A 144,179-nucleotide genomic window follows, 5' to 3' on the forward strand; every position below is an offset into this window, starting at 1 on the left:
TTTTAACTGATTGAAATTTAAGAAAACTTAATGTTTGTTAGAATTCAGAATTCCTTTGTGTGTTTTGTAAAATAAAGATTGTTCCTCTCTCTGTCAGTTTTGCCCCACTTCCAAAATGAAACTAAATCTAACCATGCTAAGAGATTTGAAGAATTTTAATACATCTGTCTATTAGCTTCCTTCATTTGACACCTTCAGACTCCTTGCATTGCAGTCATTAAAGAAGTACCAGGAAGGTAGCTTAGCCGAAAACTAAAAAGTTTTCATATCTGGCACCACAATGCAAACTAAAGTTGTAGAACATTACAATATATTTGGGGTAAGTAATCAAGCTACTCAAACTAAAATGTTTCAAATGTTTATTGCAGACATCTTGACAGCAAACTGGTCTCTTATATGAATTTTAAATCCTAAAAACAAGAGGCTAAAGCAAGCTGTTTTATTATACAGAAAAAGAGAAGGAAGGAAGATATCAGTGGAGCCAAAGATCTATATTCTCTTTTCACTGTGCACAAAGATCCAATCCAAAAAGTTTGTGAGCGAGAGCAGCCAAAATCAAAGAGCAGTCATCCAGATACACACGCTACAAACCAGCAGCTTGCACATAGGCTTATTACTTAATGGCTCCATACTTCTACCAAGGACACTGTACAGCCAATGGTGTTTTGAATGCAACCAGCTTATGTCCTTTTCTTCAGTCACTTGAGTGTTCTTCTGCTGAAGCCCTATTCATCAAGAAAGACAAAGAAATTGTCCATTACGACCAGGGGCAACATGCACTCTTACTCCTTAAGTGTTGACCCTTGTGTGGGAATAGTGGGAAGAAGGAAGTTTTGGTAAACTCCTCTCTCACACTGCTCTGCTGTTGGTAAGTAGCTGCAGCTGCAGTAGGCTCTGATCGAATGTGGTCCAGCCACTGAAACTGGGTACATGAAAAAATTAATGAGGGGGGGTTTTTTTCCTAGAAAGAGAAGGGGCAGTTTCAATAGGCAATAAGTTGAAGTAAAACTCAGAGAATTGTCATATGCAATTACGAAGATAGTACATGACGGGAAATAGAGATCTGATATTTACTTGCTGAGCTTCCCATCTTAGCTAACAGCATTTGTAGACCATACAAGCCTGCTTTGGCTCCATTTTCTGAAGGAAGTTGTGGGATAGTCTCTGTGGTAACTAGGGTGTTAGCCTGCTGTGACACAAAAAGACATGAGTTCCAGACTTGACAGCTAGATACATCACATCCTCGGCAAAAATGTGAAGATTTCATAATCTTCTGAATTGCACAACTTCTGGTGGTTTTCTCATAGCTTTCTTTCATTGAAAGAAAATGTTTTTATTTTTCCTTTCCTAAAAATATAATATGCAGTGTAAACCACTGTAGTGCCAATCCCTTCACCCAGATTTATTTAAAAATGTCTTCTGCCAATTACAGATACAGGGAAAATAACTGTGGTGTCTCAGTGAATATATCAGTTCTAGCAAGGTTGCGAGAGAATTTGGAAATTGGGGAAAATTCCAATTTTATTAAGCAGGTAGGAAAAACTGTAACTGAAGGTAAGGTACTTTTGAAAACTCTTATTTACTCCTCTCCTCTTTTTGAAAAAAAAGCTCTTTCTCTGCCCTTCAAAATAAAATTTTCTGCTACAGTCACCGCAGCAAATATTTTTCCCACTCATCCCAGCTATTTTTTGTTGTTACAGGTTCTGTTCCTTTGTAGCAACTGCCATTAAGGATGGATAGATGGTGCCTTGGAAGATGGCAGTAAGCAATCTCGAAGGTTTTACAAATGCCCATCGTCACAAGGATCTAGCTAACAGTGAAGTCAAAGTCTATGTATGTCAGATATAGCTTCAGAAACTTCTGCTTTTGCTGTTTACTCCTCTGGCCTTACCACCAGTTCCCATTCTTTTCTAACTCCATGATGATCTGAAAGCCAGCCCAGCAGAAAATTAACTCCTTTAAAAAAAAAAAAAAAAAGAAAAATGTCCTTTTGTCAATGTAGCTTTTTGAATTGACTTTTTTTGCAGAGTCAAATGACTGCAAGTGCTGACATGAGGTGTGTGGAGTATGGAGCTGGAGAGGAGGAATAGTAGGACCCTGGCAATGCCAGTACGGATTAACTTAAAATGCAGCCTTACGCTCCAGCTTGAAGTCCTCTGAATGAAATGTCTAAAACAGTTTAACTTAGACTAAACACTATCTTTTGTCCCTTTCTGGGGCTATACAGTGTTACCTAAGCAAGGGCTCCAGCTGGGCTGAAGAAGACATGTTAAAAATAGTCATGTTTTGACTAGCTGAAGAAGCAGCTTTTTAGAGCAAGAGGACTAGGAGAGTTTTAACATACCTACATGGATTTATTTTGCTGTGTTATGCACTTGGAACGTATTTGGGAAAAAGATGAAGCTGTGCAGTTTACCTTTTAAAGAAAAATAACAGAGGTTATTAATTCTGTAAGAAACATCAAGCAAAACAAGCTGATGTACTCTGTATTGTATGTTCAGTCACCAGTGAACCACATCCCATATTAATAAAAATAGTCAGAGGTGGCCAGCAGTACTAACACAACTGTTCTCTGGTTAATTAGAGACAATGGTGAAAATTGCTATTTTGGTGGATATCACGGTGCTTCCTAGAGTAAGCAGGTCAATTATGGAAGATAAGAGAAGATTTATAAATAAAAGGTAAAGCCCTTAAAAATATAAAATATAAAATAAAAAATAAAATATAATCAATCCATTTGAAAAATGTACACTATTTTATATATTTTGAACGTATGTTACTAATTATATTAAAATAAAATTAGTCAGATTGAATGCAGTGAGACAAAACAGCTATAATTGTGTTTTAAAGAGCCTCATGAAGATTCTTCAAGGTTAGGTGAATCCCTAGGGTCCAAGCAGCCTGTTTTATTCTGCTCTCCTGACATTTATTAGCATATGACTGTGCCAAGACATAGGCAGGATGCTTCTGCAACAGAGCCTAACCAGATATACTAAAGCATTTTTAAAATAATTGCCTGTATGCTTCACTCACACTCTTAAACAGATAGAAACTGATACAGTAGATTGTACTACATGGAATCATTTAGCCTGTCTCCAGCCTGGAGCTTAGAGGGAAGCTCGATTCCAAAATGAAGAATTCTAGGAAAGCTTTTAGGGGAAATAATGGTACTTAAGAAACTGGACAAAAATTTTGTGTCTTTTTACCCTCTGGAGATATGTTCTATTTCAATTCAACTCAGCTGTCTTCATCATGATTTACTGACAAAGAACAACTCTGTGAAAGTGACCACGCTTTAAAACATTGGCAGCAGCAACAAAAAAATATAAAAAAGTAATTATGATTGTGGTCAACCCCGAAAAGAAGAATTACCTAAGAATAATGAAGTCTGTTAAAAATATGCTACAAGGGGTAGCTAAAAGGTGGTAAAAAGCTGACTAAAAGAGTTAAATCTCTGCCAGCAGCATGAGCACAATTTAGAGACTATACTGAAGGTAAAAAGGATATGCATACTTCCTGTCATGAAAGATTTGAGAAAAGCAAAAGGAAGCCAACATGGCTAAACAACAGTGCAAGAAAGATTAGTAAATGCAAGAAGGCAAGTTTGAAAATGTTGAAGTGGTGTCCAAATATGGAAACTAGAGAGGATGAAACTTTGGCAGGTTAAATATTAAAACACAGTAAGGCAAACCAGAAGACCACTTGAAGAAAGTCTGCAGAAAACAATAATAAATATTTTTTCAAACATATCAGGCACAGGAAGTCTGTCAGGGAGTCCAAAGAGCAAGCAGATATCCAGAGGATAAAAGGACCACTCAGGGAAGGCAGGGCCATAAAAAAGAAACAAAATTAATCCTCTGTTTTAGTGTTCACTGTGGATGCACATGAAAAGGCTCTCAGGCCAGAAACCTTCTTTACCAAGAACTCATGACAGGAGCTGACTTAAATTTAAGTGTTGGTAGAAGAGGCTATGGAAGAAACAGATAAAATGAATGATAACAGCCAGGGCCAGATGTTACTCACCAAGAAACTCAAGGATAAAATATCTCAGCTAGTAAGTGCAATGTGCAACTTTTGAATTAGAAGTGCCTGGATGCCTGTGGACTGGAAGGGGGCAGATGTGATGCAAGTTTTTTAAAATGGGTTCCAGGACATACCCAATGAGCTAGGGACTAGTAAGCTTATCTTCTGCACTTGACAAATTGGTAGTAATTACAGCAAAGAACAGAATCAGCAGACACATGAACAAATATAATACACTGCAGAAAAGCTTAAGGCATTATTGGGAAGGGAGGCTTTGCCTTAGAAGCCTCCTGGCGTTCTTTGAAGGAGGCCACAAGCTTCTTCACAGGGGACATACAGCTGCTGCAGTCTACCTGGATTTCCAAAAAGCATCCAACGAGGTGCTTCATCAAAAGCTCTTGTGGGAACTTAGAATAAAGGAGAACATTTGCTTATGAATTAAAGACAGGATAAAGTTAGGAAACACCGGGTAGGATTAATTTGATCCCTGGAAGAAGGTCTACACATATGCATGCTGGGACTGTGCTAAAATTTTCAACATTTTAGAAAATAGCAAGGTGACAGTGCGTCTCACGACTATTACATTATTCAGGGATAGTAAAGACAAGCATCAGCTATGAAGTGTAGAAGGAAAGCATGAGACATAGTGACTGAATGTTAAAATGGTAGATAAGATTCAGTGAAGATAAATGTAAAGTGCTGCACAAGAGAAAACAAAAATGCTAATGGACCAGTACCCCACAGGAATGAGTTCAAGGATTATAGTAGATGTTTCTATGCTCAGTACTCAGTAACTATCAGAAAAACAAACAATGTTTAAAAGTATTAAGAAGAAAACAGAGAGCATCATTATGCCACTGAATAGACTGTACCCTTTTTCTTCCAATAGAAGAAGTAGGAGTCATCAAATAAAACTAGTGATTGGCTGGGCCAAAACACACAAGGTAACGTAGCTTAGCTATGAAGCTTTTTGCCACAAAATTTTCAAAAAGTTAATGAAAGACAAAATGATCAAGGGCTATTAAAAAAAATTATCATCCCTGACAGAAATTTAGGCACTGAGCCACAAATTCTTGGAAGTCAGGAGAATATTCTGGGGAAGTAATACTGTAGGCTCTCTCTACTTCTGTATTTGTTGTCCTGGAGAAGAGAAGACTTAAGATGGACCTAATAGCAGTCTTCCAATACCTAAGAAGAGGCTACTGAGAAGATGGAGGTTGGACTAGAGATCTTCTGATGTCCCCTCCAACCTGAATGATTTTGTAATTCTATGATTCAATAGTTTCAGCACTGCTGGAGATAGGCTACTAGGTTAGCTGGGCTTTGGTCCAATCCAGTATACCAATTCCCATCTTATACACATGTATTCATTAGAACACACTGTTAGAAACTCAAGGTCAAACTCAAGCTCAGTAGCAACTCACCATCTCTGCAAGCTGAATGACGCCAAGTATCACTTATATTTGCAGCTTCAAGAAAAAAATGGCTTTCTGAGTTTTACCTTCATGCTTTCAAAAAGAAAAAATATTGAATTCCTCACAAATAATATAGATTCAAATATCATATTTGAGTCCTTTAAGAGAAAATCAGTATCAGAGAGAAACTCATTCATAAACTGAATGTTTATCAATTTTTGGTAAATAATGAAGACAGCAGTTTAACTGGCAATTTAAAAGCCAGTCACAGGACTGACATATTGCTGCCAAAAATGTGACATGTTCAGGAAGAACAAGCAAGGAAAAATGGGAGAAGGTATTCTACTGTAAATTAAGACTTCTATATGTTGTACAGATGTACAAAATGTTAGATATGGATACAACAGAAAATCAAAACAAACAAGAAAAAAAAGAAAGTTAAAAAGTTAAGAGTAAGTTTATTCTTTCTGCATCTGGATTTCTTTTTTGGGGGGTCTTATATGGGCTATGCAATCAGAATTTTATAAAATAATTACGTTGTAACAGAAATAATGTAAGTGAAAAATTCCATTTGTTCTGCATATGTTTAATACATTTGCATAACATTAAATATAATTACTTTCTAGATAAGGATGGAAAAATGGCATTATTTGTATAACTATTCAGGAGTGAAGCATCAGAGCTATTCAGGAACCAAGCAGCAGAGCTTAATTATCCAGTCAATAAAAATATTGTCTTAGAACTTATTGTCTTTTATATTCGGTGACATGGATTTCTTCACTTTCATCACTTTGAGCTCAACCAATAAATAAGATTCAAAAAGTACATAAAGTCTATGCCTCTGTGTTTTTTATGCCCACTGGCAAGTTCAAGAACTGATCAAAGTTAGAGCTCCAATTTTGCAATGAAGGAAGAGTGTCTAAAAATGCATCTGTGTTGTGGAGTGCTTTTTGCTTCCCAAGAAATGATGGCATGAAGCATGCATTCCCACCAAACAACTCTATAAAATATAACCCTCTAGGTGTTCCCATAGACGTCATCTACCAAAGATTATTTAGCCTTTCCTCCTTCTAGCTCTGGGCTAGTTCCATGGAAAGTCTTAAGAGCCCATAAATCTCTATTCAGGCAGCTAAGACTACATCTGCGTTAATACGTAATTTAGCAAACAAAAGCAGATTGGCAGACTGAAGCTGCTGATGCCCTACATCCACATCATGTATGTTTCAGGGCTTGTCCTTCAGACTAGATCTGGTCTGATGCCTTGAACTGAACATCCCCATCATGCACGTGATTCATAGCTGCTCCAAGAACTGGTCAGTGGTTTGGACCCCCACTAAGGGTTAGAGAACATCTGTAAGTTCCTGGAGAAAAGCTTCTCCAGGTTTAATTTCACACAGATAGAAACTAGTACACGTGCACAAAACTTGCTTGAGAAACCAAGCCAATGTGCCTTAAGTGGGCATGACTGAGAGTTAGTTTCAAAACTACATTACTGCACTGAATCAACACTTTCATGCACACAAAACCTACATCCAATACAGGAGTGTCAATGGTCTTTTCATCTGACTGCATATATTAAAATTTCTGTTGGTAAAAACCTAGCTCAAAACTTTAGCTGTGCAAGCAAAACCAAATTCTACCTTCATCTTTAAAGCAGCAAAATTTGCCTTCATATGAGAAATGGACACATTCCATTGACACTGCCCTTCTGGAGGGTAAAGATAAAGCCCTGCTGAAAGGGCTGGTGTGGCCGCAATGCCGCCATCTGCAGGGGAGAAGAAAAAGAGAGGGCTTATGACCAGGAATGACCTGGCCTTGCATGCCTCACATTCCTCCTCCCATTGCTGGAGCTCCCCATTATTTGCATGGCCTCCCCTCCAGCACAGAGGGGACAGGGTAGAAGTGAGTGATCAGACAAGTGCAGGATCATTCCTGCAAGCAGCAAGGCTATGGCTGTCTGTTACTGCAACAAGAAAAGTCAATCAGTCCTGTCTAAGGATAATGTCTGGAGAATCACCCCACTGTAGCAAGCCATGATACTTTTGCTCCTGTTAGCTCCAGGCACCTATCCCTAAAACAACTGGAAGGGTGTAGTCTGTTCTCCTTAATTTACTGTGTGATATAATTCTGCGCTTCCTGGACTGCAGGAGTCACCCTGCAGAGGCCTATCTGTGCTGTGGAAACAAGGCACAGGCAGAATTAATGTGAGGTACATCTGATCCTGGCCAAGCAGGATTGACTTGGAAACGGGGAGGACCATTTAAATGCTGTGCAAGGTAATGAAGTGAAAGCCCCAAATCTCCAAGTCACGCAACTCAGTTTGTGTTAATGGGCAATAAAAATTTTCAGACACATATGACTGCCACTGTCAAGGAAGACAGGAGGGTGCTAAAGGCCAGCTGTGTGATAAAATGCTTGTAACTGGAAGACTTGATGGAATGAAAGCTCGAGGAGGGAAAGACAGCATGGTTGAAGAACAGTTTTGTTTCTCTTGTTGAGTACAATGATTAGGTAAACCTACAATTTATCTGTGAATCTTCTTCCAGGTTAACTGCCCTAATGTTTTTTTAACTCACAGCCTTATTTAGACAGTAATAAGACAAACACCAAAATGTCATTCTCAGTATTTACTTCCTCTATTCCCCAGTGCAAAGCTAGCTTAGCACTTACAGGTCTAACCTTGGATAAAATGAAATTGGAGAATGTCTCAGAAGAAAAGAAAAAAAGTGAGAATGTTGTTAGTCCCATCAAAGCCCTTAACGTTGGCCTAAACTATTTTTAAAGCACTTGTTTAAATTTTAAAGCAGTAAGGGATTAAGAACAAACACAGGCATTTCTCGTCTCCCTTGTAAGTAATTTTAAAGGTCAAGCATGGCTTTTTTGGTCCCTGAAAAAGCCTTCTGCATTTTTGAAAGTTAAAAAACATAGGCCAGATAATCAGCTAATGTAAATTAGCAGAGCTCTATCATGGTCGATACAGGAGGCCAATTTACACTGGCTGAGGTTCTGGCTGCTGTTTTGTAAAATCCCGGGAGAAAAAGATTACAGCATTTTTAAAGAAATATATCCTGAAAGAGGAGATGCAGAGTTCCCTGTTTGAGTCTCTGCCAGAGGGAATAAACTTATAAGTACCATAAATCAAGACAATGAAAACAGGCAGTTAAAGTCCAGTTCTTGTGATGACAGGTATACTGTTTCTTTAGGTTTGCAATAGAAAGCCAGGCTGTGCATGCATCTGGGTAGGAGCTCTCTACTGAGGCAAAAAAGCACCATAGCTTGAGGATGGCATTCCGTTAATTCCAATAACCATCCTGACTTAATAGTCATTAGAAAAGAAACACACATGCCTCTGACACAGTAGTTCTCTCAAAGGACTCAAGACCAAAGCCCTCTTGGTGTCCTTTGGACAGAAGCAGCAAGTCAGCAGCTTGGAGTTCTCAAGAACTAAATCAGGAAGTTCCCAAAGCTGACTTTAGAATATGACACTAATTCCACTGTTTGCATCATAACATGTACAAAGTGTTTCTTCTGGGATATCAGAGAGGAAGTTTGTCAGCTTTTAAAAAAGAGTTATAATTCACCTCTGAAATGTCTTTTTGCTGATTCTTGCCATGATGACGAAAAGCAGCAGAGTGGTATTCCAGAGCTCTCCTTCCACATCTGCAGCTAGTGCAGATCTGAAAGCTGCTTAAGACCTGATCCAAAGGTCAATTAAATCAATGATATACCTGATCACTAGAGGAAACAAAATCATCATTATCAGCCTAATCCTGCTTCCAGGGAAGTCAAGGAAGTAAATTTTCAAAGGGAACAGCATCATATACTTAGGCTTCTTTTTAGTCCTTACCTGAATATCTTTTTAAGTAATTTCAGTAGGTACTATTTAACTTAAAATTCCTCATGAATAAAGCATCTTGAAAGACTTAGTATGAACAAAATGAGTAGCTCCTTATTATAAAATTTTGCTATTAAAATCAGGCTCTTAATCATTTTCCCAGTGCTTCACAAGAAGACGTCTGCAGATGTAGGAGAAGGATTTCTGAATCTGCCTTTTCTTCTCCACTCCCATGCTGTAATCACTGCAGAGTTTAAAGAGCATATTCATGTAAGAACACTTTATTTTCTAAATATGGACAACTGGTATGTTCAGGTGATTATTTTTCCGAGTGAATTTCTGAAAAGACATGATGCTTCTCAGAAGGTCTGGTATTATAGGCTTAAGTCACAAGAAACATATTTTCCTTCACTTTTACTTTCCCACTTCAGTGCATGTAAATAATAGCTAGGTTGTAGTAAGTTTTTAGCCTCCTTCTACACCAGAATTGACTTGTAATCACAATTCAAGGATCTAACACAATAAACGCTTATGTGATTACTGCTAACAGAAGCTGAATAGTAACAGAATGGTTACATAAGGATTACTCCCAATGAATAGAAGTTGAAAAGTATAGGGACAAATACCCATACTCCATTCCTGGCTGGCTGAGAGGTTTCTAACTCCAAATTTAACAGCAAGCAGAGCCAAACATTAAGCTGGTCTACACCCCACATATAATGAGCCTTTCCTGGTAGATAAGCACTCTGAGATAAGCGTGAGGCTGAGTACTGGAATTTAGGCCACCTGAATATAAGCCCTCAATAGAATTCTTTAAAATGTCAGTTTTTATTATTTTGCATTTTAAAAATTCAAATAATTTCTACACCAGGATCAAAGTATAGGATTCAAAAAAAAGATACGAATATCAATATACAAGCAAGACTTAAAATGCATCAGTTTAATATTCTTTTGCAAAAGAGCACTCTTTCCGTGCTCAGGAGGCATTTCAAACTGCATTTGATGCACAAGGCAATTAATTCCTTTTGGTGCATTTATGTTATCATATTCTGCTCTTTGACACCCAGTGTGGTGAAAATGCTGCTTGTTTCAAAATTTGTAAAATGATGGGGTTTAGCTTTGCTTCCTGGGGATTCCTATTCTAAGGTGACTATTTTCCTCTTCTCTGTTTTTACTCTGTTCAAAAACACTAATAAATCTGTGTGATAATTAACATACTTTAACTTTTTTGTTCGTAGCGAGTGATACACACTTAGAGACTGGATTAAATATTATAAATACACACACAGGGAGGGAAAATATGTTCTGGGCCAAGCATCTTTATTATCTCTGCTCCCTCAAGACACACTAATAATATAAAGTGTCACTATACAAGGAACCTCCAGAATACAAAGCTTGAGTTATCTTTTTAAACCATATGCAGAGATTACAGCTGTTCTGGCATACATCTTCCAGTCTATGAAATACTAAAACCAATGCTATCCTGCTTTTATTAAAATATTTTTAGGATGCCAAAGCAAGGACTAAGAATCTGAGGAAATGTCAAATTAATGTTTAGTTGTGCATTGGTTAGGCAGGACATTTTATCTCTTTATGCATCTGCCCACACATTAAATGAAAGGAGAAACAGTAGATGGACATATAATTAGACGTTCAGTACAATTAATTCATCAAAGACACATAAGTGTGGTTTCAACAGACACAGTATATGTACCAATTACTAAATATCAGAACATTCATACAATAGGGTCTTTCTGTAGAGAACCTTTTTTTAAAAAGGAGAAGGGGGTGGAGAATTTTCTGATTTGTAAATTAAGTGACATGTCCAGGGAAAACCCCTAAACTCAATTCTTCAGCATACAAGCAGACCTGAGCTTGAGCTGCCAGTCTCATTTGAATAGGTAGCAGCTAAGGCCGGTTCTATTCCACAGCAGAAGATGAGCCACCACCGCCACCACCCTTCCAGAATGCCAAGTCCATCCTGTTTCTTTTCCTTTCCCATCATTAGAAGCTTGCGCTTTGCTGAGTCTGGAAAGCAGAGACAATATACCCATCTTTCTCCTCCACCTTCCACTTTCACTGTCATGGCTCTGAAAGTTTTAGGTCATTTGCAGTTCTGCATGTACCTCTACAGAGCAGAACAGACTCACTTTCAGGTTGTTCATGTTCAGCTAGTATTTTAGCAGATTGCTAAAGTTTTCCTGCAGAATACAAGTCCCAGAAAAGAAACTGCATTTTTTGCAGTTTCTAATATAGACAAACTCAAAGAGAGTTTCATGATACGAAGGAAAACGTGTTTTTCTAGGCTAAATTGTTGATTTGTAGCAGCCTTAGAGGAGGTATTAGAACATTTAACACAGATACAAGAAAAATGTGAAATGAAAATGGAACATATTAGGCAACCAGGCTGTTTCTAGCTCCCTGTATAATTATTATAAATCTGTTTCCACTCATCCTGTAGATGTTCTGTATGTCTGGAGACAGAGCGGAGCCTCCTTCTAGTATGCAAGTTCCCCTTGTATATAATTCCTTTTCTGCCAAGTAAGAAACCTAAAGACCTAAAGCGGTTACTGGACGCTTATGTGGGCGCAGAATTCCAGAAGTGAATGCTGCCATTTGTCTCTTCCTAATTACCATGAATTCTTCATTTGTGCATTCAATGGAGATTGGATTAACGCAGCTATTCTGTTTAAAAATCAAACCTCAGCATCGTCACTTGCAGTGTTCTAGTAGCTAAATTTATAGTATCTTATCTTGCTGAGGAATCTTTGCTGTGTTCCAGGACCATTTGTTAATGTCAGCGCAGCCATTGAAATGGCACAAGTTCATTATATTGTTATTGTACATACAGTGTAACAAAAAACTAAACAGAAGGTTAAATTCTGATCATGTGACTATGTATATAAATCAAGAATATTTCCACTGAGTAAAATGAGATTGTTGGAATAGCTGGCCAAAGACCTAATTTATTATTGTGGCACCCACAGAAATAGCAACTAGAAATAAATACACAGACACATATACAGTGAATAGAATATATAATGTATATGTATAATGAATGTACACCTCTGTATGTTTAGATTTCTCTTAAAAAGAAAATGGGAAAAGATCAAGAATATGAAGGGATTTTCCATTAGTTTACCATACAAGAAAATCCAATATGGAGCCTAAAGTGCTTGAAATAAAAACTTCAGTTGGCTAAAGGAATTTTTCAATAGGATTAATATATTTTGCTTTAACCCATTTAGTTTTGCAGCCTTTTTTCACTACTCCACTTACCCCAGGAAAACTGGCAATTGTGAAAACAGATTTCTTAAAATTGAGTGCAGTCCTTTTTAATCCCATGCTTTGGCCTACAGTTAGTGCAGGTTTTGGAAAATGAACAGAGGTGAGACCCATTACTAAATCTGTCCCATAACATTTCTCCCCTGGCTCAGAGATAGGATCAGTTTCCAAGACCATTCTTAGTTCTTCTGTTTCTAGTACTTGTCCACCCTCTCAGGGCATTGAAATAGGCAGGCCTGCTTGAAGATATCTGAACATGTCTGAAACATCCAAAGCCTGTCATGTCTCCCCTAGACAAAAGGAAAGCACAGAGATAAGGGTTTCAGACTGCTGAAGATCTAGCTTACATGACAGCTCCAGCAAAGGATCAGTCTCTCTTACTATAAATGTATGGACACATTCATACGTGTTTTGAAAGACCACTTCTTGTTGGCATTATTGTCTTGTAAAAAGACAAGTTTAAGATATTCCCAACTCCTTCCAACATAATATATTCCATTTGTAGCTTACCTTTACTATGTAATGAGGTCTTTTTCCTGATTCACAGCATGGTAACATGACTTATGAAGAACTTACAACACCTACTGATCCTTACAGTAATGAAGGGACATGCCACTACTTTGTGCAGGTTAGGGAAAACTCTCTTTGTCCTTAACTCCTTTGTATCACCCACTACATCCCACATAAAAATCATGTCAGGTGGTTCTATTGCTAAGAAAAAACAGGAGATTATAAAGGACATCGGTGACAATGCTTGAGAGGGAAATGTTTCTCACTGTTGTAGAGAGGCATCACATACCTGTCTATAGGGGCATAGCTGGATATTCATTTGTTGGGAAAACCAGAGATTAAAGAATTTCATGCACCTACATTCACCAGACAGTTAGGATTACTATCCCCCTTCTGACAGGACAGGAAGACACGGCCTTGGTCTCCAGCTCTTGTCACCTGCTATTCTCTCCTACAAGCACAATGTATCATCCCCTTCATACACTGACTAAATTCCATGTAGGTATGATTTCTTCCCCCTGCTCCTTTTGGAAGGCCGATCCAGAATATCAGTCCTGTGTGGTTTGCTTGTTTCCAGGTTAAGCTGGCTATTGGCCAGTTTGTATCTACACATCCTTGTGTGAGTATTACTACCTTATTGTTCCTGCTTTACTTCTTTATTTCCTTGACCTCCACAGAGAAGCATGTCTTAGCCTTTGGCCTACCAGACCAAGCAAACCAAGATCCTTTTCCACAAAACAGACTCTCCATACTCCAAAATAAGCCTTCTTTACTGGTGTTCAAAATGATTAACTTTTCTTTAAGCCAGGGTTAACAGAACTCTTCATCCATTATTAAAGGTGAGAACTTAGGAGGGCCTCGTGCCTCAACACTTCTGTATTGCTGCAGGATCTACGGTGGACCAACTACCACATCTACCTTTTCCACAGCTACAAGTGTCTCTGAAATATTAAAAAGCACAGCTGATCTTGCTTTATTTCATTCACAAAGCTTCTTTTCACTGAAAAAGTGTTATTTCAAACACTAAAGAAAACTTCTGTTTTCCACATTTGTGATTTCTGCCTTTTAGAACTGGATTTAATATTTAATTTCACGAAGAAAATGAATGTGTTGAGAAAGTAAATGTGTTACAGAAGATGAAGCAGGCAGCTTAAGGCTGTCTATTTGTCACTAGCTGCAGTGTACAGCTGTAGAGCTCCAAGATCACACGCTGCCAAGGGAACAACAACCAATTTCAGGGCCAGGGCCAGGAGGCAAGAAGTTGGCAAGGATACACTCCTCTTTTTCTGATACAGACAAATGCACGTACAGGGAAGGGGGGACAGCTAGGGCTCAGTCTAAGACAGGAGGAGGAAGAGTCATTCAAGCGCAGAGAGCCAAAGCTCCTGGGGAAAGGCTGCCATTCAGGGCAGCAGAATTTGTTGATGGCAATTTTTAGCAGCTGGCTGCTATCAGATTTAACCACATCATTTCCAGTAGCACCTGAAGTGTGCTGTCTGCATCACTACATAAGCACGCCTCCTTTCAGCCTCTTTTTAACAGGGTAAGCTATGATAAAAGATAGAGGATGGAATTTGTCTAAGTCATGGTATGACTTTCCTATAAAAAGGTACTGAAAAGGTTAAATTATTAGTCTAGATAAAAAATAAGCAGATATGTGTTAGACATGTAACAAATAATGAAGCACCAAAAATATACTGTGGTTTTTTGTAAATTCTACAATAATTAAAGAACACAAGGTAACTAAATGATATTGAAAGGCAGTTTGTTTAAAATAAAAAAGTCCTTATATTTTACAAGATGCATAGTTAGCTTGTGAAATTGATAGCAATACAATAATTGAGGAATAACTTCAGAAAATTTACGTAAGACTACAATTAAGTGGATAACAAAAAATATCTGCATTATATTTTCTCTCTCTTTCTCTCTCTTACTCGCTTTCCTAATGCTTTCTGAAATAACCATTCACTAAATCTAGGACTAAGGGAGAAAATATGGCAAATCATCCTTCTGAAACAGCTGAGCATGATGACTGTTAGACAGTATTGCATGATGCAGAGAAAAAGAAAGAAAATGAAAGACATGAAGTAGAGTCCTCCAGAGCTGGAAATTCTGGGAGAAGAGTTGGCACATGAATCTGTCTTTCTAAAAACAATACTTTGAATTCATATTATTTCATAAATGAAAGCAGACTGAACTACATTTCCTTTTTATAACTACTCTTTAAAATTAGTGAATGATTTAATAGATAGAATTTATTAAATGAAAATTGCCACTGTTTAGAAAACCTTAAGAAAAAAGAACAGGAAAATACATCATCCTTTCACAATACAGGTGGCACTTTTTTCACGTCCAGTAGAAGAGCAATGTAGTGGTTAACCCCACATGAAACTGGTCTGAGGAACGACTCAGGCTTATGTATGTGTCACAGTTCTCCATTTTGGATTATTTCCAAAACTGGGAGGCAGTGGGAAATCTCATCTTCCCGTTTCTTGATTGTCTATCCTGTCAGAGCTCAGGGTTTGTGTGTGGATTAGTACTGCCATCTTAATGAAACTGAAAATCAAAGCAAAATAGTTTAATTCTGTATTTTCTTATGCAAGTAAACACATATTAAAGCAAACTGAATTGTCAGTTTAGGGGATTTAAACTATCACACAAAACTATTTTCAAGCATTTCTCATCATTCTAACTGGGACTTGAGTTCTGAACAGGGCCTCTCTCTACAGCTGCACCAAGAACACCCTAGTCACACCGAGTCCTTTTAAATGGGGAAAAATCATTAACTTTCTACCTTTCCTCTCTCTTTCTCTTTAAAGTGAAATCTAAAGCAAATCCATGGTCTCCTGCAAAAGGTCTGGACTCACCGCCTGGTCTCCCCATTCTCCCTTCTTCAGCAGTTTAAAAGCTTTAGATGAGTGTTTCCCTGCAGTGATACACAGGGATAACAAGAGGAGACAGTTTCTCAGTGCACCATAACCTCTTGCTGGCACAGTGAGATCTCACTCCCTCAGTGAGCTCCAACAGCAGAGGACCTTCTAGTCAAGGACAGAATACTTCAGCATGAGGTCATTTCTGCATTCTCCCTTTTTTTCATGTTAATAGAATGCTTTGATTGCATTTCCAAACCTCAAAAGGGAGGAAATTCCAGAATTAAGGTTGACTTTTACTGCACAGGTGCTGCGGTTGGGCATTTCCTGAACACCTGTTTTGCCAAACTTTTTTTTTTTCCCCCGATATAATTTGCAAATACTACTTTTAGTGTGTGCATTAAAAGAGGCAATGCAAACCACAGCTTTAGGCCGGGACCCACTCTCTGGCCCCAGGGTAAGTGGCAGAGGATGGTTTGCATCCACGCAGCAAAACTCTCTTCCTTCCCCAAAACAGGGGGGAACTGTCTGCTGGAAACGGGTCCTGGCTTGTACTCTTCCTCTGACTGAGCTCAGGCCTGGAGAACACCAGCTGGCTGTACCAACACCATGCCAAATTGAGCGCTAAAAATTAAACTCCAGAGACCATTGCATGCCAGTACTTGAGCCCATGCTTCGTCTCTGTTTTGTTTATTAGTGTACATATTGCCAGTAGGTTGGGCAGGAGGATCAAAAAGCAGTAGGGAAAGGAAAGAGCTATTTATGGTAAGGGATTACTTTGGCCCAAGAACAAACATGTATAAATTAACAACTAATATATTAGGCTTCAAATTAAAAGAAGGTTTCCAACCATGAGGTGAGTCAAATTCTGAAACAACATTCCCATAGAAGAGCAGGGGCAAGAAACTTAACTCATTTTATGCTGGAAATGGACAAACCTTCAAAAGGACTGAATGATAGTTTCTCTTGATGGCAGGTGGTTCAGCCTAGGAAGTCCTTTTACTCTTACCTACATTTTAGTCCTTCCTACACTCCTAATGCAATCAGACTTCATCAAACAAAGAGAAAAGTAATGACATAATATGGCTCTGAAGTCACTGTACCTGATACTATACCTCTCCCTTTCTTCAGACTAAATGCACTATACAAAAAAAAAAAAAAATCACAATTTTTCATTGAACAGGAATAGTCTCAGTTTTCCCTGTAAATCACGAATATTTATATCCAATTCCACTTACACAGTTTTGTTTTCAAATGAACCCATTTTATCATGAAACTCCCTAAGGTTGTAATTACTGTGAATAGGATGACATAGAATAATGCAAATCAACAGATGCAGGCAACAAATCTGGGAACAGAGATATTTATTTCTCGTATTTTTATCACCTCTAAACTATTGGAATCAAAATATGAATATAACAAGGAGCTACTTAAGTATGGTAAAAAGTATAAACTATGAGTTTTTTTCTTTGGAAATAGAATTGTACAAGCAAAATAACATGGGTTTTTTCGAGCTTGTATAACTATAATTAATGCATTAGGCTACACAAACTGATCTCATGACAGGCAAACAGCTGAATTTTAGGCATAATAAGCAGTGGTTGTCTTGTCCTGTAATAAACATCTAGTTGCACTGTAGATGTCCAAGATGATGTATCAGCTTGAGTCTGCCTACCTCCAATATTGCCTGGCTTGGTGACTGTAGTGTATAATTGTCTTCTTTTTCTCCCAAAGTGGAAAACAGGGCAAAATGTGAGGAAAGTTAAAAATCATATGAATGCTGGGGAAATAATGATTATTTAATACAGTGTGTTTTACACTGTCCGTGAATATGCTCCTTGGAAGCATGAGCTCCAGTACTTTTGAGTAGTCATGCCAGTGCCTCTGGTATTCCTGTTTAAGAAGTAATGACAAATCTCCCTGTTCCTTCATGACTGGAAGCCTGTGGATACTGAAATATCCCCTACTATAAATGTGGGGATAGACTTTCATCCCTAGAAGTCATATCAGCTACAGCATCTTGAAGAAATCAGTATCTGTAGGATAAACGACTGCTCTTTTTTCATCCAACACATCGGGGGCACTCCACAGTAGATGGTTGGTGGACTTCAGGAAGAGAGTATTCTTCAGAGTTAGGACTACTAACTGCATCTGCTGAACAGAGTTGAGCACTGCTCTCCAATCCTCCAACCAAATCCAGCACAGAAACCTCTGCAAATAAGAGTAAATTGTCCTTGTGGGTTGGATATTCCATCATTTCAGAAACAGGACAAAGATAAATTGAGCCGTGCTGAACACTGCTGAACATAACCACTAGCAACTACCACAGCACGGTGTACTATGACTACACGCAAACTCGAGGCTTGGAAAACAGCCCATTTGTCCGTCCCAATGTATACTCTGGTCTCTTTCTGACCAAATGCCAAGACCAGAGTTGGATGGGCACCATTCATCCCTGCAACCTCCCTCACCATAGAAGGAAACAGAGGCATACCATCAGAGTAATCACAGTGCACTCCAGCAGGTCTCCCTGATCTGGACAATTGAATAACTTTCAAGATCTCACATGTAATTCATTCCTCAAAAGCAGATGTAGTGGTTTTGAGTGCAATCCCAGATGAATCAGACCCCTCTTAGCACACATGTGAAAAAAAAAACGTGAGTTAAGACCAAAAAAAATCTTTGAATTGCTGCTGTCCTCTGATCTTTTTGAAACCTTAGTGGCTGCAAAACTTTACAAGAGTTTCAAGGAGCCTCACATTTGTATTAACGTCTATTAACATCCGGAGGGTCATCAGAAGCCAAAGAGGATTGCCATGGATCACAGAACTCCAGCAGCATCAGTTTTTCCCAAGTTATGTTCCCCGTGCACCAGTTTTTTCTAGCTGAGAATTCCCTCATGCAGTGAGATCTTCAGATGCTCATTTTAGACTGCTTTAAAACTGTAGTATATTGAAAGAATAGTAGAAAGAAGCTTTCATAGAAGTCAAGAAATGGACATTTACTTTTTAGCAGCTACAACTATATTTTTACAGGCTCTGATCGAGTTTGAACAGCATCAGTGCAACTTCCTGTTTTGGGCTTGTCTTCCTTGCCAAAAACTTTTCTTAGTAAAACAGAGTTTCTTTTGCATGCTAATTATCATGCTGTAAAATCCTAATGGAAATAAAACTGTTATTTTACTGCAAAGTAAACCAGCAAAGACACTAATAGACAGAAGCAGTTTTAGGCTTTCAGTAAAAATCTGTCATTCCTTCTCTCCATCAGTATTTCAGACCAGTGTGGTAGTCAGATGAACAAAGCCCCTTTCCTTCCAGTGAAAACAAAGACTACACTCTAGCTTTGTCTACCTGCTTGTCTCCATAGCTCCCTCTGGGTGAATGAATCTCACACACAACCATATAACTCTAGCCTACTTCACTGGCACTTGAACAAATTTCCAATAGTCTGAAGCCACCTGGCTCCACTCCTATGCTGCACTGCTTGCTTCTTCTTTTTCCTGTATCTAGATGGCTTTCAGAGTGTACAGGTTTTTTTAAAGAAGCATCATAATGAGCTACTGAGCTACTCATGCTGTCATTTCAATAAATAATTGAATTTCAATTCAATTTTTTTTATTTTTTTTTTAATTTGGAGATATCTCTATTCATCCAGAATATTGCATTTACCCCCAGCTGGTCTGCCAAACAGTCTGCCAAATGAACTGGCCAGTTAGTGATTTTACCATATAATAACATCATTATCCCTAAAATCCCAGTCTGTACTAATACATTATGGAGAATCAAACAGTTACACGGAAACTGCTTTTCGCAAAATAATCTTTAGAGCCAGATCATGTGAATGAAAAAAATGCACTTGAATCCTGTGCTCTTATGGTGCTCAATGAAATAAAAGTGGCTCCACAGTGGTGTAGGTGTTCCCGTGGACCTAAGTCTTGATTAAGTTGTTCACTTACTTGCTGATTAGTAATATTGAATAACCACAAAAGTTCTCCCTGTCATTTGTATAAAGCACAAAGGATGTATGGTGCTTAAAAGAAACCAAGAGTCACTTTAGTAACTGTTAAGCATAAGAAGGCTCAATTAGAAATTCAAAATATGTACTTTGATCCAATATTAAAGTATTAATACTCAGTTGTGGTTGTGCTCCGAGATTAGAATATATGAGTTTTCAATCACAGAATAACACCTAGTACATTTTGTGGTATCGAAGACAGGGAAGGTCTCTTAAGGACATCATTATCTCAATGTACTTCCTCAAAATCAAAGTAATGCATATAATTTTCTGTAGATCTTGCAAGTTTGCAAGGTTTTTCTTTTCTGTAGAGAAGTGATTCCTCTATGATCAAGTACTTCTGTAAATAAAACCTAAAGAAGCTTGAGGGCACCTTTTGAGTTTCTTGGCTCTGTATAACCTCAAGTTTAACTCTTATTTTTTATTTCTATGTGCCTGAAGTAGGTTAAGAAATCTTGTGCCTATTACACTATGTCCTTAAAAAAGACCAGGAGGAGAGGAGTTAACTGAGCTAACGCTACAGACTGGGCCTCTGTGCCAGCAAAGGCCTCCACACGCTCAGAGTCTGTAACGGATTAGATGGGATTAGTGTGTTATCTTTCTAACACGTACACACTGGTGTTTGTCTTCACAGCTTAGATGGTTTCATAGGAGAAATTTTTTCAATTTTCCAAGCTGGTGCAGAGCACTTTTTAACCCAGCAACCTCAGTGGCTGAGGCTGGATGTGATTCTGCATATTCCTGAATTCCAGCTGTTCCAGCCAGCAGCCAAGCTATCAACACGCTGAGTGGGGTCATTCTTCTCACAGCTGAAGCTATAGAAAGCACAGCAGATATTCCATAAAATTCCAGAATAAACAGCACTTAACAGCCATTTCTCACCTGTAGAAGATGGTGAGACTCTTCCATTCACAGTAGACTGGAAAGGCATCATTTATGCTTCAACTGTTGCTATTTCCATATATGCAGAACAGTATTCCTGGTGAAGGACAATCCTGCTGAGTGGGTGGAACCAAATCCTGTGAAGAGGTGGGATGACCAACACTATTTTCCATAGCTTCCCTGTGAAGAAACAGGTTTTCACAGAACTATGACAGGAGCCTGTGTTCACCCTCAAGCATTTAGAAATGCAAATGAGGGAGGCCATAAAAGACTGAATGCGGTTTGCAGCTGTGTTTTGGAAACCTACCATTGAACGCACTAACGGTCCATGGCTAACCAGTTTTCACCTGGTAAATCAAAAGTTGGTACAACGTTGGAAATGGGCAAGACTAATAAAAACATGCTGTCTTATGGGTTACGGACATAAGTTATTAATGAGTTTAAACTATTAAACTCTGAATTTCATAAAAAAGACTTCCCAAACCATACTGAGGTCAATGTCAGCAGCAATACACTTGCAAATTGCCAGTGTAAAGGAAGAGATGAAAAGGCATTATTCCACTATAGCTGGGCTTGGTTAAACACAAGGGTAGGTTCAAGAACTCAGATCAGGGATGGAGAGAAAAGGTGCATGATGCCAGGGTGGTAAAGAAAATTGGGCCCAAGAGTCTTATCCTCTCTGCGTGACTATCAGTAAGGTAACTGGATGCATAGCATCCACTAAAGCTTTCCTGTCATGACTAATGGTGGACTGTGATGGAGCTCAGGGTAGAGAAAGACCAGAAGTGTTTTCCATAAGGTAGGTAACTGCTATGACAGACTGCTCTTTCACACTTTCCAGGGCTTCTCCCCAGGAGACTAAACCTGTCATCTGTTCTAAGGAGGAAATATGCCATAACATTTTAATTTCCTGGCCCTATTTGCTAAATGTGTATACTGTGGAAGCAGTATTGGTTGATCACCGCTAGGTGATATACAAAATATCCTTTCAGCGAGTGTGGTCCTTGATTTTTTTATTGTTACAGCTACCTCCCTTTCACTACTTGTCTATTGCTTGAGTCATAACGTTTTAGAGGAAGAGACTATTACAATATGCATATAAAACGGTCTGACAAAGCTCAGAGGGTAACACAAGAACTCCAAGGTAATTCAGCATGGTAATAACCAAGAAATGCAAAAAACTGTAATGAATTCATCAGCAGTGTTATGCTGTAAAAGAAAATTATTAGCCCGTTTTTCTGGATTGGACAGAGAGGCACAAAGATATTAGATATTTATCTGCCCTGTACTGAAACCCAAATATATAGTGGAGTTGGGGATGGGTTCAAAATCTTTCTGTACCTGAACAGCGCATATTTACTTCAGCAGAAGCCTAGTCTTTTGAAAACTTACCATTAATTCTAGGTGAAAACTAGACAAACTTTTCTAATGAAATATCTTACTGTATACCCTGAGCATATCTAACCTCCTTTAGGAAATGACCATTGACTTGGGCAGACCATTCTTTCTCCATTCCATGTCAACGTGCTTTTTAATCATCACCAAAGATTGCTGTCTCAGGAAATGCTAGTTCCATAAACCGCTCTTCTTTCCATTGAATGCACGCTCAAGATTTAGTCTGTGTTAACCTGACAGCTGTCTTCTCTGAAGAGAACTCAAATTCTGTCGCTACTGCTGGGATGGATTTGCCAGAAGGACTCCATGCAGTAAAAATCAAGTGTCGTTTTTCCACACCCAACACTAATACATTATTTACACAGTATGCAAATTGTAATAGCATGTTAAAAGACCTGCAGGATCACCTTTACACAAGCATTAGGAGGCACTGCTCAACAACTTTTCTGTGGCTGGAGCGGGTAAAAGGAGTTTTCAAGCTCTAGCTGAAATGCTTATTCCAGTGCCTAACTAATATTCGCCGATTATGGAAAGGCAGCACTGAAATGGAAATCGCAAATCCGGAGCTGCCTCCCGGGTGTGCACGCCGCTGTCGCAGCTAGGTGCTGCGCTGAAAATACCGGGCACTTGCTGGGAGCTCTGCCAGCCCCCCGAGGCCGCTGCCTTCCCCGCCGCGCGCCGAGGCGGCGCCCTGGCGGCGGGCCCCGGCGGGAGGGACCCCCCCCCTTCTCACCGGCGTGGGTGGGGGGACCCAACCCAAGGGCTTGGCTCAGCGCCGGCAGCGTAGTTGACCTCGAGTGCCGCGGCGGCAGGAGGCTTCCCTGCGAGCTGCCAGAACCCACCGGGGAGAAGGCCGGAGACCCCCGCCCCGCTCCGCCCCGGTCGGCTGGGGTCGCCTCTCTCGGTCACCGCCGAGCCCCCGGGCATCGGGCGGAAGAAGCTCTCTGCCACCCTCCCAACCCCGGGGGCCGGTACCGAGTGCCCCCGACCCGCATCCCTCCGCATCCCCGCCTGCCGCTCTCCCGCGGCGGCCAGCCCGCGGCCCCGCCGGCCCCGCGGCGGGCGCGCTTCCCCCCTGCGCTGTGAAGGGGCAGGCTCGGCTTGTTCCTGCCTCCAACTTCCCCTAAGTTTACTCGGGTTTCCCCCTCCCCGCGGGGTCTGCCTGGGCTCCCGGTCGTCCAGGAGGGAGGGAAGGAGGGAGGGAGGGAGGGAGGGGAGAGGCGTGTCTTGCCTGGGCTGCCGCTGCCTCTGCTGCCGCCGCGGCTGCTGGAGGCAGATCGGAGATATAAAAGACCTGGCCGGGGGCCGGCTGTGGCTCCAGTCAGTGCGGGCGCTCACGCCGCGGGGAGAGGGGCGCAGCGGGGCGCGCAGAGCGGCGGCGGCGGGGGAAGCGGGGCAGGCGGAGGCAGCGCGGGGCTCGCCGTGGGCAACCCCAATGCGTGGACGATCCGCTGCTGCATTATGCTGGAGCTACAGTTCCGCTGAAGGGAGTTTGCACACGGCCGGCTGGGCTGGACTGCAGCGCTGCCGTTCCTTATGAAGAAGGCACAAGTGAGTGAGGCCGGGCGGCGGGGGCGAGGGGCGGCCGGGGGCGGCCGGACCTACCGACCGGCCAGGGCTGGACCGCGGCTCCCCGGCGGAGAAGGTCCGCTGCGGGCCGGGGGGGGGGGGGGCTGCTGCTGGAGCGGAGGGGGGGTGCGCGGGTCGGGGCAGCCGCCGGGCGGGGAGTGCGCACCCGCGTCCGTGGGGGTGTCCGCGGGGGGGCGGCGGCGGCTCCTAGGCTGCCCGAGAGGTGAGGGGCGCCGGGGATGGGAACTGCTGCCGCTGATGAGCGATTTGGGGGAGCGGGGTGGGGGGAGAAAAAAATTACCGCCCGGTCTTGCCCTCGGCGCCCGCAGCTCGTGGAAAAGTTGCATCAAGCGGCCGGATCGGCGGCTGAGCCGTGGGAAATCTCAGAAGGCACTTGGAAAAATTGCCTTAATAAATCGGTTGCTTGTGTTACACTGACGAGCTGAGTGCGAAAACGTGAAACAATCGGAGGCAGCAGTGCCGTGGCTGCTGTGCTCAGCGGCTCCATTCAAGCCGCTCCAGCGTGCGACACCGGGTCGGTGTTGCGGGTAGCCCCCGGCATTCCGCCCCTCGCCCTCCCTCACCCCTCTGTGAAGAGCCGCTCTGTACCGTTGTGGGGGTCCCTGCCATTATTTCTCCAAGTTCTGTAGAGATTGCAATCGCTGTGCTGTGCATTTTTTTAAAAGGAAGGATGGGGACACATACGAGGGGAAAAATCATCTTGTAACAAGAAGCAGCTCAGGGAAACTCTAAAGAGAAAAAGTTTAAGGCTTGACTTTGCAAGGTGCCGGTACCCTCCATCCTGACTGACCTCAGTGAGAGCCAGGGCTACTCAGTGCCGAGACTGAGCTCTGAGAGCGAGCAATGCATGGACATGCACACTGCTGGTCCTGCGCTGGGGGCTTTTGCCTTTCCCTCAACTTCTTGGTTAGAAGCAAGATACTTTTTGCCTTCGTCTATTTCTTGGTGATTGCTCGGTCGTCCACACTTCAGCATACCGTCACTGGAAAAGATATAAAATACGTTTTTTAAAGAAGGGAAAGACCTTACTGAAGACTTCCAGGCAGTTAAATAGTTTTTCAAGAGATGACAGGAATTAGAAATACTCACTTTTCGAAATATTTAAATCTCAGCTAGCCAAAGCACGGGAGAATGTACCAATGCTTAAGGAGTTACAACTTGGAGACTTAATTTTTGTGATGCTGAAGTACAGTGAGGTATTATCTTAAATGATCAGATTTGAATTCTAACAGTGTATATCCATTGCTGTTATTCCCTTCAGATGACTAAAGACGCCTTGCACCTCAAAGCTGTTGTTTCAGACCCTATATACAAACTTGGTCAAATATGCTGAATAGATTATTAGTTGGGAAGGGTCTCTTAAAGTGTGAGAGCCATACTTATGTTCGCTTAGTTATATGCATTCATTTAATATTGGAGTGGACAGCAATAAGTCACAAGATGTTATCCTAGCCTACGGAAGCATACATGTAGGGGTGTTTCTTCAGAGAAGAAAAAACTGTTCAGCAAACAAACGAGGATTTATGAGTGCAAGCGGTCAAGTGCTTTATTTCATACGAACTGTAAACTTCTAAACTCAACAGAGTACTTTTGGAAATTCAGAGCAAAGCAGGAACAATCCCTCTCTCCCAATAAACTGGGAAAGACAGGCAGTCCTGGCATTCAGGACCATATGGCTTGACTCAGGGGCTCACGAGCTGTAGCCTGTGGAACAGCTTCTTGTCATGGTAGTGAAGCATCTGTCAGGCTTCAAGCAGTTATGCTTCCTGCTTTTTGGAGGCAGTGACAGACTCCTAGCTCTCCAAAGGATTCTTTCCTTCATTTTAAGGCTTAGCAAACAAATGTGATGCCAAACCATTAATCATTCCGAGGGGATCAGAGCAGGAGATATTTTGAGAAAGACTTTCCACTAAAACCGTGAAGGCCCTTGTGCAAAGAGAGAGCAAGTGAAGCGGATACAAGAAGGAGGACTTAAGCACATTGGGGCACTCGGCACATTAAAGTAAATTTTAATCTTTATGCTGTCCTGTGGCTACTTTTGCCATTGTCTAGACTGGTAACTGTGAAGTAGTGAAAAGTTACACACTAACTGTGTGTAGTGAAAAGAATAGGATTGGGAAGCCAGGAAAGAAGTTAACATTTCTTATAATAAAATACTCTGCAATAAACATAGTACAGAAAGTGAGAACCACTACATGACTGAGCCTTGAAAACATTTAGTAAAACCTGGATAGTGCTTAAAATAAATCAGGGGGTTTGATGTTTGAGGTGATGTTACACAGGGATAATATATAACTAGTGCAGCTGAAGGAGTAGCTGAGTCATATGTCAGTGCAACGAAAGTGCTGAAAGAGAAGAGTCGTGCTGAACGCTAGACTCAAAGTGAGCAGGTTGGTCAGTTTATTTAAATCAGTCTTAACCTGAGAAACCACAGGAGCTGCAGAAGCATGTTCCCCAACAGTCCTAGAAGGATTGTTTCTGAAACTATACAGTTTGATAAATATATAATCCTCTGTTTTAAACGTACCAACACCTCCCGGATATCTTTTTTCTTTTAAGTAATAATGCCTTTAGAAATGTGATTAAGCATTTAGGGTCCAGTCATACAAATCCTTTTTCAATGGGACTATTTCCATGAATTAATCTTATTGAAGGATTACTTGTATTAGAGGATTTGCAGGTTTATATACTTAGTAATTAAAACTATTATCATAAGTGAGTTTATGTCATTTTGCATGCTAATATTACAACAAATAAAATATCACTGATGTCTGGACAGCCTTTTACATTTTGAATAAAACAGGATGAGTGGTGCTAGTGTGATACAATCTTGCAAAAACATGTAGCAGATTTCTGATTTGCTTGTTCTTTGTTTGATTTAAGGACAATGTAAACAGGATTAAGTTACTAAGAAATACGCTGCAAGGAGGGGTCGCCCATGGGGCTAGCTCAGAAGGCTGCTGGTGTTAAGGTATCATAGACACTTGGTTCAGGCACTTGATCTTCAGCAGTGGGTTAGATGGACAACCTTTTAGAAACCTCAGTATTAGTGAGTGTCTTAGATCTCAGCTCGGCTTTTTACCTCTGAACGTGCCCATTATTGCTGGTAGTTAAATGACCTTCTTAGGTTGTCCTATCTGTAATACGTTTGTGTCACTGAAGTGGAAGCCTCTGTAGAAATTATTATGGAACGGTACATGGAAAAAGAATGAGTACACAAATTGCCCGCTCCAGTCTCATATTGGCAGGCTAAATCAGAAACCCAAAGCAGATATCTGATACCTTGGTGCGAGCTTGCAGAACCATTATTTTAGGGGAAATAGTGAGCTCTGATCTCCAATCTTTCTTGCTTATTCTGCAAAAAAATGAACACTAGGCACTGGAAGACATTTGGAGCTCACGGTAGCTATAGATCTGCTGCTCATCAGACAGAAAAAGAGAACTTGCTGGAACCAGAAAGATGTGCTATTCACATGGAGCAATGGACTAAGGTCTCTTTCTCTTTTCCCCTGGTTTTGACTCTGCTTAGAGGAGGCCAGTTTGCAAGTGCTGCAGCTGGAAAGAACATCCTGGAATAAAGTGTCATATGGAGAATAAACAGCAGATGACCTGGAAGACTCTAGGGTGGGGGAGCATTTTGTAAGGTGTATTTAGTGATTTTTTTTTTTTTTTTTTTTTTTTATTCGCCTGCTTGTATTGTGGGCCTGTAAGTTTTTATCTCGGTGAACTACACGGCACTTGGCTTTGCAGTTTAGACTGAGACCACTAACCCAGTCTGCTTCTGACCCAGTTCTGCCATTGCACTGAAATCTAATTTCTCCTTTTGTGCACTGCATGTCAGTCATTCAGGTACAGTTCGGCAAGCTGACAGTGCCATTTTCCAAGTTTTGTTATGTGACTTAATGGTATGCTGGCTCATGTAATCGCCATATTGTACGAAAGTTAAGAGTTGGCAAGATGCAGCCCTTGGCTCGGGTGGGCAATGCTCAGTATGCAGTATGTAAACACAACGCCCATTTATTTGAAGCAAGGCAGGAAAAATCTCCCTATGCAATTCCATTTGAGTGGTGTGGGAGCTGACAGATGAAAACGAAAGTGTTTGTTCTTGCCCTGGTCTTTGCTATGCCAAACCTGAGGTTAGTCAGCCTCTTAAACACACTGCAGATTCGCTTGGGTTTTGTTTTGGTTTTTTTCCTGTGCACTTGTGGAAAAAGGAGATGGACCAATGTAAGGTGAGTGGAGAGGGGTAGCGCTCCTCTTTATTTTTGCTGATTGGCCCATGTTTGCATTGTGTACTGAGTCATACGTAAACCTGCAAAACCGATGTCCGTAAATATTACCAGTGCTGAAATAACTGCCTGCGGGGAGCACGTAAAATATAGATTTCTTTACTGGATGGTTTTATTGACAAATGTAAATAGTATCAGCCATTTATTAGTATGAGGATGAAAATTGAAAATACGTTACAGTTACAAACAGAGAAAACAAAAATAGTGCTAAGTATTTTATTTGATTAAAGCTGGTAGCATGTATAATATGAGGTCAATGAAACTAGATACACTAATGAAGGCATTATTTCTACTGTATGTCTAAATAAAAGCCAGTTTAGGAGTTCAGATTAATGAACACTTTGGATCACAATAACGTAGGGAATAAATTATCCTCTAATTTCCTATTGTTATCTAATAACCACTGGGTGATTGATTGGTTGTTGTTTCTGTTTAAATAATGTTTCAGTTATACAATGTAGATGGATGTGATAACCATTTTAAATCTGATTAGGAATTTTCTGCTTTATACACATTTTTGTTTTATTGTTGCTGCATGGAGCAGACTTAAGTTTAGGTGCAAGGCGAAAATAGCATCAGGTCTAAGATGCCACTGCAGGTATTGCCTGAAGGAGACCCTTGTGGTACTCACTGCTTTGCAGCCATGCTTTGGAGCACACAGTTTTGCGAAGTGGGTAAGTCCTGAGCCTCCAGCTATTCCATCACCACTTGAACCAATGCTAGAAGTGAGACTGGGTGGTGCAGGCTGGGGGGGCTGCATGAAGGCTCCCCCATGCAGGGCCAACAGTGCTGGTTGATAGTGGTCAGGGCTCCTGGAAGGCTCTCTCAAGTAGGTCTGCTAGAGACCCACCTTTCAGACAGCTGCTAGCCCCAAAACTTCCCTGCTGTTAAAGAGCACTTGTAAGCATGCAGAGACTGCAGCATTTGGTTATTTTTCTTTTTCTTCATTTTTGCTGCAAAACCTACTGGATGGAGAAGTCAGGAATGACCCTCAAGGTCATATTTAGCCCAAACCTCAAGAGCTACCTTCTCCCATCTGTGATTTGGTGCCTGTTTATAACAGCCATTTGCATGGCATTTCTTAAAGTTCCAGTGAAGAGTTTCTAGAAGTCAAGCTGGGGATCTTGGAGCCCCTCCACCTTCACTGGCTTGTCACTGATTTTGGGCAGCGGAGCTGGGAAGTCAGAGAGGGGTGTGTGCTGGCAGCCTTGGCGCTGGGCAGCAGAGGTGGGTTGCACACTTCAGCTCAGACTGATGTTCTGCAAATCCTGCAGGTTTAGGCTGGGCTGTCACAAGAGAATGAGTGTATGGTCTACAGAGATTACCTCTGGGTTTGTGAACAACCTTGATTCAATCCAGACAGAAAAAGGCTAATCTAAAAGAATTTACCTGAGCATACTCACTGGAGTGAGAGAGACACAGGTTCACATCTTTTCTTGGGTAGGAATTTAGGTCTCCAGGAAGGGTCTAACCATCCAGCCTGTCTTGTTGAAGCTGTTCTACCTTGTATAAGTAATTATGCATTGTGCCAGAGGGAAGAAAAGACAAAAAAAAATCAAGTTCAGACTCTGAATCTGAAGTGTAACTTCAGCGTTGCTCCAAATCTGAACTGGGTCCAGGCAGATTAAGATTTTAACTCCCATGAATTAAGTCATGCTTTAAGACCAGATTAACTGAGCTGCTAAATTTATTTGTTCAATCTTTAGGGTGGCTGACACATGAACTAAGAATGTAGGGAGGACTGTATTTCAGGTCACAAGTCCAAATTCACAGATTGTGAATCATGCCAACCTCTGAACCTCCATTCAGAAAGATTTAGGTGTCTGCAAATCAGTCTGAAAACATCAGTCTACCAGTCCTATCTGTGTGTGTACCTTGGTGTTTCCAAGCATGGCCATCCCATGTGACTGAACCTGGCTTCAACGCAATCACATTAACTGTCTCAGTGACAATAAACCCTCATCCAGTGTCTTATGCAGCTGATCTTCTGCCTTTCATTTGTTCTGCTGCCATCAGCTCCAGGGACATCAGTTCACTGACAGTTAAGGCCAAGGATAAGTGTAGTCCAGTTCGCTCTACCATCTCTTCTTTAGAAGTACCTTAAGAAGTTTTTAGAAGCACCCTAAATATAGCTTTAGGAATACGTTAAGTATATGCAGTCTATTTATTGTATGATAGGACCTACATTCTGTATTTGCTTTGGCTGGAATCTCTCTACTTGACGTAGGCAGGATCACTTGTACTGATAGTTTTCCAGTGTCTTTTCTCCTAAATGAACAACACTTTTTTTTTTTTTCCTTGCAACTAATGAAAGTTAGAAGGGAGTCCAAGTATCTCACCCCATTAAACCAGTGTCCACATACATACAGAGGAACACACACCATGCAAAAAACAGCTGTTCATATCCAGTGTTATTTATCTGGATCCCAGCCTATGTTTGTGCAGAAACTTGCATGCGGTGAAGGTCCTAAGCATGGTGTGCAAGCCTTCTGCCCAAGAGATTTGAAAATCTGTACATAATGTGGGCACAGCTGAGCCCTGGGAATGTCCAGTTTCAGCCTAGAATAACACATGTGCAGCAATACATGCCTGTCGTGGTTTAACCCCAGCCGGCAACTAAGCACCACGCAGCCGCTTGCCTGCTCCTCCCGCCCAGTGGGATGGGGGAGAAAATCGGAAAAAAACCAAAACTTGTGGGTTGAGATAAAGACAGTTTAATAGGACAGAAAGGAAGAAAAATAGTTATAGTGATAATAATAATATGACAATAATAATACTAAAAGAATTAGAATATACAAAACAAGTGATGTGCAATGCAATCGCTCACCACTCGCCAACCGATGCCCAGTTAGTTCCTGAGCAGCAATCTGCCCCTCCCGGCCAACTCCCCCCAGTTTATATATGGGGCATGACATCATATGGTATGGAATATTCCTCTGGCCAGTTTGGGTCAGCTGTCCTGGCTGTGTCCCCTCCCAGCTTCTTGTGCCCCTCCAGCCTTCTTGCTGGCTGGGCATGAGAAGCTGAAAAATCCTTGACTTCGTATAAACACTACTTAGCAAGAACTAAAAACATCAGTGTGTTATCAACATTATTCTCATACTAAATCCAAAACACTGCACTACACCAGCTACTAGGAAGAAAATTAACTCTATCCCAGCTGAAACTAGGACAGTACCAACAGTGTGTATTTCCTTTACAGTAGAGACATAATCTGTGTGTGAATTCACACCATGCTTTATCATGAAAGAAGTAAGGCAGAGGATAGCACAACAGAACCTCCGTGGAATAAAGGCTTATCTGAGTCCTGTACAGGATGATCTTAAACTGCTCTTGTCGAATGGATCTATAGCTTTTTCTTTGTGTATTTTTGTTCTTTACTGTGAAACTCAGAATTAAGTGAAAGGTAAAGTTAGTTCCTCATTTTTTGAGGAAGAACTTAATAATGCTCAATTATTTTTTTGAAAGGAGTTTTATGATGATACATGATAAGTATATACATTTTATATGAATTTGGAAGTATCAGGAAAAAATACAAAATTTTCCTTGCTACCTTGTGCTTCCTTGGTAGCAGCAGACCAATATATGTCTTCCATTTATGTTTGCAGCATGATACATCATTGCTGGATGGATTCTTCGATCTGTTTAGTAACACATGACCTCTAATTACATTTGGAAAAAAGTTATTCTGGTAATATAAGTCAGACTGTAAAACTAAATTGTGCATGTCCTGACAATCTGCTTCCGTTTAGAACAGAAAATGAACTCTGCAAATCATACAGCAACTCTTTTTGTAAGAACTGCTCCTGGACAAAAGAATGAACTTAATGATGTCTACAGCACATACTGAAAACTCAGAGTAATACACTGATGTACAAGTTTCATTATTTTGAAGTGTGATTTTTGAACAGTGCCTGTAAATGTGGAGGTCTTAAAGTGCGTAAGGAAGTTTGTTCCTCCATTTCGTGTTGATCCAAAAAATTCCTCTCAGTTTATGGAGATTTCATAATTGTGTCTAAACTGGGAGTAGGATATCAAGGTGCTGACTTTTGTGCTCTAACTGAAGTAATGGACTGAAGTAAGGCAGTGAGGAGTCAAGACAGGATACATTTAAATTAATAATATGCTGCATATATGCAAAATAATTCACTAAATGAAAAGAAGTGCTTAGAAATTTAGGGAGGTTGAAATTTAAACATGCTAATGGTTTACTGTAAAGAAGTCCTAAGTTCCAGCCCTCTAATTTCCAGCCTCCATTTGCTTGTTATTAAGTGAACTCAGCAAAATTTGTCTTTTGCATTAAATGGCAAGCAGACAATATTATGCATTATGTTTTAAACTGATATAGATCTGAATGTCAGTTCTTCTTGAGATTTGTTTTTCTTTAACTACTTTGAAGCATGCAGGAATAGGAACAGTAGTCAGCCAAATGATTTTAGGAAGCTTGTATAACACTGCTTGGCACTCTCTTTCATTTGGATTTAAAAATATGCGCCTGAATAAACAGAGCTTTTTTGTGGTTATTTTAGAAAGGAGGAAAAAAATATATCTCCAATATTCATAATTGCTGTCTTTTTCAAATTAATGTGGTTCTGCAACGTGTGGATTGCATTTGTATTCCAGTAGCAAAAACTACCAGTGCTGTATTTGACACCAGTTTAAATGGTTCTGATGTATATTGTGTTCTTTATTTTCAAGAAAATATGAACCTTATTTATAAAACGTAAGTTTAAATACTGTCACTGAAGCTGCTTTGATCTTCTGTATTATAATCCCTGGCAAAGAATGTGCCCTAGATTTGCCATGCATTCCCTAAATCCATGTCCTTTAAAAATTCTGGCCATAATCATAGTCTGTTCCAAACTGTTTTGATAAATTTCTTCAGTATTTGTTCCTTTAATAGTGTAAAGCTGGGCAGTGAAAGCCCTCTTTTCAGGCTACTAAATGCAGTGAAAATCTTGCTATTTTTTAAAATTAGACTCCATTCCCAAGTAGGGTGGTGTTCATAATCCCCCATCAATTTTCTTCTGTCACGGATGTGGGAAGATTTTGTTCCCCCCCCATGTCTATGACCAAAATTTCTGGATTTTTTTTTTCTGTCATCACATCTCAAGCCCACTTCTAAAAATGATTGTTCATCCTTCAAGTTTCTCTTTCCTCTCCCCATTCAGACAGAAAACTAACAGTGCTACCCTCATTTCTTTGTGCACCTTTCCTGGCCTCGGTCGCGTTTAAGTCAGCATCCTCACCTCTGACAATAAAACTTCAGCACTTCTGGCAGCCAAAATACTGAAGGTGTCTCTGTCGCCATCCTGTTTCCTTCCATGTAGTCTAAGCTTCAAATATTAATCCTCTGAATAACCTGTTTTTACTGTATTTCGTCTTGTCTGTAAAAATTAAGCATCTCAGAATTAGAATTAATCCACTGTTCTGTGGAATATGTTGTTTATTTATATGATGACACTCGTAAGCTATTAATACAGTTATGAAGAGCCCTCTGAAATATTGGTCTGCCATTTCTAGAAGCAACAATACCTTTTCCTCTGTAATGTCAGTAATTTTCTCAATTTATTAAGAAAATCCTTGCTTTTTTATTTTTTTTTAAGGGTCAGATACTTATTGAGACCAAAGGAAATCCTTTTAGAAGTAATTGTTATTGCTTTCTCCTGTATCTCAGCTTTGTCACCTAACCATATTAGAAATATCTGATTCGGTGTTTTCATTTGGCCTCTAAAAAATTCTGGCCTAAAGCCTTCTTTAAATTATGTGGAGTGAATTTCCTGTCTTTCTTCTCTTTCTCCTTAGCACATTTTAAAAATCTCTTCTCACACACAGGTTTTAGTGATCAACTAGACATTTGCCAGTAATAGTTAGATTGTCTACTGTACCTTTGGTCATTTCCTACTGTAACAGAATGTTGTTGACATTTAGAAATGGTCTGAGACATATGTGAAGTTAATCTGATTTTAGCCTACTGGTTTATTTCTACTGAAATGAGTTCCTCTTGCTTTGCGTCCAAGAGCATTATTTCAGTTACTGTTGAATTTGTACCTGTTTAAAGTGCTAATTGTCAAACGATTATGTGCTTTTTGGCTTTATTCACTATGATAGATTCTTCTTAACATACACACTCCATTACTTATTTCAGAGTAAATGGCACAATTTCTGCGAAACTGGGAAGAATTTTTTTCCTGTACAAGTTGACAAGTATCACTTAAGTAAACTCGCTAAGAAACTGCATCACTTATGAAAATACCTAACTAGTCTTACTGGAATTTTAGAGTATAGACATTGAAAAGGATGTATTCTGAGGAGATTTGCACTAATCTTCTCAATGATGGGATATATTTTCTGTGAGATTAATTACGGAAGCCAAAGAAATTTCATGATAGGCCAGGCAACTTAATGTGTCCTCTTTAAGAAGAGCAATCCTAGGAAACTTGTGAGAACTGGGTGTATAAATCATCTAAGAAATCCTATTATATTGTGTGAATATTTGCATGAGTTTATCAGCACATCTGTAACAAGGATGCTGCTGAACATGTATCAGAACAGTTTCGCTACTGGCAACTGTGGTTCTTTCTAATTCACAAGAATACTTTTGACCAAACGTAAGGCTCTATACGATGTAAACGCACTACACACAACTTACAACTGCATTTTTTATAAGTAACCCCTGTGAAAATCATCAGAAAAATTAAAGTAAAATAGCTGGTTTTTCAAAGGGTTGTGTTCTGTTGCATCATTACAAATGTTGTGAGCATACCTAACATTTCTTATCAGTTATGTACTAAATTCAAAGTACTGTATTACTGATGTCGTTAGAATTATATTTTATAGGCATCTGTATTTTATAGGCATTTATATTTCTTCAAAATTGTACAGACTTAGGGAGCTTTTTTCTCAGATTATTTTTCTTCCAGTTGTATCTGCGTCTCCATAGCCATACTGAGCTGCAAACTGACTGACTCAACTTCTTCTTTCAGTATGTTTACCCCACAATTTCTGCAATTTTTAAGGAAAGCCACAAATGGAGCTTCAGCTTTCAGTTTAGATATTTAGATATTTACAGTTCTCTCTAGTTAGCATAACTCAAGCAAAAACATTGAGGCAGCATTTGAATGACATTCGTATTAATTCTGTGGTCACAATTCTGTGACAATGAAGTTAGTTGGGATATATCCTTTCTCTCTACTCTAAACTGAGAGCACTTGCACGGTGATATAGATCACGGGAATGTGCATATTCTTCCTGGAAACATAGGGGAATTGTGGGGAAACGCTGAAGTACTAGAAACATTTTGATGGAGTTTGGAGTCATTGGCCTATACAAATCCCAATCAAAACCAAAACCAAACAAAAAATCAAAACAAAAAAACTAAACCTATCCACAAACCACCAGGATATTAGAATTACTGTTTGTGTGGACAGGTCTAAAGTTCAGGGCAGGATATAAATTATAACTAAGGTTAATTTTACAGTAAAGGCATGGTATTCATAACTTGGTAAAAATAGGTGATCATGGTGTTCTCTCCATTTTCTTAAATATATAGTAACTTTTAATACATTAACTCTTAATTCTTGTCTTTAGAGTTAATGAATATGTCCAGAGTCTAAAAAAAGAATTTTTCTTAACAGCTTGCCTCTACTGTTGTATTGTCAGAATATCTTGCTGTATTTAAATCAGTTCGTAGAAGGAAGGTAGGAACTCTATATTAATAGAGTTCAATGAAAGGAATAGAAAAGCCCAGCTCCTGTAAAAGAAATGCTTTCAAGATACTAAAATTCTTTGTGTTTCAAAATGGGTGAATAAATAGAAAGTATTGAAATGACTTATTTAGATTTAAAAAAAAACAAACTAAGAAAAAAAATAAGTAGCCCCATATTGTCTCTCCCTTATCGTAACAGTTTGAGGAAAAAATTACTTAGGGACAGGAAGTAAAGTGTAGGAATAAGTCATTAATTTGTAACATGGCAAAAACATAAGAGGTAATGTTCTCTAATTGTCAGCAACCTCATATAGTTCAATCTGGTAAGAGGGTTCACAGATTGATGACAACATGTGCAAGCTACATAAATTACTCAGGTTAATTGAAATTAAAAGAGATTCTGAGGAACTTTGTAAAGGTTTAGGGAAGATAGGAGAACAGATGGCATGATGGCAAGTGGAGTTTGTGGTGTTGAAGAGCAAGGGGGATGCATTTTGGAAGGAATGTTTTGAACTAATTGTAGCTGCATTAATACAGCAGTTTTCATTAGTTATAAAAACTACTTACAAGCTCTTTTTTAATGTTCTTGTAGCAATACTTGGTCAGTAAAAATGGATGAAAAATCCCTGTATTATACCTGTGATAGAACAGATCAACCAACATATTGGGATGCAGTAGGAGCAGGAAGAGAAACATAAAAACTGTAATGCTTTTATGACGGTGATAGTCAGCCATCTTGAAAAAAGTCCTGGTTGCCCCATCGGAAAAAAGAATATAACAGAAATAGTGGTCCTAAAATAGGCAAAAGCATTAAATGGAAACAGTGTGCATATGAAGGGGGACTGAAAGTTGAGGGCAAGAAACTACTGAGTGATACGCAAGAAGCAGTAGAAAGAATGATTACTGGACATTACTGATCCTTTCTTGGTACAAAAGCAAAGAAATATTTAACACAATTGAAAATCAGAAGATGCTAAAACAGGCAATGCTACCTTCACACACAATTACCAGTCTGGAAAGCTTTTTGACACTGGATATAATAAGGCTTGAAATGCAGCTTGATAAATGTCACAGTGAGCCCAAGAGGTCACTTCCATCGAAAGGGATAGTCCTAGTCTTCTCATCCTTGCACATCTCTTCTCCTCCTCCACTCATTCCTCAGGGATTAGTTTTCTGTCTCTGAGCTGAATTGGCTAGTCACTGTCTGTGAATTTACTGACTTGCGGAGGGGTCGGGTGAATGTCAGAGCAAGGGAGGCTGTGGAGAAGGAGATGCTGAGAGCCTTCTCTCAGCAGCAGGGAGCTGTTAGATTGCTTCAGACCATCTCATTAACCTCGACTGAAGAAAAAAGGATTATACACTTAAGTAGGTAAAAAGCCATGGTTACTTTAGTTTACACTCTTAGCATGTAAGGTTGCTTATCTTCTAATTCATGCAATTAAGAAGAAATTTTCAAATAGGCAATATATTCTGTAAGTGTGAATGAGCAGGTTTCTTCAGTTTTCTGTGGCTACCAGACTGATCATGTACCAATCTGACACTTCTTATTTTCCAAATCTTCATTGCCTTAATTGCACAAGTCAGATTTGGCCTAATTATAAACTCAGTTTCATGTACAACCATCTGCCAAAATTACCATCTGTAACAATTCAATCTTTAGTTTTGAGAAAAGGAAAACCCTTTGAAATATATTGGAGCTGAACTCCAATTACATGTGAAAGTAATGACAGCTGAGACATTTATACTGAAAGATCTTTCTTTTAGCACGTGAGTATGAATGGTTAGAACGCGTAAAATTTTATGCAATGCTGACATGTTGCATAGCTCTAGCCATTGAAAGACAGTGGAGTTTCCATGGACCGTCCCTGAAAGATACTCTTGTCCAGTACTTCAGTATCAACAGGAAAAGGCACTTAAAAGTACGTCCTCCCCTTTTAGGAGTGCATAGAAATTCAAAATACACTTGAGTTTCTGATGCAGTAATGCAGTCACTGGCTTTTTAAGTTATAGGAAGCATTTCAATCAGTCCCATCCCATCCCATTTTTGCCATCTTCAACTTATTGTCCTGGAACAACCTTATACATTGCTTCAAAGTCCTAAAATGGCCGTTCTGGAAATATGCTTTCTTTAAAAAAAAATAAATGCATATGTCTCATGAAAATAATTTCAGAAAGAACTTTTAAAATTAACAATGGCACAATGCATTTTGGTAAATTGTGAAAAAGGAATTGATGTTTATTTTCTGTGATAAAAAGATGTGCAGTTGGAATAATAATCACTTAGGTATTTTTGACATATGGAAATGTTTTCAATTTAGATCAAAAACTTATAAAAATAGTTGATTTGTTCTTACTAATATACCAACTTAATTGCTTTAAGACAAGGCATAATTTATTTGTAATTCCGTCTTGCTGAGGTAAATGGCTTATTGCCTGCCCAGTGCTTACATTGTCTTGCAAGCATACTTAAATGTTTTGAAGATTAGTTGCTAATTTGATGTGTCAGTTACCTGATTTGTCTGCAGTCCCACAAGCTGTAACTTCAAGGCATTTGAGATTAATCTCATCCATCAGTGTATCACTTCAGATAAATATTCTTTTCACAAAATGTATAGATTTGTTCTTAATGTACTCATATTTTAATAACAGTGTAAATGTAAGATTGTGTTATTCTTTTACAGATCATTACCTTAAAGCTAAATTGTTCACTTTGGTTTTGAGTATGTATAGGAAAGCATCTGATTCAAATTATGTGGGAAATTAAATGCTTTCTAAGAGCTTAGAACATTTTTTCGGAAGTAAAATTATTTACTGGGTAGCTTTCATAAATACATATGAGAGAACTGAGTTGAAATCAGGATCTGAAATTTTAAAAGTTTTTTTCCAGTCAGAAAATTATTTAAATCTGTTTTTGTTTTACTCTGTGTTATTTGGAAACAGCTGAGATGATAAACTAGCATGATTCTCACAAACATTTCTTGGTGCACTACTAATACATACAGCTCAACTTGTCAGGTACAGTGATAAGAAGTACAAAATCAAGCTCTACTGAAATCTTGAAAGTGAATAGTTTTAAATAGGTCTAGGGAGAACGTAAGCCTAGCAATGTTGTTTCTGATAGGCTCATTGAAACTTCATTTGATTATTGACAAATGTGCAGTCATATGCTCCAAGTTTTTGAATGGTAAGGTTTAAATTTACACATTTCCCAGGGAAATGTCGCAACAGACCTTCTCGTTAGCTAACTACTGTCTCAAGAAACGCTATGTAAATGAACAAAGAACAATAGGATTTTTATTGTGACAAATAAGTTCAACATGCTCTAAGTCCTCAGGGGTTTTCTTGCATCTCCTGATAAAGGAAGATGAAAACTTAGCACCAAAGCCAAGAGATGCAGGTTTCATTTTTCACTTTTGTTGGTTTTTTAGTATGCTGGCTTTTGAACAGCTTGCCTGTAGGTGCTTTTAATTTTTCCCCTGAAAAATTCTCTTCCAGAAACCTCCTGCAGTTTTTGTAAAAATTGACTATAGATTATTGTTAAAATGTCTGCAGTGGCTCTTTATGGAGCCAGAAGCCAACTTTATTGCCTAACAACATGTGTTTTGTTGGAAACAGACATAGTGTGGAAAGGGTTATGTTTTTGTTTTAAAACTCAAACTGTTTCTAACAAACTAGGCACTGTTATGTTAAATTTTCCTCTGAATATTCACTTATGGTACATACTAGGTCTTCTATTGACTTAGCATAGGGTTTTATACACAAGCTGCTTGTAAAACACTGCATTAAATCTGTAAAGTCACATTTCTTAATCACAAGCAGTATACAGTCACATCATTAATAGACATTATGTCCAATATAGTAAATTTCTTGATGAAATGAAAAATAATGAGGAGGAGCAGAAGCTCAAGCTCACTACAGAAGACCATGACCTGGTCCCGTTTCTGCAGCTAAGTTGTGTAATCACACTCTTTCATCCTACAGTAGAGCAGTGTGTGAAGAATACTTTTCATTCTTGTTATATGCTCCAGGGTAATCATGTAGGTTTAGAATAGTGCTTATAAAAGTATCTTTTGAATTCTGACAGAATGAGTAACAGCTTTTATTACTTAGATTCAAAATTTTAGGTGTCACTACTGATGATGGAAGGAAACCTAAAATATCCCTTACGTATTTCCCCAAAGATCCAATATTTAAAGGAGCTGAAAAGCAGAATGACCTTCTTTCATCAATGTAGTTGCTGTTGAAAACTTTGACCAAAGGCTTGGCTAATAGCTGGTTGTTTTGGGTTTTTATAATCTCTTCAAAATACAAAATCACTTTCCTCATTGTCCTGGTTTCAGTTGGGATAGAGTTAATTTTCTTCCTAGTAGCTGGTATAATGCAGTGTTTTGGATTTAGTGTGAGAATAATGTTGATAACACACTGATGTTTTTAGTTCTTGCTAAGTAGTGTTTATACGAAGTCAAGGATTTTTCAGCTTCTCATGCCCAGCCAGCAAGAAGGCTGGAGGGGCACAAGAAGCTGGGAGGGGACACAGCCAGGACAGCTGACCCAAACTGGCCAGAGGAATATTCCATACCATATGATGTCATGCCCCATATATAAACTGGGGGGAGTTGGCGGGGAGGGGCGGATCGCTGCTCAGGAACTAACTGGGCATCGGTTGGCGAGTGGTGAGCGATTGCATTGCACATCACTTGTTTTGTATATTCTAATTCTTTTAGTATTATTATTGTCATATTATTATTATTACTATCATTATTTTTCCTTCCTTTCTGTCCTATTAAACTGTCTTTATCTCAACCCACAAGGTTGGGGGGGTTTTTTTCCTTTTCAATTCTCTCCCCCATCCCACTGGGTTGGGGAGTGAGCGAGTGGCTGCGTGGTGCTTCATTGCTGGCTGGGGTTAAACTATGACACTCATCAACATTTTATAAGAGAAGAATAGATGTTACATCATAATTTGAAAAGTTATCAACTGACGTTTTGGGGGATCAAAGAGAAAACTTCTCAGTTCTGGTGCATTGAAATTTCCTGTTCCAAGCCTTTTTAAGTTGATGCAGGTGCTACTGTCTGGAATATATCCAGAGAAGCCAGCTTTTGTGTGAGTAAATTGGGAATACCTTTTATGTCAGCTGTTATTTATTGATGGGAGACACTGCTTTGACTAATGAAGAGTGATCCCATTTAAAAGTTGCATGACTTAAAGTGTTGATTTTAAGTTGTTCGCTCCACTTCAGAAGCAACCACCTGGCTGGATGCTGCATCCATTGTAATAGCTGCAACAATGCTCAGTAAGAGGTAGGATAATTCTCTATTCATATTTGCTGGAGAGGAGAGCCTGTAAAACTAAGGTACTATAGAGAATAAATAAATACAATTTGTAATCTGAGAGGAGGTAGGAGAAAGGGAATGCTTTGTTTATTTTCCATGAGGTTTTGGTTTTTTTATGTTGCCTCTGTGTCATGGAGCACTGGAAGTCAGATGGGCTTTTTAATTAGGCATAACGAAGACTCGGATAGTAGGGTTGATCTCCATAAATACATCAAGAAAACAAACCAGAAAGATGGGAGTGTAACTACATAAGCAAAGGAGCAGTGTTGCCGTGAGAGCACATTGATATAAACTGCTATCAGTACACTTAAACTGGACAGTACAGAAAGGCTTTTAACCATCAGAACAGTGAAGATCTGGAACAATTTCCCAAGATTCACCTCAAATACTGTGTTCAGTTTGGGCTCCTCACTACAAGAAAGACATTGAGGTCCTGGAGCGTGTCCAAAGAAGAGCAACAAAGCTGGTGAAGGGTCTAGAGAACAAGTCCTATGAGGAGCGGCTGAGGGAACGGGGGTTGTTTAGCCTGGAGAAAAGGAGGCTGAGGGGAGACCTTATCGCTATCTGCAACTACCTGAAAGGAGCGAGGTGTCAGACTCTTCTCCCAAGTAGCAAGTGATAAGACAAGAGGAAATGGCCTCAAGTTGCACCAGGGGAGGTTTAGATTGGATATTAGGAAAAATTTCCTCACTGAAAGGATTATCAAGCACTGGAACAGGCTGCCCAGGGAAGCAGTTGAGTCACCGTGCCTGGAGGTATTTAAAAGACTGTGTAGACATGGTGCTTAGGGACACGGTTTAGTGGTGGACTTGGCAGTGTTATGTTTACAGTTGAAGTCAATGATCTTAAGGGTCTTTTCCAACTTAAATGATTCTACGATTCTACGATTATTCCCTCCACTCCCACTTATTCCCTCCACTCCCACTTTACTCCTCCACTCTTTCTATTTGGTTTTATCCAGTCCTATTACAAATGTAACCTGTCTGCGGTATCAAAGGAGTGGGATATAACAGAACTGTTATATCTATATACCTATCCCAGGAGTTACCTGAAGCCCACAGTGACTTTGAAAACTGATACCTCCTGTGGAATGGGGCAAATGAAGTCAGTCAAGAGATTTATGCTCCAGGAATACCAGTTTTTTGATTGCCTGTTGAGGAGGACTGCCTAGATCTATCCCTGTATGTTGGAATTCAGGTTACTGATATCATTTGCCTTAGTAGCAGATGATGCCAGAGCTTTTCTGGATGGACTGCGGAGTACCACATTTGCCTGATGTTGGTCATGAGATCTTCACAATGGCAGAGGGACTGAGGAAAGCTGCTGGAGCTCAATCCCATGATCCTTATCATGGTGCAAACCCTATCATTTATGCAACTTCTGTTTCTCACCTTATCCTGAGTGCTCTTGTAGACCGCTAATGTAGACAGCAGCCATAAAACATCAGGAAATGAATAGTCTCATGATATATAGTACAGTACTGATGTGAAAAAAATACCATCCTTCAGCACCGTCAAAGCTTATACTGGTGTTGGCATATCCGAGAGATCCAAACAGTGTTGTTTAATCACATCTAAGCTCATAATTGTAAGTATGTAATACAAATAAGGTAGGTGGATGAAACACGCTTAGTCTCGACTGCACTGGCATCCAGTTTTAGTCTGTGTTCAGCAATTATCCTTTTGTAATGAGGTCTCTCATATCAAGCAGGTCAGAGAAATTAGTTCTGAATTTATATCTCTATAAAGATACATGGCCTATCAAAGAAATTCAGAGTTCAGAAACAGAACAGTGTCTTTCTGAGGACATGTCTTTGGTTTAAGACCAAGTTGACCAGTCTGTGATTTGTATTTCAAAAAACATCCTCTGCTTATACAAGAAAGTATAAAAGGATTAGAAAGAAAAAAAGAAAAAAGAAAAAGAAAAAAATGCCTAAAAAACCTTTTGATTTTGTATAAGAATATTTTTTTCCTGATGTTCTCTTTCCACAAGCTCAAGAATGAACTGAAAACTCTTCAGGTTTATAACAGTCTACTTTCTAGCAAAGTTTATGTGCATGAAAGAGTAAGAATACACTTAACCTGTTTTACTTCATACTACAAATGAAATACTAGGGAGGACAGAGACATTTTCGTCATATACATGAGTTTCATCGTATGCCAAGTATCAAAATAGCTGATGTTTTTGCTGTTCTTGATTTTTTTTTCTTTTAATTTTGTCAGTGTAATTGTTCTCCCAACCCAAATTCCATGTACTTTGTAGCAGATGGTAAGAATTAAAGATCCAGTACAGAATTTCTGTAACAACTCTTACTCTATTTCCTTTACCGGTGCTTGAAGGCTAAGATTAAAAAGGGTGGCTCTGTATACATTTTCATTATAATTCAAAAGAATATTCAAGATAGTGGATGTGTTTGCACAAACTTGGCAAACAGGCAAGACATCTGAAACAGATCTTTAAAAACAATCTTTAATTAAGTATTTTACTTAAGAGAATGTCTTTTCATTCCCTGAGGAAATCAGATCATCCACCTCCATACAGTGTGAGAATCTTGTCTTCCCTCCCAAGATAATCTTGTATCTTACTTTGCCTTCCCCTTTCAATTACTTAAAAATGCCTTTGGATTTATGCTAGAAAACTCTTTCATAAGTTCCCAGGAAGGGGGGGGGGGGGGCAGGGGGGGGAGGCGGAAAGAGACAACTTCCTCTTTGGAGTTTGTGAGAGGTTTTGTTGAGTTGACTGAAGTCTGATCTTCTCCTTATTTCTATTTTGATTATGTAGACATTTTGGATCTCAATGTCTCCGTTAACAGAGCAAGTAAATATTGGTCTTTGTCACTTTAAAGTGGGATAGAAAAATGTAAAATTTCAGTATCAATCCTGGATGATTGTAATGGATCTTTACAAGGAGGGGGGAAAAATATCTCTTGCCAGTACATATGTCCTAAAAAGACTGTGCTAAGTGCAGGACCTCTGAAGGTCCTCATAATCTCTGATTATGACTTAACAGGAAGATTTCTTTCAAAATATATGGTTTTTTATTTTTATCCTTTCTTCCTAGTGAAACGTTTTTGTCCATAAAACTCCTGGTTCTTTGCAGAACTAGAATGCCACCTGATGGATGATTATCAGTAAATATTTATTTGGATGCTGTTTACACAAGCTCCAGAGGCAACATCCATATGTAATTACCTGTCTCTTGGTAACTTCACTTCCCAGTGTTTAGGAACTAAACAAATTGACCGTCATCCAGGACAGATTTAAGATGCATGGAAACTGCCTGAATCCCTGATTGTCAAGTGAGATTAAAAAGTGGACAAAATTTATTATGGAACAGATAACATTTTTAAAGAGCCAAAGCCAACATTTTTAGAACAGCCAAATATTTTACATCGGTATCCTTACAGGGGTGGAAAATAAATATATTAATTTACATATTAAAAACACTGTTTTGTAGTTTACTGAATGTAATTACAAAATACCTGGATTACATCAATTTGCAAGGCAAACTCTATATCAATTTACACTTCTTGCTTATCATGTTCATCTTTGTTCCAGCTGAAACACACAAACCAAACATAGCAGGAGTTTGGTTGCACCTTACTAAGTGCAACAGTAGGACATTGGCTGGAGCAGCCTGCTGTTTCTGCATCTGTCAAGGAGAGCTAGAAGGGGTAGAGGATGATAGCAACTGGCCTGAGGTTGCATGAAATGAAGTTGGCATACAGTCTAAGCAGCTTCCTAGTTTTCCCAGGATCTGTATGGTGGGATTTTTTGGTGTCTCACCCCGGCAGGGTGACTCACTGAGCTGGAGTTAGCCTCCGTTTTGTTCAATGGACTGCCAAAAGGTTGTTCAAGAAAACTCACATGTTGACTGGGGAGCTTCCCAGAAGTTAGGGTGCCCAGATGGAGGAGCATGTGCAAGACGAGGATACACATAAACGTTCTGATGCCTGTGCAGCAAACATGTCTTTTTCTTCTACATAATGGCTTGCCAGTGTAAAATGCATAAAGGTTCTGAAAAATAAGGGTCAGGAATACCAGTGTACCCCCATTTTGCCCTTCTGGCCAGGAAGCCATCATAGATGGGAAAGTACCTCTGGTAATTACAAGGTAGATATCAGAGGAACAGATCCCGACTCCCATGAGCTGGAATTACCTTGGTTAAAGGAAATTTAACCCAGGTCTGTCACTTGTTAGTGAGCACCCTAGTTGATAGGCTATTATATTCGGTGAGACTAGTGCCAGTCTTTTGAAGGACAGTGATGGGTGTACACTGGACTTAATGCTTCAACTGCGCGTTATTCAGGGTTCACGCAGTGGTGCCTCAAACTACACTGAAGTTATCTCCTGTGTACTTGAGAGCGTGTAGGGACCTTTCCAGTTCCAAGTGTGCTTGCCAAAATACTTCACTGCTTCCAGAACTAGATGGTCATGGGTGGGTGACTTTTTTTTCCACACTTAACTCACTTTTTTGGGGCTTGAGCAATATTTAGCATTTAAGCAGTATTTAGGCACAGCAATTTAGAGTACTAAAGTTAGCGCTGTTGTTTGCATGGGGGAAGGTATCGCTGAATACCGTGAAAATGGGAATTGGATTACATTCTGTATAAATGCTCTTCTTTCATTTTAAGATTTTTCCACACTGACAGTAAATTTCTTAATTGGTTAAAGATAATTCTTCCATTACTTTAATTATCTCTATCACAGCTAAATAACTAAATAGATTAGTAGACATATGAAAGAATTATTGTGCTTTTATGCTTCTGGATGCTTTGTGGTTAAAAACAAAATAAAGGCAAGAAATATATTTTCTTGCTATTTTCATTTTCTCTGAATCTTCTTACAAAAGGCTTTTTAAGGCATAAGTATGAACATTAAGTTAGCTATCCGTGACTGACCAACCAGTGTTGTCTATGGGAGAAGTTCGCAAGCTGTGCCTCGGCAAAGCAGCATGCAAACACTGCCTGAGGAGCCAATATTGAGAGATGTTCCTACCCCAGCATTAGCAGAAGTGAAAAATAAATTTGGGAAGCCTGGCCCAGGGTGAATATTGTTCCACATTGTCAGCTAACCCTACTGCAGCCGTGGCTTGGTTGTGGTTAATTGGATGATTTGCTCAAGAAACTGGGCTGAAAAATTCTGTGGCTAACATGATTTGAATGCAAGAAATTTTATAATGAAGAACCCATTCATCTGTATAGTTATTACCTGTCCCTGTGCTTAATGGCTTTTTGCATTTTATTATTTGCCTTTTTTTTTTTTTTTTGATGATTTCTCCCTACTTATGATTAGAATTGTTATCAGTACAAAGTAGATATTTGGAAATGTCCAGACTTTCCAATGTTTGGCTTATTTAGCAATGTGGTATTCCCCTTGCTGCTTTCCACTTAAGGAATTAGCTGAACATTAACCAGCGTGATTATCTTTGATAGCATGCTGTGAAAAAGATGCTAAAGCACTCATTCAGCAGACTTTGTCAACACTCCAGATCATAAACGGAGAACATAAATGAAAAATTTGTTGATTTACAGCTGAAAGAGTGGCCTTCAATACATTGGATCACTAGCTAAGCCTCTAAAATGCTGTTAACTGAAATTATAGATTATGGCTTATAAGCAATAGTAAAAATCATTTGCAGAGCGATCGAAAGTGTATACCTGAAATCTTTAATTTAAATAATCCTTTCCAGTCTAATCATTATCTTTTCCCTTTCACAAAAGCAACTTAAACGTTCAGTATTTAAGAGATTTCAGAATATAAAAACAATTGAATAATTTTTGAGCCAAAAATAGGAAGAGGTATACAGGTCTGCCTCCTGTCTGCCATATATCTTCAATGTAATGCTAGTAGATGATGTGTGATTAAATTCTGTGGCCAGCTTTGAAAATCCCATTTTAGCTTAGAAGTAATTATATATGGAAATCTGTTATGAGTGCTGTGTGGGTCACTTTCATTTATGCTTAGTAAAGTGTAAAACTGGAATCTCTATTTATAAAGCTGTTGTTTAAGGTTCCCTTTTGTTATGTCCTTGATTTAATTCAGTCTATTCAAGTTTTGCTCAAACAGCAGGTTTGGTCATTAGTAAATAACACAAAAATAGCTTAGCTTAGTCCTTACATACAATGTGCCTGTAGGCATGTGTAATATAACGATTTTGTAAGTGTGAATAATTAAAAGATTTTGGATAATAGACATGTTGAAACTAGCAGTATTTTGCAGATTTTCAGTTCCTGTTGGATGACACACGGAACAAATAAACAAGAAAAACCTCAAGACATCTCAACATTTACAAAGCATTTGGTTTTAATAGCAGTTATAAAAATTACTATGCTTTTAAATCCAATTATTTACATAGGAAAAAAAGTGTTTTCTTATTGATTTGCATAATTATAAACTGTGTAGTGATTTTAAGCTTCATGTATGGGTAGTCTTTAGATCCAGAAGTATGAAAATTGACAAGATGCATCAGAGTTCTGGTTTTATTTGGAGTGTGCTGCTGCTTTTATTAGTGTTACTCAGTTGATCTGGCAAAAAATTATTTCCAGTTAAAGAGTTTTGTTACTTCTTTGATTATTAGGCTGTTAGGTTAAACATCGTCCTATGACAGTGACACAAGTCAGTGAACAAATCCCATCTTCCTTTATATACTAGTCAATATTGAGGAACCCAATAAAGAAATTGGTGATTTCTGGCATGGACTCCATCTCCAAAGAACATGTCATGGAAATGTCCCTTAACCCTGGCGAGTGTAACTGCTAGTATACTGTTTAACTCTGAAGGTAGAACTACATTTTTAATTCTTGAAAGCAGTATAGTTAGTCCATTTTGGAGCTGGTTGTCATTAACTTCTTGCCTTTTTTATAACAATTTTGTTCCAAAAGTCACAGTGGGGAAGTAGTCTGTTAACTTGAGGTCCCCTTTGGTTTCCTCTGTGATTCTGGAGCTTATGTGAGGAGAGGGAGTTGTTTCTCTGACCACTTAAAGCTTGTTCTTAAATAACTTTGAGCTCTTATACACTGCAAGGAGCTCTCAAAGGTCCTTTCAGAGTCTAGCAGCATCTTCATTGCATGTCCCCAGAGCTTGAATTGTTCATATATGTATAACTGCAAAGCTTTGTACAGCATAAGATACAGAGGTTTTGTAAGAAAGACTGTTAAGTACCTAACCTCAAGTTAGGTAGTTATTCTCAATTCTTCACATAGGTAATTATTCTCAATAATTATTAATACAAATATTAAATTAAAAGTATTTCTATATGCTAGTTATGTTGAAACAAGAGCCATTCTCAAAAGACATGCTGCATATTGAATGTGTACTTTACTTCGAATATTTTCAATTTCTTTGCGTGTAAGTCTACCCATCATCATGATCCTGTGGTGTCTGAAGGTACAGTTTAGGGAAAGCTGAGTGCAGGCTCCACCAAAATGGGCAGTCCTGGCTTGTCCCGTCTGTAATGGAGCATTTCTGCTGTCTCAGTTACCTGAATCAGAAAGCTGGTCTGCCTGAAAAATAGCACAGGAAACCAAAAATGGAAGTTGTCTGCCTGGTACAGTTGGCTAAACCATCTCACCAGTAGGGGAGGAGGCTGGATTGTCTTTTCCGGCAGCAGCCCACACTGGTTTTACCTAAATGAGTCAGGAAGCCATATTCTAAGAAAGCAAATGACCAGTTTTACTTGAGATGTAAGATACATACAAGATTTAAGAGATACAAGATACAAGAGAGAGATTGACTTGTCGTTTAACAGCTCTAGGTAAAGTGCCTGACACTGTTCCATCATGTTTATGTAGCTCCAGAGTGATCTTTATCATCATGCTTTCTTGGCCCCTCTAGGTTACTATAATGATACTTCATCTACTAAATCTGTGATTTTTCTCTCTCTGCTTTCCTAGAGATCTTTGTCTATTTTGTTTCATTTGCTTTGGTCTTAAATGGAAAGGTTGGATAGCATTTGAAGGCAAGGCTGGAGACAGGAGCTCTCTACCTGTCACAGGGAACAGACAGGGCTGAGATGCATCTTGGGTCATGCAAAAGCAAATTCTAGTCTCAGTCCTGTCCTTGTGGAGGCTCGGGAGCCTGCACAGGCAAATTCCATACTTGCAGTAAATGTATACCATCATCGGCTCTTGCTGACAGCTTCAGTCAGCTGGCACAAGAAGCTTCACAACCCAAGGCAACTTTTGATTATCCATAACTTAAATCCTTTAACATTCTGGAAATAAAGATCTGCAGCTTAAACTTGGCATGGGGCTCTGTTGGAAACCAGTGAAGCACAAGGAACAACAGAAGGCAAGGAAGTTCGGGCAGTGTAGCCGAGGCGGCACCCAGGTGCATTGCAACTAGTTATCTGGTGCTTTTCTGGCTGAGTCTCACAAGCCTGTGTGAGTACATTGCATTGCTGTTCCTAATAGGATTTAGGAGGGGAATGTAGTGCCAAAGCCAAGCTGCCACTCCTGAGAGGCCAGGGCACATCACTTTTAGAGAAAATGTATTGTATTGCTGCTTGAGATCTCAGTATTTGGGCAGAGTCCAGTTATGGTTTTGCTTGTAGTTTAAGTACCCAAATGTAATGGCTGTGATTATGAACTTTCTCCTTTTATCTCGCTGTGGTCTAGTATCATTTTGTTCCTTATCAACCATTATCACATTAGAGGCACAGGTTTATCAAATACCTTATCAGGTGAATGACAAGTATTTAGTTAGCTTTATGTTGATGTTGAAGAATATTGCAAAGTTTGTCTCTTTCTCTTCTTTGGTGTCCGTAAACTTTGCAGAAACTCTCATAAGCAGGATCTTGCACAAGTAATCTGATGGCTCAATACTAGATTTTCCATTAGTACTCTACAGGTACTTGCTTCCAGAAAAGATCAATTAAGTGCATTTCTGTGGATCCCTGCCATGCAGGCTATACTATAGTGGTACGAGTATGTTCTCATGAAAGATGAAGAGTATTGTTGCATCTAGACTTCATATATGGAAAACATTACTACAATCTCTTGTTACTTCAGGTTTGGAGATTGCTTACTTGAGGTTTCCTGTTTCTTTTTTTTTTTTTTTTTGTTACTAAATAGACTTGGATTATCACTTGCTTTTGTCTTCAACTACTCCTACTTAATCCTCTTGTCAAAGCCCAGAGTTCCTGCGGGAATCCAGTAACAGATGATGTGAATGACATTGCAAAATTGGTAAGTAGCTTTTATTTTAAATTATTCTTTATGTTAAACAATAATCAGTGGCTAATGGCACTTGCATTTTTAAGCAAAGTTAGCAAATCTATAGTAGAACCACGGGAATATTTAAAAAAAAAAATAAAAATCCATTAACGTCTGTCACTTGATCAAAACCAAAACCTTTATTGCAGAGACTGGAGAGTAGTTTCAGAGTTCATTGAAGAGATGACCTTGTTGACCAAGCTGGAGTGTACCTACATATGTGTTTTCTTCCCTCCAAACTTCCATAAAAATTGTCAAAAGTCTTGATTTCCTGAAACATTGTCTGGGATCAGATTGCTTCCCATGCAGATGAAAGATTATTGTCTTTATGTTAGTGATTTGTGTGGAGCAGACTGGCGGCAAACACAACTGAAACGAACCAGAAGTCTTAACCTTAGGTATATGGGAAATTCATGCCATATATAAAAATAGTATGATATTAGACATTCTTGTAGCAATCAAGGCAATAATGATTGAACAGCTCTTACAGTCTTTAGGTGTGAGTGGGCTACACTCATTATGTGTTTCTCTGTCTGCTTGCTGTACCTAGATGTTTAAGTCTGAAGGACTCATAGCTTCATATAAGAACTGAATTAATTTAAGTACATTTTAACTGTTACTTAATTTAACACTGCATTAACCTGAAAAACTGCATCTCCTTGTGTGAAGTCAGTTGGTATTTAACTCCACTGAAGTCAGTGATTATGCTAACTTGCAGTAGTGCAGGATCTAACACCAAAGTTTTTAAGAAATAATATATACTGAACACTTAACAAGCATACCTTCATCTACATATTGAGTTCAGCTGAACATTATGGCTTCGTTATAAAAAAAAGTTGCAATACCAGTGTTAATATTATCAAACACTTAATTTGGAGTCCCTTGCATTTGCTGCCAGTGCAGTGTTCTTAACTTGTTTTCTTTGGGCATTGGCACGTGGTGTAAATCTCTGGGAGTGCTCTATAGTCCTATGCAAATGCTTAGTGCTTCACATTAGTCCCTTTAGGCAGAATTCTGAAGTAATGGCATGTTTATTCAAGGTAGTATTTCATCTCTTGAAAGAGTATTAAGCTTCAATTTAAACCTGTTGAAAACATGACAGAACAACAGAACTCCTGTGAGGGCTGGTGAAATTGTCTAGTACAGGATTAGCAATAACTTTTTGTCAGTTGTGTATCCTCAGAACAAATGCTTCAACTTTCCCTGTAGTAGAATTTAAACTTCAAGAATGTATAAACACAGGTTACAAAAATCTGCATCCAGCTTGAGCAATCACACTTTGCTTTTGAGATAAATTATGAAAGAAACCTAATATAAAAATTAGGTTAGTCTTTAATTTGACTGTGACTTTCCATATTGTGTTCCTACATCTTCCTCAAGACTAGTCCGGCAGCTGCAGTTCTTGCACATATCCCTGCAGCACTATGTTTCCATACCCCCACCCTCTTCCACATCCCCTCTTAGTTCTGCACATGCAGCGTGATTGCTAGTTCCCTCCCATGCTCCCTAGGCCTGATGCCTACCTGAGCAATGTTTTGAGCGCTTGCTGGATTTATATCCCCTTTTGCTTGGGCTGCTGGCTGGGCAGGAAGGACTTCATGTGGCGACTGTTCTGGTGTATGGGCTGCTTGTCCTGGAAGAAAACCTCTGCCAACTGTCCAGGTTGCACTGCGCTTCTGCTGCTGCCAAGCCTGAGCAGAGTAGGGTAGGGCTGAGTTCCTCCGGCCACTTCTCAGTGAGGATGCTGTATGGTCCTTCTCCTCACTTACACCCATACCTTTCAGATCTCTCTACCAAATGCAAAATTTGGGTGAAGTTAACTAGCAAGTTCAAAGATATTTTGGGTTGGAGAAATAAGAGACATGCAGAAAATACAAAGCCCAGACACCTGGATTCTCTCTGTTTTGAGTTGTGCATCTGCAAATTTTTTGAGGGAAGTCTGTATCCCTGTTTTGTCTGTCTGTGTTAATATTTGCATAGATTTCTCATGCGGAAATAATTTCTATAAAGCCGCTTGAGAATTGAAAGGATAACATGGAAATAAGTTTAGTATCTTAAATTTAGTATAAGAACTCTTGGTTTCAATTAAACTGACCATATTGCAAGCTGGTCATTCTCTTTTGAAATGCTACACCATAACAACTTGACATTGAGAACAAAATTAAAACCAAAAATATATAATAAGATTTAAAGTACTTTTAAAACAAAATATCATTAGCTAACAGTGTGAATATGAGAAGGGAGAAATTCACAGAGAATACTGACTGATCACATTACTTTGCTAAAAAGTATATTTTTATGCTATATGGAGTGTATCCTTAGTACATATAATATGGACTCGAACATGATATTGCTTAAAAATATAGTTTAGGAGACCCTATAACTCTTGTAAATTACTGTAAATATTTTTGTACCACTTCTGCTTTTTGAAACAAAGTATACTCGTTGAATTAAGGAAAGATTCTGATGACTTAGACCTTCAAAATTAGACATAGCACCCGTAGCTGGTTGGGTTCTTTATTGATCCTTTTGGCCTTTAAAAGTCTTATTTCTCCACTGATCCAAAGAGTTTGTGCCAGTAGGACATAATGTCTTTAATAAATGTCCTTCCCTTTCACACTGAGAACAAATTGTAGCGCCAAGGATTTCACAGAAGCTAATGTTATGTGTACAGTTATTGCCCATAGTTATTGTGATGTTATCCACAATCTCTGTCACACTTGCTGAGAGTGGTATGACAGTTTTTTCTAAAGGCTTTATTCTCGGCCACACTGTCATGTTCTTTAAACCCTTTTGTCCACAGTCACGAGTATAGTCCCGTATCTGTGTGCAATAAACTAACCATTCAGCGGTAGTACACAAGTCCCATCATTTAGCTTAGGATATTGGCCTCTCTTCCTGCTGTCTCATCACAAATGCTCAGACATCAGCTTAGATTCAGTATGGCCTGAATCCTCCACTGAGGCAGATTATGATCTCTTCATCTCCCCAAAATGTTAATCTTCCCTGGGCCTTTTCTCCTCACTGTAAAGGTATTTCACCATCTCTCCCCAGCCATTCAGGTCTATAATGAAGGTGTCCATTTTGGCTCTTGATACTTCACAGACCCTTTTAAGTTCACTTTTAAAATCTCCATTGTTTTTTTTTGTCATAACAGGAAAAAATGTTTTAGTAGTTCTCTGTCCATACAAATTAACTTTTCTTCCAAATTCTTGGTGGATAAAAATCTAGTCTACTGAAAAGTCTTTTTCTGGCTTCGACTTCTATAATTTTGCCCTTCTGTCTATTAATTTGCTGCTCTGACTCTGTATCTTCTACTTATTTCCTTCAAGCTGTTCCTTCTTTTTTTCATTATCAATGGCAAGCTTCTTGGTTTTGTCTTCAAAGGCACTATTAACACTGCCTGTGATGTCTTAACACATGCTGCGTTTGCCATGTTGTCCTAGCTTCTTCTCATTATTTCCATGGTATCTGTTAATGCTGTTCGTGGCCACAGGAAGGATGCTCCTTGATGAACTCCAGGCAGATTCTCATCCTCTTCCTATCTCATGCTAAAATTCTTTGCAGCATGAATCCATGTCCCTTTTCTTTCTTTTTCCTACTCTGTTCTTCCCTGCCTCTACTGCAGTTTACCTACAGCTTGCAAAACAGTGCCACAATTCCCTACCAAACTCTTACCTGTAGCTTGATACAGCCTAGTCTTCATTTATTTGGTTCTAGGCTTCTTGTTCCAAGTACTGTAAACTCCCTATATCACTGATAGAAAACCCCTGAGCATGGCTGCAGCCCTGTTGTACTCAACCGTATTGTATTCTAGGAATGTGAGAAGAACATGCCTCAGTCAACACTTTCTGTGAATATAGACCAGGGATGTCTACTAAGCCTAAGCTATTGGAGAATAAATAAGGCATGCTGTGCAGTGCCTGAAAATGTGGGTCATTTGCCTAATCAACTTTGTGTTGAGTAATAAATTGAGGACAGATGTATGGTGTAACTTGTTTTCAGTGGTGTTAATCTGGATTTTCACTAGCATCATACTAGACTCATACCAGAAGCTAGAATTGGAAAGAAAGAGCAGATTCAATAACAATAAGGTTTCTGAGCATTGATCAACCTAAGACCAAGCCAGACTGGTATCTGTTCATACAAAAATAACTTGTATTTTCTGTAAGATTAAATTTATTCAAATCTTTATAATATAATTTTGTCATATGAAGAATGTGTCCTAAGTAAAATGATTTTAAGACACAAAGAACAATTGAACTATCATTTTTTGTTTGTTTTTTAATAGTGAGAACTTTAAAAGAGCACAATTTCATACCTATAGAGAACAAAAGTATTTAGAGAGTATTCATTCTGCATTACTAATCACTTGAACTCCTGCTTCTTTTTTAATGAAGATGTCTGGAGGGAAACACATTACTTGATGAACAAATGTTCTGTATTATGAAACTGTAATTGCAACACCTGTCAATAAAGCATGTCCCCATTGTTCTTTTCAGCACAGAAAGCTGCATTGCTGTAATTGTGACTCTGATTTCGCATAAGAATTAGGAATCTGTTGTATATATGTTTGTTAAATATGAACATCAAACCTACATAGAAGTAGAATTTTAACTGAGCTGTGCAGTATGTAGAGAATGTGCCTACATATTTTGGTTTCATCCGCTAACAAAATCTAAGATATTCACCTCTTCTTCCATGATCTACTTCTCTAAAGCAATTCTTTTCTTTTGAATGTTGGAAGCCCAAACAATAGTCAGCATTTACTGACCAGGTTGCTTGTTCGAGACATGCTGTTTCAAACACTTTGCCTTCACATTGCATCTTTGCTGTAAATGTGTACTTTACACTCTCTGCAACATTTGATATTTATTTTTAAATGGATTTAACTCTCCTGAGTGAAGGGGTTATAAAAAATGATCCAGTGTTGTTATCCTGCAAATAATCTGCCACTATGGCTGTAAGAAGTGTGAACGGAAATCATTAGCATGTTGTCTTAAGCCAAATGATGAGGATTTTATTAACTGCTTCATTAGCAGATGAGATAGAGTAGATTGCAGAGATGATGGACAGAAAGTGGAAGCTCCTGCAGGAAAAGAAAAGCCAAGGATGCAAAGAAAGGAGATGCAGAGGTATTAAAGAGCAGGAAAAGGGGAATGACGAAGAGAGAAAGGAGAGGCAGAAATGGTAGCCAAAAGGAAAGTATGGTTTTCCCATCATATGCCTCAGAGTAAAAAAGAAATCACTAACAATGATAAATTGTAATTTTTACTTTAACTCACTTTATCTTTGATCTGTGTATAAAAAAATAATGATATCTATGCTCGTCTCCTTAAAAATTTCAGAACAGTCACAATAAAGAGAATTTCCAAGAGCAGTAGCCCTCATTTCAAAGCACTTGACTGCAGAGATAGGTCATCCCTCTTATGTTCTACTGTTCCAATGGAAGAGTAGTTTATGGAACCTAAATCACTTCTACAACATCCCTTTTTCACGTCTCCGTCTATGTGACCATGAGCATATTTTAAAAGTATATTTGGCTTATGCAATGTTAACATTGCTGTATTAAATATTCAGACCTCTGTATGTCAAAAGGAATCTTACATTCCCCAGTTTGAGATTTTGTTACAACTGGGAATATAGCACTTAATGTTGGTTTTATATGGATTTAAAGACATAGGTCTAGATTCACTATTCTTCACCTCTTCTCAGAGCCTGCTAGGATTTCTACAACCACACCCCCCCACTAAATCAGAGAAACTTTTTGTGGCATTTTAATTGCAATGCAGGGTTCTTTTAGTCTTATACATTACTTTCCAAGATTATCAGTTGACATTCTCTGTTATCATCAAAACTGTTACTTTTGTCTAAACCAAGGTAAGTCATGCAGGCAGGTGTTTTGTTGCCCCCAAATTTGTCACTGTACTTAAGGAGTTGAGTACAGGCACCAAAGAAGCCATTCCAGGACTCAAGGAGTTTCAAGGGACAGTCCCTTTCCATTCCCCCTTCACTCAGGCAGCTCAGAACCCTCTTGTCATCTGCTCCTTGTTGGGAGCTGCAGCAGTCAGGTACTCCACACAGAGCAAGTATACAGAGTCCTTTCATTCCTTTCAGGATCATTTCAGCAGTTGAAAATCAAGTGGTTGGTTTTGGATCATAGTCTTGGTGGTTAGTCTTCAACGAAATTTCAAGATTCATTTCAGGAAAGCAAGAGAGTACAAAATGTACAGATTTAGTACAAACATACAGTTCACTCTTACATCAGGAGCTCTACCCTATTTTCTGTGCGTGAGTTGGGAAGTCCAACTGGGACACAAATATAACTCCCTCACTTTGACTGAGCTCCATCATTTACCATCAGCAGAGCATCTGGCATGTGGAGTTTAATCAATAAAACTTTAACAAGTTGTTTCGTCTTGAGGCAGGGCATATATTTTGTGTTTGACACTCTCCCCCCCCCCCCCCCCAGTGATCTTCATTTTTAGTAGTAAATTCAAAAATATCTTTTCTGAATCACAGTCTGTGAAGGAGAAAAATATCTGAGGCTGAGCTGTATTCTCCGGCTTTGTCTGAGAAGCTGTAAGAGCTCTTGGGCAGTTACATTTTTTTAACTATGCATGAAAAGTGCTTGACAGTCTCTGATGCCAGTAAAGTAGATTGTATACATAATGCATATCAGTTCTTGTGGTGTTCATTGATTTGGAACAAATTCAATCTTCCAGTGACCTTTCTTAAAGAACGGTGCTTTTGCTGACATTGCTAAGTATTGAATCCCTCTAGAGTGAGTATGGGAAACTTTGCACATACAGTAGCATCTTCACTATCTTTGCTGCTTGAAGTGCTGCTAATCCTACCTCTCTAGGCATGCAGAGGAAGCTGGAAAAGAAACTGGATTACCTGTCAATGTGTCACGATGTCAGGATGTTTTTAGAGGAAGGAAAAATATATGGAAAATTGTGCATGAGGATTTAGAATAAATCAGATGCTCTAAAGAAAGAACAAATGTATTGCAGTATTTTTCAGTATTTATAGCATCTTGAATCAACTCCCCAAAATGCCAGGTAAATAGACATTGATATAGAGGATTTTAGTGGCACTTTTGCAACTGCTGCTTTGGCAATGTGTAGGTATAAAAATAAAAAATAAATAATATTGATCTGTGGAAAGGAATTTACCAGGATCATTTGTATAAAACTTGTTTTTTAAAGCTGTAGGAGAAAGCCAGTTGTCATTAAACTGAAAGATTGTGGCTCAGCCCACTTTGTAAATAAAAGAATGTTTGGAATTCACTAGTGACTGACTGTGCATAAGTATTGTCCTTGATCATTTCTAGAACAATAACATTTTGAAATTGCTGTTTTAATTTTTAATTGAAACTAAATTTTAATTAACAAATAAAAAATTCTAATGTGTCAAACAAAATACTACCTAAAAACTGCACAGGAAAAAAAATAATCCCTGTGCTAGTTGCTATAGCAGCAGAATCAAAAGCAGCCATAACGGAATGATCTTTAACCCGAAGAAGTAGAAATGCTTTGCTGAACAAAGTATAGATTCAGGTTCACCAAAGGAATTATGTATGTGCTTATTGTCTTTTGTCTAAATGGATTCCAAACTAGGATGAGAAATATCAAATGAATCTTTCACTTATACAAAAGAAAATAGATTTGCTGTATCACTAAGCATCATAGTATTGGTAAACCTTTTGAAAAAAGTACTTCAAGAGATTGTGGATCGTGGCAGTGTCTCCCTCTTCATCTCCCCACTCAGCACATTCCCCAGATGATTAACCACGTCTCACGGTAGTGTTGGATCCCATCTGTGGCAGATTGTATTGTATAATTCAGTGAAAACCCTTCTTACACTCCTTGTCCTTGCTTCAGCACACCCTGTACTCACCCACATCTGCAAAGCCGCACTCAGCTTACATGTGCGGAAGCTCTCCTTTGCCCCAGGACATTGCTATGATATAATTATATTGTTCATCATTACTAAGAGGCACAGCTTCCAAGTTAAAGTTGTGCTCAAGTGTTTTTCTGACCTGATACATAACTAAGCACAAGGCAGGCAAGTATTTCTTTAGGTTCAGACGCTTGCTGAAGTTGGAAATTATTTGAAGGAAAAAGGTTTAGAGACTATTGTGTCCTCTACTGTTTGGAGTGGTTGGGGTTATATAGAAATTGTCACTTAAACACTTCAAGACATGCTGTTAAAAGATGAAAATGCAGTGGAGTTTCTGCAGTAATGACTAACCTCAGATCACTTCTCCTCACCACATTACTTACTTTAAATATGGTGGGAAGTGGTAGCATTGAACATGATCAGATTGGATCTGGGAATGTTACAGAGGTGCGGAAAGATGCTTCACTTGTGAGCAAATAAGAGTCAGTAGCAGTTACACAGGAAACTGAGTATGTAAGCTTTTGCACCTGGTAGGTTACTGAAAATTTGTGTTGAATATTTGATAGATTTTGTTGAATACAGTGATGGTAATTAAGTCTTACTTTGTGTAGTCAGTAATGACATTTTTATTATCTGTTTATTGTAGGTTGGAAATCTCCCAAATGATTATATGATAACCCTTAAATATGTCCCGAAGATGGATAGTCTGGTATGTACAATCACTTCAAGTTAATCCCAGTAAAATAGCCTACTGGAACCAGTGATGGCCATAATGTTTTGTACCTAGTCGTATAGCTTAGTAAGTTACAGTTAAATAATGGTTATTTCTTTTTTCATACGCTTTGCAAGTATTCATTTAAAAGAAATGTGGAGAGATTCCTCCAGTCACTTAAAACCTTTTTAATTACAGGAATCTTAGAAAAATGTTTCTTCATATTAAATTTTTGAACATTTTCTCTGGAAAAAGTCAAACTACGGTGTTATTTCATCATGTCAATTGAAAATTGTTGCTTTCTTAAAGAAGTAGTTTCTTTCTAATTGTACTTTGGAATATACTGTAGAATGTCCTTCTCATTTCAGCCAGTGGAAATGCCATTGAAGCACAACAAATACTGAGTAGCCAATAAAGAGAACCCTAAGTTCAGCAAATGGTAGGGTCAGTAACTAAACAAGTAGAAAGTGAGGACATTATTTCATTCAAACATGCTTTGTATTATTCTTTCTATATAATCCCATAGCTAATACATAGTGATACTTTCAAATAAGCATCATCTACCTTCTTTAAAATTTTATAACATTTTGTATTAAAACTATTTCACAGTATCTTGTTTCTTATTCTACTAAATATTTTTTATGTTTTTCCTTAATTTTAAAAAAACATTTTTACAATGATGCATTGAAAATGCTCTCTTGGTTGTTGCACACACTGCAAGAAAAAGGAGAGAAGGAAACAAGGTGAAAGTAGAAATTATGCTGAATGCTATACTGTACTATATTGTTTTAAGGAAAGAAAAAAAGTAAGAAAAAGACTAATTTGTCAGTTAAACTGAACAATATTGTGCCTGTCTTAAGAATGAATCATTGTACACATACATCAGTAGCTGGAAATCATCTGGTAGATCTAAGAAGCTGTTTTTGTGTCTGTACAAAGTTTTCATTATGAAAATCAAATTTGCGTACGATGCACATATAAAAATGCATCCTATCCTACACCATTGAGCAAATCTAGAAATATTCCCTATTGATATTGGAGAATGATGCCAGAAGCAACATTCTCTCAGTCCTGAATAACAAGAAGATGGCTGGAGGAAAAGGAGGCTGTGGGATAGTGAAGGGCCCTGAGCTGTGATGTTACAAGGTATTATGGCAGATCTGGCAGTGTTCTTGAAGAGTTTTGTTGGAAGCTCAAGGCTTTTACTAAAAATTAGAGTACTTTAGAAAACCCAGTTTAAACTTGATTCCTTAGACAGAAAAACTCTGCAGAACAAATGCTATGGAAATCAAGTACTAGATCCTATATAATGTAATTAAAACTGATGGAAAAATTTCCATTTTTGAAAATAGCCAATATCCAGAGAAAAAGGAGGTAGGACTGGCTGCCACCATCCCCTGGCTCCAGTGCTTTTTGAAATCCAATTATTTTGGTGCCTGATGTGATGAGATTCACGTCTGTAGAGGACAGCCATAGCCCAAGCGCTGCTCCCCAACGTCTGGGATGAGCACGGCAGCCGATGGGCAAGAGCCGGGCTCAATCAGGGCTGTTTCCTCCGCTGCACTCCTGGGGAGGTTGGCACTGCAGATGAAGAAGGCCAGGGAGCCTGCTTGAGCGATGAGTCCTGGTTGTTCTCACTGCTTAACTCTTACCTCGCTCTGTGGTTCAGTTTTGGCTGCCAGTATACAGTTCCTTTCCTATAGTTTAAATGCCATGTCATCTTGCTGCATCATATCCAGAAACTTAGATCCAGTTTACATTTACAACAAGCAGCCAAGAAATAAATAGGAAAAAGAGAAGTTCAGAGCTGGGATTTCCATATTCCCTTTGCTCGTACGCCACTTTCAGCCATGGTGATGGAAGGTGCAGCTCTTGGCCACATGCCTTCACAGGAGGAAGTATTCAGCGGTATTCACATCCCACTTTGCCAAATTCCTCTCTGGGGATTTCAGGTTGTGTTACACATATCACAGCAAAGGCTGGCTGAATAAGTAGATTTTGCTCTAGGTTCTGCAAGGTCCCTGCAAGCTGGGAAACCCATGGCTTTGCATAAGGCGAATGCCCTTTGTTCAGCTCTGAAAGGATTGAAACGGTGCTCTGCAATTTTTTTCAATAGATTTCAGTCTTCAGTACGTGCATAAAGTGGGAAATGTACCCAAGGTAGCAAGTCTCAAATGTAGATGACTAAAGGTAGGAAGGCAGGGTGAATGCAAAGCAGATGGGAAACCAGTGTAGTGCATGTAACAGGAACAGACTGACTTGATGCATTAAACAGAAGGGTTGTTGCATTATGCACTAGCTCAAGGCATCTGAGTGGCTTTAAAAGTAATCTCGCATAGAGTGAACTGTGTAGTCTAACCTGAAGGTTAAGAGGCAAAGATGACAGCAGCAGGGGCTGAACTCAGAAGAGGAGATAAACTTCAAACTTCTGGGTAGGTGTAGAAAGAAAAAGCTAAATGAGGACTACCTGGAAGTACAAGAGAAGTCAGTTTTGCAATTGCCCTAAAATGTAAATCTTGGTCAAAGTTTACACAAAAAAGCAGAGTTAAAAACCTCTGTTTCTCCTTGCAAACAACGTCACGTTTCTCAATTTCAGCAGTTTCATCCCTGTGTTTGGTAGGTATTGAGATAGCAAGTGATTGCACAGCTTGATATTACTGAAAAGAAAACTTAAAGCTCTTGTGAAATACAGCTTTGTAGGTCAGAACGGTTCAGTCAGAGGAGACTCCCACGCACATGCTAAACCGCGGGAGCAACAAAATAGATTCCCTGCTGGAATCGCCAAATGCTCACTAGAAGTGGCAAGCTTTTGCTAGTCCCTGCCAGAGGAGAATGCACACCCACAAATCTCAGAGGAAAAGAGTTTCCAGGTTTGCAGTTCAGGGAAGCACAGAAGTTCTGTGTCTGTGTTCCTACACCAAAGCAGAGGAAAATGCATTGTCTGTCTCGTGAGGGCAATGGGACATGGCACAATGCATGCTGCTTGAACGGAGTACGATTCAACAAGCTTTCTCTGATTTATTTCCTTCTGCCTCTCCCCTCCCGTTGTTGTGCTTGAAGGAAAAAAGGGAAGCAGAATCAAGCCAAATGCCATCCATTTCACATTTTGTTTCATTCTTTTTTAAGTCATTGTTGAGATAATTACAGAAGTTGATAATACTGACTTGCCACTTGTTATCAGCATGTGAGAGAGTTGTACACGAAAGTGAAAAGTCAGGTGGAGCTGAACAATGTATTTACATTTGGTTCTCTAAGCCTGGAACCCTAATAGTTTGGTTAGTCTTCGAAAGCGTGAAGTGTGTTTTTCCTCATCAAAAACATTTACACATCAAGGCAGAACAACACCTGTGTCACCAAGAAAGTAATCTGTTGCCAAGTGATGATAAATTTTTTTGAATAAAGAATCTGTATGCAGGTTTATTGCAGAAATTGAGTAAAAAGAGATTAAGTCTAGAAGCAGATGCATCGCCAAACATTTACTGTGCGTTGCAGAAGGTGGAGTGGATGGATTCAGTGGATGCTGCCCATCCACTGGGCAGCACTTGGAAACTGATTTAGTGACACTGAGAGTGCTTAGGGGTTTCTGGGCCAAGATCTTCATATCTGGCATGCTGTAATGATCCTGAGACATTTTCAACCATTGAAAAAATAGCTTCACATATGGAATAAATTCCCATAACATTTACCATTAAAAATTCAGCATTTATTGAGAAGGGATTTCCAGGTACATGTTGCAGTGTGACTAATGCATTACCTTTTTTTTTGCTGACCATATTGATTTAGGGTTTTTCCTGGGCTGGGTGGCTTTTTTATTTACTTGACTACTGTTCTGTAAATCTAAGTAAAAGAAGTTAATGACTCCCTCTAAGGCAGCAAGATGAATGACTGGGTTTCAATCGCATGAACAGCTGTACAAACTTTATCTGCAAACTAATTGCATAGGTGTCAGTGAAAGGATCTGAACTCTATTCCAGTGGCACAGGTGTGGCAGATACCGTGACAGGCTGTGCAGAACCCTTTTGTCAGCAAAACCTCAGGAAAAGAAAGACTTTTAGATCTAGAAACTGTTCTCAGGAATGGCATTTAGTGAAAAAGCTGAAGAGAATGAGTTAACTAAACTAACTAGTTTAAAGGTGGATAAAAGCACACATGGATTTCATGCAAAATGTTTACGGAAACCTTCCTCAGAAGAGATTTAAATGAAGGATCTTTGGGGTTAAGTGAGTCTTGTAGAGTAACAATAATCAAGTGAAAACTGAGATTAGTTTAAAGTCTGGAGAAAATTGTTAAAGCACTAGTTATTTTAAAAAAATAAATAGGTTAATGAAAGCATGGACTAGGGTTCATAGTAGTATGTCCCAAGGCTCAAATTCTCAACAGACTTATGCTTAGCATTCATTAAGAATTTAATGAAGGGATGGCATTTAACAGACAACCATAAATATGTCAGTATCAGTGAGAATAGAAATTTTTTCCAAAAGGACTGAAGAGAAAATTAGCCACACTAAAGACGATGAATTTTAATTTAGAGTTTCAAGATAATTTAAATTGGAAAGAACAGTCTAATCTACTTTTGCACATTGAGCTGCTTAAACAGTTTTTGCAAAAGTCTGATATTTAATCTACCTCTCTTTTTATCCCCTGACAGCCTAATCACTGTTGGTTGCATTTGATGGTACCTGAATTTTCAAGAAGTCTACACAATCTTCTCCAGAAATTTTCAGATATTTCAGATATGTCTGATGTTTTAAGCAACTATTCAATCATCAATAATCTCACAAGGATAATTAATGATCTTATGGCATGCCTAGCTTTTGATAAAAATAAGGTAATCTTATACAGAGTTTCTACTTGTATGCTGGATATTTTTATTTGAACTTTCTGTTGCACAGTACTCAGTAATAGTTTAAAAATGTCCAAAGCTTCATTAGATTTGTTCTCATTTCTATTCCTGTACATCTGAAATCCTACTCTGTTTAGAAATGCACTGAGTACACTGTGCTAATGTTGGCTAGTTGTTATCTCCTGTTTCAAAGGAAAATGGCTTACAAGGAATTACAGTATATACAATGATCTGTATACAGTTATTTAAGTAGTCAAAAATGTAACCATCATCTTTAAGGTAATTAATTCATTCTGTTCTGTTTGAAACTGGCAGAAATCTTCCTTGTGCCTCCAGCTTAAATTATTCATTTTGCTAGTGATACTAACGTAAATTTAAAGATTATGTGGATGAAGCTATTAATATACTGTTAGTATGTATCACAGTGTGTGAAGCTCTGAAAGCTTCACCATGGTTTAATGAACTTTTTTATACAAAGACACAGCAACTAGAGGATATTGGCCCATTTCCATGTGTTTCTGGATTCCAACAGCCGCTCCAGGAGTCTCACTCAAGAGACGTCTGATTCTCTTGTGTGAAAATTATGGGGGAGAAAAAATTAGCTTTCTAATCCCTTACACAGCTCTAACCAGTCTAACAGTAAATAAAAATAAGTTCTGTAGTCAAAGGTTTTGTCCCACTGAACAAACTGGGCAAAATCCATCATGTTTTTTAGGGCAAGGATTTCATCTTCCATATACGTTTATTTTTATCAAGTACGTCCTTAGCTGTTGTAATTGCACCTTTTTAACATCCAGAATGAATCAAATGGACTAAAACACTCAATCTCATTTAGAGTGGCATAACCTTGTAACCTTGTCATATATTGGCATTATATTGCTGAGAGTATTTAGACGTTCCCTACCTTTCAATTTCAAACTGAATTCTGTCCAATCTTCAATGTATCTCTTTTTCTTTTTTTTTTTTCTGCTCTTGTCCTGATGATTCAAAGTACTCAGCTGGGATGTGGTTGGGGAAGAGGAATCTTATTTTGTAGAATGAAGAAGTAAATATCCTGTAATTCAGAGAAACAACTAGCTATTGATTTCCTCAGAGAAGAATGATCTTAGGTCTAGTACTTTCAGCATTAAACATAAAATAATCTTGGAGCCAAAACTAGGAAGTTTTCCTTAGTACATATTAAACCCGTGTTCTTATCACTGTCCTCCTTCTTGGGAGTACAGATTAACCCCAGGCCAAATTTGACCTGCTGGCCTAGGAAACAGTTGTTATGAAAGCCAGAGTCAGGTAAAAAGAAAAAAGAAGATAACCATCAGTGATCTTAACATGGACCTCAATCTTGTTGTTTAGTCTGGCATAACACACTTGTCTGTTAGACCTCAGAGTGATTGGGCTTCCTTGTTTATAGTCCTGCTCTTATTTTTAGGTACATTATCAGGGATCTCAGCCTGCTTCTGTGCAGTAGTGTATCCCAGCTATTGTATTCTATTCCCTGTACTCTTATGACAATAGCTATGATTGTGTTGTGTTCCTGTGTTCAGATTAAAAGGATCATGTGGAACATTGCAAAATAATGTGAAATCAAGGTAATTTTTTTTAATATGGGAAATAAAAAAAGTCTCTTCATTTTCAGCGTAGAATGGGAGACTGCCCTTTGTTCCTTGGCAATTTTACAACACTGGATTAATAATTTATTTCTATTTGCAAAGCTAATTTGAAATCCTCAGATCAGAGGGCTTGTATGTTTTATGAAGATTTAACCTTCTGCAGGTTAAAAATTTAAACTATTTTGTGTCATTTTTGGATATTTTTACCATCTGTTGAGGTACTAAAATGAGCGTCTCTCTTGACCTTCTTTCAAGCTGAATTCTATATTTTACCCTAGGATTTTGTAAAAGAAAATGGTCACCTTTATGAAGAAGGTCGCTTCATTCCTGAGGATTTTTTTAGGCACTTTAATAGTACCATTGAGGTCTACAAGGAGTTTGCAGACACATTGGACAAGAATGACTGCATTCTGCCTTCGACAGTAGAAACACCAGAGAATGGTAAGATGGCTCTCATTTTGGGGAACAGAATCTAAGCAGATATAAATGGGTGATTTTCCTGTGATTTCAGAGATGCTAAGGATCTCATGCTGTACCTCCATGTCTCCTTCTTACTGCCAGTTAAAATTACTACCAACACCGAAGCTTGTATTTGTGTTCTAAGTCGAGTTCTATCTGGCAGTAAAACTAGTGCCATTGTTCCTAGTGACATCATTCCTTAATATAATCCAAATAACCTCACAATACTCTGCTCTGTTTCTTTTCATCCCAAATATATACTGGATCATCTTTTTACATTTTTCTTCTTATTTCTATTAATGCTCCATTTAATTTTTATGAGGCAGTAAAGGAGCCTAAGATTGCACTACTGAAAGGATAGGAAGCTAGGACAAGTTGTAAATTGCAGCAGCCTCAAGTCACCTCCATATTCGTCCCACCCCTCCTGAAAAGGGCCATGTTTACTTCATTTAAAAATTTTAACAAGCTCAAGTCAGGCTCCTGCAGTTTATTCTCATCCTTCCAGTAAATGGACGTTTTGTATTCTCTTTTCTTTTACTCTCTCTAGTGACAGCTATTACCTTTTTAATTAGGGCAATGTATCCAGTTACATCAGTAGTAACTAGAAGTAGATCAGTGCCATAACCTAAGAACTTGTTTAAAGCAATTGCTTTTCCAGAATAGCTATTCAGCAGCAGCTCAGTGTGTAGACACATCTGTCTTAATAAGACTGCCTTTTTTGGCTTAATCCGCTGTATGAACAGCCCTGTAGCCAGATTTTTAAAACAGCCCTATAGCCACATCAGAGTAGCCCTATAGCCCATCATCTTATATAGAGGGAACTGTATATTAAGTTACATAATGCTGACACTCATTTTCTATTTAGATTCCAGAGTCGCTGTCACAAAAACATTTTTGTTTCCTCCCGTTGCTGCCAGCTCCCTTAGGAATGACAGCATTGGCAGTAACACTAGCAGTAACAGTAAGTACAAGTGATTGAATTAATATATGTGTCTCCATTTTGTTCTGGTAGCTGGTTGTTATGAGAGCTCAGAGGAAAAGAATGTCATTAATTGTGCAAATTAATGGGAAGTTACTTGTGCCTGATGGTGTACCATGTGTTTCTCAGCTGTCATACCGAAATGCAATGAACTTATCTAATCAAAATTTAGAGATGCTGTCAAGTTACAATGATGTGACAGCTCTCTACAACTTGGAGAGGGCAGGTCTTTTCGTTTTGGCTGTCATGAGGTCTCACTAGTCATATGGCCTCAGCAAACTTGGCTGTCCCAAACACCTCATTTTAACTCTCAGAAAAGGAAGTTCGTCCAAACGAACAGAATAGCTGTCCTAAATCAGGCCCAGGGTACTCACGTGGACAAAGAGGTTGCCTGTACTTTGCATTTTGAGAGTATTGTCAATCCCAAGCTTAACACCAACCTGAAGACAGTCCTCATGTTTGCTTGCTGTAGTCGCAGTAGGGCCAGCTCCCCACTCAGTGTGCTTTCAGTTGAGGTCAAGGACAAAGTCACTACACTTTTGGCAGGCTGTAATCTTCTCTCTGGCATGGCCATCTCCCTGTTTCTCATCTGTCTTGGTCAGTGTATTACATGTCTGGTCACTGACAGATAAGAGAGCCCAGAACTGTTGCTGTAAGAGCCTCAACATTACCCATCACGAGGTCAAAGGTGTATAGGAATCTGAGGTGAAGAGAAACAGCGAAGTTTCAGGGGCTTTTAGTGACATCGTGTACAACAAAGTGAATACTCTCTGGAGCTTTCCATGTGAACAAAAGAAGGGGATTTTCCTTAGAGGTTCCTGAAATGGTGATTAAAGCTTAACCATGTTGTTGTTTCCCTTGTTCCTGTTTCCCAGACGCATCAGGATGACAATGTGTATCTCTCTTACAATTTCCTCCTTTCACTTCACAAGCATGCATGTTATCTAAAAGTGTGATGACGAAGTGTGTGGCTGGTACTCCTTGTGCTTAAGAAAACATGGGCAAGGAGGCAGCCTGATGTAGCCTCGTGGGCACGATGGTGGCTCCTGACGGTTGGACAGATAATACTAAGATTGAGATTCTTCTCATGCTGCTTCTCTTGGGAATGTGTAATCTAGTAATTCTCTGGGTTTTTATCACCATGCATGCTACCTCTTAGTTGGCTTACAGCTGCTGTCAGATTTGAAGCCCTTCCTGATTGCTTTCTAATTAAGAGAAGGTCTTAAGTCATCATTCCCCAGAACCCTCTGAGTAGAAGGTTGGAACAAAAACTACCTTTGACTCCTGGCTGCCATCTTGCCTCTCTGGAAAAGAGAAGTCTTACTACCATAAATTGCTTGCCAAGAGGTCACAGAGCTGGCTGCAAATAACCTGATGAGCCCAGGGCCAATTCTGAGGCACCAGGAGGGGGCTAAAGAGCACATACCTGTCTCTCTCAGGTCTGAACATGTGATAATTTTTGCTGTTGCTGCTAGAGGAAGAATATTCATCTGCAGCCTGAAGCAATGGGAATGGATCAAGGAGCCAAAAGAAAGACAGATAGATTACAGGAGCAGTTTAGATGAAAGGAGTTTGACCCAGTACAGTAACAGGAGTCATGCCAGGCAGCGCAGTGGAGTGTGGCACCTGTGTCTGTACTGTGGAGGGGAGCACAGAAGCAGGTTTATTAATCTTGTTTTATAACTGGAACTGATAATCAAGTAGGAAAAAAGCCTAATTAAAATAATGCAGTAAGTCAAAGAAATTGCTTGGCTGGCCATATGCTGTACAGGTGTGTTTTAACTGATTATCATTCTCTTAAGCAATTTATTGGAAAATTGGATATCAGTTAACAGCCTTATGTAGAAATGACATGAGGACTGCATGTCTGGGGCTGGGGACAGTTTGAACTCGTAATCAGATTAAATTACATTAACTTGGACATTGGATGCTGACTGGTTACACTTTAGTTATTTGTTTGGAGTTTTTTGCAGGGAGGGACCTGTGGCATCTTTATTGACATCTCTGTCTTACTCCCTGAAAATTGTCTTCAGTACTGATTTTAGTTTTGTCTTGGCTTTATTGCTGAGTAAGTTTTGTTTTTTACTTGATCCCTACCTTCTTGGAAGGAACAACAATGAATAAACCTTATTACTTCCCATGTGAAGACTCCCCAACACAGGGGACCCTGTCTGCTGGCTTCAGTACTGTTCTCAGAACAGCACCACTAGATTCAAATTTCAAAAAGGAAAACATTTGGAGAAGAGGGGAAACCTGAAAAAAGCATCTCTAGGCACAAACTACTGCAATATTTTTTTTAAATGACCGACTTTGATTTTAAACAGTTTTAAATTGAGCTATTTAAAATTAATGGCTTCTAGACCATTTAGAAGCATTCACTGTTTGCAAAAGAACCTCTCCAGATTAATAATAAATTTTGAATCTATTAATAAAGTCTGTGTAGTCAGATGACTTGAACTGCTCTTAATTCTAAGTTCAACTTAGACAAACCTGAAGTGCATCATCTAATAAAATCATTTGTGAAATAATTATCATAGAAATTTTATATAATATAAATTAGCTAAATTATGTTTTTTTCATGTTGTTGCTACATGTGTTGAGAGAGTTGTATTTCATGACTTCGTTGTTATTACATAACAATAAAATTAAACTACTATAATAGAGTAGAATCTTGACTAAATCTACACCAAAAGTCTTACCCCAACTAAGTGTAAAATGGAACAATTATCCCATTCTAATTTTTTTTGAACGGCAATAGTGCTGTTTTCATCCTTGTAATATTGAATGTAGATCTGTGGCATGTTGCCACTCCATCTTTTCCCCCATAAAATTCTCAAAACACCACCCCACCACCCCCAATTTATTTAGGCTCGTTTGTTTTCTTCTCTTTTGTGTTACGTGACTGTAGTCCAATTTAAATTCCAATTAACTGTTTAAGTCCCAGTCTCATTGATATTTCTCTGGATCATTATACCATGCATAGTTTAGAGAATTCAGATGAGATGGTTCCTATATAAAGAACAAGTGTCAGGATAAGAAGACTTGAGTCCTGATCTCTTCTTTCAGTGGTTGAACCAAACAATAAATAGTAGTCTTTTTTTTTCCCATCAGATGATTCTCATGTTGCTCTGATTAAAGCTTAAACTTACTAGCTGTTACTAACACTTCTCACTCAATTTAGTGCCATGGTACTATTTATATTTTCATTGAAAGTTCAGTGTTGCTTTCTTCCATTTTTGCCTACAATTTCCTCACAATAATTTAGCTTTATTGTTCAGTACTGAACAGCTCAAAGAACATGTAAACACAGAGATCTCTATAACTGTTTTTAGGAAGAAGGTCTACTTTTATAATTAAGCAAAGAATATCATAGTTTAATTCAGTAATTGCACAACAATTTGAAAACGTTCACCCATGGCTTAATGCAATTGGTGTTGCCTTCTGTGCCTTTGTTCCTTTGTTCCAACTTTATAGTTAATGGAAAACCCTAATGAACAGGTGAGAGCTGCTCTGCATTTTTATAGATAAGATCTTGTGGTAATTGTGTTGGAGCTGAGCAGAGGTAAACTGAAAATTCCTTTGAGACATATATGGCAAAAAAATCGAGCCAGTGCTTTGAATCATAATTGGTTGCTAAATTTACACACATGGCTCAAGGTGGAAAGCAGTTCAGTAACTTCATTGTGTAGCTGAGTGGCTTTTAATGTAAATATATTTTGTTCACAGCTTAATATCCCAATGTCCATGAAGACTGTACATAAATCTACATCAGATGAGCTCACTTCCTAAGGGTTTCTTCTGTAAGGTGCAGAGTGAGAGCTCTGAGAGGTGCTGGCCTGCTTCCACTCCCCTTTTGCACCTTGCTGGATAGAGTCTATTTTAAGTGAATAATATACTAACTGCAAAGCCAGCAGTTCCTCTGGCATTGCCCAAGGAGTTCACAAAGTTACTGATACACCTGGTTCCTCTATTCCTTCTCCTACTCTGCCTTTACAACTACTGGGAGTGGGAATCTTTCAGTGTAGAGCTCTAAAGTTTCTAACAGAGGAAAAGGTCCCTATGGAAGGAATAAAAACCTATTGGCAGCCAGCTTGCTTTCCTTATCTCCCTGTTCTTCATTAGGACACAGGTCCCCAGGAGGTTCTCCAGACTGAAAATGCTCCAGCCTGTTCTGGTTTAGATGTTACTGTAAATAAAAGGCACATGAAGAAACCTGCCATGACTCATTTCGTTCTCTCCAGATCTTTCAAGAGACTTTTTTCCGGACTTGAAAGTGAAATTAAATAATCTGTTGTTGTTTGCTTTTTAAGGTAGTTATGGGTTACTTAACTTGATAGTGTATGAATTAATTTGAAAGTTATGAAAAAAAATCTGTTGTCATTTTTAAAAGGTAGGCTGGGGAGAGTGTCACAATTTGACTGTATTTAGGCTCTGTCCCTGGGTTGCAGGTCCCAATATGGAAAGCTAATTATGAATTCCTTTCAGTTTTCCATAGATGCTGAAGAAAGCATCTGCATTGGAGGTATCTTTTCAGAAATCAGATTTTTCCACTTTTAGATACCTCATTGTAAAGGGAGCTGTCGTGGTTTAACCCCAGCCAGCAGCTAAGTACCACACAGCCACTCCCTCACTTCCCCCCCCGACTCCCAGTGGGATGGGGAGGAGAATCGGGAAAGAATATAAAACTCATGGGTTGAGATAAGAATGATTTAATAACTAAAGTAAAATATAATACTAACAATAATAATGAAATATAATAATAATAATAATTGTAATTAAAAGGAATATAACAAAACAAAGAAGAGGGGAAAAAAAGAGAAAAAAACCCAGTGATGCACAATGCAATTGCTCACCACTCGCTAACTGATGCCCGAGCAGCAATCTGCCCCTCCTGGCCAACTCCCTCCCATATATATACTGGGCATGACGCTCTATGGTATGGAATATCCCTTTGGCTAGTTCGGGTCAGCTGCCCCGGCTGTGCTCCCTCCCAGCTTCTTGCACACCTGCTTGCTGGCAGAGCATGGGAAACTGAAAAGTCCTTGGCTTAAGATAAGTGCTACTTAGCAACAACTAAAACATCAGTGTTATCAACATCATTCTCACACTAAATCCAAAACACGGCACTGTACCAGCTACTAAGAAGAGAGTTAACTCTGTCCCAGCCGAAACCAGGACAGCCCTGCATACAGAACATTTCTCTAAAAGTTCATGTAAAAATCAGCATGCTTGCCATGACATGCTGCCCAGCATTGCAGAGTAGGCAGAGGAATTTTGAGGTTATACACTCTACCATAACATGTTATCAAATAAATTATGGTCTATATGACCTGAAGAGTTTTTCCTTTGATTTTTGTTTCACTTTTCCATTTTTTCTGAAGTTTGCAGGGCAGAATCCAGAAAACATGACCATCCCCATAGGATTTACGTAATTCAGTTGTATAACTCAGCGGTCTTTCACTGGGAAGAATGGCTAATGGTATTAGGCACATCATTTTTTTTTAGTAGAGCACAAGAGCAATATAAGAATTTTCTTCTGAGAATATGCTGAGAATACAATTCAGATAAAGTAATGACAGGAAATTTTTTTGAGATGTTCAAGCTGGCTCTATCCCACTTGAGTTTGTCCAGATTTCTTGAAGGTCAGTTCTGCAAGCAAACCTCCTCTATGCCTAATCTGGGACGGACAGTTTGAGAACAGATATGCCCCTCCAGTTAATTTCTGCTCTTGGTTTTAATGTCTGAGCAGACAGAGGCAGACTAATCAATAGCCTCTCTTTTTTCAGCTGATGTTCACCTCTGTAGAACTTTGTCTGCTATCTTCCCCTTCTCCTCTGTAGACAGATCTCTTTCATGATAAGCTAGCATTGGTTCTGCTTGACCAATGTTTCCTTTTAGTGTGCCGAGTTTACTAGATGTAAGTAAAATTCAAGCCCCTATAGTCAGAACCTAGAGTTTGTAGAGTGTATGAGATACAGAGATATATGTAGTATGTGAGTATATAAGACACAGACTTCTTGTTTTCTTACTTTTTAGTTCTGTCTACTGTGACTCTAGAAAACACAGCTGAATTTCAGACATAAAAAGCACATTTGTGTAAAAACTTTCAAAATGTCAACCAGAAAATCTCAGAGAGTTGAAAATTAGTTGCTAGTTAATTATGAGAATGCACCTTTCTAAACAAAAGTGTTTTCTTAGAGGCTGTTTAATAATGTACTAAATGCACATTGCTTGACCCAGTATATCATATCATATGTGCTTGGACATTTGCTGTTTGCCTGAGTCACACAAATTTCTAGTGCTACCCGTGCATTTTCATTTCTGTACCTAATCACCTACACTTTTCCAGTGCTTACAGTTTGGTTCTTTTCCTGTAATCTGACAATACACCCACCATTCGAGCTGCAGACACCAAATCTTGAAATGAACTAAAACTGAATGGATGGTGTCTAAACTAGCAGTCTCCTGTGGCTCACTTTGCATTTCAGAAGGTGGATCCCAGGGTGACTCTGTAGGACTTTTCACATCCTGCTCTTGATTAAATAACTGGAGGGCCATATTTCAGTCTCAGCATGCATACAGCTCCCTGTGAGGGGAATGGAATTGCTTGTGTACATAAAAGACTAGGATTGGGGCTCTTCCATATAAAATATAAAAAGCTATCAAGAAATTGTTACAACAAAATAATAGACAGCTAGACTTCAAGGTACAAGGGTTTGATCTTACTGAAGTCAGCAGGACCTTTCCAGACAGACATTAGAAGTGAAGTCAGGCTTATTTTGTTAAATTAACCTCCCTCAAGAGGCCTCATGTTGGTTGTTCATTAGTGGCAAGGCAAAGTGTCTATCTGCAGTCAGTGGGATGTGTCTTATGGAACTTAAGCAAATGCATGAAGTGACAGATATATTCTTTTCCAAATAATTACTTTGTGTTACAAAATAAGACCTTTAAAAACTGATAAACCCAAAACCTTGAAGTGCAGGAAAGAGAAAATTCTCTACAAATGACAAAAAGAGAATTAGTGTTGGAACTATTCAACACAGTTGTTTCAGAAATGGGAGGAGCATCCTTGTGGTCAAAAATTTCCTGTGAGATTTTGTGTGAAGTGCACTTCATGTACACAGAACTTTGAAGTATCTGTTCTGCTATTTAAGATGCTGTTATGTAGGTTGTGCATAAAAGTGCTCTTGCTAATAGTGTTGCCCTGAAGACAGTTTTCTGCTATAAATCTATCTTCACTAACAAGAACATCTGTAATTACAGCAGAAGAGGCACTTGGCTTCATTAGCAGCTCCAGCCTGCAAGGGATCAGCATAGCACTGACATCATTGCTGTCTCTTCTTATTGGCTTTATTTTGGGAGCCATATACTGGAAGGTAAGAAATATTACATTTAATTGTTTACATAGTGATACTACATAGCTATGGGGAGGTGGGAAGAACATTCTGCATTTGAAAGCAAGAGACATCTCTTTTGATCTTCACTGAACTGTGTGACATGTAAATGTAAACCTATGTTGTCAAATTCTTGAATTCCACCACCAAAGTGCAAATCCTGTCTTATTAGCATGATAGCTGTCTAATTGGAAATTAAAAACATGGGATTCCCCCAATTTCCCAGTTCTCCTCTTATATCTTGAGAAGAGGATTCTTTTCCTTTTGCCCCTTGTACTCCTGCCTACAATACAAAGGCATTGATAGTAAAATTATACCAGTAGCAAATGCATGTTAGAGGACAAGATTTGGCCTACATTTTGCAAGATGACTTTGATATTGAAAATCTGAAGCAAACTGAAACATACAACAATTGTCTAGGGAGTTGTTAAAGAAAGCTTTAGAATATTTATATTTAATGCATTTTCTTCATAGAAAACACATCCCAAATCCAGAGCAGAAAGTGATGAAACTACACAGTGTCAGGAATGTCAAGAGGAAAATGAGATAAGGTATATTGTTTCACTTTATATACATATATACAAATGTAACTTTATCTTTGAGAGCTACTTCTGGAAAGTTTCTAGCTCTAAGACAAACACAAAAAAACCCAAACACAAGGTCTTGCTGTAGAGGCAAAATATGTGCTTAGGGTGTGTCTTTTAAAGGAGCTTCTAGTTTAAATATAAAAATTTATATGGAGGAGATTTCTGCATACAAAATTTTAAGGGGACATTACCTTTACTTTATTGATCCTTACTCCCACTGTGAGAAAGGATTGCTGAAACCTTCCCCTATAGGGGAAGCAACAAAAAAAAAGTGAATTTTGTTATTTGCTGTGTGGTGTAAAGCTAGGTTGATATTATGTAAATAAATAGAAAACAATGTCTTCCTGGCTGTGCTCCTAAATCCTTCTAAATATTTTTTACATTAACATTTTTTATGTTCTTTCACTTTTTTACATTCCCCAGGGTATGTGTATATAAGCATCTGTGTTTTCTGGGGTTTTTTTAATGTTCGTAGAAAGCTAATGGGAACTCATTCAAATCCTAATAACATCCTAAGGTCATCCTGAAATGATTCACGGCTCTATTCATACTTAAACACTGCTTTATCTGATTTTTAAGCAGAAAAAATTCTGTGTAACTCAGTCAATCAAATATACCTTAGAAATAACAGTTGAAGACGTTCAAAGTTGCCTGGACATGACTTGGGCAAAGAAGCCTGTGGAATTCAGGAAAGGACTTAGGGATATTTTAAGTTAGAATAGTTCACACTAAAGCATTTTGAGAGTATTATTTAACCTCATATTTCCGGGCGTTTGGTCAAATTTTAACTATGAGGGATTAAGGGAAAGATCTGATGCAGATGGCAGAAGGACACATCTTATCCTGTAGGCTTCTCACATTGTGTGAAATGCCTGGTGCTGCCCGCTGTTGAAGGCAGAAATAGGCAAGGTTCTGATCTAGCAGTTTGGTCACAGGAGCTGAAATTTTCAGTGTTTAAACTTCCTAGAATAATACATTCTTAAAACAAATTTTCTTCATGTACAGCACATAGAGTGGAAGACTGTATTCACCAGGTATATTAGTTGCTACAAATAACTCATCCTGCACCTCATCCTCACAGGTATTAAAACTTGTGAAATGGAACATGCATCTTCCTTTTTAACTTCACAGAAAATATAAAACATTGCTTTGTAGGAAGAAAAGAGGAAAGAGGAAACAATTAGTTGAATGCAGGAGATGGCCTTAACAGGAAATTTAAACAGGTTACATTCTCTATCAGACGTCTTCTTAAATATATGGCGTATGTTTTTTTCTCCCTCCTCTCTGCGAAATTTGTAATATTCGTCTATAAGTAGGAAGACCTAATAGCAAACATAAATTCTAATACTTTGGGTTCCCTTTTATTGTAACTAACTGATAAAGCCTTCCATTCTATTTCCTTGAAACACTAGCATTGTAGTAATAAAGTACCCTTTTTTTTCAGTATGTTGCAGCAAAAAGAAAAGGAACATCTACAAGTGTAGCTGTTGCTTTTTCTCCCTCAACACTGTTACTGCTTTGTGTACTGGTAAGTTGTTAGAGTTGAGTCTTACCATAGGCTGAGTAACTTTTGGCTGCTGAAATATGAAGTGATTCAGAGTCCATTTGGGGAAAAAAATAAAATAAAACTTGTTATCAGTAGGCTTCATTTGTACCTAAGATCTTTAGCAGCTAATGTAATTAATCCTGTATCATTAATGTAGGCATTTGACTTTTAACCTGAATGTTACAAAATGAAATATGCCAGAATTCCAAAACGAAGGACAGCTACTGCTTCTCCTTTTTGGTGTGAGAGCTGATATGGAGAAGTCTTCAGCTGTTGTCCTACAGCTGTTTCAAAGCAGCGTGACCTAAAAAATACAATCCTTAAACTAGCAGGTGCGTGTAGGAGAACAGGCCAAGTAGAGCTGAGCTTCTATTAATTGTTGCTTACTCAGCACAGTTTGCAGTCTCTGTAGCCTTATCAGATACATCATTCTTGCTTTAGTATGTAAGAGTGAGCAGCAAAGGTGAGTGAACTTTCTCAGTTCCAGCTGTCCTCTGCAGAACAGTGCACGTCTCTGGCAAGGAGCTTCTTACCACAGGAGTTGTGCTGTACTTAACCCACAGCATCTCTGGCAAGGGTCTGGAAGATTCAGGCAGGGCTGAATGCTTCATTTTGTATCGTGAGAGGAAAGAGCAGCATAAGAGTATAACAGGCAATCCAGGTTTTGCAGTTCATCCTGTAGCAGTCACTCTCAGGTGTATTCCAGAGTGTTCATTGTGATCAAGTTAGCTACAACTTGAGAGATTTCCAGTCTCCTTAACTGCTTTGTTCTAACATCTGCTCACTGAGAAGGGAAATAATCACTGCATTGGACAAGTCATTTGATTACATTACAAGATGTAAACTCAGTTTGGTATTGGCTTGTTCAGATGACTTCAAAGCGAAGTTTGCTGTCAGAGATTGCCAGATACCAAAATGCACAAACATAACAGTTCTGTAAAACCACGAGAGTTGTTTCATCACCATAGATGACATCAATGAGCTTTTGCAGGCAAGTGTGTTCTTGGGCCAGGAAAGTACATCTTATAACAGTAATTTTTCTTTCAGAATAAAGGAATGTCTATGCAAGTGTCATTGAATTTATCTATTTCCAAAATTATAAGAAAAAAAGTCTGTTATATGTCTGTGAAAAGCTCTACTGTTTAGTAATACAGAGAGGAAAACTAATCAGCAAAATTATAATTTCTGTTTTTCTCTTCAGACAGGTAACAGTTCCATGTTCGCTTCATAAATGAAGCAGCTTTAAGCACATTCATATTCCTTCTGGAGTGACAGACTGAGTCTGCATCTGTTGTTGCTGCCCATGACTCTGTAGACATGATAAAGAAATGAGGACAATTTGTGTTTGTTACTGTGAAACCAACACTGAATTGAACAACGACAAGAAGAGTGTGCACTTAGCAGGACTGTATCTTATGTGAATATCTACCTTGTGTGGCATTTGGGGATTTTTAATTGCATTAATACTTGCAGCTGACTCTGGCAAGCAAAGTACATGTCCTGAACAAAAAGCATCTTTCAAATGCCTCCAACTATGTGTAACCATTAAAAGTCATAAATACCCTTGCATCCTTAATTTAAGTTCTGTGTCCTCTACCTTACCTTGGTGTCTTCAGATGGAGTTCTCTGAACTGACAGAAAATGCAGAAATGGATACAGATAACATACTCTTCAATATTGTATATAAAACTTGAAAACAAAGTCATGCCATGGACCCGTGTTCTAGCCTTTTACTTATAAGGAGCTGTGTTTATGCCTGGCAAAGGTCGTGTGTACAGCAACGTGTGGTTTCTGTCGGGTGCCAGGTGGCTGGTTGCCCACCCCAGAAAACCTCAAGAATTCATCAGCATTGGTGGTCTCTGCTCAGGAGAAGCAAATATTGGATGAAGACAAAGTAAACAGGGGGTGAATGTACCTCACCGAGCTTCGAAGCATTAAGAGTAACTGCTGGTTATGTGAACTCTGATGAAATTTCCAGCCATGCCAAGGGAAGGGAAAGTAAAGAGTCTGAATTGCGTTCAAACATCAGAACAAAGACAAACCCATGAAATGCGTTTTAAATGCTGAAGATGCATGCCATTGATACCTTGTCCTTAAATGTATAGCATAGAAAATCTGAAACATCCTGAGATTGTATTTAGCTTTTACTTACATCAGCTGTAATTAATGTTTGCATTGTGTTTTAAGTGATTAGTAAGCTTTAATATCCTGGCATTCTCCACTCTTAAAGTTAATTCTCTCAAAACAAAAGAGAAAGGCTTTGTTTCCCATTTGTCTTCTGCATCTATTGCTGTTATAGCATCCACGGAATCTGTACAGGACTGATGTACAGACATGCATTTTCAAGTAAATCCTAAAAATACCATGGTAAACGTTACAAGTGTAGTTGTGCATCTTTTCATCTTGTCTCTTTCCAGATAATGGGTATGAATTATTTATCTGTGTTAGGGGTTTGTACTTCAGAAGGTAAAGGTGGCTCACTTCAGGTGACAAACTGTCATCTGTCATTAAACTGACAAGGTCAGCAAGAGTTTTAGTTTAAGTAACTTGAAAACTTAAAAAAAAAACACCACACTTTTTGTGTTCTGCATAAAGTTGGAGTTCTCTTTAAAGTATATAGTTACTTGATTTTTTAAGAATTCTTAATCATCTGCTGAATTTTCTGAGAACCATGCATAAAAAGAATATGACATACATATAATATATATGTGTGTGTGCGTGTATGTGTGTGTGTGTGTATATTATTGGTAAAACTGATTTGTCTGTCATACTTATCAAAAAGAAAAAACCTCAAAACCGTACTATGTTTGATGACGGAGCTTATGTGTGCATATAGCCACTCTGCATGGAATTTTGACCCTACTGAGATCAATGTCAAAACTTCTCGTGAATTCACTGATATAAGGATTTGATCATGTGGAACTATTTTTTATTTATACTGAGGCCTTTTTGCACTTCCTGGGTGTCAGAAAAGGGTCCTCAAGTCCTGCTCAGCTGGTATAAATTAGCATAGTTCCATTAACATTAACATAGCTTTGGGGTTTGCATCATCTGAGGAACTTCTCAGACTAGACCAAAAGAAGCTTAGTGTGAGAATGAGGCCTTCATTTTTATTCAGAAGATGCTGGAGCACTCACCACTTCATAAGAAATAATCAAGGTTGCTCACCACTTCTAAAAAGCAAGCGCATTCCAAATTTTAGCTCTGCAAAAATTAAACAACGGAATTCCCCATCTGCAGCTCAGTCTCATTTGACATTGTGTAGTTCTTTACTCACAAGGCCCTCAGACTTTGTGTTTCAAACTTATTTAAGAGTTACCCTGAAAGAAATGACAGCATGACCTAATTCATGGGAAATTTGCACCTTATTGTTAATGCGGAGAATAACTGCATATTGGTTTTGACAGAGCAGAAAAGTATCCACAGTAAATGGAAGCAATTATCCTTACACATTTCACAAGAACCTTAAATACTTCGTGTTGCCATACAACACATTCTCAAAGCAAGCTTATACATTTGAAGTTTTACAGTATTTTTCTTAGATTCAGTTAAACAAAAATCTTGTATTTTCTAATGTTCTTTGTTCGTAAGAATGTTAGTCTTTCTAAATGCATCTTTTCCAGAAAATCAAATACACATTGATGTTGCACATCGGTGTGCCCCAAATTATACTTTGATATTCAAAATGTACGATGTTTTAGGCTCCCTAGTCTACTGTTCAATACTATAGAAAATATCAGTTGTAAATTGAAACATACATTAAACCCAGATACACTGCAGCAAAATGTTCACCTTCCAAGAGTAACATCTTAAAATAGTAGCTAAGTCACTTTCAGATAATGTCAGATACTTTAATCTCTTCCATGGAGCAAGGCAAATTTAAGGCTACATGAGAACAGAAAGAAAACTCATGTATAAACCTTCCAACTTCACATCACATTGTTCTTTGAATATGCACCAAAGTAGTATGACACATAGAGTAGCAGAACTGTTGTTGGAGCTCATGGTTTTCCTGTTCTCTGCACCCCCTTTTGAGAGATCTGAACAAAACATTGAGTGTTCACAATCATTTTGCAAAGCAGAAGGACACTTCTAGACATTGTGGATACAGTGGATGGCATGGCACTTGGAAATGTGATTGTGAAATTATTTGAAAGTTTCTGTGCCCAATTTTTCTACGCAGTGAGGAGGCCCTTACTGCGGATGTAGTGAAATTTTAAAAGGCTACTGACCTGTGAGACATCTTTGCAATCAATGGAAATAGAATAAGTAACTGTTCTGTGGGAGTAGGGATGGCAGAAATAGTCCTGTAATTGCTTCTTTATTCAGTTGTAAGCTATTCAGCTTCTGAAGAGTGATCAGTTTTTTAGTCGTCTTTTTGAGTAGACAGAGCCCATGCATTAACACAGGTAGAAAATGGACACCCTTTCTCTTAAAATGAAATTGGGGAAAAGCGAGTGTTGTATTTTTTATACCAAAGTCAACCAAATTTGTTTTTCAGATATCTGTGGTTTTGTGAGAAACTAACATTTTTAGGTTTCCTTTGGAGTAGTTGAACTTTGCATGCAATTAATAGTGGCCTTGTGAGAATAAAAAGCAGATAGTGATATACTGAGTAACTCAATGTGCTACTTTAGATGTGTGTTTACTTGAATAAATTAATGGTACTTATTTCATCACAAGGTCATTTTATAAGTAAGCTTATAAAATGTGCTATACTACGGAGTATGTGTACAACCTGCACATTTTTTAGATTCTGATCTTTACCAGCTCTGTTTTCTCTGTTGCTCTCTCTTTGTAATATGCTGAAACTGTTCAGTACACACAATACAACTATTAAATTGAAAAACTAACTGTATATGTAAAATACAGATTTTTGAGTTAGATTTACATTTAAGAATTATCCAACATTCTTCAATTCAGGAATCTGATTCAACTCTCTATTAAATGCAGATCTACAGTAATGGTGGCATGTTGCTATTATGTTATCAAATTGATGGAACGCGGAAACTTCAGACTCTTTAGTGATAGAGACACAGACGTTTCCTGGTTATATCATGGGCAAATTCATTTATTTCAATGTAAATGTCAGCACAGTCTTGCATAGTTACGTTCTGACTGAAGGTAATCAACAAAGTTTATAAAATGTGATGTGTATGTATATATATGTCCTCTTAAAGATAGATGTTTTCCCAGATCCTTTTTTATACCAGTTCAAATTTGGAATTTACATTATATACATATACTTTATTGTTCTAAATAAAGATATTATGCACTGCCAAATAACTAGTATATTGCATTTTGTCAGTCCTGTTTAAGACATTTTTTTAAGTCCTGTCATCTCCTGGAAGAATTTTCTGCTGGAATGTGTGCTACTAGATGCAGACTCCTTCATAATACATTTCATTTCTTAATCATACATTTTGAAGTCTTGTGCCACCAAAATATATGTCCTCATTATCAGCCTTCAGTGCTGATCCGTAGTGTATCTGTGATTACGAAAATTATTCCAACTTCAGAATTAAAAGTTTCTTGTAGCTCCTTAATGAGCTTAAATTTGTTTGTGCCCTGCTTTAGGCAGTTTTTCACATCCCATTCTTGCTATTAGCCACACACCGGGATTTTAATTTAATTTACCACTAAGAAGTCTGAATGTTGTTGATGCACTGCTTTTGCAGTAATTGGCATTTACCAACTCAAAAATTTATTACAAATAACAGGGTTTTTCAGCTGAGACCAGACCTTATCCCATAAGGATGGCATCCTTCCTTTCGGGTTTCAACAGTTTATTGTGGCTTTTCAGTAAGAAGCCCAGGAGAAGGGATGAGGTTGGGAGGAAAAACTGAGCTGCTCAGGGAGCTCTGGCACCTCACCACTCCTGAGAGAGAAAGAAAGGATGCCAGCCTAAGAGGAAGAGATAAACCTGCCGAGGCTTTCAACCTACCTCGGAGAGAGGTCAGGAGCCTTGGAAGAAAGAGAGGCAAAGCTGCAGTAGGCAGATAGAGAGGGTTTACAAATAGGAATGAGATACAGACAGGACTGATGAGAAAGAGCAGAGAGCAGTGGTAATGGGCTTGGAGGCAGGGGAACAGGATTTGGGGATGGCAGAATTTAGGGCATGGACAAGAATGAGAGCTGTGGCTGTTGGTCTGGACACAGCAAGAAATGCAGCGCTGATGGGCTTGAAGAAGACCATGGAGCAGTGGAGCTGTGCACTGATGGTGTAGCAGAAGTCATGCCCTGAGGAGCAGCGCTGGTGGCTCAAGTGGGTCGGAGGTACAATGGGCACTCGGTTCAGCTAGAGCTGGGTGAGCACCACGTAGCTGCAGAGGTTGGAGATGAGCATACTTCATATGGAAAGCAGCATTAATGTAACAAAAAGGAGGCAGACTTGACCTAGAAGTTCAGGAAGGCAGAATTAAAAGCAGGGTACCTGGAAATGAGATGTGAGAGCTCTTAGCTAACAAAACAACTCTCACTGAAGTCAGGAGCTGGTAATTAGTACTCTGGTTCAATGTCCAGATGCAGATTGGTGATGAGTGGTGTCCCTCAGGGGTCTGTATTGAGACCAGTACTGTTTAATATCTTCATCAATGACATAGATGGTGGGATCAAATGCACCCTCAGCAAGTTTTCAGACGACACCAAGCTGAGTGGTGTGGTTGACATGCCTAAGGGACGGGATGCCATCCAGAGGGACCTGGACAAGCTTGAGAAGTGGGCTCATGTGAACCTCATGAGGTTCAACAAGGCCAAGTGCAAGGTCCTGCACATGGCTTGGGGCAACCCCCGATATCAATACAGGCTGGGGGATGAAGGGATTGAAAGCAGCCCTGCAGAGAAGGACTTGGGGGTACTGGTGGATGAAAAGCTGGACATGAGCCGGCAATGTGCGCTCGCAGCCCAGAAAGCCAACCATATCCTGGGCTGCATCAAAAGAAGCGGTGCCAGCAGGTCGAGGGAGGTGATTCTGCCCCTCTACTCCACTCTGGTGAGACCCCACCTGGAGTACTGCATCCAGCTCTGGAGTCCTCAGCACAGGAAAGACATGGACCTGGTGGAGCAGGTCCAGAGGAAAGCCACAAAAATGATCAGAGGGATGGAATGCCTCTCCTATGAGGAAAGGCTGAGAGAGTTGGGATTGTTCAGCCTGGAGAAGAGAAGGCTTTGGGGAGACCTGATTGCAGGCGTTCAGTACTTAAAGGGGGCTTATAAGAAAGATGGGGACAGACTTTTTAGTAGGGCCTGTAGCGATAGGACAAGGGATAATGGTTTTAAACGAGAAGAGGGTAGATTTAGACTGGATATAAGGAAGAAATTTTTTACAATGAGGGTGGTGAAACACTGGAACAGGTTGCCCAGAGAGGTGGTAAATGCCCCATTCCTGGACACATTCAAGGTCGGGTTGGATGGGGCTCTGAGCAACCTGATCTAGTTGAAGATGTCCCTGCTCATTGCAGGGGGGTTGGGCTAGATGACCTTTAAAGATCCCTTCCAACCCAAACTATTATATGATTCTATGGTTCTATGAATTGTAACATACTTAGATGGAGTAAAGGTAAGAGTGAAAGTCTGGGAAAACAGATGTAACTCTTCAGCCAAAGAGACACTACCATAATGTTTTTGGTAGTGTGACTTACAATTTTTGGTGCCTTACGTAATGCTGACTAACTACTCCCCACCACCACCACCACTGAATCTAAACCCTGGCCACTTAAATGTGCTAAAGGATCAAGAGAAATATTTACCTTCAGTTTTCTAATTTCAGTGTCTCCAAAACAATGAATATAAACATCTTGTTCAGTGAACAAAACAAAGACAATCTTTGTCCAAGGCATGAAGAGCATCAATAATGGCATTTTCCTACTTCTGTCATGCAGAAAAATAATGCTTATTGTAATAAACTACTGTTTCTTGGTAGCAATACATTTGAACAGCTTAACACTTCCGTGAAATGACAGTATTTTAGATCAGCTGGATATATGCCCACTCCACATACACTCCATGTTACACTCCAGTGTAATTTTGTTCCATGTTAACAAACGTGCGTTACTAAACATATTTTTGCCCGAAGTTTCTGAATAGTAATACATAAGATGTTTTTAGTTTTAACGATGTTTCAGGATTTCACGTTACATTAACAACTTATAGAACCACTTCCTTACTACTCTTCATGTAGCCGTTGACGATAAATTGTCTTCCAAAGTCTGAACATTTCTAAAATGGATTAAGTTTCCAAATAACTACACTGAAACATGTGCTAACACAAGTTTCGTGTTGTTATATGCTTAAAGGGAATTATTATGTGCTGGTGTGTAGTAGAAAATAAGGCTAAATTAAAGCAGACTGCCAAAATTGTGAAGAGTGAGGGAATGGAAGTTTAACCCTCTTTTTCCTCTGCCAAATCCTGAGGAAAGTTATTTCAACACATAACAGGAAAATCCCAAATGTGATTATAGTTCCCCTGACTTGTGGCCCTTTCTGCAAGATCCCACGATAAGCAAGCAGGAACTAAAAATACAGATTAGACTTTTTCCAGACAGACATGAGCCTTGGGCTTCTGGCCAGTCACAAAATACAGGGACAATTTTCATTCTTTTTTGGCAAAGAAGATATTTTCTTGAGCTCATGGAAAAATATTCGACTGAGATCACAAGAGCTTCTTTGTTTGTCACCAGTTCTGCTGTGCAGGATAATAGCATGATAGTAAAATTGGCCCAATTAGAGTAAAGAAGCTGCAGAGCAGAATGTATAGCTTTTGTCAGTTTAAGTGACTACCCCAAGTGACAAAATGTCATCTTAGAAATTTCACCTTGTCATCTCCTACATTGTGATTGATGATTATTAGGACCCCACAGGTTATTTAATCTGTCATGTTCTTAAAGTTAAATATTTTAGACCTTCCTTTTTCTCAGTAATGCTGTCATCATTAACAAAACACAGAACAGCCTTCACCTTTAGAAATGACAAAATGGGGATGTGTCTCAAAACCAATTAATAGCATCAGTGAAGGCAGAGACATAGCATCTAAATCTTTTGAATCGCATCCCCGAGAATAATGCAATGAGTTCTTTGGGGCAATTACTCTTTTGCCAGAAGTTGAGAAGAAAGTATCCCATCGACATGGTGGTACCGCTCGGTAGTTTGTTGTTAAGTCTTGTTTTCACTCACTGCATTTCAAATAGAATCACTGATACACAGCAAAGTTTTAAGCAGGCATACTAATGTACCTGTAATGTAGTGTGTGCATGTGTGTGGGATGGAGGGTGTTGGGGGTGGGTGGAGGAGGAGTCGGTGTTTGGATTTAGCAAACTTTACACATAACTACCATGAATTTCAATCACATGTCCTGAAGGAATGGTTGCACATTACAGAATCTCTTCACAAATCCAAGCCTTGGCAAGAGTGAGCCTCAGGATTGCCAAGTCCATGCACTGATCAAAAGGCTTGCTGGGCGCCCTACCCTGTGCTGCACTCCCCAGACATCAGCAGCTCAGCACCGCCACCCTTCCTGTTCCGTGGCTGCACATGCCAGAACCACACGCACCTACCACTTCCCTGGGGGCACCTATTAATGAATCCATCTATATTTCCCTGTAGGCCACCAAGGTTATTTCACTGAGAGTCAAAATCTGGCTCCGGGTTGCATGACTCAAACAGGTCTTCTGCATTTCAACCTGGACCTTAGCTGGAAACTCTCCAAAGCCCCAGGCTTCCTCTCTTGCACGCATAAACCTTTGTGTCCTGTCGCTATCCAGTCCCTCCTTCAGCCCCCACCCCGACTCCCTATGCTCTCCTGTTGAGTCATACTCTGCAATTAAAGCCTCATATATCCCAGTTGTGCATAGCAGCCCTACTTTTAGCAGTTTTTATGTAGGCAGTAAACATGTGAGTTAGTATTTAGGAAGAAAGCACTTCAAACTGTTTAGCAAAAGATTGGACTTCTGAAATTGTCCCAGATGGCTTAATCGCAAAAGTTGCTGTATTTATAACTCGGATGAGTTATAACCACCAGATGTGGACGTGGTACAGCTATAACTGGGGTACTACTAGTCTGACTGCAAAGTGTACTGCACAGCTGTATACATGCAGGCTGCAAGCACTGAAACTCCCTGCAAGAGTTTCCTCAGATTAAAAAAAAAAAGGTTATGCTGCATAGATATGTCAACTCTGTTTTCCCCTAAAAATATCTGCCCATCAGATTTAAGATAGCAACAACTGGTCAAGTTAATCAGCTGCTTGTTTGTGCGATTGGTTCTCATAGGGTTCCTGTTGATAAAACTGCCTGAACAGACTGACTGAAGTCTAACCCCTCCTTCTGGTGAACCTCTTGTTGGTCTTGCTCAGACCCATTATAGCCTGAACTCATTTTCCTGGGTTTCTTCTTGCTGCATCCCCACCACGTCCTGCGACCCTTGTCTCTCCAACCATGAGCTGACTCAACCCCTGCACTCTTCCTACCCCTTACTCCCTGTCCATTACCAAACCTTGCTGTGTTGACCAAGGCTGAGGAGCAGCATGTCTTTCCTGACCCGAGACATGTGGTGCACCCAGCCCAGCACCACCTGCACCTTCTTATGACCATCCAGTAGCCAGGCTTGTGTGCTCTGACCAGTCAGACACCAAGAGGGAAGCATATGGCCTCAGAGGGCAAACAGCGTCCACTGCCTCTTCACCTGCCCCAGCAGAGCTGCTCCACAGGCTGTGGGAATCCATGTCCTGCCTGTCTTTATCTTCCCTCTGCCCTGGTCTCAGGAGGCTTGCACTATATTTTGCACAGCAACCCTGATTCAAAGGGAGAGAGGAGTACAGCCTTGCTCCCAGCCTCTGGCAAGCAGGAGGTTGAGAAGCCCGTTGATTTAATTTTTCCTCCTTCCCCGGCAAACACTTTAACAATTAAGCTATTGAGTAACAGGAGGAATATCCATTGTTCTCCTTGTGTGCGGTGATCGGGAGGTGGGTGCCTCATCCCTGCTATTAAAAAAAAAGAAGCAAAAAAAGAGCAACGTTTCTAAAGAAATTATAAAAATAAGCAACAATCCAGGAAGTCAATCCAACTGAATGCAGCCCGAGATTGTTGTCAAATCTCCTGATAGTTTTGTAAATGCCATGTCTAAATATCATGACAGTGACCTAAAAAAAAACTGCAACATTTTACTTTTCTACATTTTTAAGATTAGAAAAATGTAATAACTCTGAGAAACTGTACAGCAGAAAAAAAGTTAAATATCCTGCACAAAAATGGTAATGTTTTGAATTCTACTAAATCTGCCTAGTTCTGTATATAGTGACAATGAGCAACCCAAAAAATTAAGAAAGCAATATCAAAGAAACAAGTCATGTACAGCAGCTCTGCACTCCAGAGATCCGGTTTTGGAGGTTTGCAGGTCATTTATTTTTTAGATGTATGCAGTCTTGTGAATGATGTAATTAACTCCTGGAATTCTGTAACTTCTTTGGAAGGACAGAATAAGCATAAAAGAAGAGGAGAAAGTTGCAAATTATTAATCCATATTAACCGGTTAATTATATGAAACTCTTGCGTATAAACCATAGAATTTCACACAGGGATTCCTGAATTCAATCTGCCAATTTATAATGGACCTTGTACATTGCGAATATCCATTTAATCTGAACTGAAAGAGATATGAAAGCAAATTTACAATGCAGAAAACTATTAACTGTCATTAGGTAAAAAATAAATTTCATTTCCACTTCAAACTTCTGTGTAGTTCCATAAAGTGATAACAGTGCTCTAGTAAGGGCAGAGAGCAACTGGAAGAGACAGAGGCAGCCATGATATGATTTTGGCAATTAAATAAAGCATTTGAAATACCAAAACATGCCATCTACTTGATCAGATGTTACTCTTCTTGGAAATGTAAAAGTCTGTTCAAGGAGGAAGCAGCAAAACAAGAAAACACAAGGTTTTTTCTTTGAAAAGTGTAAGATATCCTTTCTGTTCACAACCATTTTTCTGACCTTAAATACTTCTCTGCTGTATCAGAGTAAGGTATTTAACTTGCTTTCAAAGCCATCAAATAAATTTCTGAACTGAGCTTAATTCGTGGTTAATTCTTCATGAATTGTTTCCAGTCTCATTACAAGTTTCTTCCTGTTTCAACACATTTTGAAGCTTAGCACTTCTGGAAATCAATGAAAGCTACAGCTCTAGTAAAAAATTATCTGCAGAGAAGTGTCTAGAGGCTGTGTGTGTTACAGTTTCCCATCATTTATCACAGCTCCTCTGCCTGAGGTTACTGCTTTCAGAGCAAAGCTGGCAGAACAGCTCAGGTAAGCATTTCTCACCCGTTTTGATACAAAATCAACCAGGCCAACTTGAAACGCTTTAAAAACCACTGGCATTTAATGAATGAAGCTGAAGTAGGTGATACAGCACTGCAAGGGTTAAGGACCTCTCTCATCACATTCTGCCAGCTCTGGAGGGAGAGACTTCGTTCAGCAACAGACTGCTAATGAACACCTGAATACGTGAAAAATCACATCATAGCCTGTGGCAATCTTCTCACTGCAGTCTGCTACTAAGATTAAACAAACATGCCAACAGAGTGAGCTGGTAAATCACCCATCCAAAGAACAATCATGTTGACTGAGCATAGTAACACAAAAACTGGTAGTTGGTCATACCATATGATCTTCAGAAACATCAAAGCACAACCTCCAGTTTTGAAGTTATTCCCTAGAAACTAGACTTACGATAATCAGGAAGATGAAACCCTCCCTTCTTTCTTAATTTCCAGTTATATGAGGCATAATTTGTTCATTCCAGGCAGTGTTTCTCAATGACTGCCAGGACCTCAGAACACCAGTGGGACAAAAATAACCAAATCCACTGGCTGTTGCAGCTGGAAACAGAGACAGAAGAGAAAGGAGTTTTAAAGTGCTTTTTCTAAAACATTACCTCTCTGGGTTCAAAAAAAGCTTTTGAATCAGTCGGTTTGTTTGCTGCAAGTACTGATGTGCAGAATTTACTTCCCGCTTGTAACCTTGAGGACAAAGATTCAAGCTTTTGCCCTAGAAAAGTAATACCAGGTACATTTTATCCATCTATTGGGAACTTTACTTCACTGTGTACAAAACTGATTAGTGTCTACAAAAATTTTCCATTTAGAGTTCAGCCAAGCGTAGTATCAGCATTGTTTATTCCAAGGACTATTGTACTTTTCCTTTCTCTTTTTTCTTCACAATCTTTTGCAATCTTTTTCTCTTAAACTTAAACCACTTCTGGATGTTTCTCTCTTTAACTCATTTGACCTTTTCTGCCTACCTCCAGGAAGAGCAAACTAGAACATTTTGTCCAATGAAAGCTTTACAAAATACTAAAGTGTTTTCAGCAAAAAAAATGTTAACCAATTTTTTTGAAAGACCTAGTATTTAATCTTATGTGGATCTAACTCAGGTTTAGCATGTTAAGGTGGGTCTAGATAAGCCTCATTATATTAAGTGGGTAGCACAACAAAGATACAAGAGATGAATAAACCTCATAGTAATAAAAGACAGGCATTTCAGCTTGTGAGAGAGCACCTGTTTTCTTCCCCCTACTTACAACTATGTGTAAGTTCTCCTCTCTCATGTGTCTAGAAATATGATCTGAAATGTTTTATCAGAAGTTCCTACTAGGTTGCAAAGCTTTAAAATTGATCAGTTTCTTTGACAGTTTAGGAAAACAGGCTAGAATAATAGTCCATCCTCCTATCCAGTACAGTCAGTGGTATCTTTGTCAGTCCTGAAGCAAGTCGTTTTTACCTGCCAGTAAGAAAGAGCCCATGGTCCCCCTGGGTCTACTCAACTGAACATCAGTCTTTACTCTTAAAATAATGTCCTTTACTGTCTCACTTATAGCTCCCTTGCTGCACTGTGTTACTTACTTCCCTAAAGAATGGAGAACAGACTATTCCCTTTCTCTCTTCAGAAGATTTCTGTACATTTGAAGTCTATTAGCTTGGGTCTTTTCAGCCTTTTCTAGATTAAACTACCCCGCTTACTTCAGTCCTTCTTCACAGGCCATGTTTCCAGCAAACTCCACTTGCTGCTGTCCTCTGGATTCTCCAGCTTATTCAAATATATCCAAAAGGTGTTGTCTATAAATTAGCAGTACATTCTTGAAGTGGCTGCTATTTGAAATAGGATGAAAGTATTTACTTACTTCTCTGGACTTGATCAGTAGATGCCAAAACACTAGAACAGAATCCCTCAAAGATTTTACTTTTCCCTGATACAACATAGATATGAGTTAGCTCTTGGTGCTTATACATTTTCCGGGTCAGAGTACTTTCTGTGAACTCTATCACCTTTTGAAGAACACAGCAGTAGGTGTGCCTGTTTATTTATATTATTTAAAGTACTGTTATCCAAAATATTGAAACATTTTTGTTTTACAACTAGCAGTGCTCCAGAACAAAACAAGTTGGGATCTTTGCAAATGAGAAAATACTAAAACTAAATCAACAGGCAACAAGTAAGTTCAGCCATATAGTGGCTTTGATCAACAAAATTATGTTGTATATTGAGAAGCTCTCTTTTTTGAGTGTGTTATGATGAAATTAGACATAGCCATTTCAGATTTGTTTTTCAGCTAGGAAGTCACTGTGAGCCTCAGCAGCCATACTGCATCTTCTCCAAACACTGAATAGTTGATGTGCTACTGAAGTTTTCTGCTAAGAACCCATCATACATATTGAACAGAAATGTTCACAAGATGTTTTCCTTAGACTTTCTGAAAAATGATAATTGTATGTGACTTTAAAACATAGGCATTTTTCAGATAGTATAGCATTTCCCTAAAGAAGGAAATTCCAGCTGTCTCTGAAGGAAGATAAACGGGCGTTGTTCCAGAATAGCAGCTTCTGATTAAATACAGGAATGGGCCTTCTAAATCTGAGCTAATACTGTCTGCTTCCAAATAAGTTAACCCATTTTGAAAAGCGATTAAGTTCATTTGGTACAAACAGTCTCATTTTCAGTCAGGATGCCCAACACCATGTACAAAGTAACTGCATAATGTGGATAAAAAGGAAAAGGTTTTTTTGCTTTAATTTAAACCTTGCTTTAATAGAAATTAATTTTGCTGATAAACAAGTCACCAGCCCAACCACATTTCTGGTGCAATATAAATGCCAGCAATGGAAAGGTGTCAAAAGCTGTTAGACAAATGAGTTGTACAAAGCTGGAAAACGTACATTATCTGAGAACTAATTATTCATCCAACTTTTTAATATATTTGATTATTACAGGACTTTCTCAAAATATTAGTATATATTATTCCACTACCTTCAATAAATGCACATTATATAAGTTATATAGCAATTATGTCTCTAAATATCTGTTCATTTACGTAAAACTGCTATTAACTTTTGAGCTCCAGTCATCACAGCCATTCTAAGTCATCAAGTTTTATATTTTAGGGCAAAAAAATCAATCAAATAAAGACATCTCTGAATCATATTGGAATGAGATCAGTAAGCGCTGGTGTTTCAGCAGCAGACAACTGCAGTGAAACCTATGTTTTTAGATATAGGCTTTACACTAGGCTTCTCTCTTGCTTAGATGAAGAGTCACTTGCTATCAAATGATAGCATCAGAGCCTGGCACCCTTTGGAGCACTAGCCTATTCAAAGTATATTAGAACTGTCTGTAAAAACATGGCTTGTATTACCAATGGACTTGCATACGATAAGGTTTGCTTTTCAGATAAAATCTCTCTAGCCAATTCTGTTTCACAGGCCTAAAGCACAAAAGAAGCTCCTTTTGAGCAGTTTAAATCACACCTAAGTATCATTACTTATTTCAATGGTCTCCTTTTCTCTAGGAAGCCACTTAAGTTCAAGGTGGGGATGTAGTGTTTCAGACTGACCAGTTTGTATTTGTTTATTGGCCACTAGGCACCTGAAGCTGACTCAAGACAGGGGTGGGAGCGGTGTGGCAACAGCAGACTTGACAGACAGGCAGGTGACCTCTCTAGCTGTATGAAGTTTTTCACTGCCAGTCACAACAGCTAGACACCACACTTTTCCCTCAGAGGCTATGGAAAGGTGCTGCCAAGCCCAGACGCTGAGCAGGTCTGCAATTTCCTCTTTGCTATGAGTTCGCCTCAAGAATCTGGATCTCCTCTTTTTTTTCTCCATAGACCCATGTTTGCCAGGAAAGTTTGGGAAACAAGTAAGCACATCAAATGATGAGATCTAGTGAAACACAGACTACCTTAGCACAGATCAGCACCTTCACTGTGAAGACCTGCCTGTGAGGGTCTCATGTAAGGGCATACCCAGCAGTGACGTATTTGCCCTTGTGCATGCTAGGGACATTACGGAGGAATACTTCATCCTTCCCACCACCGTGTTAAACTCAGCTTTCTCTGTATTCCTTTGCAACCTGCTCTATCTGTTTCTCTTTCATCTCACCTAGCAATGAGCTGCTATCTGTAGCCGTGACACGAGAACAATACTTTATGTAAATAAGTTCCAAGTGGAGGTAGTCATTAATGCAGACAGTTCCGAAGGCAAGTGAAACAGCGTTTGGCAGCAAGCACCATTAATGAGACTGTCCCTTAGGATTGTAGTCTGATTCAGAACACACCTTTCTGACTTCCTTATTTTTCACTTTTTTCCAGGAATACAGTCCCCCATACTATAGGGCTTTCTCCTACTGCAGCAGAGATTATTTCAGAAGCTGTTGTTAGCTCCGCTGCAGAGAGGAGATATGGGGCGAGCAAGTGCAGGGTTGAATGACAACACAGTAAGGAGGGGGGTGTTCAGTACCCATCATTAATCTGTAGTCTGTAGATTGCCAGCCTATGCAAAGTCAAACTCAAGCTTAAAGCTATATCCACTGCCACATGTACATACCTCCCACCGTATTAAATTCAGATAGTGTTAGGTAAGTGCCAGCTTGCCCTTTGTGAGTGGCCTGCTCCTCTCCTCCTGCCCCAGCACACGTTCACTCAGACACACAAACACAGCAAAGCGCACTGAAGCATATTTCATCTGAACATGCACAGCCCCATAAAACATTCTTGTGCAGATGCCAGCTTGCAATGGCTGGACACAACAGACTGGTCTCAACTGAAGGCGAGAAAAAGCAGAGCTAAGTGTCTCATGTAAAGGGTTTTAGAGAAGGATGAAAGAACAAGCTCTCTATTGTTGGCAGAGACACTGCAGAATGCTTGCGGGATGTGGATTATTTTGCTTTTGATTTTTTTCCTACAGCACATTAGGAAAGCTGAAAGATTAGCAGGGAAGCAAATGAACATCTATTTTCTCAGGCATGTGTTACCACACATAAACCCAGAGCCAGTAGTTGACCCCTAAAACGTGTAGTTCAGTCCCCAAAGTGGGACAATTGGCAGGTACATGCTCCCTTGTCTGTGCTTAAACCACAGAACCAAATTAAAACCATAGGATAAGAATGCAGGTTGGAAGGGATGCCTGGAGATTGTCCAGTCCAACCCCTGCCAACATTTAGCAGCTCCATCACCAAAGTGATAGAAGGTATTCTAACCTTTCAGAGAAGGTTATAGTGCTTTTTGGTGTTGGAAGTGTGAGTTTTAAGTGTAGCACCTGAGTTATATAGACAGGATGACTATAAGGAGAAGGCACACCTAAATGATGTGAAAAAGAACAAAACACAGTGGAGAAAGGAAATTGGAAATGGAAAGAGATGTAGGAAAAAATACAGAACAATACTCACACTTTCTGAAGGGTACCATACCCACACTACGTCTTTTCTTTAGGACCTGTTTCTCTCTGCCTCATACTTTGTGGCCCTGTGCCCTTCATTAAATGTGGGATAATGAAATACACTCTGTAATTACATTCCTCCAGCTTAATAGGAAATTTGTTGCAATATGATGCACTAAATAAATACCTTTGCTTCACCCTTCAGAAGAACGGCTGGAAAGCTCAGAGCCAATGCACAATCTGTTTTACCCTGAAGTCAGTTTTCTGTGGGGTTTGGGTTTTTGCTTTTGCATAGGCACCGAGACATAAAATAATTTACTGCAATTTACTGGGGAGACTGAGAAAAGAAAGGGCTCTCAATCTTTTAAGAGAGTGAATTAACATGGCATTGTGGCAAAGCGTTACGCTGTGCGTATGACCAGTGAGTCAACACGCAATGAATCAGAAACCTGAGCCTGGATAACCTGTATTTTTTTCCAGATATTACCTTAATTTTCCCAAGGAGCAAACGTTCCTTTCTGACCCATCACAGTGTAGAAAGCATAGAAAAGTTTAACTCTGTATCCTTACAACAAAAATATATGTTCTGCCTTACTCCAAAACTACTCATATACTATGCTTTCAATGTTTGAATTTAATCTGTGAAACTTGATTTCCATTCCTTATTAATTACTGGACAGTGAAAAAAACCCACAAAAACACATGAAAATTGAAAACAAATACTGTGATAGGTGATGTGGAAGGAAAAGGAGGAGTTAAGTGAAATTGTTTACTGGTTTCCAAGTAGCATGGAAGACTAAATTTGCCTGGGCTGAGTGATCCCTAATGAAGAAAAAATGAGAAAATGTATAGCTTATGTGATGTGGAATTTTACTAGAATAATCACTGGAAAATTATCTTTTATATAGCAGCAATTCTGTGTATTCCATATAAAAGTAAATGTCCTGCCTCCTCAGTGGAAACTATTGGAGTTTCCAATATTCAAAGAGAGTCTCTGTATAGAAAGCCACTTTAGAACAGCCACCATGGAAGAGCTCGTATCAAAGTTTATATTCTGATTAATTTTCCTATGTTACACAAGATTCAGAGTAGTATTTCTAAGTCTATGTTTACTTAAAACATCTTGTTTTGCAGAAGGGAGCAAATGGCTGCAATATGGCACAAGTTGAACCAAAAGGAACAACTCATACAGCCAGTGAGTTTCCCAGCCACACATCATCAGGCGCAACAAAAGACCAGCTAAACTCTTTTGGATATTAAAACAAGAATTAATTTGGAAGGAAATGCCAGAGTACTGAGATGTTAGACACTAACATTCAGATGGGGGTTTTCATAAGTCTCTATTTAGTTTGGTATTCCATCATGACTGTACAACAAGCCCAGAATAAAATAAACCACAGATAAAAAGGGCTACTGTTCAAGCATCTAATCATGAGCTCTCTCCAAATCTAATCTAGGAGCCAGTGTAGGGCTGACGGTATCAGCACCAGCTGTGGGTTTCTGAGAGGGCAAAGTGGCAGATGGAGTTAAAACAAGACGCTAGGAAGAAGGAAAGAAGCCAAAGCTTTTTCAGCAAGAAGCTTACTCAGGTGGCATACCTGAGTATTTCTGAGCAAGAAAAATGCTTACTGTTTTTTTATTTCTCTGGTTAAGCAAGCAAGACACTGTGTTTATCTCAACCCACAATTTTTACTTTTTTTCTCCATCCTCTTCTCCATCCCACTGCCCAACGTGGGACATGAAGGGTTGAGATAATGACAGATCTGATCAGAGTGTTAAAATAAATTTGTTATAAGTATTCATTGTATTGGTTTAGTAGTCACTGGTCACTATGTGGATTCTTTTGCTCTCAAAGTTGGTGTGGTTGTTCTTGAAGTTGCGTTGTGTAATACCTTACTCGCAGTAAGGTAAAATAAAGGTTTTACTAAAAACATAGCTGTTTCATGTAATAAACTTTTCACCCTAATTGAAAAAAACTAGCAAGGCCCTATTTTGGGCTTTAATAATGTAAACATTTAAAAAACATTAACTTGTTATTATTATCAAAGTTTCAACAAAATTTTCAGGTACAATGTTATTTCACAAAAGATTTAATTAACCTATTTTATTTTGTACTGAAGTGAACTAGAAGCACGTTTATAGATACAGTTTATCTGTAGATAGACACAGGAAATTACAATATCTGGGTTAAAAGGTGATTAAACTTGCCACATCTTAACTGCCAGACTTGATCTCAAGACCTATCCTTTAGATACTTAAAACCTCACTGAGTTACTGAGCATTAAAAACACCCACTGAAGACCATAGATAGCATTCTTCTCCATAACTTCTGAAAAGCAGACCCTGACACAAAGCAGAGGTTAGAGATTTTGAGCTGTGTACCTTAACTCCTTCATTCACATTTCAATGTATTTGTAAGCATGTAAGTCATCTGTCACTTAAAGTTTGAAATTTTTCAGGCAAGAAGTGTATTTTGATTGAAATAAAAAATATGTACAGATCACCGATTGCTAGAAGCCACAAGCACGGAAGTAGGGCAAACTCTGAAATGGCAGTACATTTATAGGTGAAATAGGTTGTAGACCAGGGAATCTACAAATTGGCAATCTACTTAGTGAGGTAACACTCAAGTATCAAGAGAAAATCAAGGCCTTTCTGTAATCCTGCCCTATCTCCTGCCTTCACTAAGCTTATAGGATCAAAAGTACGTTTCAGGGCAGCTTAACAGTTAGCAGACTTCAAACACAAAGAGAGAAATATCCATTCAGCTGAAATTCAGGCTCTCATTGATCTCAGTGAAAGCTAGGAGAAAATGAAACCTTTCCATGGCAATCAGGTCATAGGAGTGGGTAGAAGAGAGCCGGCACAGCTCTCAGCTGGTGGGGACACCAGGCAGCGCCACGGTGTGCCCCAGGCTCCCAGCATTGCTCCTTCCACAAGCAATACTGAAAAAGTCTCCACAGGTAATACTGAAAGAGTCTCAGAAAGTTTCTGGCAGACTTTCAGTGATCATCCTCTGCCTCGTCCTCAATGGTGGTGTGCCCAGCCCTCACCCCTCACCCCTATCTCCTACTGCCCTGAACCACACAGTCCTGCACATCTCCACTCCTCCCCTTGCCCTCCTCTCCTTTGCTCATCCCCACCAAGCTGTTCAAAGTTCAATGCCTCCATTATGTCCTTCCACTTAACTCTTTCTAGCCCCCAGAAAGCTTCTCCTCTCTACAGTGGAGGAGCAGCTGGGTCAGTAAGTGGAAGGGTGCTAGGAGGACCCAGTAAGCCCCAGAGGCAACAGCACAAGGGCCCTTCCCAGGCAGGGCTGGGTGCGAGTTGCTGGGAAGGAGGAGGGCTGGGTGAGGCAGGAGCCGACCTCCATCTGCTCTGGCAGGCTGCTAGGTCCACTCAGCTGCTTGCAGACATACAGCTTCAGCCTACGGGGATGCAGGTATAAGGTCTGAGTGTAAGTTTGTACAAGACTTCCTTTAGACTACAAGAGGTGTGTGACATCAACAGGTCAAGCAGGGAAAAAAATAGAGAAAAAGAGCCATGACAGGCTAGGTGGAAGAGGAATACCCAGGTCCATTAACTGAGACTGTGACACAGAGCTTTCTGTTCAAAATCAAAACCAAATCTTTTTGCAAAGGAATTGAAATTGGATTAAGATATGGTATTAATGCAAATTATGAAAATTATTTGTAGTTGTAGTGGGTTGACCCTGGCTAGATGCCAGGTGCCCACCAAAGCCGCTCTATCACTCCCCCTCCTCAGCTGGACAGGGGGAGAAAATAAAATGAAAGGCTCGTGGGTCGAGATAAGGACAGGGAGATCACTCAGCAATTACCGTCACGGGCAAAACAGACTCGACTTGGGGAAAAACTAGTTTAATTTATTACTAGTCAAAAATGGAGCAGGATAATAAGAAATAAAACTAAATCTTAAAACACCTTCCCCCCACCCCTCCCTTCTTCCCAGGCTTAACTTTACTCCTGATTTTCTCTACCTCCTCCCCCCCGAGCAGCACAGGGGGGACAGGGAATGGGGGTTTGGGTCAGTTCATCACACGTTGTTTCTGCCGCTCCTTCCTCCTCAGGGGGAGAAGGATTCACACTCTTCCCCTGCTCCAGCGTGGGATCCCTCCCACGGGAGACGTTCCTTCACGAACTTCTCCAACATGAGTCCTTCCCACGGGCTACAGTTCTTCACGAACTGCTCCAGCGTGGGTCCCTTCCATGGGGTGCAGTCATTCAGGAACAGACTGCTCCAGCATGGGTCCCCCACGGGGTCACAAGTCCTGCCAGCAAACCTGCTTCAGCGTGGGCTCCTCTCTCCACGGGGCCATGGGTCTGCAGGTCCTGCCAGGAGCCTGCTCCAGCATGGCATCTCCACGGGGCCACAGCCTCCTTCGGGCTCATCCGCCTGCTCCGGCGTGGGGTCCTCCACGGGCTGCAGGTGGATATCTGCTCCACCGTGGACCTCCACGGGGACAGCCTGCCTCACCATGGTCTTCACCAGGGCTGCAGGGGAATCTCTCTGCTCCGGCGCCTGGAGCACCTCCTCCCCCTCCTTCTTCACTGACCTTGGTGTCTGCGGAGTTGTTCCTCTCACATCTTCTCACTCCACTTTCTCTGGCTGCAACTGCAACTCCCCTGTAACTTCTTTTGCCTTTCTTAAATATGTTATCACAGAGGCGCTACCACTGTTGCTGATCGACTTGGCCTTGGCTAGCGGCATGTCCATTTTGGAACCCGCTGGCATTAACTTTATCGGACATAGGGGAAGCTTCTAGCAGCTTCTCACAGAAGCCACCCCTGTAGCCCCCCTGCTACCAAAACCTTGCCACACAAACCCAATACAGTAGGAGACCATTCATATATGGAATTACTCAGTTATTTATAAACTCTGTATATAAATGTAAAATCTCTATCCTCCCAGTGGAGAAATACTACAAAATAAATTTTAAAAAAACGTGATGAAGGTAAATAAAAAAAACACAATCATATTTATTCTTCAGAAATCTTAGCGTCAAAGACTGATTTCACATTTTTTATTATTCTGACTGACAACCTTTTCTCATTTCTGAGACTGATAGCATTACTCATCTCTATTTCCTCCCTACTGTCCCTCCCTAGGAAACTTAGTCTTTTTCTCTTGGCAAACTTTAGTTCTCAGTCCTGAGGGATCAAACACTTCTAATTATGACAGAAGATTCTCCGTCTATTTTCATCCTCTTATTTTTTGGTTCCCTCTTGAAAAAACATATCAGATCTGCTTCCTTCCATATGGAACATTTCTGGAATGCTATGAGGAACAGCCAACAGTAGCCACTTCAGATATATTTAGCTTGTTAACTGTTTTTTCCCTCGCTCAACTCAAAGATTAGGTATGTCAACACAATAAAAGTATTTTTATTTATAAAACTGTGATTTTGCTAGTCTTCATAATTGGATTCTTTTTAAATGAACAAATTGTTCTATGAATCCATAATGTGTTAAACTGACAACTACAGATAGAGTATATAAATATCTTAGTAGGAAAGGAAGCCCGCAAATGACTAAGGGATTACTACTGCACTGTTCCCACCCTCCCATTCCCATCCCCCTCAGAAAAACCTTTAAGAACTTCTCTTGAGTGAATGAGGCTGTATAAACTTAGACTAGAATGCAGGCAGACTAAAAATAACTAGATCTCAAATAGAAGTAACTTTTTTCATTCAAGCATTACTTGGTAACAAGCTAGATCAGATCATTCTCATCAGAAAGATTATAATGATTGTGTTGAAGCTCTTAATTTTCACAGGGTCTTATCTGATTAAAAAAAAATCTCCACATTATACTAATCAAAAATGACACCCTTTTTCGCTAAAAGAAACTGTCCTGGTTTCGGCTGAGACAGAGTTAATTCTCTTCTTAGTAGCTGGTACAGTGCTGTGTTTTGGATTTAGTGTGAGAATAATGTTGATAACACACTGATGTTTTAGTTGTTGCTAAGTAGCACTTGTCTTAACTTAAGGACTTTTGAGTTTCCCATGCTCTGCCAGCAAGCAGGTGTGCAAGAAGCTGGGAGGGGGCATGGCCAGGACAGCTGCCTCGAACTAGCCAAAGGGGTATTCCATACCATAGAACGTCATGCCCAGTATATAAAGTGGGGGGAGTTGGCCGGGAGGGGCGGATCGCGGCTCTGGCGTCGGTCAGTGGGTGGTGAGAAATTGCATTGTGCATCACTGGGTTTTTTTCCTTCCCTCCCCTTCCTTTTTTTGTTATATTCCTTTTCATTACTATTATTATTATTCTATTTCATTATTACTATACTTGTTAGTATTATATTTTACTTTAGTTATTAAACTGTTCTTATCTCAACCCAGGAGTTCTGCCTTCTTTCCCGATTCTCCTCCCCATCCCACTGGGAGCTGGGGGGGATAGGGAGTGAGGGAGCAGCTGTGTGGTGCTTGGCTGCTGACTGGGGTTAAACCACGACTGAAACATAGCATTGAAACGTACAGAAGTACCATTTGATATGAACTCAGCCTATGAAGTTAGCAGCGTTTCACTCATTGCTTGAGTAATTCTGCATTTGAAATGCAAAATGTACTTCTTGTTAAAGTATATTGGCTATTATTTTAAGGATGCCAGACAGAAATAATTCCCTCATAATCTTAGGAAAACTCAGAACTCCCATCAGGTATTCACATACACATTGAGTTAAATCTAAGAAATAGACATCCATAGAAGTTTTATAAGATTAAATTTCACATCAGTGGTACTGAAAATAATGAGAGAGAAAGACAGAGAACAGGCTGGCCCAAATCCATTTCATTAATGCCTGGGGAAGGGAGTATTAAATGCAATTATTCACCTTAGCCTACGGGTTGTTTCACTGAACAAAATTGTCTCTCTCGTGCCTTTATTTGTTTCAATCAGAATTCACTTTTCCTCCTCTTTCTTTCTGTCTGTCTGTCTCTCCTTTGTGTGAGAGCGAGAAATTAATAAGATTTGTAGAAAAACATAGGCTTTTTTGGAGAATTTTCTGCTTTGCCTCAATTAATCCAGCTACACTTAATACTGGGTTTGTGCTTACTAGAGGTTATGTGGTCATAAAAATTAGCCATCCCAGGTTCAGACTTCAAAGATCTATGTTTGTGTTTGAGGCATAGGGGTTGTTCTCCATTGCAGCAACTGGCTTCTGAAACCTGTGACTTTGACATTTTGAGCTGTGCTATAGTGTGCGTGTAGCCCCAACCCATATCAACCGAAACTCTGAAGCTGCCCGTGAAACAGCACCCAACTTTTTTAAGGAGTAGTTTTCACTGCGAGTGCACACTACTTTACTAGATTGTAACTATGTCTACGCTGCCAGTGACATTGTCCCCTGGGAACATTCGCTGAAGTCCAGGCCAAGTTGCGCAGCATGGGTCACGTTCTCACTGCAGATGGCGATGCTCTTTGAAGCACACAAGCTGTGTGCACACTGAATAACACTTGGCCCAAAGCTATCCTCTGAATGTCCTCTGAATCTCATCTGGTACCCGTCTGAACCATGAAAGATGTATCATTTTGTTGTGATTTTTCTGTTGAAAGCACCTAAAATAACACAGAGAATGCCACAGAGCCCAGCAGGGTGGTAGGATGTTGATGGTAGAGATTGCATACGTTGAGGTATGGAGTAAAAGTGAGGAGAGTTAGCTGAGGACTCCAAACCTGCTGAGGCAGTGTTAAAGGCAGTGCAGAGCAGGGAGACTCAGATCTTGTCCGGAGTCACTCTGAGAAATCATTACTGGAGCAAAGCACTTCCTGAGCTATGTCACAGAGGGAGAACTGACTAGTTTGTTCCAAACAAGAATTTAGGAGAGAACTAACATATTTATTGTGTGCTAAAGAAGACGGGACCTGAGGAGAAACCAGAGAGTGAAGTTACTCTCAGCTTGTCTTCCCTGATGGCTATCTGCTTGTTCTCAGCTGGATGTAACGTGTCCAAATTCCAAAGAGGATTTGTGAACCTGTCCCTCACCTTGCCAAAACACTGGCATTGTGTAGCACAGTCTGCATCATCTGTCACAATTCCTGCTTATGTTTCCACTTTTAACATTATATTTATATATAAAAAACAAACTTTGAAGAAAGGCTTCTGTTGTCTACTGTTTTGCTTTGCTTGAGGGAACTTTTCATAAAAAGTAGTCTTCTGAGATTTCCCAAAGAGAATGCGAAAAACAGTTTTCCCTTTAAATAGGAAAACTGTTTTTAATGAATAATTATTGGGCAGATTGGATAATGAAAAAGGTGTTTTTTTCAACTCAGTTTAGTCTCATTTATCTATGGTTTTTACTCCCTAGTAAGGGAGTAAAAACTATCCCAGAGGATTTGGGCAAAAAGGGGATGAAAAAAGCCACCATCATCCATACCACAGCCTGGCTCGGTAGCTTCAAAAGGCTCCTGTGGGTGAGCCAAAGGCTCCCAAGCCAGCTGGCTTTCAAGAGAGTGGTCCCTAAATCATATTCCTGGACTAGATTTCTTATCTCAGTTCTTGCATAAAGCAGGGGTGGTGCTGCGCCCCGGCCCCTGAAATCCTCTAAATATCCTTTGATCTCAGCTTAGTCCTTCTTGTAAATGCTGATTGTCACCATTTGAGGCTGGGCAGAATCTTTCCTATTTGCACGAGCCCTGAGACTATGTGGTAAAAGCATACAATGCTGGCTCCTGCTCAGTCTCCAGAGCTCTCGGCCAGGTAAATCACGTCCCTCTGACCCACGCCCCACCTCTGCCAAGGTCTGTGCCTGCTCCACAGGAATGAACTGGCATTTGTGCCTAGGGGATCAGCCCTGCCTCTCTTTGAGCCATGTTTTCTGTCACTGTTTTCCCCAGCATAGACTGTGGTTTTGATGCCTTTTTAATAAGCTGGCATTTCTCCTAGTGCAGGCAATCCTTCTCAAGAAGCAGCTGTAAGTCTTTAGGTTTCACAGCTGCATGAGCTCTGGTGGTGGTGGTTTTATGCATTTATTTTAAAAAGTGAATAAAGAAAAAGATATAAAGAATGTGGTCTATGAAAAAAATGCAATATTTTTTCTTTGTCTTTCTTCTTCTGCATGATTTTCTAATAAATGAGACAATCTGCATTTTTAAAGACCTTGTGTATGTAACCTGAAATAATCTAAAACCTTTAGAAAACAAATTTCTTCTCACTAGCCTTAATAATCACAACAAGAAGTTAGGGAAAGACATGAGGTGGAGTATCTCTTTCAAAGTTCCTTTTTCTTCCATCCACATCTATTTAATATACAATCTCTCAGTCTGCTTTAGCAAGTACTTGTAAACTGATTCAAAATCCTGACATGGAAAATTCTACTGCAATACAAAATGTCATTAGCTTTGAACGATGTGTTATTAAGTGGGCATCTTGAAATAGAACTGCTTTATTAAAGAAGGCTGATACTAAAAGAAGTACTAGAAGACCACTCAAAAAGATTTTTAAAGGGACCGAGGTTGTTGGCCTCTTCACAATGAATTGGGACGGTGTTGTATCATTTCTCTTTGGAGAAAGCACTCTCATTTTTGGCCATGCTGCAACTACCTGCGATAAGATTTGGATTTTTTTTATTCATGTACATTACTCGTGATACATAGAGATTGAACAACAGAATTACAATGATACATGTTTCTTTAAAAAGAAAGGAAGAGACTTATTTGTTTGCTTTTTTTGGTCTTCTGGACAATACAATGGTGGGAGCCAGTTTATTACAACTTTTCCCACGGGCCTGCCCTTGGGAATAACTCTCTATAAAATTCCATTCTTGTGGCCCTACAGAAATAGAACATAGTGCCTTTTTTAACTTGAAAATTATTACACCAGGCACCCTACTGCAAATGAGCTAGAACAAAGCTATGTCCTGTAGTGTGATACTAATTTCTCTGAATACGTCCATACGCTTTCATAATGGAATATTTAGGAAAAGTGGCACAGCCGCAAAGTGTATAAACAAAGAATAAGTAGATGTGGCATTCTCAGCATTTTTTTAGTGTCCTAAATGGAAGTGAATTTTAAAACATAAGCAGTCATTTTAACTTGGCCTTTCTGATAAGGTCTGTCACAATCACCCTAGCTGAGACATGGAATACCTATTCTCCACCTGTAATGTTTAATATAATGCAAAAAGTAAGAAAATATTTATATAGCATCACAAAACATCCATCAACACACTGGCACGAAGTGTATACAATCCACAGAGCAGTCTGCAAGGAACACAAAACCTAGCCAAACCCTGGAGATGCTAATGCAGATTCCTTGGGATTCTGTAGATCGTCTCCTGAAGCTGCAGAAATGCTAGTGGCTTTAGATAATATAAAGAGCTTGCCAGAATTTAGCAGGGGGATGGGAGAGAAAAACATCTTTTCACACAGGAAGGTTAGATTCAAAGTGACTTTTATCAGGGTAAGGTTTTTACAGCCTCCTAAGACGTTCTGAGTAATCCCCGCAGATCACAGATTTTCTCAGCATTTAACTAAGAGAAATAATTGAATTGCAGCTCTCTCTCTCCAATGTCACTCTCTTTGCACTTGCGTATGCAAAGCGCTTTCTGCCTGAAGTTTTGCAGAATCTGCTAGGACCTTGTAAGGAAGGAAAAAGACACAAAATAGAAGAAAAGCAGATGGAAAAGTAGATGCAAGTTTTGCATAGGTTGCCACTTCTCATTTCTATGCAACATATTTATGCATAAGCTGCTAAGCCCAGGGTTGTAGCCAAGTGTTCAGGCACACTGTGATGGATGTGGAGATCAATTGTTTGTGAAGGCAGAAAGGGTTCTAACCCAAGCTGATACTTTTCAGTAAAACAAGTTATGTCACCTTTTTTTGCATAACCAAAATGTTTACAAATATTACTTGCTCATATGTTATGGTCCTTTCTTTTTCAGAGAGGCATAGTCTAAGCTAGGCTAATGTTGTTTGTTTTTATATTTGCTATGAAAATCCAGGGCTGTAATCGCTGTAATCCACGTACTTTATTGACGCCTCTTTCAAAAATTCACTGAGAATGTTACAGAAAGTGTCTCCCATAGCCTGCAAGGACAATTGAGCTGTAACTTTAAAAAGTTCCATATAGATAACCAGAAATTAAGAATGAGGCACAAATTATTCCTCCGTAGAAACTCACTTCATTAACATAACTTGTCACCATGTGTAGTTTATTCTGGTGTTACACTATTGCTCAAAGAAACACATTTGAAATCCACAACCATCCAAAGTGATCCATTAATGTCATGTCCTTTGAAACTAACTTTCAATCAAAAGTCAGAGAAAAGCTGTAGTATTAGTACAATGTATATGTCAGTATAATGTGTGGTTGTCTAGTTACATGTTTCCAGAAAATATCAGGGTCAATATGAAGAGATACCATTCATTGACTTAGGAAGTAGGAAATGCTTTTGCCCTACAGTGAATGACTCAGCTACTCGCTTGGCTCACCTTGACAATAATCCTTCATTTGCTGTGTGGAAAAACAAGGTTAACCCTGGATCAGACCCAAGAGACATTAACTTTTCCAGGTTAGGTAAAGCAGACACTTTTCTGGTGGCAGGAAAGTTGAAACTTTGCCCAAAATCCTGAGTCTTGCAGAGGTAACTTTCATTCTGTTAAACCTCAGCAGGAGAATTATGATATTTGTGAAGTAGGAACAGCAAATCCAGGATCTACTTCCATGAATGCAGTTCAACAAAGTCGGGTTGCTTATAAAACAGGCTTCAGACGGAAGGCTGTGAAGCATCTGTCAGCTTCCTAGCTGACCTCTGCAGGGTGGAACGGACCTTGAAAGCTAAAATGCTAGGCAGATACATGTTACTTCTTTTTGTTTCTGAATGTTTGCAAACAGTGTCATATATTTATATTTGGTAAATAAATACTTATTTTGTTTGTTCTTAAGTAGCCTGGTTTGAGATAAAAGCTGATTTAAGTGTATTGCCTGACCTCACAGCGTTCCATGCTTACTGACATGGAGAGCTTAAAAGCAGGTCCTGGTCCAGACTGACAATGTTCAGTTCCCCGATGCATTTCATTAAAAGATCCAAGAATAGTAAAAGCATGCTTCCATTTAAGCTGAACAAGCTGATTTTAAAGATGCTAATGCAGATGTCTGAGAAAAAAAGACTCTTCTGGCGAGGTGCTAGCATAATTTGATTTCTACTGAAAGATAATTTCTTTTATGAATTACACCTCAGCGTTATTGTGATGAACACAAATATTATTGAGTACAGTGTTAGTCTATCAATACAAGTTAGTCCGTCAATGCAATATAATAAAAGTGCCATCAATGGTACTTGCATTATATTTAATTTCAATTTCCCTTTATCACTTGCATACTTTACTATCCGATATTTTTATTAGTATAAATAGAATTAATAAAAACCCCATAAATTTTACTTCCATTATACATGGCTGAAGAAAGCCCCAGTTGGTATTACTGGAATTGTCATAATCAGAAACAACTTATTCTCATTTTGCAGATATATGGTCAAGATAATATAGTAAGTTTAGGAAGTTGCTTTCTGAATTTATACACTTTATTGCAAAACCACTCTGGGAATGCTCTTCACTGACAATGGTCCCATGAAAGGGATTCTAGTTATCATCCCTGGTGCCCAGCAAACATAGTGTACTTTGATCCTGAGATAAAAACAGTGCTTTAGAAATTTGTTTGAAGAGCTTGTAAGAATAGGACACACATGACACGTGCATGTATGGTTTTTATAAAAACAAAATAATTTTGGTTTTGATCAAATAGAAAAGACAAGCAAAGACTTGCACAGAACACCTGTCCAGCAATGAAATAATCACACACCAAAGACCTCCATCCCTAATCTGAAGAAGTTTGTCCCAAACATAACTTTTTAAAAAGACTTACAAATTATCGTGGCTGAAAAAACAGAGGCCACAAGTGTCACAAAAATGTTCTACTTATTTTAAGAGTCAATGCAATAAATAAATTTAAATAAATATGTGCAAAAATAACATCTTCAAATTTAAAACTTAGTTTAAAAAGTTTAATGTAAATTTTTTATATCACCCTTGCTAAAAATTCTGGACATTGTAAAAAGATTCTAGATACAGATAACTAGATAGCTCTGAAGCAAATATCCACCCTTCTCCACATGAAAGTGCTTCCAATGCTAACAGAAGACAGTGTTTGTAATCATGAAATAACATAGCTTTTATGTGACATATTTAGTTACTTGCTCAGGTGAGCAACCAAAAGTATACCAGAAAAAGAAATTTAAAATAAGGTTTTGCACTTTACACAATGTGCCAAATTACATGTGTCCCCCAGCATGCCCACACCTCAGCTGCTCTGTTTGACCACTACCATGTGCTGCTGCTCCCTCCCTGCAATCCAGCAGACCTGCAAACTCCCTCCAGCCTGCTATGGCCTTGCTCACCCCATGAGCTCCTTGGGGCTTCTGCATTCAGCTCCTTGGGGCTGTATGGTAGCATTCAGCACTCATCCCAGACCCTCCTGCATGCATATGCACTATGCACACCCCATAATCCTCCACACCCCTCCCAAACAACTCTGCTTTCTTGTTCTGACACAGTTTTTCCTTTCCCTTCTCTGCCTTGTTTGCCTATGGAGACTTTCCCTCTGTTGCCATCACAACTTTTTAAGGCTGCTCAGCCCACGCAGGTCTTCCCTGTTCTCTTTTATCAAAAAACATCTCTTGTTTGTAAGTAAGTGACTAAAATATAGCATCCCACCTACTTTCTTCTGAATTTTTTACTATTTAGTTGCCATGGTACCAAAGGCTTGTGGGGGCTGGCTAGCCTTCTGTCCCTTGGTGCTCACTGCCCAGACTCACATATCTCTGCACTGTCCTTGTTCTCCTAAGTACATGACTTGAGGGTCATATGAAATGCTCCCCAGCTGGAGCAGAGCTCCTCCTTGCCCAGATCAAGGCACAGGTCAGTGGCTCTTGCACTCTACCAAGACTGGGGAGGAGACTTGGAAGGTAGGGAGCTAAAAGCTCTCTAAAGTCAAGAGAACAGACACGATGTTTTAAAATGCAGAAATATTTTCGTATTGTCAAATATGAAAATAGTTTTCTTTTGGCAAGTACAAACTGTGTTGGCCCTGAAAACCAGTCCATACTTAACAGAACTTCAAGGACTGACTGCCCTCTTGGAAAACTAACAGAAAACAACAGAGAGAATATTTAAATCTAGGCCAGGCCTTCTTACTGGCCAGGACACATTAGTAAAAATGCAATGAGAATACATCAAGAAAAGCCACCCTTTCCTACTGAGGCCATCTGGACTCTCTCAAAGCTTTTGAGATTTATGTACTCAGAGGCCCTCTTCAGGCTATGGTCTGGGGAGATTACTCAGAGGAAGTCATGGCATACACATAGAAGCAATGCTCCTGCTTGGCCTTTCGAGGCAGCTAAGGAATAAAGTTTTACCTACAACAGTAACCTGTGGCCAAAGAGCAGTTAATAAAAATAAAGGTTGTTTCTCTTCTGCCTTCATAATAATGAATTATAATTACGAGTTTTAATAAGTGGGAAGTGGGGTCTCTGTGAAAGCCATCAAGAAAAATTTTCCAGTGGGAGAGAACAAAAAAACCTGATGGACCTTTACTGTCCTGTAGACCCATCCTGCCAGACACCATTCCCAAACACTCCCTTGTCTCTTCCTGCCTGTTACAAGAGCCATTTCTTTAGGTCCAGAAGCCTCTGCCAGCATCACTGCCATTCTGACTGCAGGCCAAGGCCCACACGGGCATGGGCATCTATGGAGTTACCCATTTAGAGGATCGGTGAGAATGTCTCCTGTATGTTAGGAGCAGGGAGAAGAACTGCTCTGGTCTGGCTGGATTGCCAAATATTTGGAACCTATGGAGTTCTGAAGCCCTCTAAATCCCAGCCCTAGTGCCCTTTGACAATGTGAGACAAGGTTGTCATTCTTTCACCAAGTCCTGTGGCATGAATTTGTCATGCCCTGGTCATAAGAAATGCTGCTGGGACGGTGCCAAGTTATATGCCTTTGGAAAGAGGCATCTTGCTGTTATCAAATGATGGTCTACTCAGGCTAGTGGACGTTCCAGTTGGTTTGGTGTCACAAAAATATGAGGCCTATGCATATTGTCCTTTTCTACATCAGAGTCAGAACCTTAAGTGTTCTCCTCTTGCCTCATCCTTTCTTCTTTCCAGTGGGATGGACTTTCTTTTATCTTCCCAAATTTCTGAGGAGCATAAATGCATTGCCACAGACCTCCCTTCTATGGACCTTTTACCCTCAGGACTCCTGCTATAGGTCTACTTGATCTTGTCCTTTTTGAGACAGAAGAGTTTCTTCTCTGTTCTTCCTCTGTCTCAGCTCTCTCTCACCTCCAAGCAGTTGTTCCCATCTTTGATCTTGCTGCAAAAATGCTTTCACCTTCATCCACCGCTGATCTCCTACCCACATATAACACAGCTCACCATGTGATCAAAGATGTAAATAGCTGTACAGAGCCTTTCAGCCATTTATATCCTTCCTCTTCCATGGAAAGGAACATATGTACCTCCTTGAAGATTCAGAACACGCAATGTGTCCATTTGAGACAAGTGCTATTAGATTTAAGTGGGGTCATTCAAAACTGTGTATCCATCATCCAAACTGTTTCTAAAAATACTGTGGAGGGCATGATAGCTAAGTGGTCCTAATATTTTATCCTTAGTGATATTTTAGCCCTCAACATATTATGAAAGGCATTCCAAGAGCTAGGAAGTGGGAATGGTCAAGGAGTTTAGCCTTAGGATGACCATGCTGCCACTGTATAAAACAGTGTAGCACAAGCCATTTGTGTCTGGTTGATTTGGTAAAATGTAGCATGTAAATATGATGCTAATGTCAAGGGTTTAGAAGTCTGCAGCCTTCCCCTTTGTGCTACTTATTAATCTGACAACATTCATGCTGTGACACCATTCTCAGTCTGGTAGCATGTATCTCTCTCTCACATTTGCAGCTACTCTGTCAGTTCCATGAGCCAGGCAGTTTGATCTGCAGGACTATGATACGTAGGAGATTAAGGCCTTGTACTTCAGCTGAGGAGCATATCACGTGGTGAATTTCCGAGCTTATAACAGCCCTGCTAGAAGAGACCTGAGCAAAGCTCGGTGCCAGATCCTTCCTTCATCACATAAAGTGATCCAGCACATACTCCTAATTACAGAGTGGAGAAGTGGCAGTTCCCTATTTATGTTGTAATGGCAGGTAGTACTGCAATATATACTGTAGCTAATGGCAGACTTCTTGAATAATACATTACTAAGAGCTGGATATAGATTCTGTATGCAATCCAGTGCTTTATGTCTAGCTATTGAAATCAAGGGAGGTAAGTAAGATGACTGCGTTGTTTTAACTTATAGATAAGGTCAATCCATATACTTTTAATACAGTAAGACATTGTGAAGAAAAGTTGAAAGACCTACATGTCTTTCAGTGCATCAGTATGACTAAACAGGGGCACTATTTATGCTGAAGGGCTATGTCTATGTTGTTATCAGATGCGTAGAAGCCAGGATTTAAAAGACTGACTTAGTAATAAGCTTAGCTCCAAATGAATATGGCTAATCTTCTAAAACACCATTAAAGTATGTTCCTTTCCAAAATGTGTTAGAGAAAAAATCATCTACTTCGCTTCTGTATAGAGCAGCTGACTCATTAAAATATCATATAGCATTTTATTCCCCAATAGACTGGGTATGCAAATAATCTTATGGATAACTGACAGCTTGAGTGTGTCAGGTCATATCCAGAACAATACATAATACAACTATCAGAAGTCCTGTTGAGAAGGACTGGTTATAATGGGAAGTAACAGTTATGTAGCTAATATTTACAAAAGCTTTCCAAAATAATAAAATATTCACTTACAGTATACGGTGAAATGTCATCTAAATGTATTTCAAGACTTTCCAGTACCTGATTAGTTGGGCTAGAAGACAAAAGATTTGCTTACATTTCCAATGATGTTAGGTACCAACCAAAGAGTTGTCAGTGGTAATTATAGAGAATATATCAGCCTACATGTGAAATTCACGGTAGTTAGACTGATCAGAAGAGTTAGAAAGAATTTCCAGTGACTTAAATTGAAACTGAAGATTAAAGTGAGGGAAATCTGGGGTCAAAGGTGTTTAACTGAGAATGATAATGATGGTAATTCATTTTTTTAATGGGCTTCTTAGAGTAAAGAAGATAACAGTAGGATTTTTAATCTGATTAGAGTAAGTATCTTGTTAATAATCTTGTCTGATTACTCTGTAGCTAGTTAGAAATGTAAGATTTAAAACTTTGACTAGAAATGCTGATAAGTTTATCTCCTTGTAGTGCATATGATTCACTTAGAAAGAAACTCTTTGTGGAAAACCAGAAATATTCACCTAAATTCCCTGGCAAACATGTGCTGTCTTTTTAAGCACAGACCTGTGACTAGGTCTAACAATGAACTTATGCTCGGAGAATGGAGGAAGATGCCTCTCCTGGAAACTGAGAGAAGTGACCCCCCTCAAGTGGAAGAGAGAATTAAACCTTCACTTCTCACTTCCTCTGCAAGTATTTCACATCAGAAACAAACTCTTTTCTTTTGTTGTATTTCCAGAGCGGAAAAAGAAAAAGGAAAAAAAAAAAAAGAATCAATAAACTCATTTTGAGAAGAATCCAAGATTAGCAAAGCACATTAGTCGCACACACCTACTAGGTTGGCCCATCACTGTATTCCTTCTAACCAGTTTTTGGAAACCCATTCCAGGAGGCATCTGCTCACTTGCCTTGGTAAAGACAACACAGTATGTTCACAACACAATTCTGTTAAATATGCCTAGGGAATTGTCAGGTCAAAATGGGAGAGAGAGCATCTATTTAGCTACTTTCATGGTTGGGTTGTTGCTGAGCATTTCAGATGATAATTTAGGATTTGGGTACCTATGGCCTTTAGTTGATCTGCCTCAAGATTTTGGTACTTCCTGAAATGCTACAGTCCTGAAATAGTGTATCTATACACTGGGTAATTTTAAAATATAATAGTAAAGGTATACATTTTAAAACATGGGGAATAAACTTGATGGGATAAGGAAGAATGTCCCATCCATTTGAGAGGAAGCAGGAGGGAGGAACACACCTTTAGCTGTAAGAGAAAAGCCAAACAGCCTTTATGTTTGAGGATTCCTTTGGCACACTCTCTTAACTGGACTGTGAATCAGATTAATACCAGACAAGCTAAATTATTATATTTCTGCCAAATCCAGCAGGTAATTCTCAGAACTCTAAGGTGCCTTGTTTTTAACAAATGAGTTTTGTAAATGTATTTATGAAGTGAAGGGCCTGATTCTTTGTTGCTATAACTTGGCACAGTTCCACTGATTTCAAAAGTGTATGGCTGATCTACACCAGATGAGAGTGTGGACCAATGAACAATGCCACAAATATGAGACCAACTTAAACAAACCAGGTTTGAGTCCACAACTAGGAAAGCCATTATCCCCATTATTTCTTTGAAACGCCTGCACTCAGGGCTTCCATAGTGTTTTGAAAGACTTCAGAGTGCCTGAAGCTTTCCTGCTATTTTGAGTCCTGAGAAGGACAGATCCCAGGAGCTCACAAAGAAGACGAATACTGAAGCCAAGACTGCTGAAATTGGGAGAGCCTGTATTTTAAGCTTAGCCTAGCACTGGAGGCTAGCGCAGATGAGTGGAGGCTGTGTCAATGGTCCAATTGATGTAATGGGTCCACCAGTCTCAAGTCATAGCATCCTACTTATGGCTAAGACTACCTAGATATTGTACTTGTAGAAGGGATGTGCTGTTGGGCTTCAGCCTTAAGCAACTGGATGAGATTTGTCTACTGGGTTGTATTCTGTAGGACTACAACTTTGTCTTCTCAGACACTGCTACCTAGACATGCCAGGCTTCCAAATGAGTATTCTTCCTAAGTTAAGAGGAGGAGATAATAGCAGTGTATCAATGATAACTCATTCATCCCCATAATGTGACAAAGAATAGATATTATGTTATGCTATGCTACCAGGGATGCTATATTTCCATTAGCACTTCTTTGATAAATCTAAGTTTGCTTTTGCTGGCTAAATAGGTGAAAACATTAAACCAAGGAACCCACCCCTTCACTTCAGCAGCCATGAGCCAACCCCAGAAGGAAATGTATTGCCAGAGGGAGACATTTACCTGCCAGCTTCCCACCTCAGCCCACTAGCTTCTGGTCAGTTGGCCCTACAGAGCTCCAACAGAAAGGCTGTAAAACTGTACATGTTTCCCACGTGGGATACTATAGCAGGCTGAGACTGCACTTGCAATTTTGGCAATCTGTAAGCAACTCTGATTGTATTTTGGAAGGGCAGTATTGTTTGAAGGAGAGTCTGAATATTTCTGTAGAATACTTTTTTTCCCTGATCTTTTTGGCCTAGAAAGTGAATATAAAGTAAATCTCATCCTCTTCCTATAAAAACTTGGATCATTTTGAATGTGTGATGGGTTCCAGAAGTCAGAGAGACTGTGTACAAATGTTTGCATTACTGCACTGCACAGCAGTGCTGAGTGACTGTATGCAGAGGTTAGTTTTAGACAACTCTTGCTACTTTCTTTCTCTAGCTAATGGAAAGAGATGAGCTACTCCAGGGGGCAATTTAGAACATCTTAAAGTTTCTGAATTGTCCTCTGAAATAACCTCTTTCTATTCCTCTTTCTATGAATCTCTTATTTGCTGTAGGGAGAATCCACAAAAATATCATTAGTCTTTGGGCCTGTTCCCTTTCTCCCCTGAGAAAAAAACCATTCACAGTGAATGTAGATTCTTCCCTAGTCATCCCTCATAGGAAATGAAATTTCAGCTTTACCTACCAATCCATACTTCTTCTAGAACTGATGTCAGTGATACAAACTTTTGCATCATATTTCTCTTTCTCTTTCTTTCTTCTTTTTAACTTCTTTCTTTCCTTTGTTATTTATTTATTTATTTATTTATTCTTCCCTCCTTTCTTTCTTCCTTCCTTTGTTTTCTTTTTCTTTCTTCTTTCTCTGTCTCCTTTTTCTTTCTCCTTCCTTCCTTCCTCCCTTCCTTCCTTCCTTGTCTTGGACTCTCATGAAACCTTGCTCAAACTTGCATAAACATCCTGTAGCTTATTATCCTACAGATAATCAGGGGCAGAATTTGAAACTCTACCACACATACTGACTTATTTCACTTAGTCAACCAAACAAGTATCACATCTTAGCAGACTTAATCCATCATAATTAAAATTGATACAGGAATTTTCCTGTGAAATAACTTTTGTTAAAAGATGTTGATTGACTGAAGCCAAAATTTTTATGAAGTTACTCAGTTCTGGGATGAGATAGCTGATGACAACTAGTCCAACTCTAGTTGCATCAGGCCTGTAGCAGCCCTGTAGGGACTATAGCAGCTCAGCATATAGCTATGAAACTGTACAGACTCTAGCAGCTCCTACATTTAGTCATTTGTTCTATCTGCATTTTCTACAAATTAAAACTGATAATTAGATCTTCTCGACTTTCATGACTGGTTGTTTCGTATACACAAAATAAAAAGTTTCATTAACTAGTGGCAAGGCTCCTTCAGTCTGTGGGAGACCCAGCTTGAAGTTCTACCTCTAAATTAGAGAGAGATGGGAATTAAACTTGGCCATAACACAGTTTATATGAATGGTTTGGCTACTCAGTGGTTTCCCTTCTTGCGGAGGTGTGAGAAATTTCAGAAACACCAGTTTCAGCTATACGGAGTACAACCAAATTCCCTTAAGCCACATTTAAACATGACACAGCCTGACTTTCATCAAGCAGCTTAAAATTGTAGACTCTGATGCTCCAAAACCACTACTGCATTTTCTTTCATGCAAAACAAGGATCAGACGTGCTTCCAGTCCTTACTGGCTCTTTTCCCAAAGTAGGTGATGAGAGGCAGGCCTACAAGGAAAGAGACATTTGGGCAAATTATCTCACATTACTCCTATTTCTAAATTGTTATAAGTCAAAATTGTTGCCAACTGGCCCTCAAGTTAATAGGAAAGTTTTGTGTCTTTATATTTTTTTTCCTTGTACTTTCATTTTATAACAGAAATATTTGGGAGAAAAAAAATGTTTCTTTATAGAGTAATGGTGTCTGTCTTATCAAAGCTATCAAAATATTATGGTTGCTTATGATATTCAGTATGATCAGCACATGTCAGAACACAACTGTGTCAAAGCAAGTGATGTGTCTCTTTTTAGTATAACAATAATGTTTTTTGAAAGATTTTCAAGTTTCTGAATTTTCTACCCTATAAATAATTATATAACAAGCTGGATATGTTTTTTGTTTTCATTGTACTTTTGCCTCACAAATGGTTTAATTAAATGCCATTTATCAAAAACCCTCATGAGCAGGGTGTTTCAAAGCAATTCACATTTGGTGCTACTCTTGAAAATATATTACAGGCATACAGACAGAGCTGTTGGTTCTCGTGAGCTGGAGCAGAGGAAAACACACTTACAGCATAGCCCCACGATTATATCCACAAAAGATGTAAATGGCAAAAGTTGGAAGTAAACACCCAGGTCAAAATCCTGTAAATCACTTTTCAGTTATTGCCCAATTCTCAAGGCACTAAAATACAGAGGACACTTAGTTTTTGCAAATAAAAGACCTGAAGTCCAGCCTCTGGATATGACCAGGAGTGATGTATTTCACCTTCTGCTAGACATCCATCTCATGTCTAAACCTAGTCAGAATTCAGAGACTAGACATTTGTCTTCTCCCTTGTGCATCCTATAGGCAGTCTCAATACACCCCTATAGATCGAATGGGAGAAAGCACACCTAGTAGCTTCAGTATTGCTTGGGATGCAAGAGATTAAAGGTCTGCTTCTTCCTCTGTTACATGTCAATCACGATCTCCCAGAAAGATCACCAAACAAGCAATTCTCAAGCCTTTCGTAGCCAAGCATCACATGAGAAAAATGATGTTTCTCTGTGTTCCATTTACTATCATCCCAGAGTGGCTATCTCTGCTTCCTTACTTTCCTGTAGCCTGCCCAGGGCTGCTTCCTACTCCTTTCCCTCACTGCTCTGTAGATTTAACTATTAAAATTTACATTTTCATCTTCTGCGTTTTCAGAACACTCATTTCTGAGAGAACTCATTTGCTTGGACTGTGTCTACCATCTTGGGTGAAAATCGTGGTTGTTATATGTTCAGGAATTAGGTTTCTCATTATCACTCATTTAAGCTGCTCCACTTTACATAGTAGAATTAAATATTCATGAGACAAGAGAATGTAAGAAAGAGTGGGATCCTGAGGGCATTCACCTGGGAAGAAGAGCTGGACTCCAACATCTGCTCCAATTAATAATTTTTTTTTCCTTAAATTTTCTCTAGTTCAGTGAATATTTCCCTGCAAAGCTGAACAGCTCCCTCAGATGTGTTTGAGAAAATCACAGCCAAGAGTACTTCCTAGTAAAGATGAGAAACCATTCAGCCAAGGTGTGCCATGTCACTCATGTAGGAAATGGACAGTTGTTTCTGTTGCCCTACCCTTCTTCCATTCTGTGACTGTGAGTGCATAGGCCACAAGGCCAAAACCCACATAACAGTAAAAGAGACTATGCAGAACTCCAGGTGCTAAGGGAATGGACAGTAGGTCAGAAGAATTTGTCTCTCACCTTTGGTTTCCAAGGTATCCTGATTGCAGGATATCCTGGGTTTCGACGATACTGTCAAGTAAAATCCCCAACTATTTTTATTTCCAAGAAACAGAACGTAGGGATTGATCAAAAATATGAGTATGAAAAACAAAATTAAGAGATAGAACAGAACAGAAAAGTAAGGTATTAGATGTTACAAAGCTGTTTGTGTTAGTGATTTTGACTACTCTCAGTGAAGCGGGTCAGGAAGCCTTTGCTTCCCAATCTGTGACTGTAGTGTCATGCCAAAGCCACTCATACTATTCCTAACTTCTGCTGCAAACTGAGTTATTCCAAAATTGTATCATCAGACATGGGAACATAACTAAAGCATAATACTCATCTCCACAAAGAATAACTTACTTTTGGACGGACAAAAAGGGGTAATTGTCTCTACTGGGAATCCAGTATGATGAATGCCTAGTAATATATTATTATTTAACAATCCCCGTGTGTGCTTTTAAGTAGAAGAATGGTACATAGATTGCTTTGCAAGCAGTGTTCTTGTATTCAGTCCCTGATGTTACAAGAAGCTGCTCTATAAAATTTATGCTAAATATCACTTTTTCAGTTCTTATTGCACCCTAGAGAAGTTAATCATTAATACACAAGGGAATTTTTAGAATGAAACTGAATCTTGTTTTTCGGGAAAGATGAGATCAAAAGATATTCACTAGAGACATATATGATATAATTAGCAATAAAACAATGATACTTATGCCATATTGCTTAATTAATTATATTCTATAGTAAAATTATTTACAAAAATAAATATTAATAACAAATTAGTAGGCTGTGAAGGACCTCAATGTGATATTATAAAATGGAAAACTTGCTGGAACATGAGTCACTGTTCAACAGAAAATATTTTTTATTACAAAGGCATTTATTAGAATGGCCAAAACTCATAAACGGAAGACAGCAGAACCAGGCCTGAATGTATGACCAATAACAATGCATCCCTGATTCTCCTTGTTATGTTAAAAACCTTGTTTTCTAAAATTCAGTCTTTTTCATATACGTTCTTTTTTTTCCCCCTATAAAATTATTATATCCTTTTCATTGCTAGATATTTTTTTGTTCAGCTTTAGCTGGCTTACAGCACATGAGATTTTGAATCAAATCAGAAATGGTAACTTGCATATTTTGGTTGACCAGTTCCAGCTGACCTAACTGTTTGGAAATCTGCTTATCAACTTCATTTAATTAACTGCACCTAATTTATGTTAAAGGCAACTGGGGTTATAGCAGCCAAAAAACAAAAAACTATCTTGAAGTTAAAATTATTATAAAATTGCCTGCTTGTTCAGCATTACTCTTTGCTAGAGTGGTTAGCTGGAGCCCAGTGATTTCAGGAAGTCTCCTTTGAGACTGACTTCCCATTTATTCCATATTTATCTAGAAACATCCTTTAAGTAGTCAAATCAGAGTTCTGAGATCAAGTATCAACTATCAAATTTGTAATTAGACATTACAGTCTATTGTGTATAGAAATCCTTCCAGATAGTAGGTGATACTCTATACTTAAAGAACTACTTCCCCTTACAATCTTCAAATTAAGAGTTCTCAGAGTATTTCAAAATAAGTTCTCGGGGTGGGGAGGGGGGGGGAGCGGGGAGAAGAGCTGCAATATTATTGCACAAAATGGATTCAGTTAGTGAGAAACCATGATATTTACAAACATTTTTTCCAACCCAACCTTCTATTGATGGAGTGGGTCGGAAAAGAAAGCAGTGCAGTTCTCTAATTATTCTTCACCTTCATGTAAGTCTTCTTCCACAGCCAAAGATAAAATCAGCTATGTCAAACACTTGTCCAACCTTTCTTTAATATCCAGCCATGGAAAATTAACAACTTGAGATGAACTTTCCCACACCTCATTCTTTTTTTTTTATTGGAGACTTTTTCTTGGTGTCTACTGTTATTGTAGTTTACATTGAAAAAAAATTCTTTTTATTTTATTTATTTTTTACTGCTTCCTTCTACATATTTTTCTCTGGATTAAATACACCAATTTCTCTGGATTAAATATACCATTTTCTTTCAAGAATTCACTGCAGATAATTTTTCAAAGCTTTGATCATACAGCACCAGATAGCACAGACCTGCTTCATGCATTTCACAGAAAAGACTTTGATTTATTTATTAATGTATGACTTACTGTCTTTTTTTATACCAATATGAGATTTACCTCATTTTCAGCAAGTGATTTACTATAACCGTACATGCTGCTCTGAAGTATTTGGACATCCTCCCTCAAGCTATATTTGTGCAGCCAAATATTTCTATGTAAAGATAGATTTTTGCATTTATCCTACTGAATTGCAGCATGTTTTTATCAGACCATTTCTTTGATTTGTCAATATGATCTTGAATTATAAATCTGCCTCAAAAACGCATGCAGCCATTCATCCAAGTCACAAACAGAAGTGTCGAACACTCATGGGTGCAGGAGAGATCCCCATAGAAACCTACTTTATTTAGCTGCTAGTTTGACAGTGAAACATGAATGACTGTTCCTCCAGATATATGTTTCCGATCAGTTGTGCAACTGCTTCATCCAGTCATCATTTCCCTAGCTTCCTCATGAAGTGATGAAAGTGCCTTTTAAGTAGTACTGGACAAGACAGATAATATCTGCCAATTCCCTTTTCCCAAAAAAGTTTGCTACCTAGTCAAAGTAGAGGAGTAATTTTTTTTTTAAAGTAGCATATTTGGAGAAGTTCATCTTGATTGTTACTTATCTCCTTGTTATGTTCTATTTGCTTAGAAAATATTTGCGGTTTTTCATTTGCTTGTTTGTTTGTTTGTTTGTTTGTTTTGGAACTGAAATTAAATGGACTGCCCTAGAGAGGACTAGTTCCTTGCTTTTATTAGATACATTTGGATGACTTTGTTAGGCCTCCAAAGTATTTGCAACTCATCCAGCTATTCTATAACCCATTCTTCTGTTATTGAAGCAGTGTAAACATTTTTTTCTCTGTTCCACCTATACCAATTGCCTGACTACAGTTGACTTTTTAAGTGAAAAAAAGGGAACATGAAACACATGGCCAAATCAAGATAATAGCTTCCTGTCTTGCCTCAGGAACAAAGTTTCTTTGAGTCAATATTAACCCTTACATCTCTTGTTCATTTTGCACCTTGGACTTTTTGACTGTGTCCCTTTATGTCTGTGCTACCATTTTATATTAATCTTTAGCAATATCAGTTAGAATCTACATTCTGTGCTCTCCCTTCTTGTTTTCAGGGTGACTGAAACCTGATCCAACCACGATGATCTTTCAGCCTGTGTGTGACAATGGATGCAACCCTGTACCATATAAATGCAAATTCTGTGTTTTGTAACAAAACTGTGGGCAACAGAGAGAGAGGTTCCCTGACCTGGCTGCCATGCTTTTGGTGCCACCTCTTCTAGAAAAGAAGAGGGAAGAGGAGTTTGTTCTTCCCCTGAGACCAGCTGAGCATATGCAAGTGCAGAGAAGCCCTTGGACAGCAGCATGGGGCAAGCAGCCAAGAACAGAGAGTAGAATGGGAGCATGAAGAATTGAGATAAACAGGAGTTTTGCTCCTGAAAGGAGCAAGGGGGCTTTCTGAAGCAAGAAGTAGGTCCAAAGTTAAGACTCAGAAGCAAAAGAAAGCAGGAGACCCAGAAGGAACTGTATGGAGTTTGTGGAAACCCAGGAAGCTACTGAAAGTTGCTGGAATGGACAGCAAGGCTGACTAAAGGATATGTCCTTGCAAGGGCACAACTGGCAGGGTACTGGTTTGTTTCAAACTTTTAATTTCAGTCTCCTTTGCCCAGGAGATTTGAGGCTTTTCTTTGTAAATAACTACCTTGTGGAGGTTTCATATTTTGTGTTATTGTAAAACCAAACTTAAGACACTGGTTATATTTTTTTTTCTGTCCTTGTGTAAGGAAAAGGGCTAGACAATTCTACCTCAAAGTTTTGGCAAATTTAGGATTTTCTCATACCATATTTGGGGACCAATTCCAAAAAAAAAAAGGCATAAGGGTTCATCATATGAATTCTTGCAGACTCCTAGAGCTGATTAAAGCCACAAGACAGTAAGTTCTCCTAAACAAGCAGTAAAGAGGGAAGGAAAGGGAGGAATCATCAAAGACTTGAGACAAGTTTTGGTGCTCTATTTGCACTAAAAGGAAACTAGAAAAACTCCAGGTACAACTTAGGAGTCAGCCAGCCACAAAACAACATTGGAGTCGAAGTGCTGCTGAGTCAGTCCCTTAGTTCCCACAGATGAACTACAATCATAAGTGTCTCTCAACCAATGAACTGCCAAGCAAATAATCTCTTGAGCAATGGAACAAAGAACTGCAGGGAGAAGAACTGGCTATCATGAAAGTTCTTCCATTTGTTGTCTGTGACTGTATTAGGTGGTGTTTCTCTGGAACAAAGAGGGGAAGGGTAGATTAGGCATCATTATGAAATCCTTTGGCTTGTCTCTATTAATATGAGTAATATTAATTAGAGTAAATACTATATTAAATTATCCAAGTATAAAGGTCAGCTTGAAAGAAAAAATCAACAAAATTTTTCTGGAGTTCCCCCTACTCTCTCCACCAGATGAAACGTAAAAAAGCAGAAAGCACTGCAGATGAGTCAGCAATTTCATCATTGGGGAGGAAGAAGTTTCATGTTAGGTGGAACATTCAGCCATATTTCTATGGGATGGGTTGGGATGCTTCATAAACAGCTTTGCCTGCATTTCATAGGTTCTGAGGAGCAATGTTTGGGGATGGGGGGGTGGGTGAGTTCTTGCCAGTTGACACACCTGTGCCAGGTTTAGACTTCAAAAAAGCTACATATTACAGTAATCTTTTCTGTTGCCTGGAAAAAGTGATTCAAATAACTATTGTATCTTTTGTAAAAAAAAAATCAGCCAAAGTATCACAGTTACTTTTCCAACTATAAGCTTAAGATTAATCAGAGCTGTTCTAAGTGACCCACCCACCTGCTAGTCTCAATTGTATCTGTTCCCTCTTGGAAACATAGCTTCCTGCAAACTTGTGAATCAATTTTCAAGATTTTTTGTTTTCACTAGTGGTTTCAGGTCTGTTGGCGGTCAAGAAAATCTCTTTGTTTTGAAAGTCCCCCTTCCCTAGCCAATTCCATCCAGACATCAAAACCTCAGGGTCCTACAGCATTCCCTGTGAGCTTTAGCTCTGTAAGGACTCTGCTGTTACACCTCCTGTCTCAGTCCCAACAGTTCTCTTTTCTGGTCCTCACTTCTTTCTTCAATTGTCATTTTTCATACTGTACAGCATTTAGGTTACTTACGCTGGACTTCTAGGTTTATCATGACTGAATTTCAGAAAGCAGGTGGAGCCCATGTAACAGAAGTGATTATTCTGCCAAGTCTTTCCTGTGTGACAGACAGGCTTTGACTGATTCTTGCTGCTCAACTCTGAAAGACACTGTTACATCCTTCACACTGTTATGAACTCCTTGTGATGGTTAACAACTAATTATTGAACTGCGACTTGTGCTGTAAGAAAAAAGTCATCACAAATTGATTGCCTTTGATACAGCAAATTCTCAACAAGTAACGTATACACTTAGTTCTTCAAAAAGGTTAATTTCCCAAAGGTAAGAGAATTTGCAGATTAAACTGTCTTGAAGGAAAATTAAATAGCAAGTTGTGAATTCTTTAGACGTAGTTTGGTAGTAGACTGTCGTGGTTTAACCCCAGTCAGCAGCCAAGCACCACACAGCCGCTTCCTCACTCCCCGTCCCCCCCAGCTCCCGGTGGGATGGAGAGGAGAATCGGGAAAGAAGGCAGAACTCCTGGGTTGAGATAAGAACAGTTTAATAACTAAAGTAAAATATAACACTAACAATAGTAATAATGAAATAGAATAATAATAATAATAGTAATGAAAAGGAATATAACAAAAAAAGGGGGGGGGGGAGGGGGAGGAAAAAAACCCAGTGATGCACAATGCAATTTCTCACCACCCGCTGACCGATGCCAGAGCAGCGATCCCCTCCTTCCGGCCAACTCCCCCCACTTTATATACTGGGCATGATGTTCCATGGTATGGAATACCCCTTTGGCTAGTTCAGGTCAGCTGCCCCAGCTATGCTCCCTCCCAGCTTCTCGCACACCTGCTTGCTGGCAGAGCATGGGGAACTGAAAAGTCCTTGGCTTAAGATAAACACTACTTAGCAACAACTAAAACATCAGAGTGTTATCAATGTTATTCTCACACTAAATCCAAAACACAGCACTGTACCAGCTACTAAGAAGAGAGTTAACTCTGTCCGAGCTGAAACCAGGACATAGACAAAGCCAGAGTTCCTGTGATATCAGCAATGAAATGGGATATACCAGAGCATATTTGGGATTGTAATAATTATATTCTGCCCTTTAGTTCCTGAAGGTCTCTCAGTACACTTTCATGGAAAATATGTCTTTATCATGCACTCCACCATAGCATAAATAAAGTGTATTTTACATCTGTATATATCCTTATTGAGGTGCTGAGATACTCCTTCTAGCTTTAGTCTGTACTTTTTTTAAGAGTTGTTAAAGTATCTCTTTTAGGGAAGATGCAGACATAAAAACAATCCAAGTACTGAAAAAAAGCATAATGGGAAGGGTAATAAAAAGCTCAGTCTGTCTAGTTTTTCAAAAGAAGATTAAGAGATTACTGTGTACAAATACCTTTAGAGAGAGGAAAACAAACACTGAAGTGGTTTTTATTTTAATGAAGAAGACATAACAAAAGCCAGTGTTTGAAAATTCAAGTCAGAAATCCAAATGAGAAACAAGACACATGTTTTCAGCAGTTTCAGGAAAACTTATCCAAGAGGTGTCTTCAAATTAACATTGCATGACTTTCTGAAAAATCAGTTTTACTGTACACTGGTATGGCTTAGTGAAATACAAATTACTGCATCAAACGGAGGATAACTAAATAAAATGCATATGACATTCAAGTTAGATTATGAATGTTTTCCTTTTAGCTTTTTATTCAGTGAATTATAAAGAAGTTTTTTGCTGAAATCTATATAGTTGAGTACCTTCTCCATATGATCTTACAGAAATGTATGAAAACAGATGATAATAGAAAGACTCATCGGAAAATCTCTGCCCAAAGGTGGACCAATTTTGGAAGCAGTTGGGACTTCAGCTACTGTTTACCCATCAAGGTAAATGTCTTACAAACCAATGATTAATATTGACACATTTTCGCTACATAAATAAACTTAATTAAAGCATCAAAAAATGTCTCCCACTTCTAAATGGTTTTGCATCTTTTCTACGGTAACAGCCTAGACTCTCCTGTTCCATGGTATTCTACCAAGTGAGAAACTCAGAACGGTATTAGCAGACTAAAGCTATTGGTAGAGCATATATGCTATTGCTCCTTTGAAGAAGTTGCCATTTTAATGTATGTTATGAATAGGACCTTTTTGCTCTCCACTAGAAACCTACTTTGATTATTTGGCAGTGGTATTAGTGTAGGTTTGTTGTCATTGATTACAAGATTATTTAATTTTTTTTTTCCATGTGCACCAAACAGTGAAAATCACTAATCATGTTATTTGTTTTTATAGTTATTTTATACGATTCCAGCAGTAATGAGTTATCAACTTGTTGGTATCATGTAGGCATTTGTAGATCGCTCAAACCATAAACTAACCTTTTAAGTACTGGTATCATCATATTCCCTCCCCCTTTTTTTTTAATTGTCTGAAAAGACTCATATTTCAACTTTCTCACTGCTTCTTTTAAATGAAAACATGAACTGCTCCTCGTCACTGGCCTAGATGCAACTTCCTGTTGTGCTGCAAAATGTAACCTTAAATATTTATAAATATTTATAGGCATTAAAATACACATGATATTCAGTTTCTAATTTTTTGTTATGAAGCAAACACATGCACACACAGATAGATATGTACACAAATATGAATAGACTTCATTTTTCAACTGTATGCTTGAATTCACCATACCTCCAGAGAACATGCTGTTACATGGTTTGAATAAATGTTGTGCATATCCAAAATATTTCCTGTACAGACTGAACAAATCCTTCCTGCAAAACAAGAAATCATAAGCAACTTTAGATAAAGATATGTCTGTACTTTTAGTGTTTAAAACCTATCCATGTAGTCCTAATAGATGTATTTTAAACACTTTTTCCAATATTCCTATAGGCATACTAGGGTCAATGGAAATCTTAGTAAACTTTTGCAATCTAAATACACCGAATTGTAATTTTTTTTGTCTCCCAAGCTAGAAATTATAGAGAAAGGGAGAAAATAAACAAAATGCTAGCTAGTATAAACAAGCAAATGAAGGCTGCTGCCAGAACAACATTTTTCCTGTTTTAAACTTCCTCCCACACCAGTCATAATGCCAGAAGACATTTTTCAAAGAATTTTAAACACAGTTGAAAATATCTCAAAGATTAAGATCATTTTGACATATAGAATCAGAGAATCAAAGAATCATAGAATGGTTGAGGTTGGAAAGGACCTCCGGAGATCATCTAGTCCAATCCGCCTGCTCAAGCAGAGTCAGCTAGAGCAGGTTGCCCAGGACCATGTCCAGTCCAGCTTTGAGTATCTCCAAGGATGGAGACTCCATAACCTCTCTGGGACACCTGGTCCAGTGTTTGACCACCTGCACAGTAAAAAAGTGTTTTCCTGTCTTTGGATGGAATTTCATGTATTTTAATCTGTGCCCGTTGCCTCTTGCCCTGTCAGTGGGCACCACTGAGAGTAGTCAGTGGCTCCCTCTTCTTCATTCCCTCCTTTCATATTTGTGCACATGGATAAGATCCCCCTCAGCCTTCTCTTCCCCAGGCTGAACACTCCCAGCAATCTCAGCCTCTCCTCATATGTCAGATGCTCCAATCCCTTAGTCATCTTCATGGCCCTACATTTAACTCACTCTAGTAAGTTCGTATCTTTCTTGTACTGGGGAACTCAGCACTGGATCCAGCTCTCCAGACGTGGCCTTACCAGTGCTGAGTAGAGGGAAAGGATCACCTTCTTGACCTGCTGGCAATACTTATCCTAATGCAGCCCAGGAGGCTTCTGGCGTTCTTTCTTGCAAGGGTGCATTGCTGGCTCATGGTCTGCATGTTGTCCACAAGGACACCAAATTCCTTCTCTGTAGAGCTGACTTCTAGCTCATGAGCCCCAGTTTGTACTGGTGCCTGGGATTATTCCGCCCAAGGTGCAGGACTTTGCACTTGCCCTTGTTAAACTGCATGGGGTTCCTGTTGGCCCATTTCTCCAGCCTGTCCAGATCCCTCTGGATGGCAGCACGACCCACTGGTGTATTAGCCAGTGCTCCCAGTTTTGTGCCATCTACAAATCTGCCGAGGATACACTCTATTCCATTATTCAGGGTAAGAATGAAGGTGTTAAACACGATTTGTCCCAGTATTGATCCCTGGAGTACACCACTAGTGACTGTCTTCCAACTGGACTTTGTGCTGCTGATGATAACAATCCTATGATCCCAGCAGTTCAGTCAGTTTTCAGCCCACCTCACTGACCATTTGCCTAGCCTGTATTTTATCAGTTTTTCTATAAAGATGTTAATGGAGATAGTGTCAAAAGCCTTGCTAAAGTTGAGATAACATGCACTGCCCTCCCCTCATCCACCACCCTCCCTCATCCACCGCACCAGTTATCTCGTCACAGAAGTCTATCAGATTGGTCAGGCATGATTTACCTTTCATAATTGTATGATGGCTAGTCCCCATTACCTTTCTGTCCTTCATGTTTGGAAATGGTTTTCTGGAGGATTTATCTCCATTACCTTCCTAGGTAGGTATTGAGGTGATGCTGACCAGCCTGTGGTTCCCTGAATCCTCCTTTTTGCCCTTTCTAAAGATAGAAGTGATCTAAAATGATCAAGAACAACATCGCAGTGACATCGGCCAGCTCCCTCAGCACTTATGGGTACATCCAATCAGGTGCCACAGACTTGTGTATGTCCAGTTTATTACATGTTCCCTAATCTGAACCTCCTCTATGAAGGGTATGTCTTCCTTGCTCCAGATTTTCCTACGAGTCCTAGGGACCTGGGATTGCTGAAGACAAGTCTAACCAGTGAAGACTGAGGCAAAGAAGACATTGTGTACATCAGCTTTTTCCATGTCTTTTGCCACTGGGTCCCTTGCCCCCATGTAGCAGTGGGTGTGCGTTCTCCCTACTTTTAATTCTTTTTGTCTTCTGTGTACCTTAAGTACATATAACTCCTATCCTCTTCTTAATGCAGACACTAAAGCTATTATTTGTTTAGAACAACTTAGAACAATGAAACTTGACTCATTATACCACGATCTAGTATCCAACCAGTCTCAAAACCTTAGAATTTGGTTAAATTGGGTTGGTTTTATCCTGAATTCTACAAAATCACACTTTCATTCTGTTCAATTTAGCCAAAAGTTGAAATTACAAAGCCTATATGAAACAAACAAACATGGCTGATTGAGTGATTTTTAAAGCAATCTAGCTGTTGTTTTCAGCTGAAAAACAACATTAGGGAACATTTAAGTATCAGGCAAAAAGTACTTAAATTTGGCCACTGTGGCAGCTAACAGTGCTAAATGAAGTTCGGAGTTAAACTACTCTCTTCTGGGAGTTTCCCTTTGTTGTTTTAAGGGTGTGTGGAAAAACGTGCAAGAAGATTTTCAATTTCATAACAATATACAAGAAAAGAAGTGATAACTGAAATTTTAACACAGATTTCAACCAAATTATTATCCTTACCAAAATTTAATATTTACCAGTAATTCTCTTCCATATTCAGTCTTCATAGTACTTTGTAGGGTTAAATTTCTGTGAGCATTCAAGCTCTGATGAAATGGGGATTACATAACAAAGAAATAAATTTTTTTAATTAATCTGTCAAATGAGTCTCATTAACGCAGAGTCTCATCATAATAATTGCTTAAGAACAAGGCATTAGAAGATATCTTTAAAAGAGTTCACTGTATTCAAGCTGATGTTGCATAAGTGTCTTTGAATACCATTTTTATTTCCATATTTATTTCTGACAAGGTAGAAATAGTAGAAGTAGAACACAGTATAGAATAAAAGATCAACAAGAAAATAGTGGAAACACAAAATTAACAAATGGAATTTCTAGCATTTAGTTATCTTTCTCTGCAGCAGGTTCTAACAGCAAACGTAAATCACCTGATTGTTAGATTTTGTCCTTTTGAAATGCCTTAACATATTGTATATCTCAAAGGGGACTGGAAAACTAAGAATACTGCTACAAAGATCCTGTTGTTAAAGCCACTAGGATGTCAGCTTGTAGGTAGAAGTGGAAGTTTCTACTTAAGAAGTCTCATATTGTGTATGAAATATTGTTTTCAGGATAGCCTGACTAAAGCACATTCAGTATTGTTTAGAAAACTGAGGTATGAAAGTGCTTTTTATCTTTCCTATATTTTTGTATCTACCAAGACAAAGAGAGAGAGAGAAAGAAATTCTTGTATATGCTGCCTAAAGTAAAAAGTTATATTTAAAATCTTTTTAAAATCTATCAATTTCCTTTTACATTCATATGCCTTTGTAGGGTTAATCCTGTAATCAGATGGTTTACTTAAGAGGAGGTCTAGAAGAAGTGTTATTAAGCTAACACTGTCCTAGAGAGACCCTTTTTTTGAGGAGTATCAGGCAGAGTATTTCCGGAGATGTTAGTAGGAACTTAGCAAATGATCCCAAGGAATTCAGGGACATACACCCAGAGGATACACTTGGGTGAAGAATGCCATTTTTAATCATCTCAATGGCCTGTTGTTTGTCTATGACAAACACAGTCTTCTTGTGTTGCTCAAAAAGGAAAGAAGCAAAATGCTAATTCAAAGATAATTTCTTTAGTCTGTTTCTCTGTTCTTTTCATATCTCTGTATCCTTCTACCTGCTCCCTCTCCTTTTTCTCATGAAAGGTAGCTATTTATATAACAATATAAAAGCTTACATCAAGACCATGATTTCCTATGCTCTTCCTCTTATCTTGTCTCCTTTAATCTTAGAAGATCAATTCGTATCTTCATTCAGCACAGTAAGGCCAGCTTGGGATCTCTGTAAATACGCACAAAACTACTTTCTTGTTCCCCTTTAAATTCCTCTTTAAAACTCTCCTTTGCATTGATGCCTACCTTGCCACTCATTTGTCAGTGTTGATCTCACATCTCTACTCCTATGTTTATAGGCACTGCCTTCAGAAGTTGCCAGTATTTTTTTCTGTGTTTATACAGTATTTAAACAATCAGTACTGATCTGTCACTAGTGTTCCTCAGCTGTATGCTATGAAAGTAATCAGTAATAACTTTGTTAGTCTAGTTCCAGAAGTTTGGAGAAGGGTCAACATTCGACAGGATTTGAGTAGGCTGATGGTGCGTGGCTGAGAGAAGACCACCTGAACTTGATGTGTTATAATATCCAGCGGAGGGAACAGCAAATATGGCCGAAGAGGTTGGTGACAATCAGAAATTGCTACAAGAGAGCTGTTTCCTTCTAGCCTATTATTTCTGTTGTTTATGAGTGCTATATCTAAGACAGTAAGGGGCAGAGCCTGCCAAGATTTATACCCCAAAGCAGAGCTGCATACAAGCAGTCCCATCAACATCAAATATCTTAGTTACTTATAGTTAAAATATACCAAAAAAGGAAAACAATTATATTCATGCAATCAAAATGTCCCTTTCATATGCACTTAGAATTGTTTTATTTCTCAATTATTAGAAAACAAAAGTAAATAGAAAGAAACAACAGCAACTTATTTACAGGTTAATTTATGATCTAATGGTTGCTGGGATTGTCCACATGTTATGCTCTGGATGGGTTTTGTCTTACATGACGGCTCAGAAGCTAAACACAGAAAAGTACTCTTAACACAAAGAGTATTTAGCTGTGGCTGTGTATCTATCTGACCTACAGCATTTGCCATTCCAGGCAGTGACATTTTATGGATCAGGTTCTCATAAAGCTCTTTTCTATACCTTGTTCGCTTGTGATAACAATCAATTTATTCTTTCAAAGACAAAGTCTTGATATACTCATGAACAACATGTGACTTTAAAAAAATACTGATTTTTTTCTAATCATAGCTAATTAGGTTGGGCAGAACCTCACACTGATGTGTCCAAGCAGTTTTGAACTGCATCCCATAGCCACGGAACATTTGTTTGCACTTGACCATGTCAGGTTGCCAGAAGTGCAATCAAGCTAACTGTGGAACCAGGAACCAGTGTCAGACCCTCTAAGATGCGGTAAGCAGCTGATTTTTTCTAATTGCTAAGAAATGTAGAATACATATGCTAGAAATAACCCAAGCTTACATCTTTCAAGGGCGTTCATATTTGTTTGAAAAACTGAAAACAACCTCAGATTAATACCACCTTCGTTTGGCTTCTCCTATGGCTCAGCACTATGCCATTTTACACATCTTTCAAGTGTCATTTGTCTGTGATCAGGTTAATCCAGCACTGAAACATTTTTTTTTCCTAATTAATTCCCTTCCTATTGAAAAAAATCCTTCCTTTAGGCTTGATATCACTAGCACAGGTAATTATCCACCATTGTTACCAAGATATATTGTTGTCCACTTCTGTCCCAGGCAGAACATGATTATATCCTGACAGATAAACAATTTTAGGCAGGGAAAAAAAAATTAAAAAAAGTTTTTCCTAGGAATAGGAGAAATTTAATTAGCATATTGCCTATTTACCATTTAACTTTTTTACTATTACTTCTGAAAATGACGATAGAATGATTCCTTTTCATTAATCAAATAATTTAGTTATAATTAAGTTCAACCATTCAAATTAATCTATCTGTGCTTTTGTACACAAATTTTCTACATGACCAGCAGGTGAAGTGGGCGTATTCAAAACTAGAAACAATTGTTTAAACCAGGTCTACCAGTACAAAAATTATTTTGGATGTATTATAAAGAATTTCTGGCCAGAATATCCCAGCTGACAACTAACTGTAACTAATCAATTACTGATATCTGCTAAAGAAGAGAAAATAATCTAGTTTTGTTGATATTATTATAATTTAAAAAATGAGAATTTGCTTATCACAAGAAGTGAAGGAGTGCTAATCAGAAGACATCTTAAATACCATGAGACATTCTAAATTCATTTAACAGAACTTGTTATATATCCTTGCGCTGGTTTTGGCTGGGATAGAGTAAATTTTCTTCACAGTAGCTAGTATGGGGCTATGGTTTGGGTTTGTGCTGAAAACAGTGTTGCTAATTCAGGGATGTTTTTGTTATTGCTGAGCAGTGCTTACACACAGTCAAGGCCTTTTCTGCTCCTCACACCACCCCACCAGCAAGAAAGCTAGAAAGGTGTTGATAAGAGACCAATGTTTTGACTACTGCTGAGCAGTGCTCCCACAACATCAAGGCTGTCTCTCCAAACCGACCCCCCTCCAAAGGCCAGTAGGCTGGGGGTGGGCAAGAGGTTGGGAGGGGACACAGGGGGGACAGCTGACCCCAACTGACCAAAGGGATATCCCATACCATATGACATCATGCTCAGCATATAAAGCTGGGGGAAGAAGAAAGAAGGGGGGATGTTTGGAGTGATGGCATTTGTCTTCCCAAGTAACTGTTATGCGTGATGGAGCCCTGCTTTCCTGGAGATGGCTGAACACCTGCCTGCCGATGGGAAGTAGTGAGTGAATTCCTTGTTTTGCTTTGCTTGTGCGTGCAGCTTTTGCTTTACTTATTAAACTGTCTTTATGTCAACCCACGAGTTTTCTCACTTGTACTCTTCCGATTCTCTCCCCCATCCTACTGGGGCGGAGTGAGCAAGCGGCTGTGTGGTGCTTAGTTGCTGGCTGGGGTTAAACCACGACAATCCTTTAAAAAGGACAGAAGGGGAAGAGTGGGCCTTCAAGTATGTCCACATATGTGCTCTGAACATTCATCTTGGTGCTGCAACAAGCAGTCATGCTTGTATGCCATGTTCAAGGCACACTAATTAAGAACCCATTATGAGAAATACACAAACAAACACTATTGTGACCTGCTCGTGTTGCACTATCACTTCTTGCAGTGAGATCCAAGAGGTCTCTGTGAAGATTCAGTAGCCTAAGAGTGTGAAATGCCATTGGAAGTATTGAATTAGCTTGATTCAACACAGAAGAGTTTACAAAACAGGCAAAGCTTTGCTCCCTTTCAGATCCAGATCCTGTATCCTCTGCTTCCAGAGACAGGATGTTAGATACTGGTTTTAATCTAATATCCTCCAAAAATTATTCTTACATCAGTGTGATCTTCCGTGCTCCTGAAATCTGTTACATAAATAGTTTTGCTGTAAGTTCTCTTTCTTAGTATAATAGGGGTCCTGTAACTCTTATTTCATATCTAATTCTTAAGAATAAAATCCTGGCAATATAAACCATAAGTTCCCTTTTAATGTATTCTCACTTTTACAGGGAAGTTTCGTCTTTTAAATGTTGCCTTTGCATATAAACACAGGTCTCCTTTACTAAATAGGTCCATTTAGTAGAACCTTGCATTGACATGTTCTTTCTTTTTACGATAAAATATTTTGGATTCCCTTTTTGCATTTATAAATTTTGAGTACTCTGTGCAAAGGAAAATGTGAACTTTTAGAGGGAGAATCTACTGAATAGCTCACTAGGGTAATTTGCAGTTGATAGATGTCTGATATTTTACAAAAAAAGTGCAGTATTATTCCTAACCTTCTGAGAAATACAGCCCTGCTTTGGGCAGACCACTATTTTCCTGTCGTAAAGATCTAGGCCTTTACTGGGAGCATAGGATTTGTTATTCAGAGTTTTCTGTGACCACTCTGGTTAACCTCATTCTCTAAACACAACAGCTTTCCTATATAAACACTAAAATGTGCATTTAATTTATGACTACTTCCAGACTTGGAATTTATTGGATTTAAGGAAGAGAAGAATAAAACCTGTTGTCATCTGTGTGAATCAAAGCATTTCTTTGTCAGTAGGATGTGCGCAAAGAGCACTGCTAGTGACAAAATTGTATCTTCAGAACAAGCCCTGTAAAGATTTAGAGCTGGAATAGTATTCAGAGGTGAGGAAAAAGGACATGGCAGAAATACAACCCAATAAGGTGGTTTAACTTTTTAAGTATAGACTACAATGAAGCAAAAGAGATTCTGCTTTCTTTTGTAGCATTTTCATACTGACAGCTGTACTTGTTTACTTGTTTCCTGAATATGCAGTCCATGTTGCCAAGAGTTCCATGATATCCAAAATAAATTAAAGGTGAGATATTTCTGTATGAGATTTTGCTCAAGACACACACATGAGTACAATAAAATAATACATACAGCAGGTATTGAGGTTTCATTTATTTCAATGGGATTTGTACCTGGACCTCAGTGAAATTAGTTCTTTAATATCTGTTTCTACTTTTTTTCCTATGCAGTGCAATTCACTACAAAATAGCTAGTGGACTCTTTAAAATACCACCAATATGCAGCTGTTGTGCAACACGTAAATACAGGGTCTAAAAGTGACACTGCACTCTTGCCTAGAAGACTAATTTCGGTGGGATTTTCTTTAAAATCTACTATATTTTCAAAGTGACAGGGAGAATTCAGGGTTCTACTTTTCAAAGGTATTATTAGTACTAAAGGTACTAGTTTGAAAGGAATAACTGAAAATCACAAGAATATCAAGAAAACTGTTGCAGGTTTTTTCTCCTCATGAAGACCTTACTGCAGCATGTGCCCTGTATACTTATGCAAACCCCACAGATGTCTACATTTCATAATATAGGGATATTTTTAGTCAATCCATCATCCATGCCTTACTGCACAAAGTAGTTCGACACAGGCTACCATTTGCATGAAACCTTTAAGAAATCTAACACCTGAATCTTCACAAGTGTTAATATTTACATTCACAATCTGATTTGCCTTCAGGGATTTGCAGATGCTACTGCTAAAATGTAGGATATCCAAAGATGACACAGGTTAGCACCTGAAAAATAGTTACACAAAGCAAAGATATTAATTGTGAAGTTGCTTATTAAAGGATATGTTTAAGTACTGCAAGACAAAGCTAAAAGAAGACATCTAAGCTAACTCTAAAAACACATTTTCACTAGGAGGAAATGGCATAGTCATTCTAATGTGATATTCTGCCTTGGCTGTGGCATGTCATTTCTCAGCCAAACTAATTTCCTTGGATGTAATTCCATAGAGGTGTGCACAGCTCTCTAGCACTGATTGAATGAGACTGCTCTGCGCTAGCCTGGATATCTCTGTGAGGTTCTGCTTTGCTGTGCAGACTGACACATAAGATGAAGTTTGGAGGTTTGGTCCACTGTACGACTTTTCACGGCACACGACAATTCACAGCTCTTACATGAACTAGCAAGGACTCTAAACATGCAACTCTGAAAATGAAGTACTGGACAGCCCTAAGGTCACAAAGAGGATGAGAATGCCAGAGGGGTTTTGTGGCAACATTTTTGGGATCCTTTCCAAACAACCCTGAGTATATGATGAATACTAAATTTATATATGAGAAACTAAATAGAACTGTGTAGATGAATTTGAGAGCCTCTATTATGGGATTAAGAGATGATTAATATGGCAAGCTGAAAAGCTGAGTGAAAGGTTTATTTCCTTTAATTGGCCTAGCTGCATTTGAACAGAGGAGAAATTAGGTGCTTACACAATTCAAAGGCGGATGACAAATGCTAATCCTTACCAAAAGGTTGATCTATCATGGATTTGTTTTACATAAGGGGTCTCCTCCCTCTAAAAAATGCTCACTGAACTACTCAGATATCTACGGAGGGTGAAAATTGTCCTGGAATGACTGCAAGTGTCAATTTCTACATGAGGCTTGTAGTATGCTTTAAGAATCACTGCAGTTTTCTTTCTTAACTAAAAGGTTATGAATGCAAAACCAGATAAGAGAAATCATTTATAACAGCTTTTAAACCCCAAGTTTATCTAGAAATATGACTTAGACACATTTCCTCTTAGCAGTAACTTAAAGGACTTAAAAATGCACAAGATGTGTAGAAGCCTTAAAGAACTGCAAAGATTGAGGTGTGGATAAAGAGGATCCCACAAGAAAATCTAGGACTAAGGAGAAGTTCATTTATCCTATCTAACCAAGCTGCTTTTTAGCAGCTTGTGTTTTGGCCTGGGATTCTGCCTTGGGGGTGGGGAGGAGAAAAAGTTATGTTTTAGGAAATAGTTTTGGCTAGTAGGTAACTTGAAAAATATAAGGTCCTGCTTTCTGTGATTCCCAAAAGGAGATAAGGAGTTTTGGGGGACCAAGAAAGGAAAAGAGGTCTTTTCAGTTCACTTTCTCTAATATTCTGATTGTGATGAGATATGACATTGAGGACATGATTTTCTGTCTTTTCAGCCTGCACTTACTAGATCCTCCTTTAACCCTTGTGGTGGGTTGACCTTGGTTGGCCACCAGGTGCCACTCTATTACTTCCCCATCCTTAGCAAAGCAAGGGGGGAGAAAATAAGACGAAAAAGAACTTGTGGGTCGAGATAAAGGCAGTTTAATAAACAAAAAGCAAAGGCCATGCATGGAAGCAAAGGAAAACAAGAAGATTTTATTCTCTACTTCCCATCAGCAGGCGATGTCCAGCCACTTCCTGGGAAGTAGTGCTTCAGTAGGCATAGCAGTTGCTCCGGAAGGCAAATGCAGCTTTTATTGCTGAGCACGACATCATATGGTATGGAATATCCCTTTGGTCAGTTGGGGTCAGCTGTTCTAGCTATGTGCCCTCCCAACCTCTTGCCCACCCCCAACCTACTGGCCTTTGGAGGGGGGTCGATTTGGAGAGACAGCCTTGATGTTGTGGGAGCACTGCTTAGCAGTAGTCAAAACATTGGTGTGTTATCAACAGCTTTCTAGCTACAAATACAAAGCACAGCACTATGAGGGCTGTTATGGGGAAAGTTAACTCCTTCCCTGCCAGGATCAGCACAACCCTGCAGAATTTGAAGGGCATTCAAAATTTACTTCCAGAAGACTATCTTAGCCATAAATCCTTAAAACTGAAGGAAGCAACATGCCGCTGTCTTCTGCTGGGGGGGTCCTAGCTCTGAGAAATATTTATTTGGGCATTGCTTGTCCGAATGTAAAACCAAATCTGACACGGTTCAAATTTACTGTGTTTTGCAACAGATCTCTGATTTTTTTAAAGGGCTGTAAAAGTTAATTTCTGTACATGAGAACCAACACATATATCTGCAAACGCGTTCAAGTACATAGAATGAAAAATGCAGCATAATATCACCTCAAGCAAAATGCCAGTTCCTTCTTCCCGAGATTAGGTAAATTTTTAATTTCAGCTACTATTTCAGCTATTCACTTTTTATTTTTTTAAGGCTAAGAGACATCAAAATTTTCGTCAGATGCGAAATGGTTCAATAAATCTGCTGATGAATCTGTGGCAACTGCTATTCCCAAATGAACATCCAGCCCTCAAGAAGGCCCTATAATCCCAGAAAGAAAAGCATTTCCTCTAGTCCTGACAGCTGAAACCAGGGTCTGAAATCATCATCCTATTGGAGGACTAGAGGAGAACAGTGGATTAATCTCTTCCATAATTCTTAAAAGGGCTGAGGATAAAATACATATATCCTCTCTTGCTGGCAATCTCAGTAAAATAAATTCTCAGTTTTTCAAACTATGAATGCTTATGGGGAGCCTATTGGTATATAAAGCCTGTATAATTTAATGCATGCCATGTTTATGGTGTTTAACTGCGTATTATCCACGTGGACAAGCTGTTAAACAAGTATGGGTATATCCACAAAAGCTTATCATCCCAAAGTTGGACCAGTTACACAGGCAACAGGATAACTAATGTTACTTTTTCTAATATGGTTTTAGGAAATATCCATCTGTCTGAATAAACACAAAAGGAGATTTATGATTAAATCCTTAGAAGGTAGGTCAGATTTCAGGTTTCTGGAAGAGTCACATAGCCTGCCATAGAAAACAAATGAAAATGTTGATGAACACACACAGTGTCTCATCACAAAGTAATGTACATATATATATATAAAACAAAACTTATATTGCATTACTTAAACTATCTTAAACTACTAAACATTTGCATTGGATTGCAAAAGTACTCTGAAATTACATGACAATGGATGGTAAATACAACTCAAGGAGACTGCATGGTGCAGACCTTCCTGCAGTTTTTTACGGTTGTTGCACAGCCTGTTAAAATATGTGCTACCACATCCATCAGTCATTATTAAATCACAGCCACCACATGTTCCTTAACCTCTGGCAGTGGGCATCATTCCCTGCATGTCTTTCCTTCACAATCTGCCCCATCTGACCCACAAGTTCCGCAAACTCAAGTTTTCTTTGTCTGCTCTGATTTTATCAAGCTTAACTCCTGTTACAACAAATGTATGTAATTTTCTTCTCATTAGTCATATTTAAGATACGGGTAACATGTGGTGGCCTCTCACAATATTTCGATGTGAAAACAATGGCTTCTTAATATCTTGGATTTTTTAATATGCAAGTTTCACATGTGAACGGTAAAACATTTCACATGAAACTAAAATAGATTAATTTTTTACACTATTGAGAAGTCTAAATGCCTATGAGATTGCTAAGTTGAATGTAAATTAAATTATGCTACGTAATAATTTACTCACTGATGTGAATTCTCAGTTGTCTCTTTGGGCTAGGACAGAAATGGCAAGAAAATGTTCCAGTATTTTAGAGGTCATGAACAACTTTTGACATTGTGTGGCTTTAGACCTAACTTGTTTGTTTTTCCTGCTGTTCTTCGTCAAATTCTCCACATCTTGTTGCAATAACCCAAAACATTCATGTCGTGGTTTAACCCTAGGGGTAACTAAGCACCATGCAGCTGCTTCCCCCTCCCAGTGGGATGCAGAGGAGGGGGAAAAAAAAAAAAATGAGGTAAAATGCGTGGGTTGAGATAAGAACAGTTTAATAACTAAAGTAAAATAAAATTTACTACCAATTAAGAATAATAATAATATAATAAAAATAATTGTAATGAAAAGGAATATAACAAAAAAAAAAGAGAAGTAACACCCAAGAAAAGACAAGTGATGCACAATGCAATTGCTCACCACCCGCTGACCGATGGTGGTGAGCAGCGATCCACCCCTCCCGGCCAACTCCTCCCTATTTATGCACTGGGCATGACGTTCCGTGGTATGGAATACCCCTTTGGCTAGTTCAGGTCAGCTGCCCCGGCTATGCTCCCTCCCAGCTTCTCGCACACCTGCTTGCTGGCAGAGCATGGGAAACTGAAAAATCCTTGACTTAGGATAAGCACTACTTAGCAACAACTAAAACATCAGAGTGTTATCAACAGTATTCTCACACTAAATCCAAAACACAGCACTGTGCCAGCTACTAAGAAGAGAATTAACTCTAACCCAGCCGAAACCAGGACACTGATAAAATAAAAAAAAGCATGTTTTCATGGATGTTCCCACAATTTCTCTCAGGCTAAATGAAATGACAGTAATAAGTAGGGATTAGCAATGCTGATCTTTGCTGCAAGTAACATTTGTACTCAGATCAAATACAACAGTTTGTCCTTTAGTTGTACATATCCCAAAATGCTGTATTTCAGAATATGGGAAAACTTCTAAGTCTTCAAGTTTCCATTTTTGTGTTTCAGCCTGGCTGCATAATGATTTAGGGAAGTCGCATTCAATAGTTTCACAAAATATTCTGTATTTGACAGTATCTATCCATATTGTTAAGTGGGAAAGAAATGTTTGACTGAATAGCATAACAAGTCTGTATCTCAGATGAAAATTCCTCATTTTGTTCTATGATAGCTCTCAAAAAACAGAGACTTCCTTCAGCTCAAGCATTTTTCACTGGGCTGCTCTGTTAGTACATCACTAAGCCATACACAGTCTTCTCATCAGACAGAGGCTTATTAAAGGTCCGCTGCATGTCCTTTTCTACTGACAGAAGAAGATCCCAGGAGGGAGGAGGCTATAGTCAAATGTTTAATTTGGTTATAAATAAAGGATTCAAAAAGCAGTTCTCCATTCTTGACAGATTCATTGATTTCCTGAATTTTTGGCAGGTTTGTTATGGCAGATGTGCTCAGTAGAACTGTAGGGTATGCTTATAGCTACTTACAGATTTTTGGAAGCTGCTGTTTCTGCTAAGTTATTCAGTTTAGAGCTGGAAACCCACATTTTATAATAAAACTTGATGACATCTGTCACAGCTTGATTACTTACGTTGAGGTAGTACCTTAAGTCCCTTAGTATGAATAAATAACAGTGTGATAGTTTATGTGTAATGCTGCCATCTATCCAAAGGCTAAAATCAGTTTTCTATCAAATCTTGAAACAAAAAAGGCTCCAAATGGGTATAAGGACAAACCTTTTCACCATGAGGACAGTCAAGCATTGGGACAGCTTTCCCAGAGAAGTTTGTGCAGTCTCATTATTGGAGATTTTCAACCTAGGCTGGTTAAAGCCCTGAACAATGTAGTCTGACCCTACTTTGAGAAGGACCTCTTGAGGTCCCTTCCAACCTGGATTTTCCTATGATTCTGTAAGAACTATTTTATTCCTGATTTAGAAGAATTGATGTATTATTTTTGCTCCATGGAAGTTCTAAGTTAACTGCACATCATCTTAATCAGATATTAGTTAATATGGCACATCCAATGAACATCTCTATAATGTTAACTGCCGAAGTCCTATTTTTTAGATTTAATATCAGAAGAAACTTAAAAATTCAAATAAAAAGTTGGGATGACTTCCCCCATAATCTGTAATTCTTAAACTTTGGCAATAGAAGCACCAATAAAACTTAAATTGCTTGAGATATGATGAGGAAGGAAGTACACTGAAATACCAAAATTCTATTGACAACCTAGTTTCAGTCTACAATTTTATGGATTTTCCAGTGTTAATCCAATGGAACAATTACTTACTATTCTTTTTATCGTGGTTAGTAATTCAATGCACTAAGAAGATAAATTAATCACAGAAAGACAAGATCAAAGTGTAAGAGCAGCCATGACTACAAAACAACATCCCCATGACTTGAGATGTCTCCAGAAACAAGACTGAATGCAGACACAGTGGAATAACAGAGAAGGGAGAGGAGATTTTGTTTTTCTTGAAGAACAATTTTAGTAGCAACAGTAGTAGAAAGGCACTACTGAAATTCCAAAACATATTGCATTAATGTGTACTGTAAAAGGAAGGGGATAAAGATACTTTTGTAGCAGTTCTTCAGACATAGAAACTGCAGAGCACTACATACACCGTAATTTGTAACAGTTCTGCTTTCATCTATCAGCTCTATCTGTAAATTGCCCAAAACTGTCATCTACCTGAGAATTAAATAGAACATTTTACAGACCTGGCACTGAAGGACTAGGACTTAGGGTGGATTGTAGGAGTTCAAATGACTTCGTCAGGGAATCAAACACTAGTTTTGTATTCATCGTGTGACCAAAATTTCTCTCTAGAGACTGAATTTCTCAAATAATGATGGAGTCCATTAAAACTTACTGGAATATGAAAAGACTAGACTAGGGCTTTAGGAGGAAATTACTTCAGTTCATGTGAAATGTAAATTGGACTTATCCAAGATTTTTGTTTCTAATTAAGACAGAACAAAAGGGTAACATATACCAAGTATTCACAATCTTAATTTGTTTCATTTTTCCATTAAATAAAGAGGAATAAGGCAGTGATCATTATCTTTGGCTAGCCTGAGGCAAATTTTCTTTGTAATCCTAAAACGGAGTAACTTCTGAGTACTTCATGTAGAACTAAACTTGTTCTGCTGAGTTAAAAAATGATACTTTCAATGCCTGTAGTAATTTAGGATCTATTTTATGGAAGTATTGTCACGTGTCCAATGCAGATAACTGTCTAGTAGATTTTGTAGGAGTCCTCAGGCACCTAATGTTCATTCTGAACTCCATTTGTGGGTACCTGTTTGTTGTACTCAGCTGCCAGCAGATGCATCTAACATTAGCATCTAACAATAACTTTCAGAAGTACCTTCACACACACAAAAAAAAAAAAGGGCAAAAAAAAAGGAAGACAATGTCCGGTTTATATAAAATTAATCCCTTTACTCTGAGTTTGGCAAATGTAATAATTTTTCTGGGCATGCCCACAGGTAGGCTACACCCAAGTACACTGGGCTTCAAGGTTTAAGTATAACACAACTAAATAAAAATACTAATTCTTCCCCTGAAAGGCAGTTAGCTGAGATGGAGCTGGGAACAAGGACTAAAGCTTTCAACAGCCAAAGTCCCTACAAACTGCTTCATGCAACAGATGTATTCTAAAAGTGTAGCTGTGAAAAGTGTATTTCTGGTATCCTTTAAAAGACAGCAGACAGCTTAACACAAACACCCCATATAGGAATTATTCAAATCAAAAGTCTTGCTTCTCTTAAAACCCATATTGATCTTTGGGGTGCAACAGCCGGTAAGGTAATGGATGCTACAATCACTCTGAGAGAAATTATAAAATGAGGCGAAGACACTGACTACAGTGTCCAGGCAAACTGATCCATTTTCACTTGATCACTCCAACTGTACATTCATGAAGGGCAGGTGATATTTTAAACTACTCTGTTGTCTTAGGGAGTGCTATATACACCAACAAGGCAATGATTGTTCTATGGAAGTAGGTTATTTCCAGAGAGTACAAAGGGTATTCTCAGCCTGTGGGTTTATGAAGACTGCCTGCACTGAGGGCTGCTGTGCCTCATGGTGCACCCTCAGTGCTGATGCGAGGGGCTTCTCCTGGAGCACGCTGTGACTCCCACCCTGCCAGACACAGGGAGACTAGAACTACCAGGTACACCTCAACCTGCCCATCTCTATAGACTTGCCATGAGTTCAACTGGTACCAAGGCAGAAGGAAACTTGTCAGTCTGCAGCAAGAAAGACAGAATAAAACAACCTGTGAGGGCATGGCTGGTTAGAAAGCAAACTAGCTTCTCAGTAGGGTGGGCCTGAATTTATGAGGTTATAGAGAAAGTGATGCCTGTCCCCTGGTTCTCCTCCTCTCTTTTCCCAGCAAGCTGGCTTTCTCTTTCTGGTGCAGCGCTGGCCTCCGTTCTGCTCAGACAAGCCAGAATGCTGAAGCTGCCCCCAAAATGTTCCCAATGCCAGCACTCCAACAAGAGAAAGCCATGAGTTGACCCCTTTCTCTAAGTCATTAGATGAGTTGTATCTGAACTAGGCTAGACTGGGCTTCCCTGCTGCTGCCTTTGGAGCTGCTGGATCTGTGCCAGGTGGATTGCTCCCCCACCGAGAAAGCTGAGGTGGAGTAAAACTTCAGTGCAGAATCTAGACCACAGGCACCACTGTATCCTTTGGATCCAGGGATCACACTCCATGCTCCCATTTGCTGGAGGTAGATGTGCAGGGTAGAATTCAGTGTAGAGGTTAAGACATCTAAATTTACGTGTACATGTATGTGACTTAGTGTTCTACTGATCGGAGCTCTTCTTGCCAGTGGAGAGCAACTCACCCCAAAGGAAACATGAAGCAACTATCAGCCGTTTCACTGTATAAGCTCCGTTGGCTGTATGCCAAGATCTCCAGTCACTGGAATTTAGAAGAGTAGTGCACATCTGGATGTGTAAATGTAGGTGTCTTAAATTTGGACAGAAACCCACCCTTGATTCTTACAGATGAGCTTTTCCTCCAAAGCTAGTAGAGATATAAAGGACATTTTCTAAAGAAATCACACAAGCCCAACAAACGACTGAACTATCCTGCACAACGTCCTACAAGATGGCCTGGTAGGTTTCTGTGTTCATTAGAAGCCAATGATAAAACAGATTCATCTAGTGTGAAGATTTATACACAGAACAGAAATCAGAAGTGCTGCACTTCTGCTGGTATTTTTAACAACATACTTTCTATACAGAAAAGTTGCTGTTACAGTCCATCCCTGTCGAAGCTGCTGTTGCTCTGAATGGACCAGGGCGCCATGTTTTTTCATGTGAGGTAGGTTAGAATGTCTCAAAGGGAAAAGGACCAAAGAACTAGTGGAATGGTGGCCAACAAGGAAAGTCTATGACAGATGGGTAAACAATAAATCATTTCCTATTCACTGTGTCTATTGTTTTTAAACTATGTTTGGATTTTTTTATAGTCAATGTCAGAGAACTATGGTTAGGTTCAATACATAGGGGCTTTCATAATTTTTCTCCAGATCTAATATGAGGCAGAGAGGAAGCACTTGACTCTCAGTGCTAGAAGGGGTTGGTACACCTGCTGTATTCCTGTAGTCACATTTAAGAAAATACTTCCGTGTCATAGGCAGAAATGGGGGAGAAAAAGAAACACTGTAGTATAGAGGCATCAGCTGGAGCTTGCAGTGCATATGAACATACATTCTCAGCCACTGCCACTATGTTTGACTAAAACTTTTAACAGGTGATTTTCCTGCTCAATGTTTCTATTACAGGTCTGTAAGACAGCACAAGGTCGTTTACCCGAGAGCTGTATTAAAAAATAAGCTTACAAATGCACGTGTTGGCAGGAATATGCAGTGCTAATTTATCTCTATTATGTAATCCTACCATATATCATTTGCAAATCTGCCCAGGCAAAACTTTTCTTTGTATAATAGGAATCTGCTTCAAGAGCGGTCCATGACAAGCCCTCTGGGATTACTCGGTAATTACACTAAAGGCTTCAGTGTTAGACACATCCTAAAATACCAAGCAAGATTTTGTATCATTTAAGGTACTCCCTTCTAGTAACTACTTTTGCAATTCATAAGCAAATAATTTCTTTGATAATTCATCTGTAAATATTTAGTGTAATCAACTATTTGCAAAGTGATAGATTTTACTGGAGATGGTAATTTGTGGATTTAAGCAGCCTAACTTTGTGTGGTGAATTATGAAAATTGCGAACTTAGTGTCTGGTGCTTGCAAGATGAACAATTGTCTCTCCGGGAAACCAGAGGACTGCAAATCATCATGCTGTGGGGAAGCCAGTATGGGTTAATTACTTATGTTCTGTTGTCCTTTTCCCCTTAAACAAAGTGTTGTCTTTTAAGTCAACTGATTTGTACTCCTGAGTGGGGCATGTTAATTCAGAGTGTGTTAGGCCAACTCCATTCTTTTTCCCTGATGACTAGATAGGACTTGAGATTGTTTATTAGTGATGCTAAAATTTTAACCCAGCCCTTGTTCCTATGAAACAAAGCCTAGCAGCAGGCCTTCTATGATGAAATTAAAGCCAAAGAAGTATTAATATGACTAGGAAGCCCTTTACTATCTTCAAAACAGTCACACATTAAAAAAAGGTGATCTTTTGTCACCAAGGGCTTTTGTTTGGTAGGACTGGACACATCT

At 39.0% G+C, this 144,179-nt stretch overlaps 1 protein-coding gene across 2 annotated transcripts; it reads left to right on the top strand.

Annotated features, from left to right (window-relative positions):
• Positions 1 to 23,723: 23,723 nt before the first annotated feature.
• Positions 23,724 to 78,793, top strand: KITLG (KIT ligand). Of its 2 annotated transcripts, none has more exons than XM_050906829.1 (10): positions 23,724 to 23,780; positions 50,224 to 50,337; positions 58,916 to 58,978; positions 63,630 to 63,809; positions 65,710 to 65,872; positions 66,756 to 66,851; positions 74,133 to 74,245; positions 74,738 to 74,814; positions 76,295 to 76,378; positions 77,598 to 78,793. In XM_050906829.1, the coding sequence occupies exons 1-9, from the start codon at positions 23,766 to 23,768 to the stop codon at positions 76,332 to 76,334; spliced, it is 861 nt and encodes a 286-aa protein (XP_050762786.1). In that variant the 5' UTR covers positions 23,724 to 23,765; the 3' UTR covers positions 76,335 to 76,378; positions 77,598 to 78,793. The 2 variants fall into 2 exon arrangements, with proteins under 2 accessions (XP_050762786.1, XP_050762795.1); XM_050906838.1 differs by having other exon boundaries at positions 74,136 to 74,245.
• The last annotated feature ends 65,386 nt before the right edge of the window (positions 78,794 to 144,179 follow it).

This window comes from Gymnogyps californianus, chromosome 1 (assembly GCF_018139145.2).
Source record: "Gymnogyps californianus isolate 813 chromosome 1, ASM1813914v2, whole genome shotgun sequence".
Taxonomy (NCBI): Eukaryota; Metazoa; Chordata; class Aves; order Accipitriformes; family Cathartidae; genus Gymnogyps; species Gymnogyps californianus.

Excerpts from the sequence above, each read along its gene's own strand:
- KITLG (XM_050906829.1), top strand. Across the intron at positions 65,873-66,755 it reads AGTAGAAACACCAGAGAATG|ATTCCAGAGTCGCTGTCACA; the intron begins GTAAGATGGCTC and ends TTTTCTATTTAG. Across the intron at positions 74,815-76,294 it reads CAAGAGGAAAATGAGATAAG|TATGTTGCAGCAAAAAGAAA; the intron begins GTATATTGTTTC and ends CTTTTTTTTCAG.